Genomic DNA, 144,179 nt, shown 5'->3' with positions numbered 1-144,179 from the left:
TGCTGCACTAAGCCAGGATACAGATCAAATGGAGGTATAGGTTTTATTGAAAACATTTGTTGTGTGAAGCAGAATTCCACCCATTTCGTATGTGCACATATTAAATTCTACATACTAGACAGAGAGAACAAACCAGAATAATAACCTTGCAAATGGTATTTATGAGTAATAATTCATATTTCTAGCCTTGGTGTCAGACAAGGATAACCGAACCGATATTGATTCCTGGAAAAGTGACCTCGGAATTGGTCATCAACGCTGCCTTCAGTTGGAGCAACACTTGAACATGATGCGTTATGATTCATGGAATCGTTTCCAAAACCAGAACCAGGAGACCGCAGCATTGTGAGAAAACTCCCCCTCTAGAGCCGTCCATTGTGTTCGACTGCAGTCCTTGCCATCCACTGTGCATTGTGAGCGTGCTAGCAACACAAATCTGTATTTTAACTATACATGTGGCTCTGTTAACACTTCCTCTTATCCAGAAATGAATTCCCAGCCTGTTTTGGTGCTGACAGGACAACCCTATTCAGCAAGTCCAGTTTGTAGAGATAATCGATGAGCTTTGTAGGTTTTTTTGAGATGAAGCCGTCAGCCAGTTGGCTGTCTTGTAGTGCAACTCAACGGGGCCTTGAACTATGGCTCATCATCATAGGAAGGGATGCAGGGCCAAACGAGAACAACCCGCTGATCACTATTCATACCTCGTTTTGAAATTTCACCACATCGTTCATCATGAAAAAAATTACAGAATGCTACGAGATATTAAAAATAGAGGACGCTAATCCGAACCAGACGCTGCAAATGTCCGAGAGATGGGTGAAAGCATCCTCCCGCCCCTCCATCTCTCTTTTCCCTCAATATCCAAGCTCATTTTCTATAGTCCTGCACCATCAACCATCAACACAATATAGCAGAAAGGATGTCACTTTAGAACACCTCAGGGGGGGTTCTTTAATGTTTTTTTTCCTCCTCTCAATCCCATCTTCTTCTTACACTTTCAACCCAAGAGAGTGGCTGATATTACAGATTTGCCTCATGGGGTTTTGTTTATGAGATCTCACAGTGAAATATTAGCACCGCTAGGTGTTAGCCACTAGCTGGGAGATCTTGACAGTTCTTTTTTTCCCCTTGCACTCTTGAGAGAAGCAGTTTTTGTGAGTAGTTCAAGTGTCGCTCAGCTTGACAGTGACTTCCCATGGACATCCCAGCATTCTTAGCATGCTAGCAACAACGGTCAGAATCTCTGAATCTCTCTTCAATAGACAGCGATAAATATAACTAATAGTGATGTCATGATATTTGTATCTCCCCTGCGTACACAGGAGCAAAGTACAGATCTATTTGTCTTCATTACTGTTCAAGAGAGCATTAGATTTGGTTTCAGTCCTGCAAGGGATGGTGGAAAATTTAAAGTAGACAGCTATACCATAAGCAGTGCTGAGGTTCCAGGCAAGAATCAGAGTCTGTCTCTTATAATATGATTTAAACCATCATCTAGAGCAGTGGGAATAGATCATAAATATGCTATGTACCATATTGGTTTGTTTTTTTTTCTCTCAGCTGATTCTATAGTGTAGGGGAAAAAACCCTAAATCTTAATCTTATTCAGCTGGTTCATCTGTGGAAACCCTTAAAAACTATTTCATTCTGTATACATTCCAATGTATTTCCTTTTGAAATGCTTGACTGATTTACACAGCAGCCAATAGTGTTCGAGATGCACCACACCTCTGGAGAACCTAAACAGAAACTTGATAGTAGCTTAGCAAATTAGCTAAATATGGAGAACAGAGAAGAGTTTTTTTTCTCAAAACTTTGCCACTTTTGCACACACCTGTCCGTTTTAATCAGGACAATATTCTGGATGGCGAGATGCAGGTCATCCATTGGGGGGTTGTCACCGGAAGGCATCTGATATGTCTTAGTCATAACAAAATGGTATTACTTCCTCTTACTCTCATCACAGAATCACAATTCCGATCAGTCAGACGTAGCGACACTCCAGCACTGAACAACCCCAAGCTGAACAACACCAAGCTAAAACACTCCTCGGAAAAGTGCACAAAACCACCAACTTGCAGAAATTCCATTCTCTTCAAAATAAATAAACTCCAACCATTTATTTTCCATCAGGGGATGGTTGGTAAAGGGAATAGTCTGTTGAAAGATACTCAGCCAATAACACACCGAGAAACCATGTTTGCTACTAACAAGCTGCTACTGTAGAGCAAGACCCGCCCCTGAGGGAGGGACATATACATTCTAGAGAGTATTTAACTGGATGTACACAAGACCAGTACAAGATGAGTCATCAAAAAAAAAAGTTAATCCTGGAAATGGCAAACAAATAAATTAAAACAAAAATATCTCCAAAAATTGTTTTCTTGTATTTTTTTCTAGGTATACTATCGGTGTCCATAACATTCAGGGACTATTACAAAAAAAACTCTAAAACACAAAATTTGATTTGAAGGGCACTATAATGTACTTTCACTATCAGATTTCACGAGTTTCAACTTTGAATCCCTTTACAAAGCTATTCAAAAGAACCCTTGAGGAGCCCATCTTGCACTTTTCCCTACCGTATCTGGTAATTCCGTGTTCCCCATGTTCTGGCAACACTGCCACATTTTACTCCATGTGTTCTTCTTGGCCATCACCTTCACTCTTTCAGCGTTTAGAGCCCACATTCTTTCCCTTAGCTTGCCCGTTCCAGCATCTCGACTGCACACATACTTTTTTATAACGGCCCCCGACTGTGTACGCATTGCCGAGTGTCAGAGGGGAGCGCGGCCGGCAGGATATGAGCTGACAGGATTTTATGAAGTGCTCTCATAAATGCCACTCAACTTCAAATGGCCCTCCTCCCTGAGCTGGACTGGTGCATCAGAGTGGGGCCTGTTGCTTAGGCTCTGGATCTGCAAGCACTGTTCTTCCAAATTGGATAGTTCTGCATGATAAACACTGCATGCACAGCTGAGAGGTTTGGAGCGTTTCTGCAAGAACCGTTGGCATGTTACAAGCAGAGAAGCCTTGCTTATTTATGAGGCTGGAGATGTGGTGACCTCAGGCCCTTATGAAACCCAGGGGCTGCTGGGAGGTCAATCACACCAGACGTGGGTGTTTATTAGCAATGCTAATAGTAGCTGCAGGGTTTTAGGTGACCTTAGCAACTTTGCAGATATCGAATCTGAATCTCATGACTCATGATTCAGATCAATACTGGCTGTGGGAAATGAAAAAATAGCATTTAACATCTGTAGCATAAGGGAAGGACAATCCTCCCACTTCCTTCTCATTGTAATTCCTAATCCTTAGCATAGATAGCAGACAGAACTGTAGATAGAGCTGTAAATTTCTTTTTGATCATTGTCTTAGTCATGGTCCTTGTCATAGTTTTGTAATTCCCATCCTATGTCCTAAGTTGAGGTGAACTTAAGTGAGAATGATAAAAGAAATTAAAAACAGCATTATGTAAATAACATGGTGGCATTTGTAGTAGTTCCAGTGTCTTGCAGTGGAAGGACGGTGGTTGGTTGGGGACACTGGAAGCCTTGAAGTGGCATTTCCTGGTTTCCAGCCACAAGCCATGACTACTGATTACCAAACATAAACTTGCTAGAAGACAAAGCAGAGTGTTAGAACACCACATTAGAGAATTGTGGCTGTTGTATGAAACAATAATTAAACCCATGCTACGATGCATGTCCTGATGAATTCAGGATGGACCCTGGGTAGGGTAATGCATAAGGGTCATTGTGGTGGTTAGGATCACAGGTTAGGTTGTGGGTTTTGCTTGTTCCATTAACTTTCTGTGACTCTTGAGTGGAGTTTGACTGAATCCAGATCTTTTATTGGCCTGGTGGGGATTAGTCAGATTAACACTTTGTGACCTAAACGATGGGAATTAAGGTGAAAGCTAGGTCATGGACAAAGCAGAGACAGGTGCTGCCTCGTGTCCTGTGTAATTTCTTTTTAATGTACACCTCACCTTGCATCAGCTACATGCCAAAATGCTTTTAAGCCCTAAAGAAAGCACTATTTTATAGAACATCTCTGTCTTTCTCTTATCAGGAAGATTACCTCATAGTGTGTGTAGGTGTGGACGTGTATATGCCTTCTAAGACCAGCACATACATTAGCCCTGGGTTGGTGAAGAGACCCCTCTGTAGTGCTTTTTTTTTAAAAAAAAAAATTGTTATTGTAATTGTCGCTGTGTTACTCAATGATAGGAGCAGTGCCAAGCTAATGTGGAGTAACCAAACAAGTTAATGTTAAAGTCTGAAAGATTATTCAGATGGTTAATGGTTCGAGGTCTCTAAAGAAGTTCAACATGTAATCTTTTCTCAAAAGGAGATCTTCTGTTAAACAGAACCTTCAAGTATTCTCCTTTAGTCATAAGTGAAGTGTTTTATTCCTCTTACACCACAACAATTTGCCAATGATTACTATTTTTATTTATTAAAGAACTACAAATCATGTTTACATCCATTTATAGTTACATTCAACATTGTGGAACGGCCACAAAACAAATTAGTTCCTGTTATCATTTACGTTATAGCAGCTGTAAACAGTTCTCTATCCTGAAGACTTTCCTAGCTTTACTTATGACTGTTACAGTCAGTGCTAACACTGGAGACTCCTTACATATACGCCTCCTTACAGAAAACTCCACCTTATCCGTAATATTATGTTTTTCTTTGTTCAATAACACATTTTTAATGTTTATTATTAGACTTTGTATAGCTTCTGCCAAACAAGTCGCTGTTAAGAAACCTGTGATTTGCCTTGACTACTGTCAGAGCTGCTGTTATAGAAAATCAATCAGCGCCTTCTGACCAAATGTGGTGTAAAGTAAAAACACACAAGGATGAATTGTGTAATGTTAGAGGTCAGTTGTTATTTCAGATAGGATAAATACTAGTGCTAAGGATTGTTCTACTTCAACAAAAGTTATATGCTTATTAAAAAGTGCCAGTCTTTTAAAAAATACAAAGATTTGATCTGTTATATTTAAGAACATTCTACTGTTTTCTACTGAATTAGAAACATCTGTATTAGAACATATTTTAGTGGGAACTTATATATCACTGAGGCACTCCCGGTGTTGAGTCAGTCTGGACAATGTGTCAACACTATAGCTGGTTTTAAGTGCACTTCATGAAGAGAGCGATTAATTTTGCGGGATAGGAGACCATTCCATACAGATGTGGAGGGTCATGTTTAATGGTGCCCTCTCCATCAGGAGGATAGATGGAGAAAAAATAAACAGAATTACAAGACGATTGCTGAGCCATGCATCTGGAGAAGTATGTTTGGCATAAAACTTTGGGTGTGCCTCAAATCAATGCCTAATTCCCCATGTAGTACATTAACTACCATTGCTAACATCTGTGTAGGGAGCCAGTCAATTAGCAGTTAGCTGTCAAGGATGTAGACTGTTTACATGAGATTTAAAGTTGCCGGAAGTTGCGTGTCTGAAATGCTCTGCTAAATCTTATGAGTTTATCTTTTCAAAGACTCGCTTACAGAAAAAAAATCAACTGCATTTCACGTGTGAACATGTGTTTTTCACGTGTGACTGATTATGTGAGTAATATGTGACAAAAATCATATTACAATAAATGCATCAGGTGGAAAAAATCAGATGTGAAAATGAGTGAATCATGTGGAAAAAATCATGTGTGAATATAAATGAATCATATGGAAAAAGTGCATGTGAATACAAATGATTTGTGAAAAAAAAATCACGTCAAAATAAATGAATCATGTGGAAAAAGTGAATGCGAACATTAAAAAAAAAAGTGAACATTAAAGAATCATGTGGAATTCACGTGTGAAAATGAATGTGTCGTGTAAAAAAAAAATCATACATGAAAATCAATGAATCATGTGTAAAAATCACATATCAAAATGACTCTTGAAAATGAATCATGTATAACAAATTGTAGAAAATAAATGAATCATGTGGCCAAAAAAATCATATGAAAAATGAATCGTGAAAAGAATCACACGTGCAATGTATATAGTGGAGGCAGTAAAAAATTAAGTGTAGTACATTTAAACAAGGTTTCCCAAAAAACAGGATGTTTGGGACAAAAGTCTTTCATTTGTACAAATTGTACAGGTGAAACCATATATATGTATACACACACACACACACACGCACACACAGGAAAACAATCAACAACCATGTGGTGTGATGTGGCCCAATGCAAAGTTGATTATTTTCCAATAACAGCATGTGTTTTATTCCTCTTATTCCACAATAATTTGCCAGCTCTAACAATGTATTATTTATTAAAGAGAACAACTTGTACTTTTTTATCCATTTATAGTTACGTTTAATGGTGTGGAATGCCTATGAAACAAGTCATTGTTAATAAAAAAAAAAAACGATCATGTTTCCGAGAAACTGTAAAGCATTTTGATGTTAAAGCTAGTGTTTGATGTTGATCGTATATGTACATTGCGAGCGAACGCTTCATGGGAACGGCGGTACATGGCGAAACGCCACAGCGCCTCATGCATCCTTTATTGAAGCTGTTTTTTTTTTTTTTTGCGGGTGGGTGCTGGCTCATGACAAAAATACCAATTACAAAGAGATTGCATTGGTGGCATTTCTTTCGTCCGTGTGGTTTGGATTGCAAATAAGAGCCGACTTTTGTCCAGAAGACAAAGACAAAGGCGTAACGCAGTGAGACAGTCCAGATTGTAGATTGAGCTTCCTCTTTGGATGGAGTACACACTTCAGGGAAAAGGGGGAGAAGATTAATGCTGCTCCTGTGGAACTCTGGGAAATCTGGGGACTGGCCCGGGCTGGGGTTTGGGGGTTTTGTGGGTGACTTCGGCGGGAAGGAAAAACCACTTCCCCTGCTTGTTAAGAAAGATCATTAAAAGGTATTACGCTCTGCACTCTGTGCACGTCATTGCGTGCATCTGTCGAAGGGCGTTTTTTGGATTCTGCAAGCATTCTCGCATCTTCCACTCTCGACCAGCTGGCAGTCATACAGCAGCGTTTTTATGCTGAGCAGAAATATCGATGACAGTGAAAAACAGCGGCCACCATTTTATCATCGAAACTGGACTACCTGAAGAAGCAAATGCACTACTCCTAATAAATTTATGGTCCGTCTGGAAAAGCGTGTACGTTCATCATCAGAAAACGTAAACACCACCTCAGATTGTTTTAAAAGAACCCTTGAGAACTTCTCTAATCAGTAGTTCTCCATGCTGGAACCTGACAATCATACTAGCTTGAATTATGAACCATGTTGAGCAAAGAAGCTCAACTTACATGGATTTGTTTTGTAGGATCAGACTAGCATGTTCAAATATTTAGGACATGGCTCGAGTTAAAATGTATTACACTTCAAATAAGGCATGATAGATTCTTTCAATCCCATAATCAAAGCCAGATTTACAGACTGGTTCAGCTAATTCAAGTAAAAAGAACAAGAGCTCTTTTCTAACAACTTTAAAGCCTTGAATGTAAAAAACTGACGAAAATATTCAGTACAACTTGAAGCGTCTGCATATACGCTGTCTGTATTTGAATGTCAGGGAGCAGATTAGCAATTCCACACATGCTAGTCACATTTTTTTTGCTAATTTTTCCCTAGCTGAATTTCCCACAGAGTATTTCGTATAACTAATGAAATTTAATAAGGACCACTGTTAGGATACTGGCAAGGACTTCGTTTAAACCTGGTTTTAATTCTTAGCATTAGCTAGCATGTTTTGGGTGGCCCTAAGCTATTACAGAAAAGCTGTGCTGCTCTCAGTATGGTATTAAAGTGTGAGATCTGTGTGGTCAGACTGGGAATTGGTGACCCAGGGTTCGTCTGTGTGTGTCTGTGTATGTAATGCTTGGAGGATTAGCCGTGTCGTCCTCACATGGCTCCTTCCCCTGGTTTCGCACACTCGGGCGCTCTGGAGGAATTTGGCCTCTCCACGCCACGCCACGCTTTTGAAAGACGGAAACTGAGGAAAGCTCCTTTCCCAGAAACATATAGCAAGGAGTGGAATATTCCATGCAGGTTTCCGAAAGGAAAGGATTGAGGAAGTGTGAGTGACGAGGCCCATTAGACATTAAAGCAAAACTCCACCCTGAAACATTAAATATTATCATATTGAAATATTTATGATGTGTTTAGTGATCCTGGTGCTAATTCTTCTCTTGGTGCTGTATTTTTGTTATTCCTGTGACAAGTTAGCGGTTGTGTGCTGCTCTGATTTCACATGGGGACGCTATTGCTAGCCCAGTTACAGTCAGGCTTTACTGTTACTCCTAAAAACAAAAGAACAATAGTATCTTTTTTACTTTTCTCACCATTTTCCAGCAGTGGAGACGCTGCAGCACATGCTGAACTCCATGTCCCAAATTGCACCTCTATGACGCAGTAAGTTAAGTTAAAGCACTGACTTGGCTAAGCTACTTAGCGATCTTTGAGATGACGAATGTGATGGCGTTGACGCTGGTATTAGCATGAAAGCTCAAAACCGATCTGTTTGAGCAGAGAGGACAGAGGAGGAGGTGAGATTAGAAAGTGCTGGACAGACTAAAGGACTAAAGCGCTGCTGCATTGCTCTCCTTAAACAGAGATAAAGCGAGGGCTAAATTCCACTATCAGCAGGTAGAATGGCATTATGGGTAATGTAGGAAACTGTTAACCAAAGAGAAATCCAAACTAGTCAAAATTTCGTTAGAAAGAAATACTGGATCCCACTGAAGACATAAAGAAAGAAAAAAAATTCTGTTATCAGTGTTTCACTCTGTCTATCTGAAACCACAGTTCCAGAGCTTAGCGTGTGTTTTAGTGGGTCACCAGGAAGTGGGATATGAGCGTACTTCCCTCAGGCATAAGCTCATGCCACATCTCGTCCAATTAGCTCCCTGCTCTTCTGCTGATAATTACAGTGTAGCATCATTTGCCTCGCTCACACGTAGCACAAGTCCATTTTAAAGCAAGAAGGGAGATTGAGAGAGAAAACGAAGATGTGAGTACACCAGGATTAGCGCTTCATCTCCGAGCGCTGTGATCTCTTCACTCGTTTCATCAAGTCCTTGCTAACGCCTGGGACAGGAACGAAAGGAAGAAAAAAGAAAGGCTTGAGAACAGAGCGCATGTTAGTCTAATCCCTGCACACACACTCACACACAGCAGAACCTCTCTGTTGCTCGCTAGCTAGTTTGGAGAGCTGAGAAACTTCCCATGTGTTGTCATTTATAGCGCTATCATGGGTAATAACAGGGAGGATTAGAACGGTTGCCTTTTGATCCCATAATCCCCCGCCTCCCGCTCTCAGATCATCAAAATCCCACAAACTCAGGCAGATTTGAGAAGCATTAAAAGCAAACTGACCCTAGATCGCAAAGTTTCCTACAAATGCAAACCTCTCAGTCATTATCCGCAACAACCACATCTTTAAAGTTCCCCAGAACATGTCAGTTTAAATCATTAAAACTAATTATGGAGAATATTTAATTTTTTAATGTTTTTAATGCCCAGTAAACTGCAAAAATAGCTTTGAAGCATCTTTGTTCTCCATCCATTGCTAACTGCTAGCTAATAAACAGCTAGGAACCCTTACACATGAAACTTCACATGACTAATCTCATGATTTTAGTAACTTATTTTTAATAATCATGGGTTTGATACACATTTTTTTACACACTGTGGATGTTTCACATGTAGTGCAAAATAGTGTTTTTATTTTTGTATGTGATTTTTTTTCGTGATATATTCATTTTCCCCACACATATGTATTTTTCTCCCAACTTTTTCCCAATTCATTTGTTTTCATGTGATTTTCACATGATCTAATTATTTTCAGATTGGATTTTTTCTTTTTTGTTTCCACACAAATCACTTATTTTTCAGATTTGATCATTTAAATGATTCACTGATTTTAGCATAAGAACCAAAACCATGGACTAGAGACACAAGGCAAGAATCTGGCAAAAAAAAAAAAACTGGCATGACACAGACACACACAAAACAGCAAAAGCAAAAAGTGCCACACAAGACAGGACTTATATACAAGTGCTCATTATCCCACAATGTGACTCAGGTGTGCTTGATCTTTCATGGTGCGTGAAGTGGTCATGTGCTGTGCAGTGGCTGATGGGTATTGTAGTTACCTGACATTATTGTCAGATTTGATTTTTTTCACATTTTTTTTAAACACATGATTAGTTTATTTTCATATTTGATTATTTTTTTTATTTTTTTTTTTACAATTTTTACATGATTTTTTTACACGCTTCATTTATTCTCGCATGTGATTTGTTGATTTTCCCATTTAATTTTTTTCGCATGATTCATTTATTTTAAAATGTGATTTTTACACTTGATTCATTTATATTGATGTAAATTTTTTTTTACGATTATTTTCACATAGGATTTTTTTCATAATTCACAATTCAAAGAACCCCTGAGGAACCTGAGTGTAGGTGACCTCTCTGACTGCTTCACATCGTCTCACTTAAAAGCAACACTGGCTTACCTTTAGAAAGACAAGACTCTGAAAAAGGAGATACTGCACCAGTACTCTGAGTTACAAATGCTACAGGGTCTCCCAAAAGTCTCCATAAATAGGGGACTATGTTTGTCACCACATTCGTCAGTGGATGTTGGTGGACGTGCACTTCTCGGTTGGTCCACAATACTTCCAGTCTTTTTGAATTTGTGCGTCAACAGTGTCATGTGTGATGTGCTTGCCATGTTTCCTGTTAAAGTCCATCACAACTTGTGACAGCTTCTCGATCCATCCATAAGAATGATTTCAATATGTTCTTCTTTTGTCAAAGGCATTCTTAAAGGCTATCTGAAAAAAAAACTAAATATTTAAAAATTTGGAAGACATTTTGCTAAAAAGTGTTAATTTCCCATATATATGGAGACTTTTGGGACACCCTGTATAAATGTAACCTCAAAAGGTACAACAGCGGTCTTTAGGGTCCAAACAACAGCCCTATCCACAAAGGGCCAGTGTTGTTTTTGTAAAAATGTGAATTTAATGCTTGGTTAATCAATCTGACCTAACTGAAATCAGCCATTCAAGAAGAGTTAACCATTTAAAAATCAGGTATTGTTGTTTAGAGGTACTTTAAAGCCTAGCATGAGGTGAAACTCTGAGCTTGTAAAAGGGAAAAACAATGACATCATAACCATAAAATAAGCCACAGTTTCTTTTAATCAGCCATATGATTATGGAGTCAGATTAAAGCTGAGAGAAATCCTTCCTACCTGCTGCATGAAAAGCCTGACTGATTACTGCTCCACTGCTAACCTGCAATGCCAACTAATGCACGCTGCTGTTAGAGATAATTGAAGACCCTGCAGGATGGTGGCTGGAGAAGATTTAAACCCGTGATGGATGTATCACAGTGTGTGATAAATCTGCAGACATGGAAGGATGGACAGCACGTACATTAATGGCACGAGCGCTCATTCCTAAAGGACGTGGCTTGGGTCACTGTCTTCTTCCCTAAAACGCCTGCGGGATTAACACCACGCTCCCATTCCCCTGCGTCACTCTCCTTCCCTCAGCTCATCCCCTGGTCATTTTTCCTCCCCGCCACGAGCAACCACACCATGAAGATCAGAGCTGGCGGTGTTTTGGTGCTAGCAATGGGGAGGAAGGGAGAGCGAGAGAGAAAGAAAGCAATTTACAGGAAAGGAAGTTGGCACGTGTGTGAACAGCGGAACTAATTAATGAACAGGGCTCCAGTTTTGTAGGGCAGCCAAAGTGCTATAGAGGGAAAAAAGGAAAGAAGAGAGCAAAACAGAGAATGGAAAAAAGAAACTGAGGTGTAATTATAGCCTCCCACAGAAGAAAAAAGCAATAAAATCTTAGATGACCAAAGTAAGGAAAGCCAAACACGTTCCTTTCTTATATATATATATATATATATATATATATATATATATATATATATATATATATATATATATATATATATATATTTTTTTTAAATTAAAAATATATTTTTTTTGCTTTTTTGCACCTGGAGTTTCATGTAGCGTGCAGAACTTCTGGCAGAACTGCTAGCCAAAATGCACTCTCAGAAAAAAGTTCCTAAATTGGGGTTTTAAGGTACAACTGCTTTGTGCTTTCACACTTGAGTTCACACCCTGGACCACTTCTGGGCTTGTTTTGGAGGCGGGGCTCATAATCACACATTTGATTTTACATAGAAGAAGTTCTTCCTGATTGATTATGCTATTCCAAACATCACTTTTGTGCAGGCAGGTAGTCATTAGGTTCATCTGTTTATTATTTATCATTTTGCTTTGGTATAAGCAGTGATGAGCGGTGCATTCTGGATGAATGGCACGTCATCATGCATGTCAGGAATACCTTCAAACGAGGAGCTGTTCTCATATAAGAAGATTTCTAGCCATGTAGGCTGTGCGTTTTTTCATGATGCTCTCAGTACAAGCACTCACACCACAAAAGTGATTCAATTACAGTGCACCAGTCCTCTGAAACTCTGGTTTTGTATATCGATAAGGCGGTCTGTCTTCTCCACTGACCATAACCATAATCTCTTTCCCCACCATAACCAAACTTGAAACAGGAAGCAATGTGGTATGTGGAACCAATCATTTTAATAACCTATATTCAGCGGCAAGAGCAGATAGCTTACACACAATGCAGAAAGCACTATAGTTTGCTGCCTTTTTCAAAAGGACCAGGGAGCCATTGTGTGGACCAGTCTCAGGCTTGCAGACAGCTTTCACACTTCACCAAACAGACCGAAAAAAAATGTTTAAACGACCTTAGAAGAAGATCTGGTGGTTCTGGTGTAGCTTCAGCTTTCATTCCTGCCAAAAAATAGCCACAACAGTTGACTGAAGACCAAAATTAACAAATTAAACAAGTGGAACATAGTTGAAGTACATAATTGTACTTTATAGACCAGTGTTCTACCTTTGAATGTGCATTTATATTGTTTGTACTTTTTTCCCCAAACAGTATGGCTTCCAGTACCTTCTTCTCCTTCAAGTCTTGTCTCTCGATTATTGCATCTTTGTAGCTTTCTGTGAGACCATGTGAATTATAGCAATCAGAGAGGTCACCTACATTCTTAAAAACGGTTCCTCAAGGGTTTCTTTTGTATTTTCTCATTTCTGTTTGGAAACTTGTAGAATTCTACATGGAACCAACTAATGCTTTTTCTACCAGTGTACACACAAGCTAGAAAGAATTACTATGTAAAGACCAAAAGCTGAGCAACAATTAAAGTGGTGAAAGACCCAAATGCCAAGGTGGTGCAATTGACGACACACAGCTCCAGGTTACTGTCTTTGTGGAGTTTCACATGTTCTCCTGGTGTCCGTATGGGTTTCATCCAGGTTCTCCTGTTTCCTTGGGAACGTGGCCTGTGGTCTCTTATTTCCAAGAAATGCAACTTCTGATTTATTAAATAGCAGTCACATAGTAGCAGGACCTTTGCCTTCGCTTTTGTTCAAAGTTGCTAGCTCGCTGATGTTTGCGGTAGCTGAGACAAGGGAGCATTTGAAGCTTTTCTTGCAAGAAGCAATTCAACCCCATTGCCATTCTCTTGCATTAAGTCAAGTTCTACTAGGAGGATCCTGATGGTTGCTTGCTTGCAACCATGTGTTAAGCTCTTCTAAGGCATTTAATTTCTCCTAAAAGGGATTTTCTTTACCTTTTTGATCATAACACACTGTGATTGGTTTTGTAAACACTTTGAGTTTGAGATTCCTGAGCCTCAGGAAAAAAGGGGGTTCTGGAGGGCCTCCAAAACAGGAAGTGGTGCTGAGGTTAAAATTGGGGGGGAGCCCACAAGAAAATGTAGCGGCTGTAAAACCCACGCTGGGTTCTCGAATACCTCTCTGATGGATTTATATTCTTCAGATGAGGAGGGAAAAGAGAGACAGAGTTGAGAGGGGAGTGGAAGGCAGGGCATGTAGTATTTACTTTAGATTCTGAGATGCGACCTGTTTTAAAGCATGACCACAAAAAGAGATGAATGGACATTCAGAGGACCAGAAGCCACAGGGTAGCCATGTCAAAAAAACGTCATCAATGAAATACAGCTTGGAGCATTGGAGAGACAGCGAGAGTGAGGAAGATTCAGCGTGATGCTGAATTTGAAGCTGAACTTTGGGTTACTTTTTAATGGCAGGAAGTTATTACCGAAAGGTCATGTAGTGAACCACGAGCCGGGGTCACAACCTCGGCTTCACCACCAAGCAGGCTGTTGCTCTCTCCGTATATAAAGGGATGCGAGTGCTTTTTAACCACCACAAGAATTGAAATACCCCATGCATGCCCCATTCCCAACACTGCACATGGCCTCACATACAGGGGTCCTCTGTGTTCTGCATCTCTAGAATGGTTAGTACAGGACCCTGGGTGGGTGGGGATGAGTAACATGTGAACTACAGGGGGTCACTCCATCTCATTAGCTCAGTGCACCACAGCAATCTGTTATCTGTGCTGGAAGATTCCAGCATTTCAGCACCCTGCACGTCCTCTCCCACTTATAACTCCCCCAGAGCTTTAAATATATCAGAGGTCTCGTAAAAGTAAAAGTTTTCCAGTACTTCCTAAACAAGATGAGAAGCCTCAAAGCCTTAGTAGCCACATCCTTTGTATGTGCTGTGTTTCAACTAAAAAAGACATTGTGTTCAGGACACACCTTAGTATTCTTATACATTAGAGCTTTAGCACTTTGCTTGTGACATTTACCATCACTTGCAGACATGCCAGGGTCATGGTTTTTACGCCAAATTGGGCTAATTTTGAAACAAGTTGCGGTCATAATAAGCGAGTCTGTGGGTGATTTTTTTGGGGTTACTTAAAGATTCTGCAGCAGCCAAGGACTTAAATCGAATCAAACTATGACTGACTATGGCAAACAAAGGGAAAGTGTAAATGCAGACAGTGTATCTTCAAAGGACAGAACCTTTTCTGTTGTAGTAGGAACTATACAGACATTACAGTGATTCGTGAATGTTTTTGAGTAGCTGTGTTGTCACGTTGAGGAAAGCATTCACATCTGAAATGGGAATCAAAGATTGTACATAGTGCTGTTAGGTAAATTCAGAAAGATGAGACATCAGGAGGACACAATGGAAAGGAAGGATGATCATGCATTTTCAAGCCATCAATGAACAAACTTATACTATATTATCGCTGTACTGTCATATACTGCCAACATTTTTAGGCTAGTTTCAGATATTTTTGTGCAAGTTTTGAAATGTAGTTGGGCTGGAATTTGTATTTCAATCTAGATTACATGTCTGCCAGCACCATTTCTCTTTCTAATGCTGAACATAACTCAACCATTGTTTGCTTAATAACATAGCTAGCTAACTAACTGTGGATAACTAGCAAGTTAGTGGCTAGTCAGCTTCTTTTGTTAGTGGGTTTTGTTAACTGAAGGTGGACTACTTTGAATCTATAAACGCAGATATGTCTGTTAGCTACGAGACAAACAATTTACTTACAACTTGAAAATCGTGTCTTAAGTATTATAAGGTGAAGAGCTGTGTTGAGATATTCTAGCTAGAAAAATGTAATGTCAAAAAAATAACTAACAAATGGTAATAAACTTGACAAAGGAAGACATTTTGAGGCTATGGAGACATCTTTCTTCCCAAATATTACACTCAAAACTTTAATAAAAGTACTAACACCACAGAAGAATAAAGTATCCTCCAGCAATGAATTTTATGTGGTTAACTCTTTTATGCCAGATAGAACCTTATAGTACTGAGGTTATATGTACTCCTCGGAAGGAGTGACAGTTCGTTAAGAATTTTTGCTAGAAATATAATGGAACTCTGGTACAATTAAAGGAATAATGGGATTAGCTACACAGAGAAGGACATGTTCGATGCTACTCTCACATTTCATCAAAATAAGACACAAAAATAATTAGGTTCTGACCAAAACTGTTGGCTACCTAGACAGCTGCCTTCTGATTGGAACACAATGTGTAAGGACCAACTAACTCTGGCATCCCATCCAGGGTGTATTCCCACCTCAAGCTCAGTGTTCCCGAGAAAGACTCCTGATCCACAGTGACCCTGACCATAAAGTGCTTACTGAAGATGAATGAATGAATGAATGACCGACCACAAGAATCCCATTTATTAGGATAACTACCCCAAATTCTCTAACAGAGATGAGCTGTTAGGGGGAAAATGCCATTATTTGATTATGGAGAACTGTCCAGTGAAAGGTTTAGCTAAAAAAAATTAAGATTTTTCCATAGCATAGCTGAGCGGAACATAGCTGTAATGTTAGGGTTTGGAGGGTTTTAGAAATACTGATAAACCTCTTGTGAAGTGTTGTGGAGATCTTTGGACTGTCTCGACCATCCCATTGCCTTTGTAGACCATTTTAGCAAGTGGTTACTTTCCCACCACAATTACGGATGTGTCCCTCATTCACGCTGATGGATAGCCTGTGGCTTTACTTTCAAACACCACTTTTTACTCAAAGTGAGAGTGAGAGCGAGACAGCAGGCACAGTGGGTGAGCTCTCTAAGGCCAGACTAAACACTGGGTAAAAGCAGACGAGCTGGGAGTCAATTTAGCATAAGTACACTCAGCATCCTGCTCATAGATGCAGTACCAATCACAGATAAGATCTGAGCCAGCATAAACTGTTTAGCTTGGGATGTCTAAGGTTTTGATTGTAGCTATGACTCAAATTGTGTGGTACACTAGCCACTTTGAGTGCAAGTAGTGTGTTCACGCAGTGAAGGTCCTATTAATTCCTCGGCAATGTACTAGAATTACAACCCAGTAATCATTAAGTGTTTGACCTGACATGTTACCACCCTGCAAAAATTCTTCATAGATCACCTGTGTTTCTGAACTAGCATTGTCTAGAAGAGACTACACAGGACACCAGAACATAAAGATGACTAGCCAGCGAACTGAACCAGTGTGAAAGGTGGAGACCATTTAAGAAGCCACATGGTGTAGCACACCAAACCAACGCTCTGGTTTAATGTTTCTCAAAGAATGTCATGTGTCGTCTGGCCTTAACTCATGAGCTGTAGCCTTTCTGAGCTTTAATGGACTCCTCAGGTACCCGCAAAACAGGCACATAAAATGTATCTTTCCGGCAAGCCATTGGGTTTGACCCTGCCCTGACCGTGCAGCTCTCCGTGATTCATGGGATTACAGGGGTGATACACTCAATTCCACAAATTCCTCCATGAACGTACTTAGCCTTGACCCAACACCTGAGATGTACATATCACAGAACACAGGGGCACTATAAATTACAATGTGTGTGTGTTTTCATTTACGGCTCCATGGCTCCATTCACAAAGTGCTGTCCAGTCCAGTGTAAGAATGGGACACACAAAATTTGTTCTAAACTCCATATGCTTTTTCTATTGAATAATAAATTGATTGACTTGGTGGGTCCTCAGAAAATATCACTAAAAACACATGGAACTGAAATTGTAAATGCCCCCAATGCCCCAGTGTGAACTTTGCTTAACTATTGACACCTGATTGGTTGTTATACTAAATCAGATTTTCAGTTTTCTAATGAGATTATTTAGCACTTATGGAAGGAGTCTCCAGTCTCTCAGCATTACATTAATGTGAACAACTGCATTTCTTGTTCAATTAAATTCAAGAGAAAGAAAAAAAGAGAAGCTGGTGAGGGAATGATTTTTTTAAATGATTTTCATTGTCATCCTGCTCAGGATTGGGTTGATCCTGGGAACACAATGGATGGGATGCTAGTGCATCACACACTCATTCACACCTATGGGCGATTTAAAGCAGCCAGTCCACCCACTGGAAAGTTTTTGAGGTGGGAGGAAACCAGAGAACCCGAAGAAAACCATACAGTCACCCAGAGAACGTGTGAAACTCTGCAGAGAGAGTAACCTGAGGACCCTGGAGCTGTGAGGAGGCATTCTACAGTCTACAGTGTGGTCACACACACACATTCACACACAGACACACACACTTTGAGAATGTAGAAAAATCTCTCATTCACTCATCATAAAAATAAAAGATGGGTTTGATTGTTTGGGAAGCCCCCTGTGTGAGAAAGAAGGCCTTAGGCTACATATTGCTGTCTCCATGCATGCCTGTGGCCTGTGTGTAATGACTGATAAACCGCTCCACACACACACACCCACCCACACACACACACACACCCACACACACTCACTCACAGATGTCAGCAGCTATATGCATCCCTCCTCCTTTTCCTGTACGCGATTGACTTTTACACAAAAGCACTTTGACTTCCGATCAGTCCGAAACCCATAGTCTCAAAGGGAGAATTTAAAAAAATCTCACGTCTCTCCACATGGATAAGTGTTTCTATATGTCTCTGTGTGTGTCCATGTGTATGCGCATATGGGATTACCCGTTCTGACACTCATGTCACGCCTGACACGATGGCGATTAAGTCTCCAGCAAGGCCGATCTCTCGATCTCCGCTGGCTTCAAAGCAACTTCATCCAGTCCAACCTATTATAGAGTCAAAGTGGCCGCCGTTCCCTGGATTCGGCTCCTCAAATCCAAACACTCATGCTCTTTACTTTGGCGTGTGAGTACTGAAATAAAGCTATGAACTCAAATATCATTTTTCACAACTCTGCTGAGAGTTGAGAGCTGCGAGCAGCTTTCCATCAGTTCAGAGGTGGGCTGTGTGTGCAGAGTGTGTGTGTGTTGGTGGGCGAATGAGTCCCAGTGTGGCCTTTTGATGGGAAACCATCCTTTGCTGATGTGGAATATTATTGATGCGGGCTGATGAGGTGTGTGTGCTGAACTTATCCGAACTTGCAGAGCTTCTTTCGGATCTTTCCTGCTTCTATGTCTTTTTCCAGACACACACACATACACACACACACACACACACACGCACACACACGCTAATCCATCCTGCTCCATCAACCCTTAGTATAATTCTCATCCATTATGATTTAACTCAGTCACACGTTATGAGAGATGGGCTCAGCTTTCAGTTCCAATGCTGCACTATTCACCGCTTCACGACGACAGCTCCAGCTCTCAGACATCGATATGGCAGCCTCATTTGACTTTTCCACCAACGTGAATTCAAAGAAAAACATTTTTTAAAAAGCAACGTTATGCAATACTTTTCAAATAACAACTAGGTGGACACCATATTGCTTCTATTCTATGAAATTTCTGTTGCATTGACATTGGTTTGCTTCTATCTGATCTGAAATGCCTCCTTTTGGAAAAGTGAGCTCACCTCGCACCCACACCAGGCCGAGTTTCAACCACACACAGCGGTAATCTCAGGCTTTCAGACTTGTTTCATGGTAACACTGATGGTAATTGAGGTGAAAGCCAGCACTGTGTGCTTTGCTCCCTGTGGGTTTGATACATTTATTCGATTTCAAATGGAAACGTAAATGTTTGCAAACTGCAGGCTGTGGACCTTAAAGTAAGAGTTCAGTATTCTTCAAGGACACCAGTTCCCTAAATTTACATCATGTACTACATTACAGAAGAAATAAAATTCGATACAATCACAGTCTACGTGTCTACGTTAAAATTCTGCTATACCACAGCACTGTTGAATTCTCGATTCTGATTGGTCAGAAGCTGTTGAGTAAATTTCTATCACAGCAGCTCTGACAGTAGTTCCAGCTCCAAGGCAAATCACAGGTTTATATTAATGCTCTTGTTCTAATACATTATATAATATGGTTCTATAGGAACACCTGATTCAGTCACTTCACGCAGTCTGACAATAAACAAATTAAACAGCGTGTTGTTATTTAACAAAGAATAACGTTGATATTGTGACATCTTCTGTAAGGAGAAGTTTATTTAACATTTATGGAAGGAGTGTCTAAAAGTAAGAGATAAAGCTGTTTTCCTCCACAGGAAAGTCTTCAGGATGGAAGAGTTTGTGGACATTAAGTGATAAGAGGAGCTAACTTAACATTAATTGTAACTATAAGCGGATAAAAAGTACATCTTTAATAAATAAAACATCATCATGGTTGGCATTTTGCTTTGATGAATAATCATCATTAGGTTCGCCTCACATTGGGCCATTGATTATTTTCCTATAACAGCACAACCTGAAGTGTTTTATTCCTTACATTAAATATGCGTTATAATGGTATAAGTGTATGTGTGTGTGTGTGCGTGTGCGTACGTGTGTGTATAGGCCCTCTGTGTCTTCACTGGTCGCTTCGTAATGCATGCAGTGCTAATTGAATTGGTAGTGCACTAAAGTAAACCGAACACAGAGGGGTGGAGGGGCTCAGCAGGGGCCCACGGTTCTATAGAAAGACACTAAAAAGGGGGAGGAAAGGAAAGAACATACTCTTTGTGCTGTATTTCTATCAGAAGAAGCCATAAAGCAACTAAGGAAGAAAAAGAGATAGAGGAAGAGGGGGAGAGATTTATCTGTATGTGATTATTGTGGTATATGTTTTAATGCTTATGGAAAAAAAAGTCTCAGTGCGAGCACATTTTGTACTGTTCATATAAAAAAAAAAACAGAACTGAATTGCAATATAGTCTGTTTAAGTCAATGTGATAAGGTGCGTGTGTGTGTGTGTGTGTGTGTGTGTGTGTGTGTGTGTGTTATATTTTGAATAAAGGGCCTTCCCAGTGCTTGGCCCCCTATGGAGATAACAATTCTCCTTTATTACTTTACTCTCAGGTCCCATCAGTGATGTAATATCTAAGGCATACATATTTAAAGAGTTAATAAAAGCCCTTCGTGTTTGTGTATGCAGTTTATGACAGCGCTTTGATTCTTATGAAGCCTTATTAAAGTTATATTAACACATAAAAGAGTCTTAAATCTGTGGAAACTGAAAGGGGCGAATGCAGCTGGGTGATGCCTCATGGCGTGTGGAAGTGTGTGGAAGTGTGTGCACATGTGGGAATTTATAGCTGATATCATGTTGCCTTGATTAACTTAAACATAAGGAGTGACAGATTCAGGATTACAGATGTGCGTGTTCAGTGCATGAGCTACATGTGTAACATATGGGGTAACAGCGTATAGCAGGCTGATTCTCATATCTCAGATATTTTGACCAGTAGGGGGCACATCAGAGCAGGAGGAACTCTGGGAAAGTTCTTTAACATGAAGCTTAGTTTAGGTGAGTTAGTCAAGTTTAACTAAATTTCTGAAAATCTAGCCAGTAAATATACTCTGATTAGATGGAGCAGGTGTGGCTAATTATGGGTGAAGCTAAATTCTGTGCATCTCAAACTCTAGTGCTTGATAAAAGTATTATTAATAATTTGATTTGAACGAAAAGAACATTTGTGAAACAACCTCAAAGCTGTTTATCTCATCAGAAGTGATTTATTTCACTGGAAATACACACAGTGTGACTCATGTATCAAGCTGGATGTTAACAGATTTATTCGGACGAATATTTCGTACGGACATTTACACAAGAAATGTGGTGTTCATGAAAATCCTGTAATTTCGCAAAAACGTTCGTAACCTACTCATGCTCCTGAGTGCGTGTAAATTTATGCTTAAGAAGATTAACTAATGTAAACCTCGACTTGATTGACTTCAAATCACATAATTCACATGGATTCATGTACTTTTATATCTGGAATATACTGTCAAGTTTAAAATGCTTATTTTTATAATGTTTACAGCATTTAGCAGACGCTCTCGTATAGAACGACTTACAGGTGAGCTCTGGAGAAACACATCCTCATGCTAGTTCACTAGGGCAGGAACTAAAAAATACCATCAAAAACATTTTGTGAAAATCAGTCGTTTTATATTATTGGCATTAATTAAAGTTTAAACATAATAAAGAATCCGAACCAACACAAACCCATAAATTAAGACAAATGAAACTAATCATTCAATTATGACAAAAGAACAGAGGATGGGTTGGTCTGTGTGCGCAAAGCCACAAAGTCTCAGATAAAAAGCTAAACTGTATTATTCATGTAACATACTATATCTCATTAGACCACAGCTGTGTTGAATTCGCAAATCTGATTGGTCAGAAGGTGTTGATTAATTTTTTTAACAGCAGTCCTGGCTGCAAGTTTTATATTAATTTCGCTTATTCTATTTCTTGATCGTTTCTATTATAACGAATTACATAGGGACTTGTATGGTGGATGCTAAGAATAAACGGATTATTTTTTAAAAATTGTGATTATCACCAGTGTCAGTGCTTTGTAGTGTAATTGTGTAATTCACTAGCATTTATCCGGTTATGTTAGCATGACTTCACATATCTTTTAGGAAATGACTTGATTCTCTGTCACATAGAACTTAGCTGTAAGATGAGTTATGATAAGTCTGCCTTGCTTGTACATGACTTTGGATAAAACCATCTACTAAGCAAGTAAATGTAAATGAAAGTAGTGAACAGCTTGCTAGCTTAGGGGTGAATCAGCAGTTTATATGAGATAGCGCTTTACAAACCTATGACCACTAGCGACGTGTTACAGATAATGTAGCTTAATTTTACAATTAATCATGTGATCATGGGTGTAATTTACACTGAAATATAAGCTTGTGGCAGAAACTGATCCAAACACTTTTATAAAAAATCCCATCGTTAGTTTGTGTCTTTGCTGTGAGCCATTAGAAGGAAAAAGAAAGTGTGATCCTGCAGGCTGATTAAATTGGCTATTATGATGACAGCTAGAGCTGGGATAAAGCCTCACTTTACAACCACATATACCACAATATTATGATTGAATTTTTGTTAAAAGACTTCCAAAGCATCCATCATTGTGAAGCTGGTGTGGATTTAAAAGCTCTGGATAAAATGGAAGCACATCTTTTCTACAAGAGATGATTTTTTGGTAGCACTCACGCTCAAACATATGAGTACTACATTTCCACTCCAACTGACAGCCATTTCTCTGTGCATTATGGGAATACACACGTCATATGAACAGTCAAAAATAACTATGTCTTGTCAGAACTGATTCGAATGTTGTCATAGCTGGGACGTTTCTTAAAATCGGTGATCAATCAGAACTCTAACCAGACACGAGTCCTTGTGTTTGGTTCTTGACAAGAGCTTTTTATTTGACACTCCAGATAACCATGAAAAGAAAATGTACATCATCAAACACACACACACACACACACACACACACACAATCATAACAGGAAGAGGCTGGCGTTCTTTTGTTTATCATATCCTCATCTGTTCTTACACATTTACCCTTATCTCACTTCCTCCATCAGCCCATGCTGACCTCTGACCCTAGTTCTGCACATACATATGACAGAGTACAGCAGATGTTAGGGACCGCCAGTGGTGATAAAAGTGGCGCTGGAAGCAGGTACACTGCCCTCTGGGGAAGGAATATAAAACATTTTCAGCATTATTTAGCGTCTAATCTATATCCGCAAACCCGACCTCGTGGGCTTTTTATGGTTTTCTTCAGATTTCCGTGTAGTACCTGAAAATTTCCTGCTAAACAGCTGAAGGGGAAAAGGTGACTAGTCTGTGTTTATTTAATGAGGAATGTATGGGTCAAAGATGGAAAATGGTTTCAAAAACAGAAAAAAAATTACATCAGAGTGTTTCCTATACAGTTTTTACATTAAAAAAACATTTTATATGGGATTAATGGAAAAATTAAACTTGTTCAGCATAACAGATGAATATTAAAAATCATATAAAACTATCAGAATAACATTTTAAAAAATCAATAAAAAAAAAAATCACAGTATACCAGTTACACACAACCAAAATAATCTGCTAATCGTATTGTCAAATATATTATGATGTTGTAGCTAAAACTACGTACCTTTTTCTACAAGATGTGAATTTCGTTTATCCCATAGTGCTATGAACTCTCGATTCTGATTGGTCAGAAGGTGTTGATGACGGTTCTAGCAGCTCTGAAATTAGTGTTAGCTGCAACTCAATCACAGGTGTCTTTCTCTAATACGTTATTGTAAAAAAAAAAGGTGAGAAATGAAAAGAAAAGATGAGAAAGAAATGGTGTGTAATTGTTGATCAGGTGAAGTTTTCTCTAAAGAGATGTTTCTTTAACATTTCTGGAAAGAGTCTCCAGTGTCAGTGCTTTGTAACTTTCAGAGGTAAAGCAGTAAATTTGCGCTAACATGACAAGCTGCATTTTCTTGTCTTATTAACTTTAAGAAAGAGTTAAAAAAGAGAGGCTGGTGAGGGAATGACTGTTTATATGATCCACAACATTAAATATAACTGTAAATGGATTTATAAAGTATGATGTGCCATGTGTTAACAATTCAAAAATGACAACTGCTGTGCTATAAGATGAATAAAGCACTTCAGGACATGCTGTTATAGGGAAATAATCAACATCGGCCACATCACAGCGCCCAGTTGTTGATTATGTGCCTATAACAGCATACCCACAAGTGTTTTATTTCTTACATACTTCCAAACCATTTCATCTTTGACCCACATATACGCACACACACATGATTGTTCCACTGACCTGCTGGTGTGAGATGAAGAATGTTAGACAGGTGAGTCGAGTGTCGGATCAGACAGACTGTCAGATTCCCGCTGGGTTGTGAACTTGGCTCGGCCTTGTCCCAGGTCAGCATCGGGTCACGGTTTACATCTGAGAGAGCGCTAGACTCCTGACCTCCATCACCTCACCTCCGTCAAGCACTGATCCTGTCTTCTCTTCCTCTCCCTCACTCATCTTTCATAAACACAGTGGCACTCTATGGCTCTCAGATTGACCCCTTAACTATGCATGTACGGACACACACACACACACACACACAGAGTAGATGTTTTCAGAGCCTCCCCTGTCTATCTTGTGTCTGGGATCTGTCCGCATCTGCCCATAAAGTTGTGTTCACACTGAGGCACACATGAATCTATTTCTACCATAAAGTTGAATGCTCCGGTCTGCTCTTGGAAATCCCACACACGCGCACAAACACACACACACACATACACACACACACACACAAAAATATCTATAGGCATCTGAAAACACACACTCACCTGTTCACACATGCATTTCTCTTCCTTTCCTGAATCTTGAAATTAAGAGAATTTGTTGTCATGGTTACATTTACAGTGTTGCCAAAGCGTCATCAAAATGACAATTATTGATGCTACAATTACATATTAAAGCAATAACAGCAACCCATGCAACACCACAAGGGGCTCCGCAAAGACACATCAAAATCAAAGAAGTATGCATTTTTGAAAATAGTAGCCATTTCAAATCTCTGGCTCCACTGCTGCCTTTACCTTGTTGCACCTTGAGGATCAGCTGTTTACGACACTGGCATGGAACCATAATGTGCACAAAGGCCGGGTTTATAATTGATGCTTATTAGACCTTATGTGTGTGTAGAAGCAGTGGCAACTCGAGCAGCATTGTTCACATACTGGCTTGCGTATCTTATGTCCACCTAGAGCATTAAAATCAACATCTACTAGATAGCATGTCAGAGCCAAACATTCCTGTCCATCTGGATTCTTAGTTGAACTGTAAAATTTTTAGCAATTTCATGCAAATATAAAAAACACTCACGAGCTCAGTTTCTCTTTAAAACTTTCTGCCATCATTGTGATTGTTGTCATGGGCAGCGTGTCAAATCGAAAACTCTTACACTACATTGAAAAGCATTTAGTAATCTAGAAGATCCAGAGGACTGGTGCTCAAAACAGATCCTTTGGTATGTTTAAAACTACATGAGAGGTTTTTTTTTTACAATTCAAACACTAACTGTAATAGGAAAACCGGTTCGTGTTAGTACTGAATAATGGTCTAGAACAGTACATAAGCATGCAATTTGAGACATGATGTCAGTTTGTTTATTCAGTTGTGGATGCAGTGTCACATGGTGCTATACTGCCCCCAGTATTTATGTTGGTATTGCACCACGCAGACATGTCGCAATCATTTCTGAGGATGTGCACCAGCGACGCTCCAAACAACTGCAGGATATCTGCGGCAGCCATATTGTGTAAGAGTATGGATAGTAGAGTATGTAAGCAAAACACTTGCATCAAATTGCACACTTGTGGTTATGTTTGCATTCATGTTGCATTATTTTCCAAGAACTGCATGCCCCAAGTGGTTATTCTATGCATAGTAGTTATTAAGTTACTAGATTATTCTAGTAAACAGCATACTACTGCATCAAATTAAAGACATTATTTAAAGAAATTTCATAATGACAGTTTATTTTTTTTATACTTGTGATGTGTTAAATTAAAAATGCTGCCTTGGAAGCACTGAGTGACGCTGAAACCATGTTTATGTTTGCACTTGATGTATTAAGAATCTGAATGTTCACCTTTTTCCCAGTGGTATAAAATAATTTGAACAGAATCCCTGAAAAAACAGAAATGCATATATTTAGACAGAAGTATAATTATTGACAGATTCATGTAGACCCAGTTTTCCTATTAACCAGATTACTTGAGTAATCTGTTATGTAAATGTTTTTTTATGAACATCTGATTTTTTGCAGTCATCTGATTATTTTGTTCACGTAGACATATCTAGTGTCTCTAAAATATGAAATATGAAACAGCACTGTTTTCCAAATGTCCGGACTGCCAGAGCTCTTTATAAATGATCTCGACCACCTGTCGCTAAGCAGCACATTCGCCAAATGCTGTGTCAGTAACCTTCCATCCTTATGCATGAACTGGATTTCATCATTCAAACCTGTCACTGCACCGTCAATAAAATGATAAATTTGCTGTTGTGGTTCTGGCTTTATGGGAGACGCATCGTGTTAAACACGAGCCAAGTGAAATCAGCCTTAAAGCAAAGTCTCGTTGGTCTGACGGGAAATATCCTGGCTGGAAGTGAAGGACAGAATCATTTGGGTGGTAAAAAAAAGGGACAAGGTCGCTATATTCTCTAGATAAATGGTGATGCAATGATGCAAATGTAGTTTAAAATGTAGTTTAAATTAGCTTGTGACTTGTACACACTCATCAATATCTTTGGAGTCTTGAGTGAAGCTGAGATTGAAATAAGCAATTAGAAGTCATGACCAGCCAACATAGAAATGGATTTTGGTTCCTGACACTCGATTTTTACAGATCTTGGGAAATAAAACATGCTCAAGAGCTTTAAGGGGTTGATTCTTGCAGAGGTTTCTTCACAGGTTTTTAATTGGAGTCACACATTAACATGTATAAACAGCTCCATTCTGCATAGCGGCAGTTGAGGCAGCTGGACATGAAGTTGTTTTAAAGTGATTTAATGAGAAGGGACTTTTTGGTACTTTGTCCCATTTGGAATTTGTACATCTCTTCTTGATGTCCTCAGAGGAAGCAGCTAAAGCCGCATTCATGTCATGAGAACAGGAAAAATTCCAACACCGCTAGTTCATTTGCAGGGTACAAGAAAAATAGTGGCTGTAGTTTTTTCTCTAACATTAGCTCCCATTAACATATAACACATCTCTTACAAATCTTTAATAAAACACTTGGGGGCGTGCTGTTATGGAAAAATAATCAACGAAAGGGTGGAGTGATGAAGCGGTGTAACTGTTGGCATTATTTTCCAATAACAGGACGTCCTGAAGTATTTTATTCCTCTTATATGACAGCAAACCTCCAATGACTATGAGTTTTATTTACAAAAAAAGCACAGCATACTTTTTTATCCATTTGTAGTTACATTTAATGTTGCGCAATATCTGCGAAACAAGTTAGTTCCTGTTATTACTTCCACAGTCGTTCCCTCACCAGCCCCTCTTTTCTCTCTCTCTTGAAATTATTAAGACAAAGAAATCCAGCTAGGCATGTTAAGGAAAGTCCTGAAGACTTCGACATGGTGGAAAACTTCTCTGACTGTTACAAAGCGCTGACACTAGAGACTCCTTCCATAAATGCTAAATAAATGTCTTCTGACAGGAAACTTCACATACACCACTATTTGGACCTCGAGAGTCTCTGGGCAAGTTGTTACTATAGAAACAATAACTTTTTAGAACAAGTGCTGTTAGAGCTAAAGTGATCAACATTTTTCTGACCAATCAGAATTGAGAATTCAACAGTGCTCAAGATAACAGAAGCAAATTTGTTAGTCCTATATGATGACGAAATGAGGTATGTAATGAAGAATTCAGGTTTATTAGCGTGGACGCTACACCACATGTTTCTTTATATGACTCATATTTTGAGCAGATTAGTAAAAATGTGTACGAACTGTAATTTTTGAATATGAGATGTATACTGCTGCTGTATACCAGTACAACACTGTATACCAGTGTTTTCAAAGCTGTAATCCAAAGCTGTAACACTCCAAGCCAAAGTTGAGAGTGTTTTGTGAAATATCTGCAGAAAGGACATGAGAGATGAAGGTTACATTTGGGGAGAAAGAGGATTACGTGCAAAGCCAAACATTTACAGAGCTACTTAAAGCATTCCACTGAGCGTATGAGATGTGTGTGAAGTTAATTAACCCCTCGTGTCACTGCCTTTGGGACCGATTCTTTAACTTTTAATTACGTTCATCACAATATAATCCTCTCGATCTGTCTGTGTGTTTATGTTAAAAGTCATCTCTCTTGATCAGCCTTGGCTCTGTAATTAGCTGCTCTTCCACTCGGCTGAGGCTTTCCAACTCCAACACGATTCAGAAATGATGAATTCTTTTATTGCATATTTATTAGGATTACGATGAAACATCATGGTCTCAGTAAAAGCGATCCGTTCTACACAGAGCTCCACATCTTTGCGACCCAAAGTTTAGAAGAGATAAATAATAATCAGGTCCTGAAGTCCAACTGTCCTGGATTCTGTGACATTTGGTGCAAAATGTTGTAAATTAGCATATAAACTTGGCTTATTCCCCCTCAATGTAAGGAAAGTTGATGTATCTGAGACATGACGTCTTAGTTGCACTGACCAATACAGCTGATACTTTTTTATTACAAAGGTACTCAGATTACATGACTGCATTTTATATTACATTTATTCATTTAGCAGATGTTTTGTATCCCAAGCAACTTACAAATATGATAGGATGCATTCCAAGCAATTGATTTTTTTCTCCCCGATGAGCTTTATATCCACTCAAAAAAGAAAAAGAAAAAAAAAAACAACAACTCACAAGCAAGTTGTCATGAGCCAAAAAAAATCTCTGCAGTATTTCAAATTGTGAATGGATTACACCTGGGTGCTTTTTAACGTTCTACTTTAATCACGACTGGTGAATTGAACGAAACGCAGGGTTTTGAAACGCTATATTCAGTCCACTACTTTAACACTGGAATCGGAACTTTGCCTCTTTTCAATAAGTCAGAGCAATCGGCTCTGAATCAGAACACCAGAAAGAACTGGCTTCATGTTACTTTTTTTATTGCTTAAATTGCTCAGTCAAATTTTACTTTACATCATAGTTTGCATTGTGTTTGTCATAAAATGATCGTATAAACAGCAAGGGCATATTTGTTCTGACAGTACGTGTTCCTGCATTAGCATTACTGTGCATGCTATATCTGGGCTTTGTTTTCCTTAAAGTGGAATTTGATTTAAAAAAAAAAAAAAAAAGAAAATTCAAGCAGCAGTGAAGTCTGACTCTCATGCTTCCTCCATCACACAGATGAGAGACGAAAACGTTTAATATTCTTATTAGAACTGGCTTTATAACATTATCATGTGCCAAACAGCTCACATTTTGGGATGATTCACACACGTGTGTGTGTCTGTGTGTGTGTGTGTGTGTGTGTGTGTGTGTGTGTGTATAAAACTGGCACACTTTTGCAGGCCTGTTTTGATTATAAGGCCCCTTGCCACCAAATGTCCTTTAGGTTTAATAAAGATATTTTACAGCAAACAAAGTGAGATCACAATCAAATATCCACAACGATAATGCAGGCTCAAGGTCAAAACATAAACGATCAACAAGGTTCAACATGGCCAAAAGGAAATCCAAACACCAAAAGTCCAATGAACAAAACAATAATAGACAGTCAACAATAACATAAAGACAATCAAAAATAACAAGGCTCAAAGCTTAGACTAACAAATGGATTGGCAGGACTTCGCAAAGAATCACTGTCTATGATCTGCTTAAATACTCTAAAACCAGGACGTAAGTGGATGTGGAAGGGAATGCTAGAGGTCAGGCTAGTACTCTGGTCAGTGTGGTCTCTGCTGGCGAGGAGGTGAAACGTCTCGAGTCCTCGTTGGTCTGTGACCAAATCTGACATCTGCTCTATGTCCACAAAAGACGTTACAATCTTTCATTCTGGGCTCAATCTGCACGTCAGAAACAAGAAACATGGATTTTTAGCAAAGAGATCTTTTTCACATAGTTGGAAGTGTGCTGGATGTGAGTTTATTGATATTGGAGCTGATCAGCAAGGCATCTTCTGGGAAACTTGTTAAATATTGGCTAAAAATTGGACTACAAACCAGTGTACAAATCAGACCTCCAAATAAAAAGGACAATAGAAATTGCCTCCATTTGTAATGATATCATGGTTTGTTTAATCATCGATTTTACCCATAAAGCATCAGTGTGTTCATGACAAGTCATTGGCGCTACTAGGATGATGTTTCTGAGTTCATTATGTTGTGGTGTGGTTCATGTGCTGCCATTTTTTTTTGCGGTAATTAAAACCAGCTGCGTGCTTTGTTCTTGAGCCAATATAGAGGCGATGAAGGCGGATCCTTTGATTCTGTCATAAAATATGATTGCAATGTATTTTCAGTAACACGAGTTTATTATAAATAATAAAGCGCACCATATTCCCACGCTACAGACAATAAGTCAGTGGGCGTGAAGATATACAGAGGCCTCTGTGGCTTTTCTGATTTCTGAAAGTGGAGGAAGAGATGGATGAAGATGTACTCAGAGTATTTGTGAATGTATGTTTAAGAAAGTCAGGTATACAGAAAGCACACAAGTGTGTATGTTATGGCATTACCTCATGTCCTTGTGTGTGTGTGCGTGCGTGTGGTATAAAATGTGTAATACAGGAGCTGCACTGTATTTCATCAAATGGATAAAGCGCTCACGGGAGCTCTAATGGATGATACTGTGTAATCTCCCCACCTGCAGCCACACACTCAGCTGATCCACAGAGCCTCGGGAGAGGGTGTGTAGCACTTTACAGCCAGCCTTAGCTTTATCTTGTCCTCTATCCTCTATACACACACACACACATACACATACACACACACACACACACCGCTGAGCTGGTTATCAGATCACAGTCCTTGAGTTTTATAATGATTAAATACACCTGTGGTGGACCTTCATTGGGCAAATAATCTCATGAAATTCAGGGCAGATTTGGATCAGTAAGTGCTATTAGACTTTTGTAATTAGCAATTTGTCATTTTAATTAGAATTTTCTGTACCACCTGCAAGGTAAATTGCAATTGCATTCAAAACATTGACGAGCCTTGTTGTCTTAGAAGGACCAGTGTTATTATCGTTGGATACAGTTATTCTTCCATGGCTTATTACTGTCTAAATCTAACAGGTAAAAAATATCATTCTGTTACAAATCAAAGAAAAATTCAACTACAGTTAATAATGGACCATCACTTATATTTGAAATTGAACGGAGTACTGCGGAACTTGTCTAGGCCACGCTTTTAATCTGAACAGCCTCCACCAGGTGAAAGCATAAAAAGTAAAACATGTTTTTTAATAAATACAATAAGTAATCATTATCAAATTGCTGGGGTACCAATTTATTCCTGCTTTTATAGGAAAATAATCAACTTCATGGTGGTAACTCTGCCAGCCTGTATTTGATTATTTTATTAGTTTTATAACATGTTTTATTTCTTACATATACTGTATAACCACCAAACTGCATAAGGCACTTGTCCATGTAAGGTGATATCCGTAAAAAAAATTAATTATCACCTAGCAATAAGCTAGCATAAACCTCCTCAGTCACCAGTACCTCATGTAATCTAGCTAATAGGGGACATCAACTAGCTGGGTTAAAAAATAAACAAAACAATATCGCTATATATCCCAGAAAAAGCTAAGTAACATGTTAGATAAAACCTTCATAGGTAAGTGTTAGCTAGCTAAAATTTGTATAGCTGAGCTTAAAAAAACCTTAACATTAAGATAATACTTATTTTTTAGGGAAAATAAAACAGTTCCATCTACTTTAAAGCTAATCTCATGTTTATCATAATGTACAACTATTATTTTCTTGCAGGAATTATGCTAGTTAGCTCCTGATTCCTGAGTGTGTATTTTTTATTTTGAGAGGAATCGCTTTAGGGAATCACTTGAGGAAACTCCAGCTCCCTCTCTCTGGTCTTTCAGCACTCTGAAAAACAAGAACATTCTCATAACCCATACAGGTGTAGACACTCACTCATTACCCGCTCATTTTCCATGGCTCCAAATGTTCAGTGAGTCAGCTCATTCACAGATGACAAGAGTCAAGTGTCAAGAGTCAATTCAAGAGCTGATTCATTTGTGGGAAGCATGCATAGTACACACATTTCCAGTCAGGTTTACTTTTACTACTTTTAGGTCAGTGTATAATCCTATCCAGTGTTCTTCCTTGGACAATCATAATAACATCTGGCCATATAAAAGTTCAGAGATCAAAAAATCAGCATGAACCATCCCAAAAGAACAATGCGAAAAATGCTTTCAAATATAAAAATGCTTTTGGAAGTGTAATTCAGTCCAGGGATACATTTATACCGGGAAAATGGCCCATGTAGAAAATCTCCAGAGTGATCGCGGCTTTCAGGTTTCAGCCGAGCCTCAGGATCGAGCTCCAGATCCTGCCGCTCGGGCATCCTGACCCAACGCGAATGAAAACAGACAAGGAAAAGTGTAATAGGAAAGCACACACATATGCACACATGCACACAATCGAGCATTTTGGATGATGAAATAAAATCCCACTCTCTACAGACTCCCAACGTTGGGCCATGTGTTGGATGTGAAACATTCCAGAGGTGTGGAAGTACTCCTGCAGGAAACTCAATCTGCGTTCGTGTGTGAAGGAGCAGCTACACGTTGTCCTGAGCAGGAGTTCAAAGTTGTTTACTATGTCGCACGGCCCGTCTTACAGTTAAACAACCTCGATTGTTGTGTCTTGTTGTCTGTGATGTATGAATAAGCTCCCAGTAAAAATATCCATATAGTCCAAACAATGCTAACATAAACTCAAACTGAACTCGTGAAATCATATACAGTATGTGGTACAGTCTCATACACACATGTGCTTACAGTATACATACACCGTCCACATGTGTTTACCGTTCATATAACATACAGAACATATTTATTCCACATACAGTCAAACATACATACAACATGCAATACAATATGCAATACAATACAACATGCAAATGTATAAATAGATTTAATGGCTCGAACAGATCAGATATGATATGCAGATTGTAATAGGACTGTGTGGTAATAAAAATATTTAGTTACAGTACATGCATGCTAAGTTAGCTGACACCAGTCTTACATTTTTTCTGGTGCACGCTGAGAGGTTTGGCTGTTATTAAATAAATCACTCAAAATGTGACAATACAAATCCACACATACTGAAATCACATCCTACTTGTGTTTTCCTCTAACAAATGTGAGTGATTCTAATCTAATCTATTCTAATCTAACCCTAACCCTATCCATAACCAAAGGAGTTAGCCAGCTAACGAAAGCTAATTATCAGTTAGTTGTATAAACTAGCCACATTAGCTGTGAGGTCATGCTACTTAGCTAGTTTTAATTTTAACCAAGAAATGACTAAAGCTAACCATCAATTAGAAAAATAAACTAGCCACATTAGCTTTGAGGTGCAATTAATCATCTAAATAAATTACCTAGTTATTGAAGTTGAGGTACAGCTTCAAATTCTCCACGAAAGTTGGAGTAAAAAAGAATAGCTCTTAAATTTACTTAAAGAATAAAATTAAAAGTGTAAGAAAGACTCACAAATGAAAATAATGTCTGACTCAGTCACTGGTGTCGCTTGTAGTCAGTTGTATCTCGTAGATATGTATAGACCACTACCGCTGTCTCTTTTTTTAAAAAGTTTTTCTTTAAAAAAAGGCAGTCTTCAAGTTTTTAAAATGCTTTGCTAATCATTGGCAGATTGGCAAGCTAACTGTACTAGCTATGCACACTCTCCAGAGGCACCAACAATCTTTGCTACTTCCTTTCAAGCTTGAATTTTCTTCATAATGTCTCTATACACATTTAATGAGAGGTTGCATATGATAAGATAAGATCAAACCACAGTTTTTCTTCCATTTTTGTGTGTTAAACAGTAAACTGGAACTAACTGCAGGTAAGAACTAAAGTTGTGAGTGGGGAACTAATGAAAAGTTGGGCCATGTGTGCTATATGATTGTTCTGAGGAATCATTCGAGCCAATGGGTTAATTCTTATGTACAGTAACAGGGTAATTATTTTCCACCTTTGACTAAAATTGCTCTGATTACACTAAATGGCATCGCAAACAAAAAGTCTGCCAAAGTTCCTTTCCCGTTAACAAACTCTTTAGCTTTAGGATTTAGCTACTAGACCCTTCAGAACAGACATAATATAACTTTGGGTATAAAAATCTGAGATTAAGCTGCCATCAGGCTCTCCAACACCTTAGCCAATGGCAGATGACTAATAACTACTCTCATTACTTTACTACTTCACTACTTCACTACTCTCACTAATTTCTACTACTCTCACTACTTTTTACTACTCTTACTACTTTCTTTCTTACTTATCTACAAGACTACCTGAATTTCCCTTCGGGGATTAATAAAGTTTATCTTATCTTATCTTATCTTATCTTATCTTAAAGGAATGATGCTTTAGTGCATCAAGTGCTGGGAAGACGTTGTCCTTGACTGGAATGACTGACATACACACACACACAACCTTTCCCAAGAACATAGTTGTAGTAACTAGTACCACTTGGAGAAAAGGATAGCCACATGTTTGCTTGCTTGTTCCCATTTGAGCAGGACCCATTACATTTCTACATCTGTGGGAGATTGAAAGAAATCTCTCTTTTTGTCTCGTTCTCCCACAAACATCATCATTCTCCTGAGTTTATTGTCATTCAGCTATGGCTGAGCATCTGCGCTGGATGTGCACTTTATTACTCCCCTCTTTTCATCTGTCTCTCCTCATCACGTCATGTCTTTCCACACCTTAATACACCTCCCTCTTTTTTTCTTACCTCCTTCACTCGTTTTTCCTTTATTTACACACACACACACACACACACACACTCACACACATACACACCCTCAAGTCTGGATAAGTGCAGCTGGAGACTGTAAAAATAAACTTTTAAAGGCCAGAGATTAGTTGTCTTTTATAATGCCGACTTTTATGTGTGTGGGTGTGCAAACATACAGTATAATCCTGAGCAAGGATTATGTGGAAAAAGTGAAAATTGGCCAGAAAGTGGTAAGAAGGTCCAGGGTCCAGATGCGGATTTGTGTCCTGTTACATGCCTCAGCGTCATTCAGGGATCCAGAGGCTTTTAATCAGTAACTACACCAATCAGAGATGACAAACGACCACAGTACAGAGAATTCTATCGTGGCCTAGTGTGAACGTAAATTGCTACAAAGTTGGAGTTTATAAAGCAGCTTTAAAGAAATCAAGGTTTAGATCTAGATCCCTAATGAGCAAGCCAAAGAAAAACTCACTGAAATGAAATGAGGAAGAAATCTTGAGAGGAAACAGACTTGAAATGGAACCTATCCTCTTCTAAGTGACACCAGAAACTCCAAAACTATGTCCCTGGACAGCATGGTGGGTGGTACAGCAGGTAGCATTGCCACCTCACAGCTCCAGGGTCCCTGGTTTGATCGTGAGATTGGGTTACTGACTGTCTGGACTGTGTGTGCATGCTCTCTCCATGTCCACATGGGTGTCTTCCAGGTTCACTGGTTTCTTCCTACCTCCTAAAACCATGCTGGTAGGTGGACTAGTGACTCTAGGTGTGAAAAGGTATATGAATATGTGTGCATGGTGCCTTGTGATGGACTGGCGTCCCATTCAGGGTGTATTCCCACCTCCAGTGTTCCTGGGATAGACTCTGGATCCAACATGACGAGGATAAAGTGCTTACTGAAGATGAATGAATGAATGAATGAATGAACTGCACCCCTGAATACTAGTGCAAGAGGAGGAGGCTTCTGAATTGATCTGTGATGTGATTGACAGAGAAGTACTGTTGCTTCCCTGGCCTTATTAGTTTGATGGTGGTCCACATTATTTGAGGGGTGCCACAAGGACCAGAATTCCTCATCTGAGCAGATCTTTCTTTGGGAATGTAAGAAGAATTTTATCAAATATGACAAAAAGTGTTCTGAATTACAAATCACTGTCCCCACCTTTACCTGTTGTACCATGACAGATTAATTTTTTTAATGATGTAGATTTAGATCCCTAATTGTCAATAATGTTAGACTAAACTGGTTTTAAGGTAACTGAAAGTCTGTCAGCCCTGGTGGCCCAACGTTGGTGCAATGGATAAAATCTATGTGGAATGAAATGGCTGATGTTGGTCCAAAATCAAGTCTGTAGTATCCACTGATGCAAGGGTGAAACTTGGGCATAAATTGTTTTGGGAAGTGCAAATTTTTAGTGTATGTATGTGGGACCATCCCCAGTAGCAGAAGCTGACTCGTAAGTGCAGGAGCTCCAAGCATAAGTAGAACATCACAATGAATCAGGCAGAGGAGCCACAGTAGTAGAAGTGTGTCAGGATCTGGCACCAACACCGGCATATTGTAGTAATTTTTGAGCCGTGTGTAAAGTATCTTTTTTTAAATTGTTTAACAGAAGCATTATGACAATAATCAGAACCATTGTAGTCCTGCTTTATACTTGACATGCGTTTCTGTGTAGTCTCATGTAGTTTTGTGTTGTTTTATGTAGCACCATGGTCCTGGAGGAACCTTGTTTCATTTCACTGTGTACTGTACCAGCTGTATATGCTTGAATTGACAATAAAAGCCACTTGACTTGGCTTGACTCTTGAACCATGGTCCAGGAGTCCTCTCACCGCTGAGGAACTAAACATCATTTGTTGTGGTTTTTTGGTTTCATATCTCATTTTGACTTTAGCTCTCAAAGTGCACAACAGCCTCCTGTTCTGATATTGTGACACGCCACAAGCAGCCTTTATGTGGACAGAAACCATCAGATAGTAAGCAATCAAAGGATACAAATGCAGCTTATTGTTCATTCATTTATTCATTCATTATTCTGACTCACAAGTGAGACAGAATCAAAGCTCCGGAATCGAAGAATGCAGTTCATCATTCTCTTAATCTCTGAAGACCTGGAGTTTAGAGGATACAATACAACAAAAAAACTCCTTGTTATGTAAAGAGCATAGTCCATTAACAAACGAGGGGAGACAAAGACGCAGACTCAGAGAGAACCTGAGAAACAGGAGATGAACATGTACAGTAAGGCTGGTTAGACAGAAAACCACTGGATCAAGTTGAGTTGGTTTTAATTTTTATGGTATGTGTCATCATGATCATAATCCAAGTGATTGGGAAGGATGAAGAGTAATATTTTTGCACAGCAGAAGCCTGAGTTAAAGCATTTCAACATATCCAGAGAAACATTTCAGCATTTTCCACGTACGAAGAATCTTTGCTTCATTTTTCAATGCTTCTTGTACATCATCCATGTACTGATATTACACACCATATTGCCAGTTTTTACCTGGAAGTATACAAAGTATGCCATTTAAGACTATTCATAGAAAAAAATGCATTATTATTATTATTATTATTATTATTATGTAACTTGAGTCCATGACTTAACATGTTGTGGAACTTCGTACATGATATGTTGCCTCCATGGTGGCTTAGTTAGCACGTTTGCTTCGCACCTCCAGGGTTGGGGGTCCGATTCCTGCCTCTACCCTGTGTGTGTGGAGTTTGCATGTTCTCCCTGTGCTTCAGGGGTTTTCTTCCCAGTCCAAAGACATGTGTTGCTGATTGGCATTTCTAAATTATCCGTAGTGTGTGAATAGGTGTGAGTGTGTGTGTAATTGTGCCCTGTGATAGGTTGGCACCCCATCCAGTACGTCCCCTGCATTGTGCCCCAAGTCTCCTGGGATAGGCTGCAGGCTCCCTGTGACCCTGTGTAGGACAAGCGGTACAGAAAATGGATGGATGTTGCTTCCAGTCGCCACAATGGTCTAATTCAGCTGATTTTTCTGCCTCACTATTTTTAAAATATGTCATGCCATGTTTTAAGTATTTTGTGGCCACTAAATACAGTAGGTCTTGAGCAGCTTAACTTGTGGCCTCAATACATTAGATAGTTAACTCATGGCAGCAAGAAACTTCAAACAAACTTCAAAATATTACTTTGTAGTCACGCCATATTAAAAAATACCCACCATGTTAGCACTGCAATACAATGACATTTAGCAAGTGAAAATATATTGAATATAGTCATTTCCTATTATAAGATAACAATAAACCAAACATAAGATTATTAAGCCTATTTCTAGACATATTTTCTATCTTTAAGCTTCAAATTTTGTAATTGCTAATTGTCAGATAATTTTGATTCTTTCTAAAAATAAATGCTTAAAATTAGCAAAATTATCTGCCAATAGAAAAAGAATATTTCAACCTTGAAATGAGTAGAAATGTCTAGAAATAGGTTTGATAATCTTATATTTGGTTTCTTGTAATCTTTTAATAGGAAATACTAGATCATTTGACTATATTCAAGATATTTTAACTTGCTAAGATGTCGTTTTTTTACAGTGAGGGATGTAACATAATACCAGTACCTTATTTGGACTGAACAGATACAAATACGGATAAAAAATAGGAGGTGCACTTCATTTTTTTGTTCTTGTTTTTTCCCCTTGTTTTTACTTTCATGTCAGAGAGTGGTCAGATATGAAGCTCATGGGCGTGAACAAGCAGCAAAATGCGAATCTTCTAGGACAAAGAAACACCACAATCATTAACATGAGCAATGCATTTACGGTGTTCATTCACTCATCTTTAGGGTAACTGCTTGGTCAGGTTTGTGGTGATTTAAATTAGAATAAAGGTTTGTTTATATTTTAGAGCTTGTGGTTTAGCTCTGGTTTTCTGGTTTAGGCCACACCCACTTTGGGTTTAAGTCCAAATACAGACATGGATTGGAGCGCTAAACAAATACAGGTTATACCCCTACACCATGCATCAGTGTCTCTGTACATATCTTACGCTGGGCAAGATTTCAGTTCTGGGCCCAAATGAATATTCTGGTCCACATCATGTCCTGACATGGTTGAGATCCAGCTGTGAAGTTCAGATAAGTTCAGTGCCATCATTCCACAGTGGTATGTATGAGGGCAAGATGAAAACGGTAAACATGGGCTGCCATTCATTTGGTCTTAACATTTGCACTGTTCTAGGAACCTGATAAATAGGATTATAAGGACAGAGGAACATGTTCCTGTACCAGAGTTCCTGCTCAGATGTGTTCATGGAAACAGGTGCCTCAGTCATTAGAAAGGCTGATTGGGACATAGAATTGGTTCCTGCTGTAAAAGACTTGTTTACAAGCGAGGCGGAGTGATGAAAAGCACTGGTCCACACATTGAAGTGTAAAATGTGTGACTTCATGTGTTTTAATGAATGAAAGGAATGAGGAGAGCCCAGCTGTTGGGTCCCGTGTGTGAAGGGCCTGTTAAAGAGGCCTCCTCCTGAGAGGAGTTGATGGGAGGAGGTGCTTGTGCACTTCTGACCTTCATGACCTTATCAGCGTATGCCTTGCACGTGTGACCGCATCTGCTCTTTAGTTTTATAAGCAAATGTGGGCAAATGTGGGTGAGCAAATGTGGGTGAGCAAATGTGGGTGAGCAAATTGATTCATGCATGCTGGAAAAATCTGTGGAGCCATATAAGAAGTCTTACTAATGTGAACCTCGATAGATCAGCTTCAAATCGTATAAGAGTTACTGTGATTTTATATACGGATTACGCTGTCAAGTTCAAATCCATAAGTTAAGACAAATAAGATTAGATGTTCAACCAGGACAAAAGTAATGGCACCCTAGGAAAGGAGGAAGCGTTAGTGTGAGTGGCTGAGCTGAATTACTGGAAGATTTAATGCATGTAGATAGATAGATAGATAGATAGATAGATAGAGCTTGTGGATAGATGTGAGATTTATAGAGTTTTATGTGAACATGTTTTGTAATTTACAGCTGGCATGTATCAATCATATACATGGGGCTCTGTAGAAAACTTTTGTTAAGCTGACAGGAAATTTTAGTTTGAAAAACACAACTTTAGTAGGAATGGTTGGTAAATGAAGCCCATTCTTTGTATAAGATATTATCAAGCACAGGAAATGAAAATACGGTCTTTTCCATGACTGATTTGTTCTCCAAATTCAATACGTCACTCACCTTTCAGACAAAAATGCAGGTCTTTCAGATTTCAACCGTCCATTTTAAAGCAAAAGGATAATAAAACAAAGACAAAAATCTGATTTCATATCTCTGAGCAAATGATGCAGAAATACACCACAGTTCAAAACTGAGATACCCACATCATCTCCTAACGTCACCCTGTCCCGCACTTCATCACCCAGCAAATCAACACCGCCCTTGACTAAACACCAAACATTACAAGCTTTCCTGCAACCAGAGAGCGACCATAAACAGAAGATAAAAGTAGATGTCATCAAAGCCGGATAGGAGCCAAACGTCCGATGACTGCGACTGAGAAACATCCTTCACAACCTGCTTTGTGGACAACAGAGACCTGTCTGTCTTTCGGTGGATGACATCAAAGGTCATAAAATACATCTTTCAATGAGAATCTAATGATGTCATCAGTATGTTTTCATTTCAACAGAGGTCCTCCCTGCAATTATTGACTGAAGCTCAATAACTATAACCCCTTTTGCATCACCCATCTGTGAAGAGGAATCACCACAGGAACACATCTGATTGATATTATTTGGATTGTGGATCTTTCTCACAAAAATATATTGGCAAGTAGATATATATTGAATACATTCAAATAATTCATATCATTGCGCTTTTTAAAAAATGCGTGTACAACGTTACATGTAACTGTAAATGGATAAAATGTATGACATGTGGCTCTGTAATAAACAAAACATTGAAATTGTTGCCAAATTGCTGTGGTACAAGAGGAATAAAACACTTTGGGACATGCGGTTATTGGAAAATAATCAACTTTAGGGTTGTAACTGTAACAATAACACCAAGTTGTCATTGATTATTTTTCTATAACAGCACACCATCAAGTGTTTATTCCTTACTTACTTATGGCTTATGTTACATCAGCTATAAATATTTGTTCCCTCACCAAACGCTTTTTTTTCTCTTGAAGTTAAAAAGACAAAAAAAAACACATCTTGAAGACTTGAACAGCTTTTCCTTCTGACTGTTACAAAGCATTGACACTGGAGACTCCTTCCATAATTGCTATATGAACACTTCCTTATAGAAAACTTCACCATATCAACGATTAGACATTTTTCTTTGTTAAAAAATCGACTGTACACTTTATACACATCAAGTTGTTACTATAGAAATGATCAGCTGTGAGAATTCAACAGCACTGTGGAGTATTAATAACAATGCAATATTCCAAATACAATGAATGAAACAAAATACAGACAGTTGTGTTGAGTTGCAATGCTTTTAGCTGACTGTAGTGAATTATACAGAGACCTTTGTTTTCTCCTGTATGCTGGATCGCACTGTGTCCTTTCCCTTCTCGGGTCATTGCCAGGTCTACTTAATGGTGATACATGAGCTGTGAAGAGTGTGTCTGTTTCATGTGCCACCATGGCGACGGTGCGATGGTGTTATCTCCTGTATTACAGCGGAGCGGAGCAGTGAGAGACACTCGAACTGCCCTGCTCAGACACTGATGAAAGAGTCTGAACACCTCACATTGGACAGGGCACATTCATCAGAGCATAATCCCCCCAACACACACACACACACACACACACACATACACACACATCTGTACCTGTACAGGCATGTACATTCTTTAATAGTAGTTAAGATACACCAACTTAGTGCCTAATATAATGGCAATTCACCATAATCCTGTGTGTGTGTGTGTGTGTGTGTGTGTGTGTACATGCTTGAGGAAGTCCATCAACTTCAGAAGACGTCCCACAGGGCCTTGTCATGTAGCTTACAAAGGAAAGACAGGCGGTGTGTGACCAGCAGTGTGTGTCAGCTTTAGGAGCTGTCTTAGAGTTAGTTGACAGGCTCTCAGCATGTGTGTGTATATATGTGTGTGTGTGTGTGTGTGTGTGTGTCAGATGAGAGTGGCAGGAAGTCTGAACTCTAGTTTAACTGAATACACTTTTACAAAATATTTCATTAGTGTGCAGAGAGATGAATGCATCAGAAAGCAAGGCCAGGCCAGCACACTTTATTCTGTTTCTTACACTAACCCATTTTTAATAATGTGTATACTCATTGCTCTGTGCAAACGTTCATAACAAAAACACACAGAATGGTAGGAAGAAGTGAAGCTGGGGCTGATTTCTTTCTAGCCTAGACTGTAGAGTCATGCAGCCTATCAGATTACACACACACATACAGACAGAGAGAGAGAGAGAGAGAGAGAGAGAGACGCCCCCCAGATCAAGATTTGATCTCCGTTTGAGCTGAGATTTTTCACACACATCAGTAACACATCAGCAGCGATTTAGATGACAGATATGAAATACTGCTGCAGGTGTATAGAAAGTGAACAATGTGAATTATTTGCTCGAAAATGCCTTCGGAGGAGAAGCTAAAAGGAGATCGACTGAACACGTTTTTCAATCAAAGCACAAGTTACAGAAAAAGGACAAACGACAGAATTGTAAGAGCTGAATGAAAGAGTTACAGCTTTTCAGTTTACCATGTTTGGTTTTCGGAAGGAAGCACAACATGAAGCCAGAATTTAAAAAATCAGAAATTATGTGTGGCCATTAATGAGCCCTGATGATCTAATGCATTCCTCAACACCAACACTTTCATTATCGAAATACTGATAGATTTCGATTTTAGCTGTCACATCTAATATCATGACCATCTGTCACTGGTTATTCGTCTAGTTGTGAGTGATGTATTTGAATATGATAATAAGTGAATAAATGCTGGAAAAAGTTCTAAAAGTTAAACCATTTGTTGTCGGGTTTTACAGAGAACCTTTTAAGAGTTTTCCCAGAGGAGCAAACCGAAGAAGGCTTCACGGTATTACATTTAAGCATGAACTATAGGTATATGAAAAAACTCATTATTGCAATTGCACATGGCCTCGGCTGAGCCACTGCAATAAAATCAATTTTATGAAAGAAGCAATAAAATGAAAGATGTCACATGAGCGGTGGCTGTGTGTATGCGTCATGAGTACAATAAAGTACGGGATTATTGTAATGCGTCTAGTGTTGACTGTTAAATTTCATGTTTCACATCCATCTGTCTCTCCCATTGTTCTGTCTTCGTTCCGCTCTCTCTCTTTCTCTCTATGAAATAGCTTCACCATGTGGCTATAACTACAGCTCAAGCTAAACGAAGCCCTCACTAATCACCAACTCCAGGACCACACACACGTACAGTAAGAGTTAGATGACAAGTAGCTGAAAGCGCACAAACAAACTCCCACACGAGGACACAAGGTGCCAACCTTCCACGCGCGCACACACACACACACACACACACACACACACACACACACACACATACACACTGAAACAGATCCGTGTTCAAAGCCCCTCGCTTCGCCAAGTGGCTGACATCAGAGTCTCGTTCTGCTTTTGTGAGTCCTCTTATGGCTTTCCATTTTTCAAACACAATTAGATTTGATCACTCAACACACACACAATCATGAGTGACTAAACCTATACTCTTAAGCTTAATGCACTTGTCTTTCATCTTTTTTTTTTGCCTCCAGACATTGCACACTCTCAGCCGGTCGTGACCATGAACTGGCCCTTTCATGAAGGCGTGGTTCGTCATGGTTCGAGTGGGCGGGGCTTTGTTTGGGCTGTGTGACCACCCACTCTAAAGCCACCTTTAATTGTTGCATCTGGAAAATGAGCCACTATTAAAACCAATGACTGCCATTAAAGCAGCCTTTAGAGATTACAGCACACATGTACACGTGTGTGTGTGTGTGTGTGTGTGTGTATCCTCTTGTGTATAGAGTCATGAGGCTGGGCAGTAAGTGACAGCACTCGCCCAGATGTACAAGTTCCTAAACAAACAGCTAGTTACAATCTTTCTCGTTTGAAACACCACTGAGACGAGGGTAGATTACAACCACCTGCACCGGGCCTCGTCCCTTCCAAAACACCGAACGAAATTCATTTATATGTTGCGATAATTGCCCCTAATTGTTTCTTTGAAGGAAAGCAGCGAGGCAAGCAGCATCTGGCACGCATATGCTCGCACACACTCTGATTCAATGCCCAGCGGGAAGCCGCGGTGGTGCTAATCCAGTCCGAGCCGCACTTCGAGCCAGAATGGACGGAGCGCACCACTGGGTTCCTTTGAGCCGTTCAGGATGTGTGTTGACCTGAGTATGAAGATGAACAGCAGAAGCCACGGTGCCTCTGATCCTCTATCACCTGCCCTCTGAGGTGTTTTGACCCCGGGTCAGATGATGAAACTGAGGTGCTAATCGGCTGCTCTGAGCCTGAATGGTGGCGGTTCTCCACAGGGAACCTATGAGTATGTGGACCTGCAGCTTCAGCTCTGGAATGTCTCCTGCAGATCATAAGTTCCATATGAGAGTCGAGAGAAGACCTACACATGCTCAAACTTGTGAATTCAAGAGTTCATATATAATTATGTACTCACACACACACTAAGGTACCCACATACAAATACACAAAGATGACCGCATATCCATTGAACTTGTGGGCCATTAAAACAAACACGAACACCTATAAAAACAAGCACACACACACACATGCACACACAGAGAGAGAGAGAGAGAGAGACTCTGCGACAGGTTTGGCATGGAGTTTATTCCACCATGGCCAGGCCTCAGTAATGTCTCTCTTCACTTACTTAGCAAATCTTCTACCTCAGGCATGTTTGTGTATCTCTCCCATTTCTTGTGTCCCATAATCCCTCCCAGATTTCAGCTCTTCCTGATGGATTCCTGCTCCAGGGAATCTTCCCAATATCCAGGAATGTCTGTGTCCTAAATGCACCTGGTCTCCAACCAAAACTCCAAATCAGTGCTTAATTAAACACAGTGCTTTGCTGCAAGATATTTTAAGACTAGATATTCTCACGAAGCAGCTTGTTCCCTAATGAACAAGCCAGAGGCGATGGTGCTGAGAAAAACTCCCTGACACAACATGAGGAAGAAACCTTGACTAGAAGGTATAGAAGCATAAAGACAAGCAGTTTTAAGTGTGTTGAAAGGATGTAAGCACAGGACACTTTGATACAAATAAACAGTATCTAGGTGATTTTTGTTGTTGTTTTCGGGAAGTGTAAATCTTTTGGGTATGCATGTGAAATGATCCACAGCAGCTCCCGATGAAGAAGCAGGAAGAACAGAACACGAATAGTCTACATGTATTCTATTAGGAACCGTTCATCTGTTTGCTAATATGTTCTTCCATCCTAAGTCAAGGCATTAGCATCAATCACAAGGGAGTAGAAGTGACCGCAAAAGCTTTCTCGACCCAACAAAACTCTGAGGTCATCAGAACACTTTGAAAGAACACCATCTCTTATAACTATGGTGCTCCGGGGAGCCTCAGTGCACTAGACTCCACTTAAATACTAGAAGACACACACACACACACACACACACACACACATACACACACACATAATTATATAACACCGTTTGTCGAAAAGGTCTGCTCCTACTTAGCCCTGTGCCTGGCCCAGCTGGAATTGTTGTTCCTGAAAAGAGGATGGAGCCAATTCCGCAACATGCTTCTAATCATGTTCAAACCGGACCCCACTTTCAGAGCCGAGAACAAAGAACGTTCCTCAAACTACAGAGTGGAAAACTGAGTGTGAAGCTCAGGAGAGATCTCATACATGTGCATATGTCATTACCCACGTGTCCCATTACTACAGCACAATTCAAAACACCCAATTCTGCTCCAATCGCCTCACAGGTGGGGATATGAAAGCGGCACACTCCTCTGTAGCTCTCTAGAGTTACCTATTGTTTTTAACCCACTACGACAACAGGATAAACCACTATTAAGGAGGATAGGGGCTCCTGCTGAGAGCTGAGGGGCTACTGAAGCTCCTGCGCCGCTTTGAAGATGAGGAATTGCTTTAAAAATGTGTTAAATGAGCAGTAATCCTTCACAAATGTTCCTCGTGATGCTCCTCTCTCAGCTCGCCGGGGGTGGCAGGAGAGCACGTGAAAAAGTGCCGGACGAACAATGAACGACATGGACGTCTTCCACATCTAAGTTATGGCTTTTCAGCAGCTCTGAAACAAGGCCTTTTACGGCTTCATTTGAAACATGCTCACGTTCCTGTCCAGCACGAGGTAGCCAGAGATTTACTGGGAATGAATCATCTCCAGTGACTGTCGTAAATCACTAAACGGCCTTCGCTTGGTACTTGAGGGAACGCCCGCTTAACCCTGCCGTTTCTGATGCACAGCGCGTTTTAGGCCTCAGCCTGCAGTGCATTCATTGTTGCCAGTGGCAGAAAGAGTGCAAAACCCACTGACTTGAGTAAATGTCCTGCTCAGGGGTGGAAAATACTGAGAAATTACAATTATGTTAGCTAAAGCTCTGCCAAAGTGAACACCACTTTCAACATCAACAATATATAAAGAAAGCTAACAGTAGTGGGCTAGCTAACTTAACCAAATCCTGTTGGCATTTGACTTGCTTGCTAGGTTTGTTTGCAAGCTAGCTAGCTCATGTTTATCCATACAGTCACAGTTTCTAGCTATATAGTTAGCTATCTAGCAAAGATGCCCTTAGCACTTCACATCGAAATGACATCTTAAGTTTAATACAGAGCTTCCATACTGTAAAATATTAAAAGATCTGGCTAGTTAGTCTAGTTAGCTAATGGCTTATCTGTACATGTTTCTGCAGGTTGGATGTTGATTTGTAAAATGCTGATATCGCCACACGTTTTGTCTTGCATAATTTGCAGATCATTATCATGCTGTTTCTTTGTTTCCTTTGACGCATTTAAACTGAAGCTGAGAGCTGGGACAGGGATGCTCCTCTGTCTCCACTGTCTCAGACATTGCTGCTCCTGACTAAGTGTGACTTGGCGTGTACACTTTTGGCAGGAAACTGCTTTATTTCGATTGGGTCTTGAAAATGAATTATTTAAAAATTTACACATGCTGTCTTTTAATTCGCTTATAGTTTTCTGGGGTTAAATGTATTTTTTTGTAACTCTGTAATGGGGACCAAAAAATAAATGTACCTTGACTTAAGTTGAATATTTTGTTTTTAATTATGATGTCATTTTTATTACGATGAATGAAGGGTGATACTTTGATTATTTAAGCCAAGGTATTTTCACATTTGGTAAATATCTAATATCTAATAAAATAATACAGTATAGTGTGGTTTGTTATGTTCTGCTTGACTAGCAGCTGATAAGACTTAGAATAATATAACTTGGCATTATGCTATTTTATTTTATTCCTGTCCAATAAAGACCAAGATGCAGTTGGTTGATTCCACTTCCTGTCTCTTCCTAATTACATTGGTGGCTGACAACCCTAAAGACTTTACAGGTTTAAAGTGAACAGTGCAGAGCTGTACTGTAGGTCTAGTGTATATACATTATTACTGAGAGGACCCTCTCTTTCTCACACACATACACACAGAACACACACTTCCTCTCTGGCTTTAACACCTGTGCTGTGTGGTAATCACCAGCAGCCCACTGACTCTCAATGGAGCCTGTAAAGACAGAGGCAGCGACTCAAACAGCCGTGAAAAAGAACTACATCGGAAAAACCACACACAGTCACGCACACAAGAACGCAAACAGACACAGGGACACCCAGGAAGCATGAACAATTCATTTACATACTCATAACACACACACACTCACACACACACTCACACACACACACACACACACCAAACCCCAAACACACCTCCAAAGAGAAAGGAGCACAAATGAAAGGAGAGAACTTTTAAAACTCATTAATACCACCATGCTGTGGAATTCTCAATTCTGATTGGTCAGAAGTTGTTGATTAACTTTCTATAACAGCAGCTCTGACAGTGGTTATGGTTTATATTACAGTTATCATATTAGATTGTATCATATCGTAAAACCTATAGTAACAAAGTACACATGCTTTCTTTGTTATTTAACAAAGAAAAACATCTACTTGTTGATATGGTGAAAATTTCTGTAAGGAGATGTTTATTTAACATTCATGGAAGCAGTAAAAACACTGTACTGAACACTGTACTGATTGTGAAGACATCTGTACACCACACACACGCACACACACACACACACACACAAACACACATACACACACATGGCAGTGTGTCTCTTAAGGAGTGTCAGTGGTTTAGTGCGCCTGCATGCTGGAGTGCAGCTGAGATGCTATCAGCTCAAACAGAGAAGCACTAGAGGGATTGGTCTTACTATCCTTGTGAGGACTTTCCACTGACATAATTATTAATGCAGATAATTAATGCTTAATGCTTAAGACTTCCTTGTTTGTTTTTGGATGTGCTTCCTGTCAGTCATTTTATAGATACTCTACAGGATCCCATAGATCCTGGGGGCGGAGCTTGGTGAACATGGGCGGGAATCATTCAAATGGTGAACCCACCTAACTGTTAGAGACCTAATTTTGGAGAAAAAAGATTAATCTTACCTAATTAACCTTTAACATCTAAATAGTTTGGCTCATTTATTTATTTATTTAAATTAAATAAATGAATTTTATATATATATATATATATATATATATATATATATATATATATATATATATATGTAATTGTGTATATATAAAAACACTGTACAGCTTGATTGTGAAGACATCTGTACAAAACACACACATGCACACACACATGGCAGTGTGTCTCTTAAGGAGTGTCAGTGGTTTAGTGCGCCTGCATGCTGGAGTGCAGCTGAGATGCTATCAGCTCAAACAGAGAAGCACTAGAGGGATTTGTCTTACTATCCTTGTGAGGACTTTCTACTGACATAATTATTAATGCAGATAGTTAATGCTTAATTATGCCTACACCTAAACCTAACCCTAACTTTAAAGTCTTAGGAAATCTAAAAGTTCTCCTCATGGCACAGGTCAAATGAGAATGTGTGTACGGTGCTTTCCTGAGATAAGCTCCGGCTCCACCGTGACCCTGACCAGGATAAAGCTGTTGTTAATGATGAATGAATGAAAGGTTGGATAGAACATCCAGCTAACACTTTGAAACAGTGATGCGTGAGGTAATTCCTCTTCTGCACTTTCGTTTAGTTAATAAGGAAAATTTGAACACAGACTGCAGAGAGTGGCATGTTTTAACACTTGGCTAACTCGCTGCACTGATGTTGGCTATTCGTTAGTCTCTAATAGGAATCACAGCTTCTCACTGTAATAGGAACAATGACTCTAAAGTGTCTAAATCTGTTTGGTTTAGATTACATTTAACATGCATGTAAATTGAGATTTTCAATAGATTTCAAACACAATGTGCACTTTTTTTCAGACTGACTGAAATTTCTGCTTGTAAACAAAGCCATTGGCAGGACATGCTCATCCTTCACAGTCATATGTTTCTCTGTTGGACCTGAAATCAAGTGTTTGTTATTCCCAGACAGAGTGCCTTTCATTTATTCCCTATGATTCAGAGCGTTTAACACAATAGAATCCAGCTGAAGACACTACACATGTCTTTGTCATCAGATAAATCACAGAAGGTCTTACAGTAACTGCGATTGGAGGTTGATGAGGTTTGGTAGTTAGAGTCCAGGGGAAAAAACACTGCATTGTGTGAGCTGTAAAAGGCCCTGTGATGTGAATCAACCCTCATCGCTCCACATCATGCTTTAGACAGAGATAAAAGGCGTGCTATTGTTTATGTAGCTTGTGTAAGGGATAGCATGTTTGAGAATGCATCCTGCGAAGACTTCTAAGACTTCCAAGATTTAGCTCATGCTTCACTTGGCCTCTGTGATGCAACCGATCTATTTTGCAGATGTCTTCGACAAAAAGTCCTGCCTCTGGAGAGTTCTCATGTGGTCACATCAAATGGCTCGTGCTTACCCATCACCCTGTCTGTCTGAGGCGATGTTTTTGCAAGAGTTCCAGAGCGACATTTTCAGACATAAAGCTTACGTAAGCTCTACGCAAAATCCTTTCTGTCATTATAGTGACAAGTCGCTGCCTGCGTACAGCTTGACGGCTCGGCTTGGGTAACATCAGACAGCGCTCCATTTTCAACAAGAAGAACTGCGCTCTTACTAAAACAAGGCAAATGATCCAACCTTCTAACACATATACATAGCCATTTCTTCAGTGTTTTGAAATTGAATTGTGATCCTTGCTCTCCTAGAGAAAACTCAGCAAGTTGCAATCCTATGCTCAGAAATGAACATCTTACCTCTCAGAATTTCGGCTCTTCTTCATTATGGCTATCAAGGAGCCTTTACAAGAAATAGATCAAATTCTGATGCCTGGGCCTGCCACCCTACAAGATTCATACAATACACTGAAAATGTAAGAGACCCCAAATATTTCATACTTTTCCTTGTCCTGGATCACTGCAAGGGTCCAGTCCATCTATGACCATCTATGACATCTTGCAGATGTTTGAGACCACAACATGGCTACACGCCGCCATTTTGAGCTGAGCACGACCGAGTAGTGTCGTGAGTAACGCTCACCTATGGACACCAAGCATAGGCCTGGCTCCAGGGGTGGGTACCTGTAACCCTAATCCAAGCAGGGTACATTTTGTCGTTTTTGTACTTTTCATGGGAATCAGCGTCATCAAATTCCTCACATCATGATATTTACTCAGAACGAAACACACTTTCGGGTTATGACATTGGGTCACGAGTCCTAATGCTCCTAAATCTCTGAAACTGGGATCCTACAAAACCTCTTATGAGTTAATGAGTGTGAATGAGTGTGCAAGTGTGTGTGTGTTTGCATAGTGCCTTGCGACAGGCATCCCAGGGTGTATTCCAGTCTCACGCCCGGCATTCCCGGGATAGACACGCCCGAATCCAGATACAGATACGGATATTTAAAGCACTGATCCTGTGTGGAAGACTCTCTGTCTAATTGAGGTGTTTGTTTTTTTTTTTACACACAGGGGGCGCTGTGTCACACTGCACACACTTATTGCATTTAATAAATGTAGCAGCATTTTTATTGATGTCATTCAACAGATATTTACACAGAACAGAGCGTATGGAAAGATATTTCCTCTGTCTGGTAGACACCTGTAGGTGTGTGTGTGTGTGTGTCTGGTTGTGTGTTTGACCAGATGCACAGATCTATTTGTTGTTTGTAAAGTGAGGACATCCTTGTGTGAGTTTATGACTGATGGAGAAGTCAGAGAGAGATTGTATACTGACAGAACTGCGGTAGGATGCAGCCTTGGAGGCTATTTGTGTGTGTGTGTGTGTGTGTGTATGTGTGGGTGTATGTGTGTGTATCCTGCGCTCACAATGCTGCTCCAAGGCCCCTGATGTTTGAGAAGCAGCTTCCTGTGAGAGATATATGTGTTGTGGGGGATTAGTGCAGTGCTGAGAGCACAGTGACACCAAGGACTTTATCACCATGAAATGTGTGTGTGTGTTTTATGGTGGGATATTCAGTGTCTATGCACAGGCGTAATGTCTGTCAGACTTTGTGTGTGAGCGTGTGTGGTCTACGGGGGAACAGGTTCAGTGTGACTAATTGAGGAGGCTTAGACAGGCCCTGTCTCACCCTCCATTACAATTATACACTCTCTCTTTCTCTCTCTTTCTCTCTCTCTCTCTCTCTCTCTCACACACACACACACACACACGGCTGACACTAGAGGCTATTATAGCTACTACAGGCCATTATGTGAAAAGTCATTACACAGGGAGTGAAGAGGACATGCACTCTGAGTTCAGAGTGACTTTCACCCTGTTAGAACATGCAGAGTGTGTGTGTGTGTGTGTATGTGTGTGTGTGTGCGTCCATTCCTTAATTACCAATACCGTGTCGAATACAAAAGCCTTAAATTTTGATTATTACTCAGGATTTTGGTACAACTGTGGGAATGCTTCTACACATTTTCATTTTATCTTTCTTTTTTGTGTTTTTTTTTAAAGAAAATGTAACCCATGAGTATAGTTTAGTACGGTTTTATTTTGCTACTTTATGCCAACTATGTTTATATATATTAAACTATGTTACTGCCTTGAAAACATAAATCTGTTCATTGTTGATGTAGCTAGTTAGCTAACAATGAGCTGTTTCAGCTAGCTAATTTTATCTAGCTACAAAAGGGATATGAAACACATTAAAATTATAACTACTTTGTTACATTACATTAATCTTTATAATATATTGTTATTGTTATGGTCTTACCAGAAAAAAGGTTACCTCATGTTTTGATTCTCATCGCAAACACTTTCAGTTGTAAAACTGTAAAGATTACAGGTGGGGAACTGAAGATACATCGGACCTCACACCCCATAGGGTTGGTCTGAGGAATCATTCAAGACACTTTTTTGGATTTGTCGGTTTTACGGTGTCATAGCTAATTTGTATAGAATTGAGAACATCACTCATACGTACGTAGCTTATCATACCGTAGCGTTGGTACTTGATAGTGTGAATGTAGGGTAACACAGGTATGGATTACAGGATAAAACACACATATTTTAAATCGTAGGCAGCAAAATGAGTTACAATAAATAGATAAATTCCTGATGGAGCCCTAATGGAATCTCAAAGTCTAGTCAAAACTGAGATGCTGGTTGATGTAGCCATACACCATTTCTTAATATCTTTAGTGTCAACACCAAATAGCCAGACAAAGTCAAATAACATTTCAATTTCATATGTTGGAAAGTGGTTGTATGGTTTATTTGATGTTGCAACCAGAATCCAACAAGATTAGCATTGAGTGGGTTGATGTGAACCATTTTATTTTGTCATCTTTTGCTAACTACGGTTGATTTCATTGCACTGTGGTCATTATATGAACTGTTATGTTACTAATAGTAAAATATGATGTAAAATAAGGTAAAACTTTTAAAAATATATAAATTTGCATAAGAAAAAAGCAAGATGAGCTACTTGCATATGAACCAAACAACTAGCTAGCTTAATGTTAGTTATGATTCACATAGTAAGTTGGACAATCTTTTAATGTATCATAAGTAAATGATAACTGGGTAACTTTTATTTTTCAGTTGCAAAGTTGTTTGTTATTTAAACATTTAACAGATACTCGTTCAACATTACTTATCATAAGACCTAGCTAAAGTTCTATGCCAATGCTTAGCTAGATAGGCAGCTAGTGAATATTAATATAAAATATATATATTAACTATAAGAACAAACTTCTATCATCATAAAAATCTCAGTCAATGCTGTAGCTTAGGCATGTAAAGTATACTAAGCACAAATTTTAGCGCACTAATACTATTGTTAGTGTGATTCCTGTGCTTTTCTTGAAAATCATTAGCCCTTACTGATTTTCCCACAATGTGATTAAGTGAAAAGAAGAGATAGAGCAAAAGATTAGTGCAAGATAAAAAAAAAAGCTAGTTAGCAAAGGTTAAAGAGGAAGAGATTAGCCTGAAAGAGAGAGTTACAGAGAGAGATGGTCAGATGGAGAGCTGAAAAGGGAACAAGGGATCAAGGGTGATGCCCCGCTGCCCCACTGCCCCCTACGGAGGAGAAGAAAGGCCTCATCTCTCCTCACGTTCCTCCGGCTGTTTAGACTGGACTGCTTCAGAGTCCTCCATCATCACCCTTTACTGCCCCATAAAATCCGAGAAAACTCTGGAAAAATGGTTCATTCACATTGAGAAACTGCCGAAACAACAAATTACGTCCACACCTCTCTATTTTTTAATAACAGAGATGTGTTCGATTAGTGTGGCTGCAGTTTCACATCAGGTTTGAGTTTGAAATTTCCACAGCGGAGCCTCAGTGACAGCGTTCGGTGTCTTTTTTTTTTTTTTTTTTTTTTTTTTACTGAAAAATGCTTTTGAAATTTTTTTTGGATAAACTTCAAACAGTGGTCTCCTTTTACATTCTCTAAAAATGGAAAATCTAAATAAGGAGGAGAAATAAAGTAGGTGAAAAGGTAACCTTTTATTTTATTAAGAAAAATCTGGATCTAATTGTGAACTAGACAAAATCTACAGTATATTTGTCTTAACAATTACTTCTGGCTCTGTCTGTGGGTCTTTTATCTATAGGCTTAAGTGATTTACCTTCCAAGTGCACTTTTGTATAGGATCTGAGAGCAAGCAGTTAATAATTCTATCTTCATAAATGCTAGTCATTCTATAGCTTCATGTATCTCTCGTGGTATTCACAACTTTGGAAGTCAAACATTTCTGACAGCTTCAAGTTCATAAGTGACAAACTGTTGATGTTTCTCAATATGGCTGAACCAGTGGCTTGGTCTGCGGTCAGTGCTAAGTGTAAGTGTAATTACAGTGTAATTTTTGCCAAACCGAGTGTTTTCATAAGATGTTAGCAGCACATCTGAGAAAAATGTGGATATTCCTGATGGTTTTGTCTTGTTTTTACTTTCACATTGTGTATATAAATGACTTAAAATAGAAAGCTGCATGCTAGGTGGCAAAAACGTTAGACCTAGTTATACGAGTTAACAGCCAGGTAAAGCTGTACCATTAACATTTCCAGAAAAATCTTCAGGTTTGGAGTTTGTGGTTTCTCTGTAACATTTTTGTATTACTAACCTCAGGAGAAAGAAAAAGAGAGGCTGGTGAGGGAACGACTATTTATAACTGTTTCAACGTAAGTGATAACAGGAACTTGTATCACGGATGTTCCACAACATTAAATGCAACTATAAACGAATAAAAAGTACAATGTATGGTATAAGAGGAATAAAATAGTTCCAGACATGCTGATATAAGAATTTTTCTTGTCCTTTAACGGCACGCCGTGAAGTGTTTTTCATTCCTTACTTACCAGTTAGCGTCTATGCTCAGTGTCCATATATTCCAGTTGCTTAGCAACAGTGTTCCTATAACCTCAACCATTTAAACAGCAAATTACAAGTTATTTAAACACAATTATTTAGTCATGAACACTTGTTTGATGTTTCTCCAACTGCCGCTGTCTACCATTTTGTTTTGTCTGCCGCACTAACTACTAGTTTTATAACGTGCAGGTGTTCAAAACTTTTTCACTGGCCGTGTGTATTTTGTCATTTCTGACCAGCACAATGCCTACTTAAAGCAGCATGGGAAAATGATCCCTAATAAAGTCCCTCATAAAACATTAGGTTTTGAAGTAGTTTGCTTAATAATAGTGCGTTTAAATGCAGCTTTTTCCGCACCTGTGTTGTTTCCTAGATCCTAACCTAATGACGCCTTGTGGTAATGGTGTGTGTTATACAGACAGCTGCTCGCGGTGTTGGAGCGAAGAACGAGCCCCCTCGGCTGAGAGAGAGGGAAAATAAATGAAGTGGTCAGGAACGGGATTTCCTTCGTGTTTTCTTTGCCTCCAGTGCCTTTCTTCTCCTCTCTTTTCTTTCAATGAAACACGACCAACATCATTCCCCTGGTGGGTCTCCGTCAACATGGGCCTGCGGAGTGAGGACAGCGGGCCGTGTGTGTGTGTGTGTGTGTGTGTGTGTGTGTGTGCGTGTGCACATGACTGTGGCTTTATGTATAGAGTGTGTATGTATATGTGTGTGTGTGCTAAGTGCAGACAGGTCTGTGGTAGAGGAATAGTACACTTGATGTCAGTGATGTGTGTGCTGACAGGGCTCTCATTTCGGAGAGTTTATTTAATGCTTGCCCGCTGCTGATGGACGCTTTTTGCTCTCTTTTTGTCTCTCTCTCTCACACACACACTCTCCCTCTCATCATGTCTGACAATGTACGGCCAGCCCACTTCAAAAACAAACACTCTTCTCTTTCTCCAGGCTTGTAAGTCGCTTTCTCTCATCTCCACATTGTATTATTCTTCCCTTTACTCTGCCATGTTGGGAACTATTATGGGATGTATTTGTACCAACCGTCAATATCTCCGGTACATAAAATTCCTCACTTACAGAGATCCGGATAAGCGACTAACATGACTGAATGGTGACAGCAATGACCTTTAAATGCTCAACCATTAGTGATAAGTTTATGGCTATAAGTAAGACAAATCGAAGTGGTTCTATTTTTGGTTTTGTAGTGATGTTTTACATTAACAGTTTTGAACGTGAAGCAGGGAATAAACAATTATTTCTATGTCAAATCATTACGTTTTCATTACATTTTCTTTAAACAAGTCGTGTCCTATATTTGCTAATCATACCAGAGATGTGTATCTCTCTGTGAATCTCTCTCTAGCCCTGTAGCTAGACTTTGGACTGATGAGCTGCCTTCATTTAAATAATTTGCATAAATGCATGCGATTAGCCACAACAGAGGATCTGCTACAGAAGCCACACTGGTCCACATTTAGAAAACTGAACTACTGCCAGTTTTTCTGTAGGATTATCGGCTCTACAGTATTTTTTTTTTCAAGTACTCGGTTCAGTCCGCAAAAAAAAAAGACTTTGCTGGGTCCGCATCCGGACTGCGGTTCGCCAGTTGACGACCCCTGCACTAGATGTTGCCCAAGTTAAACAGAATAAAGTGGACTGTAATCGTTCCTCTTTGGAGCACAGACACAAAGTCAAGGCTTTCCAGAAACCACTGGATTTTTACAGACTGACGGCTCCACCTGCGTCTCAGACTCAGAGAACGGAGAATGTTTACTTTGCTTAAGCTTTGCTGACTCAAATTCAGACGTGGGGATTATCTGCTTAGGTCGGCGTCACTGTTTCTAAAGAGATAACTTTACAGAAAAAAAATTCAAACACATTTTTCACACCCGCCTTACTTCACACCAGACAACTCTCCCTCCTGGCATTACGGTCTAAATGGACAGAGAAGGAATTCAGAAATCCCACAATTCCTGGCCAGACTGAGAGACTTAATCAGCCCACAGAAGCAGGAGCAATGGCAGAGCGAATGTTTGCTCTGGACTTGATCAGATCTCCACGTAGGTTTTGCTAAAGCACAGAAGTTTGACAGGATGGTTTAAACCCGATACTCAGCTGGAGAAGGACAACTTCACATTATAAACAAAACCAAAATTTTAAGCATATGTGAGTGCACACACCAGTATGTAAATTTAGTTGGCCTCTTCATTAGGGATAATACACTTGGAGGTGTGCTGTTACAGGCAAATAATCAGTGATGGGTTGGTGTGATGTGCCTGAGGCGAAACAGAATTACTGTTATGACCCTGATGTTTATTATTTTCCAATAATAGCACATCCTGAAGGTTTACACCACAGCAGTTTGGCGACAATTATAAATTTTTATTTATTAATATCATACATTTTATCCATTTAGAGTCATGTTGTGAAACGTCTGAAAAACGTTGCATTATAGCAGCTCTAAACTGTTAGTCCCTCACCTCTCTTTTTTCTCGCTTTTGAAATTAATAACAAAAGAAGCAGCTTGTCATGTTACAGAGAAACCGGGAAGTGCAAACTCCTCGGCGGAAAACTTACTGAATCCTGACATTGACACTGGAGACTCCTTCTATAAACGTTAAAGAAAAACATCTTTTTACAGAAAACTTCACTATATCACCAACTACGTGTTTGCTTGTTTACCTGCAGTTCTGTCACCAGCCACTAGGGGCTCTTGGATCAACTGTGATCTATAAATACCAGAATTTTTTTCTGATCTCTTCTCTACCTTTTTGTCTCCTTCCTCATTCCTGTGCTTTTTTCCTTGCTCTGTCTCTCTCTCTCTCTGTCTTTCTCACATTATCCACACAAAAGAAGCAAATCTCTGCACAGGCAGTAACCCCAGCTCATGACTGAACCCCACGACCCTGGATCCTACTACTAATAAATAAATCAATAAATCAATAAATAAATCAATCAATAAATAATACAGTAAAAAATAAAATACATCAGTAATAGAGCCACGTCTGCACTCACTCTAATTTTGGTTGCAGAAGTGTAGCAACACACACACACACACACACACACACACACACACTGTATTGGAACATACTTTACATTCTGTGGCTCAGAGAAGCATCCCTCCCTACCTGTTGCCGTAGTGATACCGAGGCAGACCAATTGGGCGGTTTGTGTGGCATTGAGTTAATCACACTCCTGGACCGAGGGTGGGGACCAGTGTCTGCGCACACACACACACATACACAAACACACACAAACACACACAAACACACAAAACACAGGGACAGGAAACCAGTGCACCCAGTAAAAGCATAATTAGAAACACAGACACATTCTGTGTTCAAGCCCACGATGGGCGTGATACACCCCAGAAAATCACACATACACACACACACACACACACACACACACATCCAACCATGAGACTCCCAACAGAATCACAGCAAACACATTTTGTTACACACTTATCTATAGTTTTTATATTATGTTTTTGAAAAATAAAATCAGGATATTATCATAAATTCATTGATAATGTAATGAACTCCAGTCATGAGGATTTAATACTGAAATTGCGCACATCGGTACTGAGACATCAAACGTAACTCTAGGATTAAGCGCTGTTCGGAAATTGAATTAGCGTTACGCACAAGGGGCGGAGTTTGAGTAAAACAGAGGCATGTCTCAGTCTGTATGGCAGTTTGATTTAACCACAATATGTGATGCTAAAATTAATGTTTCAATCTCAAGAATTGATTTTTAAATGGATAAAATGGTGTATCTTAAAGAGAGCTGGATGAGTGTTCGGTCAGCTTGTCCTTCAAACCATGGGCGTGTTTTCTTTACAAGAGAGCACATCGAGTTAACAAAAACAACTTTGGTTTACAATTTGTTAATGCTACTATACTTCCCAAAGGTGCAACAGTCATCCTTATCCACAATCATTTATCATCTGAGCAGAATACTTCAGTACCTTTTTCAGTACCTCAGTGTAGTTTTGCTGTGAAACTGACTGTCTCAGCTGTAACAGCTCTCCACCTCTTCAGCAGCAGGATTCAGCAGTTAGCGGTCGGATCTGTAGTGTAGGATATGTTCTGGAAACACACATGCTGGAAAATATGTGATTAGTCTTTCAGAGGTCTATCATTTCCACTCGTGCATCCAATGAAAGCAATTCAGGTTGGATCTGGCCAGTGTGATCGTTCCCTCCATAAAGAAAAGTCATTTTAATCACTGATTAGAGCTTATAACATCAATCATCTGTGTATAAGACACTTCCCATAAATACTAGCAGCAGCAGAGCAACAGATCAGTCATATACCATGAAATCAGCAATATTACACTTAGAAAGAAAGAAAGAAACAAACAAACAAACAAAAAAACAAACAAAAAATGAAAAAACAAAAAATAGAAAAGAATAAAATAGGAAAATAAACAAAAGAACATGAAAAAAGAAAGAAAGAAAGAAAGAAACAAACAAACAATATATGTCATATGCCATGAAATCAGCTTTCTAACACTTGCTAACTTCCCAGGGACTTAGAAGTGAAAGAAAGAAAGAAAGAAAAAGAAAGAAAGAAGATTAAATAGACACCATATTGTACACTGTAGTTTATCTAACAGCAGCTTGCATGCTACAGCATCGTCTTACTGGTTCTCTTGATGAGCTTCATAACATCAGATAGCCACTGCTGGAGTCGTAATGCTAACATTTACAAAGCTAACTAGTTAGCATGTTAAGATTAGCACAGTGTTGTATTTCGCTACCTAGATTAGCTAATGCTGTAAAATATTTATACTATATTGTGCATTTAAAGCCAGTATTTCATGCCACATGCTACAAGAAAATCAAAATGTGATAGGTGATGTGTCTTTGACTTGCCCCTGGGGAAAATCAGGATGTGTAAGAGGGCAACACACTGGGGGGGAAAACAGGTCGCCAGAGATTCTCAACTCCACGCACACACACACACACACACAGTATATATATAGTAGATGTAGATTAGAGTGGTGTTCTTGTGTAAACACATACAGTGGAAAAACAGTGAAGGACTGCAGGACAGCTTGGGTGTGACTCCACCTCTCATCACTCTGTTTACAACACTACAAGTGGCACTTAAACTATTAATACAGCTGCGTGGGAATATGGCACACATCTGGCTGAAGAGTGAACAGCAAGGATTTCCCATAATTCCGCCACAGGGAAAGGAAGGTCGTGAGAAACCTTTAAGCCGAGTGTTTACAGGAGAACCTGAGAAACTGAGAAGAAATGATCATCACATCAGCACACACTCGACTCAACTGCAGTTTGAGGTTTACAGTTACCTGGAAGAGTTTACAGAATGAGAGAAAGAGAGAAAGTGTAATGTGGGTGTGGCTAATCTTGGGTAAAGCACCAATCACAAATTCAATGTTATTTTTATCATGCTTGAATGTTGTTGTTTTGTTTTGTTTTTTTATTTGGTTTTGCTAGACAGGTGTAGCAAGCTGAGACTTTGAGACAGAGATGTCAATCAAATGTGTTCATTAGAATATTAGGCCACACCCACTGAGTTCTTATAGTTCGTTTGGAGATTCTTGGTAATGTGATAAAGTGCATTTGAAGAGAAGATGTTGAGGAAACAACAATTTCTAGCTGTAATAGGTCAACTTGTTTTGTGGATATTCCAAAGCATTAAATGTAAGTATAAAAGGATAAAAAGCACAATATGTCATTCTTAAATTAAAAAAAAAATTAATGTTTGGCAAATTGCTGTGCTATAAAAAGCATTTCAGCATTTCAGGACACAAAGTTATAGGTAAATAATCAAGGTAGTAAAAGTAACTCGAGCCACATCACACTACCTCATGGTCGACTATTTTCCTATATCAGCATGCCCTGTTGTGTTTTATTCCTTACTTTTTACATTTTAATGGCTTCTTTGTTGTTATTTAAAAGCCTGCGTGTGTTTTTGGGCATTTCCAGTTTAGAAAGTGACTCCAGACTCCAGTGCACTGTAACGTGCAGAAGTGTAAACATTGCAGTGGAATTTGCAGGGAAACACTTTATTTCATAATTTCATAATGCCATTAATGGCTGCTCAGGGGTCGTGTCAGATTAGTGGTTACTGAGCAGAAGGTTGTGGTTGAAAAAATCTGCTAACTCAAAAAGTGCCTTAATTCTCGACTGCTAAGTCACTCTGGATAAAAGAAACTGCCAAGTGAATATATTCCTGACAAAATTACAGTAGAAATGAAAGTCTGAAGTCTTGAGTGGTGCAATTTTGTTGCATTACATTCCCAGAAGTGTGACGTGCAGCTCTGTAGATTTGCACAGCGGCTGTGAAGTCCTCCGTCGTGTGTGTGCCGTCTTTCTCTCGATGAGCCGTTGCCTTTGACGAGTCAGCAGCAGCTCAAGCCGAGCTAAGGCCTTAATTAGCCTGTAAGCCACAGTTCCCAGCGTCGGAGTCGTGCTTTAGTTAATCACTGTAGAGTGAACACTTGTAATCAACTCTGAAAAGCACATATGATTAGTCTGACATCAACGATTTACCCAAGCTCAAGAATTTATACTCAAATCACTGCCTGGGAATCAGGAGCCTTCAGAAATGGACGATGGCGTCACCACAGGTTGGCAACGTCGACTGAACACACATTATCTTATTTATGTATATATTCATTGTTCAAGTTGTTCATTTTCATTCAACTCCCTCTTTCATTCATTCCCGTGATGGACGAGGGGGAACCTTTGAGGGCAATGGATTAGTCAGAGGTGCCGACATTTACGGTTTTGCTGCAGCATTTGAAATCTTTGACCTGTTGCTATGGCAACACCTGAAAACAGTGCTTTTAGGCTTTTTCAGCTAAAGCAACGTTCAGATCAAACACAAATTCAAAATTTCACACAATGGAAATGCTGATTCACTGAAGGGGAAAGGACACAGGACGTGAAAGATGTCTTTGCTTCCGGTTACTTTGGTTTCACGTTAACTTTTGCTGTGTAACTCATCGGAAACTAAGTAAAAAAAGAAAACGCCCCCTCAAACTTAAAATTCCTCCTTAGGCACTCCGAACAGTCTTCGCAACAAATCAACATGGCTGCTCACAGCATTGACAGTAAACGATCTTCACTTTTATATGAGTTATACTGTACAGCTATATACGCTTGTTATATATTTTCTATATTTTGTTATAGATATATATCACTCCATGTGGAACTGAAAGTGTCCATGGTTTTTTCCCACTCTGTAGATCGAACATACAAAAATGTAATTCCGAATTACAATCATTTCCGATTTTAAGCACTTCTGGTTAAATGTGAACTGCATTTCGTTGGCTTTGTACTTGTACTCTGCTTCAAGTTGAATCTGATCTAATCTAAAAAATTCCGAGTTCTGACTTCCCATTTCTGAAGTACGTCGAATGCAGCATTTTTCTAGCTGAACTTTGACCTGTGAATTGCCAGGCTTCATTTTACTGTTAATGGTGCTGCTTATTAGTACACATTAGTAGCATCACCCTAGACACTGGCCTCATTTCTTTACTTTTTCTTGGTGATCTGGGGAAAAACCATCTGTCCTGTCCACCAACAGGGTAAAATTCAGATGTTTTTTTTCTTGATATTGATGTTGCCTCCTCTGATTAGTGGGCTTTCCACAAAAATAATTACTTCCCTTGTTATTGTTTTCATCAGCTTTGCTCGTATTAAAATATTCAGGTTCTCGTGCAGAATTTTGTTAGTTAGTCAGAGAGAGATGATGTCAATCCACTTCCAGGTGAACTGCAGTGTGGTTTCATTGCAGTAAGAAACTGATTCAACCCTGAATCGAAACAAGTGCAGGAAGTGAATAAAATAAACTGTACACCATTTTATAAGATCAGAGCTGCTAAATTGGAAATACTGCTGCACTCGTGTGTGTGTGCGTGTGTGTGTGTGCTGGTAATTCAGAAAGCAATAGTTTCACAAACACACCATTACATACCGAAAAAACGGAGGCACTTTTATACATTTGTATATGTACAAAATGAATGCATATGAAAAGACAAAACAGCAGCATTCGTTTTATTATTTATATTGAATAACAGGTAATGGAATGAAGAAAGTGGCAATGAAAATACAAATCAAAATGGTACTGAGATGGTAACATCTGATACGTGTAACACTTGAGCATTAACATTCAATACTCCAGAAATACAACTGGCCACAAATACAGGAAATCAATCAGCATCCGGCTCCTTGTGTGGTCACGACAATAATTAATAAACTTTCTTCTCTTTATAATCGTAATAATAATAATAATAATAATAATAATAAGCATAACATACAAAAATACTGACACTTTAATAAAGGAATGTATCTGTACCTTGTAACATATTTAACATAAATACTGCATAACACAAAATAGTCTTCTTATTGCATTACTCTCATTATTTCTGCACCAGGTAATGTGGAGAAACATTATCATGTGGTGTAACATGGACGCAATGAAACATCATCCTTTCCAATGACACTGTGCCATTAAATGTAACTATAAATGGATAAAACATATGTGTCTTCCTTTAATAAATTCCAAATTGTAATCTTTGGCAAATTGCTCTGGTGTAAGAGGAATAAATGCTGTTATTAGAAAGTAATCAACTTCAGAGTAGTAATATTTAACAAGTCACATGTTCGACAGCTCATCAATCTTCCTGAAGACCATGAGAAGAAGAAATTTGCTTCTTTATTTTTTTATTTTTTGAATGATATTGATGGATGAGTTCACTCTGAAGGCAAACTACCTTGCTCCAAATTATAGACTGAAAGTAAATCACTGATTCCAAAAAAAATGTGAATGATGTTAAATATAAAAAGATAAAATAATTCACTTCATGTTGGGCCACATCACCCCACCTAGTCGTTGATTGTTTTCCTATAACAGCATGCACGCAAATGTTTTATTCCTTGCTGACATTTTAGAAAGAAGCATTTTTGGCTGGAAAACTCAAGAAACTTAATTAAACATTACATGAAGAGTGCAGGGTTATGTTTTTGATGATTCATGTCCAGGGGGAAAAATAGTGACATCACTATCACAAGTATGAATCACTGACCCAGGGAGAAACTATTATACTGGTAACAGCAACAAAATGAATATGAGCTTCTTTGAGAAGCTGGACGAATCAAGAGCTAAATGAGGACAGTTCACATTTGATTGTCTGTTCACTGTCTATCAAGAGTTTGATAGACAATACATTTCCTCCATGGCTTTCACTGTTAAATGCTTTAGAAAAAAAATGATAAAAAAAAAATAAGTTTTTCAGCTGGTATAAATATGAGACGTTTCTTTAAAAGGCTCGGTGCTTCCCTGAAGCAACACCTTGATGCTGTGACTATAGCGTGAGTTTCCGAATCCCACAACCTGCTGCACTAGACACATCGACTGTGAATCTGTCTGACGGTAGAACGGTTTTGCTAGCTGGATTAAATAGCATCCATGGATGACAGACGATCTTTTCAGTATGAAGAAGCACTGACAAAGTTGAGCAAAATTAAAAAAAGTCAGGCGCAAAGTTGTCATGTAAACCTCCTGCTTATGGTTAAACTAATGGAGAGAAAATAAAGACGCAAGCCAGATGCAAACGTCCTGTACCCTGTACAGCACCAAAACCACAGCTGAATTCTCGAATCTGATTGGTCAGAAGGAGAGCTAACGTAAGCGTAAACAGGAGCTAACTTGTCTCGTGAATGTTCCGTAACATAACTATTTTTAACGATAAACAATTAAAAGTTTGTTGTTCATTCATAAATTAAAATCATTGAGGAATAACACACTTCTAAGGCACTTTGATAGTTAACACTTAACTAGCTAACTATCTCGCCATATGTAGCCCAGTGGGCTAGCGAATGAATTCAACATCTTTGGCTGAGTGACTACATTCGTTGGGAAATTTGTGTATATTTTAATTTCTAGCAGGACGATCATTCCGGCTGATATGAAATGAGGCTCGCTGGTTGAAATATCTGTGTGATTGTCCTGCGCTGTAACAGGGGTCACTCCCTGTAAATGCTACACAGTACAGATAAATAATCCAGAGGATTCGGGCTGCATTTAATAAAAAAAAAACAAAAAAAAAACACCATTTAATACTGACATAATGCAATACTATATAATTCACTACAAAAAATTACTCTTAGCAAGTGAAAATATCTTGAATATAGGCACATTTACCTAATATTTCTTATTATGAGATTATTATAAGTAAAAAAAAAATATATGATTATTTATTATCAAGCTTTAAATTTTCTTATTTTACGGGCAGATAAGTTTGCTTTTTGGTATAAATAAATGTTTAAAATATAAAAAAAACTATCTGTCAATTGAACAAGATCATTTCAAGCTTGAAATTACAAAAGAATGTCTAGAAATAAGTTTAATAATCATATATTACTATATACTAGATGTTCAAGATATTTTCACTTGCTGTCATTTTTTGCAGTGTGTGTATATGTGTGTGTGTAAATTTCTAACCATTTACTATATGTGAGCATGTGTGTGAGAGAGAAAGAGTGTGTATGTGTGTGTAAGGCGTTTTTATATCTTAGTAGCGACCAAATTTAGGTGTAGCATAGTGTTAATTGGCTGCATTAATAATACTTATGAGGTCTTTACGAGGATAGTAAGACAAATGTGTGTGTGTTTGTGTGAGATGGTCCGTATCCAGAGGCGTGTGACCTGGATCTAGCCCTCCGTCTCTCCGTGGACGTTCTCCATGTGCACTTTGAGGTAGTCGTTGCGGGTGAACTTCTTGTGGCAGAGCGAGCACTCAGCCATGGGCCGGTTGGGGTTGTGGGTGAGCTTATGGCGGATCAGCATCTTCTTCAGACTGAACGACAGGTCGCAAACCTGCAATCAATCACAGCACAGGAAAAGAAAAACGAGCCACATTAGATGGGGAAAGTTAATACTGACATTTACTGCAAAGTGTATTTCTAACTCAGTTTCTCAGTCTCTTTTCCCAGAAAGTCATCTTTAATATTTACAAGCAGACCTGATGTTCCTTAATATTTATTAGCTGACACAATGTAAGCTCAGAAATCCAGCTGCTGCTCCTTCACTGTACTTGTATGAGCATGCGGAGGAAAATCATGTGGATTAAACTGTAGAATAATCACTGCAGATTCGGTTTAATTTAACAATATGGCTTCCAACCTTAAGATGTGTTCACACTTAGTGACGAGGTGACAGGTGACCAATCATTTTCTGTGTACACACGTGATACGGAGCCGCATTCTCAGCGTCAGCGGCAAGCGACAGCATGACAAGCAAGTTGAGATCTTCCCAACTTTATGCAAATTAGGTATGAAAATAGCAAAGTGTGTGCGTCTGTGTGTGTGTCTATTTAATAATGACTGGAACAACATCTCTGCAAAAAAAAAAATGATTTAAAAAAATAATCATTTAAGCCAAGCGTGTTGCATCTCATGTTCAGTGTTGTTCCACTATTAGTCAGAATTTTATGGGAACATTTTATAAAGAACATGACGTTTGTTATAATGAGAACGAAAGAGTTCAACGGGTGTAACGTTTTCATAAAGAAAGCAAACTGCAGAAAAAAGGTTTGGTCACTGTATGCTCGTCTCGCTCTTTCACAGCATGTGTGTTAACCTGTTAGCATCATTTCATGGTCCTTTTCATGTTCAGGCTAATGCACCACCAGCTACTTTGAATCTTCAAATGATTTTAAAGTGTTAAACAAACTGGCTACAATGTGTAAATATATTAAGATAACGATCCTTCTAATGCCATGTCATGATTAGCATGATTTCATCGTCCTTATGCTACGTGATTTTATTGCGATCATGGGCTGGAATCAGAGATACAACTGAATCTTCATCCTGATAATTAACACGAGAGCAAAACAACAAAACAGCAGGAGAGGAGGCAGTGAGGCAGTAGCGCTCTCACTAGCACATGCTCTCAATTGAGAAAGCCTCGCACTTACACACGCACGCACAAACACCGACCCAAAACCACTTAAAAAACAACACTGCCAACAAAAAGTCTAAAGCAACTGGTTAGGAGGCATCGGCCAAGCCAGACACTAAATCAAACACAACTGGAGCCATCAGTCAGAGCAGAAGCCTGTGCATCTGTCCAGCTAACGCACGTGCACACACACACACACACACACACACACACACACACTTATCAGGACGTTTAGTGCATACATATAAACCATTCCACACACTCAGTCATATTTATAAGTTACTCTTCATAGATTTAACTGATAACGCTAGTCGGCTAGCTCACTTGAGCTATTAATTTACCATTTTCACTGTTAACGCTAGCCATCTAGTTAATATGCTAACCTGACAGGATTTCTGAGAGAATTTTAACTTGCTATTCATACACTTATTTCTGAATTTCCGAAAGAAGTATTAAGTATTCAAACCTGAAAGTATTTTTGAAAAGATTTGAGAGATAATGCTAGCTAGCTAATGTGCTAACCTGACAGGATTTTTGGAAAGAAATTTAGTGTTCCTATATTTGTACAATTTTTACTACTAATACAAGCCAGCTAGATAACCTGAGCTAACCTGGCAGGATTTCTGAGAGGATTTTTTTGTTTCTCCATTTAGTTTTAAGTTTTAAGTTAGTATACATAAAGTTTTACTGATAATGCTTGTCAGCTAGCTAACATAAGCTAACCTGACAGGATTTCTGACAGGATTTTAAAGTTCCTGTTCCTACATTTTTACAATTTTCATTGTTAACATGAGCTAACATGACAGAATAACTGAAAGAAATTTTAAGTTATTACTCCTGCATTTTTACAATTATTACTGTTAACACTAGCCACTTGACTAACATGAACTATCCTGATTTCTCAAAGGATTTTTAAGATGCCAGTCCTAAATTTACACTAAAGCTAGTCAGCAAGCTAATGTGCTAACCTGCCAGGAATTCTGAAAGGTGTTTTAAATAACTATTCACAAATTTTCACATTTTACTGAAGTGTTAATTAGCTAATTTTCCTCAGCTAACCTGACAGGAATTCTGAATTGAATTTTAAGCTACCATTGCTACATTTTTACAACTGGTTTCACTAACACGAGTCAGTTAGCTAACTTGAAGTTTAAGTTGCTATTCATAACATTTCAAACTTTTGAGAGGATTCTTCAAATTTTTTAAGTTGCAGTTCTTTCTTTCTTGCAAAGATGGTATAGGACGTGTGTGTGTGTGTGTGTTCTTCTTTCAACGATCCTGACAGACGTGGTTATGTTTTGCTGTGTGTGTGTCTGGGAGAATTTGGAGATCAGAATAGATTTAATTTGTTCGCAAAGTAATTCAAAGACGGTGAAAGTTTCTGTGTTTTTAAAATGTGTTGTCTAGGTTCACACACACACTCACATACACACACACACACACATAAGTACAGAACTGCAGTTCCACATGGCACCGATTTCATAAAAATGTGACAAATGCTAACCACATTATAACCTTATTCTCGCTAATTCCACTAAAAACCGCTGCTCGTCCAAACACTTTCTGGTTAGTGTTGTTAAATGACATTGTGGACAGAGTTAAGCTCGTCACTCCTACAGCTTTTCCTGCCTGCTCATATTAAGAACGATGTATAATTAATGCCATTGGCATTTTTCTAAACCAGACATGAAGTCCATCCTGACCACCATAAATATCTTCAAATGATGTGAAACTGTTTTAAAAGGAGCCAATAAGCAAGAAAAAGAATGAAAATGAATCCGGATTAAGGGTGGTTTCTGCTTCACATGAGCACATGAAAGAATTATGTGACTAAATTGCCGTGGATTGACGCTGCTCGTGTTAGTGTGCTCAGAGACAGCAAAAAAAAAAAAGAAAAAAAGAAAAAAACACTTCAGGGCTTAAAAGACCCGTCACATCAGAGGGGAGAAGAGAGGCCGTCTGGAGGAAACAGCCAATTTCACTCGCTTGTGGATGGAGAAAAGAGAAAAAATAACAGCTAAACTTAAAAAGGCGTGCTTGTGGCTGGCCAGCAAAATCAAATAAAAGCAGTGTGAGTGTTTTTCATTTGGTCTGATGGGATCAGTGAGACGGCTGTGTGTCCCTTCCCTCTGTGTGTGTGTGTGTATGTATATATATATATATATATATATATATATATGTGTGTGTGTGTGTGTGTGTGTGTGTGGGTGAGAGGAGTCTTCCTTAAACTCCTGCTGAGTGGAGGTATTATTTAGGAAGTGTTTGAAATTGTGTATGTATGTGTATATTTATGCAAGATCGTTATCTACTCGGTTTAACCAACACTGGCGTAGGGCCAAGTGCTGGAAACACACAAACACACACACACACGCATTTTTAATTCTATCTTTGTTTCCATTCACTTGTGTGTTTGTGTATAGTGTTTAGTGATTCTGGTGTTGATTTCTGGGTTGGTGTTGTATTTTCGTGAGACTTAGTCGAGATGTTGGACGCAAACGATGTTGGACTCAAAGTCCCAGACTGCAATGCAGCTATACGAGGCTGAGTTACGGCAGCGGCCCGGCTCGGCTAGTCAGTCTACGAGATGATGAGTGCGATGGTGTTGATGGTGATATTAGCATGAAAGTTGAAGCGTCACATCTGTTTGAGCAGTGTGTACACATGAAGAGGTCAGAGAGCTGGACAGAGTAAAGGACTAAAGCTCTGCTGCATCGCTCTTGTTAGGTGGAGAAGAAGCGAGGGCTAAATCCCACTGCAACACTATCAGGAGGTACCCGAATGGCATTCTGGGTAATGGAGGAAATTGGGAATTGAAAACAGACCAAAATAATGAAAAAGATTTATACAGGGTGGATTTTCATTTAATATCCTCCTTTCTTTAGTGGCAATAATGAAAACATGTTTTAAATGATTGTGTCATAAGATAAAGCGTGGCGTGAGCTATTTTCCATCGCAGGAGGAGTGAGACAGTGAGACGGGCTGCTGTCCCCTCGCTCGCAAAGCGGAGACCACGAGGCCTTGTGTTATTCTAACAGTGCGGTTTGGAGCCGGGCCGTTCCGCCTGTCAACTTTGAGTGCTGATGTGTGTGTGTGTGTGTGTGTGTGTGTGTGTGTATATGTATGTGTGTGTGTGCGTGAGCCATGTTTTTATCTCTTTATAGGGACCAAATGTCCTGATAATGATAGCAGTATGTGACAGTTTTGACCTCGTGGGGACAGTTGGCTGATCAGAAAATATTGTTTTTTTCCTTTTTCTTAAAAAAACTGCCAGTTTTATGAAAACTTACTTATGGTTACTGAGGTTAAGGTTAGGGTTAAGGGTAGGTGCCGATCTAGCATTATTTAGCTACAGTAATACAGAAGTGTGTGTGTGTGTGTGTGTGTGTGTGTGTGTGGAGGTCAGAGTGGGGTCAGTTTGCGCAGGGTGGTTACAGTCCCGTGTCCTCTTGGCAGGACATCCTTCCTCTGCAGCTCTGACGCCACTGTAACACTCCATCAATACTGACACACACACGGAGGTGGATTTAAGACTATATCAGTCAACCCTGGCTCCAGCGGTCTGCTCTCTAAACCTGTGCGTCACACACACTGCACCCACAACCCACTGCTACGTCCAGTCCTACTGTAAGAGCCTGTGGACTGAGGTGAGGTGTGTGTGTGTGTGTAGTGTGTAGGGTGCAGTGTGGTGTGGTACTGACGTCACATTGGAAGGGCTTCTCTCCGGTGTGTGTGCGCATGTGTTCATCCAGACCTCGCTTCTGACTGAAGGCCTTGTTGCACTCGCTGCATTTATACGGCTTCTCCTGTGTGTGAGACAGAGACAGACAAACACAGAGAGAGAGAGAGAGAGAGAGAGAGGGGGAGACAGGGACAGACAGAGAGATAGAGAGAGACAGAGATAGAGAGACAGAAAGACAGAGAGGGGCAGACAGGGGTAGAGAAAAACAGACAAAGATAGAGAGACAGGAGGGAGACAGATATAGAGAGACAAAGACAGAGAAAAAAGAAAGAGAGAGACAGACCGAGAGATGAAGAGAGATAAAGACAGAGAGAGATAGAGAGAGACAGAGACAGAGAGTATGAGACAGACCGGAAGACAGAGTCAGAGAGACAGTGAGAGAAAGACAAAGGGAGAGACAGACAGAGAGAGCCAGAGAGATGAAGAGAAAGAGACAGAAAGAGAGAGAAGGAGTCTTCATTAATAAACATTAAGTAGAAATGTTTTCAGAATATATATATTTAACAGATGTTAAATAAATAAATATATATATGTGTATATCCATTAAACAGCTTCAGTCCTCAGCCCAGTGGCATGGAGAGAAGTTCTTGATGTTTAGTCCGGCTTGTGTTTGACTTCTGTTAACCTGACTTTAAACACAGCTCTGCTCCAATTACAGAAATGCTGACAGAGTAATAAACATTGCTTCAGTTCTGATAAATCACGACAATAGTCAGTTGCCTAGCAAGATTCATTGTTTCTACGAGGAAAAAAAAAGAGAAAAAAAAGCAGAAAAATTTGAGAATTCAAGAATTACATATATATCTACACACACCCCAGTCTGCCATGTTCTTATCATAATGGGAATGATTTTGGTGTCTGTTATCTAAATGCTGCATGCCACGACGTGTGTTCTTGTGTACACACACACACACACACACACACACACACATCACAGTCCTAACCCAGACTGTCACGGGAATGGGTGGACACAGGAAGCGTGAATCCTGGGAAAAGGAGATATCTTATAGGCAGGGCAAGGAGTGGCGACATATAATACACACAGGATATGCAAGATCAAGTGTGTGTATCAGTATGCGTGTATGGGGTTAAAAAACAGAAACAAAAAATTGAAAGAAAGAATGAAAGCGAGACATATGTGTTGTACATCATGCAAATTTTTTTAAAAAAAGCTCCCTTGTTGTGTGTCAGATTAAAAAGTATCAGATCAGCTGGGCTCGAACATGTGAGAAGTCAAAGGTTACGACTCAGACACAGGAGCTGTAATATGTTGTGGCGAACCATCACATCACATCTGCAGCAGCTGTCCGCCTTTCCTTCTGCTGACCTTTGATCAGGAAGCAAAGCTGCATGTATAGACGTGTGTGTGTGTGTGTGTGTGTGTACATACGTCCAGTGTGTTCAGATTTTCAGCAGGCAGCCAAAAAAGAAAATCTTTCCGGTGTTAAGATTAGAACCAGAGTCGAGCAGGAACTGTTTAAAACACACACACACACATGCACACACACACACACACACACACACACACACGTGCACACACTATAAAGACAGGAGCTTGACCTTACTGTTAGCAAAATTAGATAAACAGCACAATGTTGTCGCAGATCCGCTCGGTTCTGTTTTTTCTCTTTTGTATGACTTCATCAAAGTGCCGCTGTCGTTATGATGTCATCATCACTCAGTGCTGTGTGTCTGCGATGTGTCAGAGTCCAGCTCATAACTCTCTGACTGGCCAGCCGGGTTCATGGGGACTCCGACCACACGGGGGATTAAAGACATAGCAGGGACAACAATTCTAAAACCAGCTGCAATTGGATCATGAAGATGAAGTTGCATCATATCCAGAATGAGACTGGTTTAGAATTGTACTCTACACACACTGAAGGGTAGTATGGTTCGTCAGAACTGCTTCCGAGAGCCATTGGAAAAAGGATCTTAGCTGTCCATCAAACAAGGGGGCGGGAAGTAAACAGCAAGGCGTGATACAAGAAAGAGCAGTGGATGACGATGCTGTTTTTTCTGCAGGCCCATCAGTGGAAGATTATACCGAACCACATTATGAAATTGAAAACATTTATTCAAAAGCATGATTCTCTATTCAAATCACTTGGATTACACTTCCTAAATCACTTGGATGACTAACCTAAACACTAATTTCATGTAAACAGCTCCACTGAGCTAACAGAGATTTTAATATTTTAAGATTTTAGTGCTTGAGTACTGAAAATAAGCTACACTGTTTCATTTTCTATGTTTATATATCAGTTCAACAATGTGTAGAATACATTAGGAAAATTAATTGATTAGCTCGCAAAATCTTTCTGAGATCACAAGTTTGAATTCTGATGATGCCACCCCCAGGCTGCAAAAAAGCAAAATTGGCTGTGACCAGCAAACTGTCCTATTATTCTGGGGACATTTCTAATGCCAGGACAATGTGTGTGTGTGTGCGTGTGTGTGTGTGTGTGTGTGTGTTAAGCATCAGTTATTATTTGTAAGTATTATACACTGGTGTTAGCTCTGAGTCAGAGTGTAACACAGAGCTGTTGGGTGTGTTTGAGGTATAGTAAACAAGTCCAAGTTTCCTAGTCTGTGGAAATGATGTTCTCCAAAGGAATAATAAAAAAAAATTAATAGTTTTAGTGTTGCACGTTTTGGTTAGCAAGCTTTCGGATCATTACTGAAGCTGACGTTTAGGTTAAGTCATAGAAACACTGTAGGAATGTTAAAATCCTAAAGTGTAGCTCCAGCAAGAGTGTAACACTAAGAGTCTAACACTCTAACACTAATCCTAAAGTGTAGCTCCAGCAAGAGTCTAACACTATACATATTACTTCTAACACTAATTGTTATCACCTGTCTCTTTTGTGCTAACAACTGTGCCTAGTTTGTCTCACCAGTGTCTTGTTCTTGTTTGTACCCTTCTTTCACACAGTAGGTTTTCCTTTGTACATTGTTTCTTTGTTTCTTGTTTGCAAGTGCTCTGCTATTGTAATGTTTTGGGTTTTGCACTAGCTTGCTTGAGTTTTGACCTTAAGTATCAATCATCCAGTCTTAAAAAAGGTCAAATCAAGAACCTTCAAGAGTTCTTCAGCTTGTTACAAAAGTCTGAGCAGAGCCCTACAACAGAGTGTTTCCCTGTCAGTGAGAGTTTCAAGTAGAGAGTAAGAGCGGCGCAACAGAAAATCATTCACTCTATCGCCAGGAGATTGCGAGTTTGTAATCCTGCCATTACCCCCATCACCCGTGGCCAGGAGCCAAAGGAGCAAAACTGGCCGTGCTCTCTGGTTGGGAGCATACGCCCTCACTCCTCCATCAATCACAGCGACACTCGCCATTGACAGGAGTCAGTGAGCTTATGTATGTGGAAGAGGGTAGATAGTGCCTCTTCCAAATAGTATGAATATTTTACACTGCCCTGTGACACAGTATGAGTAGCAGTTTGAAAAAATACGGTTGGCTGGCTTCACATGCTGAATTACCAGGGTGGGCAAATTGAGGGGGAAAAAGTACAGGCTGGTGGTTGGGGTATGATGGTGTAAAGAATGCTTTCCATCATGGTCATTTTGAACATGTCTAGGTGAAGCAAGAGGCTCAAAAGGACCGTGGCGCACAGCAGGGTTTGATACGTGCCTTCAAGGAGGTGGGGGTCTGTTTTTTTCTTTGTAAACAAGCATCAATTGTGGAACCCAGTGAAGAGAAATACAACAACAGGGAGATGTGGGAGAACTTGGTGAGAATGTCTCTGAAGGGTTTCAGGAAAGTGACAGTGAGTCTTCACTGCCTCCATGGCTTGTACGGTCAGAGATCTCAACAATATCAAGTATCCTTGGGATGAAGTGGAAAGGTCTGTGCAGCCAGAAAGTGTGCAATTCAATCATGTCCACAAAAGGTACAACCATGTAGAATCCAGTGGAAGTGAAACATGCACCCAGATGGGTGTACCTAATAACCTGGCAATGTCAGTGTAATAGAAATGACTCAAGGTTATTCCATGTGGAGTCCGCCCCATGTTGATACACTGGACCACAAATCAAGTAGAGTACAAAGTGTGTAATAGGGGTGTATCGTGGCTTATGTCCTTTCAAATCCAAATGCATCTTTCTTCATTCCAAGCTACCTGCATGTCCTCGCTTCCCCTCACCAGTTACACAGTCAGCATGTCAGAACTGGACACGACATCCTCCCTACATACGAGAGTATGAATATGTTTGCTTACTCAAAGCTCTGGTACATATCCGTTTACCGAAGCGTAGCGGTCCGAGAGAATGCAGAAAAGCTCTTTCAAACAGCTGGACAAGCTTCAAACATAAAGACAGATTCAGGCACGTTCACACTATATTACACTGACACACACTGAGACACACACACACACACACGTACAGAAAACAGTGGTTTTTCTATGTATAAATCACAGCTGGTGGAATAAGTGAATTCGCTTGTATTTGGGGAGAGCCACTCCGAGGCGCCTCATTCTGTGGTAGAGAGGCATTTCCCTACCAGCCAGATGCTGAGGAGCTCAAAAACATCTGCCAGAGAAGCAGATTTATAACACTCCTGCTGCATGCTGTGCTTTAAGGTCCCGTCCAACACACACTTGAGTACACATCTCATATGCACTAATATATAACTCCCTCACTCTCTCCTTCTCACTCACTGATAAACTCTTGTAAAAGTACATAATTAAGTGATAATAACTCCAAAAATATCGCCATGCAAATGTTTCAGATCCTATGTTGTACTTTTACTTGTATTTACTTGTATAACAATGTATGTTTAATCAACATTTTGGACAAGAAGTGTCACTTTATGTATGAAAATGTCTATTATAGCTATAGTATACCTTGTTTACTCATATTTTTTAAATTACATTATGCATACATTTTTAATAAAATATAAAACTGAACAAAGAACGTGATAAAGGTGACATGATGCATATCATACATTGCATTTTACTGGGAATACGGTGCACTACATAGGTTCTACAACACTATTATGTTATACCTTTTGTAGTGAGCATACACAGTAAATAGGAAACCATTCGTGATTCAACCTACCTATGTGTTGGAGTCTTAAATAATAAAAAAACCTATTCAAATATTTGGAGTGATTAAAATTAAATCTGTGTGTTTAAGGGAGTGAAAAAGAAAACAGGACTAGGAGTGTGAACACAAGGACGTGTTTGGCCTTACCCGAGTGTGTGTACGTATGTGCATCTTCAGCCCATCATTCTTGCTGAAGGCCTTGTCACAGTACGGGCACTGGTAAGGGCGTTCACCTACACACACACACACACACACACACACAATCATCATCAACATCACCATCATCATCACGATACTGGTCATCATGATACAACACAGCTTTGCTAAATACAGATGTCAAGCAAGCATGCCACTGTGCATCAGCCCACAGACATGGCGATGTGTGTGTCCTAGTGAAGAAGACGTGGCCTCTGTGAATGTCACTCTCAGTGAAGGGGGCGTGTCCTTTGGACCTGTCATTTGCAGCAAAAGGGGCATGGCCTCTGTGCCAGAGGTGTTGGCTCTGTGCCTGTCAGTCTCAGTAAAGGAGGTGTGGCTTCTGTGCCTGTCTCAGTAAAAGGGGCATGGCCTCTGTGGCCTTAAATGTAACCCCCCCCCCCCCCCCCCCCCCCCCAGTGTTTGCACAATGCTGATTTGTTGTATTGTGTCATATCTAATTGTATAACACTGTAGCACAACGTCATCTCGTAAAAAAATGAAACACTGAACCTTTAAATATTAAGATCATGCCATCTCAGATCAAGCGATACTTGCTCTTGCCAGACATCATGTCCCCACTAATAAAATCATCAGCTCAGATTATCAGAGTTGTGGGTGTGACTGAGAAAGCACAGTGCAGTATCGTGCAGGAAGCACGAGTCAGAGTGGAGCCTTGAACTTTCTGAAGATTCTGTTTGTGATTCCATCCCTATGACATCATATGGCATTGTGGCATTCGGTTCTGCCGTGTCGGAATCCTCCGCTCAGTTCTGGAAAGCCAAAGCCGAGCTGTGGTTAGGAGCTAAACGTCTGGAGCTGAGTCTCAGAAAAAATATGCGGCGAAGCCAAAATACACTGTAGTGCAAAAGTCTATAGACCCCTGCAGGTCTTTCTATAGACAAATTAAAAATGTGTGCTGTCATCCTGGCCATGCCACGTTACTGTTAGTTCTTCACAGGCTAAGGCCAAGTTGGTGACCAACCCAAAGTTGATTGTTTTCCAATAACAGCTCATCAAATCGTGTTTTATTCCTCTGATACCACGGCAATTTGTCAAACCTATCATTCTTAAGTCTTATCTGTTTATAGCTATGTTTAGTGTTGTGGAACATCTGCAAATGTTCCTGACATCACTTGCATTAACAGCTTTATACAGTCATTCCCTCACCAGTCTCTCTTTTTTCTCTCTCTTGAAGTTAATAAGACAAAAAACACAGAAACCAGAAAGCGCAAAGCCACGTTTTATTTTTTTTTTCTGCTCCTATCATGCTATTCAATTCCCTTTCCTCTATCTTCCTAATCTCCAGCCAGCCTGACCCACAATGGGCGGGGTCATGCAGGCCCCTCCCTTCTGCACATTAAAGCCCCGCTGCTCCGTATGGGCGAGATGCTATCTGAACTCTCGCAATGAAACTGCAAACAGGCAGTGACAAGCCGTCAATCACTGGAGGGCCAGACACGTGGATCCGATTTAAACCTGAGCCGATTTGGGCAGCAGATAGCGATGAGCGAGTCTGATTGGAGGTCAGCAGCTCGACTCAGATGCCTAACTATCATCACGCTCTGACATTTTTTGGCTAAAATGGAACATTTTGCATAACACGGGTATGGTAGCACATCTATGATTCATGTCTGCTGCTGAATCTGATTTAAAAGAAACCTGAAGTTGAAATACGTTTCGCTTCATAAAACAGCAGGAACGTTGGAACTTCGTCTCAGAACGTTTGTCGGGAAAGATTCGACATACACTCACGCACTAAAATGTCTCTGTCAATACATAAAAAGTAGAATCACTTTAATTCGCCAGACAAGATTCCAAGTAAAACTGCAACGCCACAGAAAAAAACATTCTACTAAATGATTAGCAAACATTACCTACCTAGCAAATGTTATTGTAGCTGGCTTGCAAAGTTGCTTCTTTTGTAGCTTTCTGTAATGTTACTGCTGTTAAAATGTATCCTGATATAAATATGAATTGTGTGTTATAGTTACTTGGTTCATTTTAAAAAGACCAGCTTATTATTACAAGCTCTCCTGCTAGTCTTTAAGTCTAATGGGGTTTGAATTGTAGCTCTTGTTCTTCTCAACGTTACCGTTTTGTGTTGGTTTTATTAAAAGAAAAAAAAAAACATAACGAGTTATGTCTTTGGCTGGAGCAACTCATTGTAATGCTGACCTGAACAAGGCAAAATGATAGCTTATGTTTTTAATAAGATATTCAGCTTCCCACCACTGATCTATCAATAGCTGCTTTAGCCAGTAAACCAACAAGCAAAAAAAATACACAAATAAAAAAAAAAAACAACAATAAAAATTGAACTGCCTGCCCCAAAGTGGTTGCTGGCCTTCAAAATTTACTTCCAACTCAAAGCTGTGGCATCTCGCTGTCACTGCTTTAAGTGTCATGTTTATAGATGTATTAGTAGTTCCTTGTTTTCACTTATAGTGCAATACTCATGCTAGTATAATCAGCTGAAATACACAATGAACCAATTAGCATTACTATATGTGCCTTGTATTAACTTTCTGCTAATAGCCTGCGTTCATTATAAACAATGTTAGAATGTTTGGCTCCGAGTTCGTTGTTAATTGTGAGTTATTAAGACCTGATGATCTATTACAGCTCCAGCCGACATCACTGCTGTCTGAAACTGCGCCATGTGTACATGATTCACTCAGCTGCTTTTGGAAGAGGCTGAAAATCTGCTCTCTCGCAGACCATTTCCCTTACCGCTGGGAAACAGAGAGGATCCCAGGCTCATGAAACAAAACCTTATTCCAATTTCAGTGCTTTCTTCTGGGCTAATGAAATAAGGGGTTTGCTGGCTGGAGAATGGCTCCCTTTGGAATAAGTAATGCGCCTGGCAACTGGGACAGCTCCTCAAGGAAACACGAAATGGCGATGCCTAACTTAATAAGATGCAGGCTTTAGAGAGATGCCAGCTGTGTGTTTGTGTGTGTGCTGACTGTACGGTGATCTAATTTCCAATTCATGTTGTTGGTGTAACCACTTACGGGACTAATTGTCGAACAGAAAAAAAACACATGTTGTTTAATTAGACAGAGTGTGGGACTGGTGGATATTTTTTGTCCTGTGAGTAATAAGGTTAATTAGCTCGGCTTCGGGGGGAATTAACAGGGTAAGATCCTCATTAAGCTGAACGTTGCCCTCAAGGCGAATCTGTCTTGAAATTACCAGCTGTGTATGATGGGTAGTTTAACCCAGCAGCCCTTTCTTATTGATTCAACATCTTTCTCAATATCGTATTACTGTATCAGTTACCTGGAACATAATCACATGGCTATATAAGTAAAATTGCAATTAGTGTAAGCTTGACCCCAAGCAACTGTAAAATTGTCAGGAATAATTGCATCACAAATATCTAGGATGAGGACCTAAGGACTGGATACGTCATTCAATATATTGCCAAAAGTATGTGGACGCCTGACCATCGCACCCATATGTGCTTGCTGAATATCCCATTCCAGATTTTGTCCTATGCTGTTATAATAAGCTCCACTCTTCTGGGAAGGTTTTTGGAGTGTAGCTGTGAGGAGTCGTGTTCATTCAGCTACAAGAGCTTTAGGTCTTGAGGTCAGGAACTGAAGTTGGGTGAGGAGGCCTGGAGTGCAGTCGGTGTTCCAGTTCATCCCAAAGGTGTTCAGTGGGGTTGAGGTCAGGGCTCTGTGCAGGACACTCGAGTTCTTCCACTCCAACCTTCACACACCATGTCTTCATGGAGCTCACTTTGTGCACAGGGTCACTGTCACGCTGGTTTCACGGTGGCATCTTAGTTTCAGTGAAGAGAAATTGTAATGCTACAGCATACAAGGACTTTTGGGGAAGAACTACATGGGTGTGATGGTCAGGGGTCAACAAATGTTTGGCCATATAATGTATTTCCACCTTGCTATTTCAAATTAGGTGTTTCTGAGACATCTTGCTCTGATGGCACTTGGAGAGAATGTAGTGGTTCGGTAAATAGGTACATTGTTTGTTTTCATGCAATGTTAAATAATAACAAAGCAAAGTATGGTTTTCACTGCAGAGAATTAAGAGTTATTCCAATTTGGATTTTTCAAAAAAAAGGACCTAACCTGAGCTCTCACATTCAAGCACTGCACCAATGAAGATGAAGTGCAAGTGAAATGAACCACTATCAGAAACAGATTTATTTTCTTGATCCAAAGTGAATTTTATTCACGTCTTTGTGTCTATTTCTCTATTTTCCATAATCTCTAAGACCAATGAATATATATATATTCTCTGATCTCTGCCACCAAACACCTACACCACCTCCACATCTTCCCCCTAACCTTCCTCTGAGTTTAGCCTCAAGCTGCAAAGAGTTTCTTCGAAAGGCCTCGGCTGCCCTTCAACAATCTCATTCCTTAAAAGGAGGAGTGTCAAATTGACAAACAAACCAATCTACTCTGAAAAGCGTCATAAACACCAAGTATCGGGTTAAAGCTCATCTCTGAGACCAGAGCAGCTCTGTGGAAGCCATTAGAGGGTCAAGCCAACTAAGACCCAGCACAGCAGTGAATTCTGGGACTGTGGAGGAGTTTTATGAAGCTTGTAAAACTGTAGTAGGTCAAGCCAAAAAATCCTACATTCTCATTTCGTGGATTAGACAGGCTTAAGATACACTAACAGTGGTAAAAAGATTAAGACTGATTTGGGGCATATTGACCATCAAGGCCAAAATGTAAAGAAGATACTGTAGCATATAAAATGTAGCACATTAAATGTAACATTTTAAATTAACGAGATAAATACAGTGTTCAAAGGTTAAGAGAAAATGAGAATGTAATTAAAATAAGAATGGATTACACGCATGTACCCATATAGTGCCTGGCTAGCTCAGTTGGTACAGCGTCGCTCTCAAGATTGTGGGTTTGAGCCCCACGCTGGGCGCCAACCCCAGCCACTGGGGGTGCACAGGCTAGTGCACTCTCTGTGCCAGTCCCAGATAAATGGGGAGGGTTGCGTCAGGACGGGGCTGGTTTGATTATTTCAGAAACTGCTGACCTCAATCTCCTGGGAGATGCTTTTCTGCTCAGCACGTTTATAAAGCATGGTTATTTAAGTTACAATAGACCTCCTGTCAGCCTGAACCAGTCTGGCCATTCTCCTTTGACCTCTCTAATTAACAAGGTGTTTTTGCTCACAGAACTCCTCCTCACTGGATGTTTTTTGTGTTTCGCACCATTCTGTGTAAACTCTATGTGTTGAAAATCCCTGGAGCTCAGTGGTTTGTGAAATATGCAAACCAATCCGTCTGGTACCAACAACCAGATTTTTTGAATGACACATTTAATCATTTTATCTGTTTATCTAAATATTATAAACTTATTATTATTATTATTATTATATATTGTATATATCTGTATAACAATAATTGTTTAACCCTTCATTACAGCTTAAATATTACAACCTTTGGGTAAACACTTTCCAAAAACACTGCTTGTACACTTAAGAAAAGAGTTCCTCAAGATATTTGGACAGTTCCTATGGGGTTCTCCTTGGAACCCTCTGTAATAGACAGACCCTCTGTTGTGGAAGATGGTCAAGCTGAAGAACCTAAAGAAGGTTCTAGCCTCCTCATAAAAACAACCGGAGGTATTGATGGTATTTTAACTGGTTAGACAATATGCTGCAAAATTCAATGTTCTACAACTGTAGAACCTTTAACACATGACTGAGGGATGCACGTGGCTAATGTGTACAGTTGCTTTCACTGTCTCAGAATGTTAATGCACCCTCTTAACAGCTTAACCCTCAATGAGGCAGGGTTCCAGACAGTGGAGTTAAATTCCAAACTCCAACCTATGATTAGAGTGTGACTGGAGTTCGATGGTTTCAGACACATGCTGTTATAAGTGGATTCTTATTTAGCCTAGTCGCAAGGGGATTAGCATCGAGTCTGATGTGTGTGTGTGGAGAAACAGAGGGGCTAATTGATTTAGCATGCTCTGTAAGGGGACACCATGTGTGTGTGACCCCTGGGTGCCTCCATAGCTTACCTTTAGCCCTGGCAGTCCCAAGCGGCCCTGGACGCCCTCGCCAATCGATCCATTTGGCACCCCATTGTGGGTGTGTGTGTTTGTGTGTGTGTGAGAGAGAGAGAGAAAGGGAGAGCAAGAGAGAGAGTATGGTGTACAGATGGCTGTCCCCATCGCATGCTTTACCCGCTGAGCGCTTTTTTTTTCTCGGGGTTGTATGGACAGCTTTGAGGCTCTAAAGCTCCAGTCTGAATTACATTAGCCTTGTCTGTCACACATTCACAGTTTCCTCCTACACACACACACTCCTCTGTCTACAAACGGAAAAGAAACGCAATATTGATCCACTTGAGCTGATAAGCGTTTAACTCGGATCATTCACGCAGATCTTTTCATCTGACCTGCTCGGCAGAGAGAGAGAGAGAGAGAGAGAGAGAGAGAGAGAGAGAGAGAGAGAGAGGCTCTGCTAAAGATCCCATAACATGTTATTTCCTGCAGTGCCTAGGATAAAGAGGCCCATGTGGATTATTGCCTGTATGGACACATGCACACACATGACAATTATATCGAAAGTATAGAAAGTCTCATAAAGCTAATTCCATGTTTAAATGCAACACTGAAACCCACAATTTTATCAATCGCAAATCCTCACTCAGTTTAATCTCAATGTAAAGCAGGATAATAACTCCATATCATTGCTGTTATTCTTCTACAAAGTCTTTGTCCAACTTTCTAAACATCCACGCCACTGCAGGTAGATCTGGAACACGTGATGAAATGTGAAACTGTAACAAATCTAAAAGCGCTAGAACTGTAAACAACCACAATATACACACATCTCTGCTTGTCCATCTCACATTGCCATCCTGCTGAACCAACATGTCAGATCGTAAAAGATGAGACCATATAAACACACACACAGACAAGAGGATGAGATTTCAGGAGTTACATGTGCAGTGAGGTTGTGAGAAAGAGTGTGCCGTGTCTGAACACTTAAACATTGAGGACTACTGAGAGGCCATGATTCCTACAGAGAGAACATCGAGAGGAATTACACATAACCAGACAGATGCACACACACGCATATATATATATGCACATGAATGTCCTCTTTGTACTGAAGCCAAACTGAATACATCTGTAAATCATTCTTAGCTACACTGTAATATTTCATATTGATAGAGAATATCATATGGATGTCATAAAGACTTAGAAAGATCTTATATTTTTGTCTCTTTTTCTTGTCTTGGGCACTTATGATGTTCTTGTTGCATAAAATCACTTGTCAGACAAAAGAGAATTTCATTCTAGTTTCTTTATGATTATGAAATACTAATAGTTGGTGCTTGCTGCTCTTTGTCTTCTTAGATGGGCCTGACAGAATCAGCCAATATTAATGGTGCAGACTCTTTGGACAGTAAGTTTTCACCCCGATGGCACTGTAATCAATCACAGAAGCCCTTTCATACATACATACATACTGTACATACACAGGAATTTAATGGCAATTTAACAGGAAATGGTTAAGTGTGAAATCCCAAGTACTGAAGCTGGACAGAGTGGAAACTCCAAGTGCTGAAGTTGAACCGAGTCAAAATACCAGGCACTGAAGCTGGACAGAGTCAAAATCGCAGGTACTGAAACTGGACAGGGTGGAAATCCCAGGTACTGAAGCCAGACAGAGGCAAATTCCCAGGTGCTGAAGCTGGATAGTGGAAATTCCAGGTCCTGAAGCTGGACAGTGTTGAATTCCCAGGTGCAGAAGCTAGAGAGAGTCAGAATCCCAGGTACTGAAGCTGGACAGAATCAAAATCCCAGGTACTGAAGCTGGACAGAGGAGAAATCCCAGCACATATCCTGGTAAAACACCCTCTGAAGGCTGCAAGTGTGAATGATGCAAAGCCCCAAAATTTTGGTATAATGCAGATAATTTCCAGTTTTTGAGTGTAAAAAATAAGCTAAGAAAATCATTGAGAAACATTTCTGGAACCACTTACATTTTGGTGTTTACATCCATTGATGTGAAAGGTTTCCAGATAAATGAACACATTAAAGAAATGTTCTGTTACGACTAATCACTGCTGACAATTGCAAGTACTCATACCCACCCATCCCTAATATCAAATGACAGTACACTGGGTTTGTACATGTTGCAGCATAACCCAATCTCTCACACGCACATGTCTACGTTTTTACAAGGGGCTTTTCAGTGAAATGTAAATCCAGGGGAAACATCTAAACCTGTGTCTTTTCCCAACCATGACACGCCCTATGATGTCATTCAGCGTCTGCATTTTGTAAGTGTTTCCTTTAGGTTCTCCTGCATGGCTGATCCCCCAGGCAACTACAACACACAGACACGCACACACACACAACCCCCTATGACGTGCTGTCGGGTCCAGATCAGGAAAACTGACACAGTTACACACACTGCTGTAGGAGAGACACTCATAGGAACATGAATATTCACACACACACCTGCTCCATGACATAGTGCCGAACCAGGCCATCAAACAAGCTGTCCATTTACAATGGAAGCCTCAGATCTGTCCGAGGGGCAGTCTGAGAAGACTGGGGGAAAAACCCATCCCAAACTTGGCTTTAAACAATCCAGCCTCCACTTTCCCCCCATCTCAGGGTGCATTTCACTGGATAAATAAGCTCAAAGCAGTTCTCAAGCTTCGCCACAGGGCTTTAACACTGCTCTGCAAAGATTTTTCAGCATTCCAGGTTACTGAAAAAGGCATGAGTGGCCATGTCACCTTCACTGGGACTGACAGCTACAGAGTCCACACCGCCTTCACTGGGACTGACAGTTACAGAGGCCACTCCTCCTTCACTGAGACTGACAGGTACAGAGTCCACACCTCCTTCACTGAGACTGACAGGTACAGAGGCCACTCCTCCTTCACTGAGACTGACAGGTACAGAGTCCACACCTCCTTCACTGAGACTGACAGGTACAGAGTCCACACCTCCTTCACTGAGACTGACAGGTACAGAGGCCACACCGCCTTCACTGGGACTGACAGGTACAGAGGCCACTCCTCCTTCACTGAGACTGACAGGTACAGAGGCCACACCTCCTTCACTGAGACTGACAGGTACAGAGGTCACACCTCCTTCACTGAGACTGACAGGTACAGAGGCCACACCTCCTTCACTGAGACTGACAGGTACAGAGTCCACACCTCCTTCACTGGGACTGACAGGTACAGAGGCCACACCTCCTTCACTGAGACTGACAGGTACAGAAGTCACACCTCCTTCACTGAGACTGACAGGTACAGAGGCCACACCTCCTTCAATAGGACTGACAGGTACAGAGGCCACACCTCCTTCACTGAGACTGACAGGTACAGAGCCCACACCTCCTTCACTGAGACTGACAGGTACAGAGGCCACACCTCCTTCACTGAGACTGACAGGTACAGAGGTCACACCTCCTTTACTGAGACTGACAGGCACAGAGACTATTAAAAATGTCCTGTATTGAGTCAGTCACACAAAACACATTGTTCTGAATTATTGCAGAACAGTAAATTTTTATACCTCTATAAAATAAGAATAATATAATTGTGTGACAAAATGAAAAGATGGCCTGCATGCTAGTAGACCAACTAATGCAGGTGCATCAAAGAAGGGAAAATGCTAAACTACTCCAAGATCTGGGTTCGCAGTTTAAGGCCTCTAGATCAGCACTGAAGCTAAAGCAGCCTATTAGTCAAACTCCTGGAGCAGCACTAGCGGAACATTTCACAGCAAGAAAGAGTGACTCGTGCAGTTCAAATGACTGTCTCAAGAAGCCGAATACTTGGTGGCGCCTGAGAATGACATCATCAACACCTTGGACCAAAAGAAAAAACTCAGGGAGACTGCTGGCATATGGATGAGCTAATGTTAAGTAAATCCCTCCGATCTGGGACGTGTTAACCCAATGTACATTACGCCAGCGCTCGCCTTGCACATAGTCATGTTGAGTTCCTTACGGACAGACTCTAAGTGTTCTCCTTTACATACAGGCCAACTCAGATCAGTGAAAACAGGAGATCCTGGCTCTGGACATGATGAATGCACTGAGAACTAGCTTTTTTGTCATATTTCTTTGAACAGTAACACTTTTTATCCATGTAACCATTAGCAAGAACAGTCACGTGATTTTGCCAATATTTCTCTACATACAGTTTCATGGATGTGAACACTTGGCCAAAATAAATAAAACCTACCACTGATACATCTTTTGTAAACACACCTAGTCACCTCTTACCCAGCCTCCACTCCCTCGTACCAGATTCTAATGCGGTTTTAACTCCTACCACAGATGAAAAAACAAAGGCTGATCAGATGTGGTAATTCGAGACAGGTTAACTCATGATGACAGTAAAGTTTCCCAGCATGTGAGCTCTTTAGGGACCATCTCACCCTATCCGGGCTAAGGATAGGATTAGGAAGAGCTCTTTTTGGGGTAAAGAAGTTACCTTTCAGGATTAAGTCAGCTTTAAACTCTCAGTGGGGGTGTTTCCTAAGGAAAATAAATGGTGTGTGTAGACTGTTTCCTTGCGAGTTGATCAAACACACGGTCAGGGATTAACTCCTTCATTCTGTCAGTGCTGGCCTTCAGTACTTTCAAGACGCAACTCAAGGCGTTTACTAATTTTCTCAGTGCTTGTTATCTTTGGAGAAACAAACACACATGATGCAAAGATTCTCTATTTTAATGTATATTCATTTGTGAAAAGTCAAGTGATTTGTATTTGCATCCTTCTATATACACATACAGAGTGGGATGAACTATTAGGCATCCAGGAGCATGATGCAACATTCAAGACAATACAAGAGCTTGACAGATCACCCAGGGAAATTGTGTGAGAGAGTATGAGACACGTTCTATGGCACAGGATAATGAATACACCCAGCAGTGTGGGTAACCACACAGCTTACACTGGCTACACAGAATAGCAGGAAAAACACCAGAATATACCATGCAGCATGAGCTGTGCAATGCTGTATCCACTTACTGGACGAATTAAGTGAAATTGTAAACCATCCTAAGCAGCAGCACATGAGACTGTAGCAGAATGCACATTATCTATACTCATGTACTGACCTTCAGAGAAAGATCTTCATTTATTCATCTTCAGTAACAGTGCCGTGGGGGATCCGGAACCTATCCCGGAAACATTGGACATGAGGTGGGAATACACCCTGGATGTGATGCCAGTCCATTACATTACTAGGGACAATTTAGTGTAGCCAATCCACCTTCTGCTGGGAGGTCTAAGAACCCAGCGGAATCCCACGCGAACACGGGGAGAACATGCAAAACTCAAGCTCAGGATCAAACCAGGTACCTTGGAGCTGTGAGGAGGCAACGCTACCAACATGCCACCCAGGTCTAAAGATCTCTTAAACATTACATGTCTAATTTTTAGTTCCATTTTTGTTTTCAGAAATTCATAATGCTTGTATTTCATCACTGTAAATATTCCAGTAATAGTCTTATTTCCTTATTATTTTTTGACTGGAAATGAAAGTTATAACATTTTGAAACACCACAAGGAAAATGATCGAATCAGGATGTTAATTCCACGGTGTCTGGGGAGCTGCAGCTGAATGAGCTCACCCACTAGTTAGAAGTTTGGGACACTTCCAATATACCACCAACACATTCAAATACCCTTTGACTTCCAATGCTTTTAATAGAGAAAATGTCATTTCATACTACTGAAATGACTCATGATACATACATATATATGATGACCAAAAATATGCTGAACACTGTTTATACATGCATACAATATTAGTCACGTTATAATTTGGATTTACATAATTTCCTAAAATTGTCATGCCTGTTGTACTTCTGAAAGGACTATAGCAATTTTGTTAAATTTTGGCAGAGAATGAAAGGGTTAAAATCTTGAAAGAGCAAAAGGAAATTTATTCAATAAGCCATGGCGCCTCTGCTCATCAATGCACTGCACTGACTCATCAATGTTTTACATTCCTACACAGCGTTACAGGATTTCTCACAGTCGCTTACTAGCCCGATTTAGACAATGAGAACATAGTCTAATGTTCCGAATGTATCATAATTATGCATCTGATGTAAAGTATTATGATTTGCCCACCCCCTTTTCACCCCCACCCCAAATTTTCTATTTAATGACAATAATAATGTACCATTGTTATGTACTGTATGTTTTTCATAAATGTATGAGAAAATGCACATATTTTGTGCTTTATGCTATTATGCAAAAGTATGTTAAACATTCTTTATACATTTATCTTTACTATTTTGGTCTTGCTTTAATTTAGATACACCTTCTGACCAATCAGATTTGAGAATTTTATCAGATTTTATCTACACTATGGTATAAAGTGGCAATACCATAACCATAAAAAAAAGATTAAGCTGTTATCATAAAAAAATAAACAGTTTGTCTCTATTTGTAGAAATATGAGCCATCTGTTTAAGCTGTGGAGTTAAACACTGCTGGTGGGTGAAACACTTCTCTCTCCTGCGTGTTTTTAGCCAGAGAAAACGGAAGGGGACGATACTAATAAAAGTGAAAGGAAGCTTGAGTTTAGAGAAACAGATTTATAGGCAGCAGGGGTCAGAGGTCATGTTGCTGGATGCCTTGTTGGAGAGCTCCTTTCTTTGCTTTCTTGTTTTTTTTCTCTCACCTCTTTTCTCCTCCTGAGGTGCATCCCTCTCTCCCACCCTTCCCACCACATTCTCCAATCCCCCTCTCTTTGTTTATCTCTACAAACACGGCTTAGGCCAGGCTCTATACACTAACCAATGAAAACACAAACGTGCGCACACACACACACACACACACATGCACGCACGCATTCCCACGCGCCTGCTATGCTCACTTCGCATCCAAACATCTCGTCGCCATGGTCGTTTGTCATTTTTATAGCAGGCGTGTTTACGCGCATCTATATGTGAGTGTGAGTGTGTGAGAGGAGGGAAAGGCTGTAGTGTTAATAATAGCTGTGTTGTGTTAGTGTGTGGACAGACAAAGAGCCTCCAGGCCCATAAAAGAGCAGAATGTGTCTGATGTTGCTTGTGCAATCTGTCTCCGGCGGTCAGACGGGCAAACCCAGCATCCACACTGAGTTTTTAAATCTCAACCTAAACTCTGAGGAAGTGAGGAAAATCTGAGTGTATTTAATGAGCACATCTGCTCATTATACATCGTCACATCATCTGTGAAGGGTGTATGTGTGTCATTAAATGCGCTATATAATAACAATTTAATTAGTGGCAAGACACCAAACAAGGGCACTGGATAGAAAAATTCAGAATAGGAGATTTATAGTGTTTTAACTTGTGATAAATTCTCAATTCTGATTGGTCAGAAGGTGGGGATTAATTTTCCAGTTCTGGCTGTAATTCAAATCGCAGGTTTATATTAATGTGCCTGTTCTAATACGTTATTGTATCTATAGATCTATAGTAACGACTTACATGGTGATCTGTATGGCATGTTATTGTGGATAAGGTGAAAGAGTTTTGGATGGAGTCTCTAGTGTCAGCGCTTTGTAACAGTCAGAGGTAAAGCTGTAACTTCAAGTTTTCCGACACTGGAAAATCTTTCTTTAGCATTTCAGCTGCATTTTTTTTTTTTTTTTTTTTTACGTAAACAAAAAAAGGTGAGGGAACAACTGTTTATAGCTGCTGTAACGCAAGTGCTAACAAGAACTAACATGTTTTGTGAACGTTCCACAACATTAAACGTAACTGTGAATGGATGACGTGTCATTCTTTAATTAATAAAAATGTTAATCATTGGCAAATTGCTGTGTTATAAGAGGAATAAAACACTTCGAGTGCTGTTATAAGAAAATGTCAGGATGGTAACTCGGAATGAGTGATTTTTAAACGTAACATTTACTCACAAGTGAAAGAAAGAAAACAAAAACAAGAAGGGGAACCATGTCGATAATAAGTTCCTATAAATTATAGATATATTTCGCTACTTTCTTAGTGATGAGCCATTTTTTAAACTAAATCTCACTTCCTAAACTAAACTAAACTTTCTGCCTTCAAAAAAAAAAACTACTGGCATATAATTACCAAGCTCTATTCTGAAAAACCGAGAGGAAGAAAATGAAGAGTTCTTTCCGTGCGTTCGTTCTGGCTGTCAACCGTCCCTCCTACCCTGAACCCATCCGTCCGTCTATAGCTCATTCTTCAGTCCTTAAACCTCTGATAGAGATCCAGCTGGAACGTTTGTCCATAATGGGATTGTGGGAAGAGTGCGGTGTTTGTAGGAAATCTTTAGTTGAGAACACCAGGGGGTTTAAAGACTCACTAAACACCAAAGACGAAAAAGAAGGTGGGGGAAAAAGTGAAGAAAGAGAAAGGGAGATGGAGAAAAGTGGAACAGGGAAGGAAAGCAGGATTTGTAGATGATATATATGATTTTTATTTTAAACCACAATTTAAAATGGGTGAGGAAGTGTTTGTGTGTGTGTGTGTGTGTGTGTGTGTGTGTGTGTGTGTGTGGCCTGCGCTGAAGCATGTTGTTATGGCAGCACGCAGGAATGTCTGGATCTCCATTGTAATGACGCCCTGTCACTCTGTGCACAGAACAGCAGCACTCTGTGTGTCCCTCTGGGGGAGCCGTACTTCCACATGCAAATCCTGACTGAAAAAAAACTATGTTCATTTGATTATGGACGCCCTGCGAGATTTATCTCTATTAGTGCACCTTTAAACAAGACAAACTTTATTTCCATTACAAGGGCTTTTCATTACCAGAACCAAACAAGGGTGCTTTAACTTAAAAAAAAAAAAAGACAGAAAAAAAGAGAGGACCAGGATTCCTTTTGTGCTGATATGAAGGAAAAGCGGCTATAACAGACAACGCTCTTAGCAGTCTTATCTAGCTAACTAGCCAAGCTTGCTCTCTAGATTAGACTGATTCTTCTCAATTCTAATGCAGATGAAATAAAGATTGGTGTAACTCTGGTGATGAGAAGTCTCTGATGTCACCTTGCAGTCTCAAGAGACACTCTACATGGAACAAACCATGTGTGCTGGAGCATGTGTGTGTGTGTGTGTGTGTGTGTGTGTGTGTGTGTGCTGACCTGTATGGCTGCGAATGTGCACTCTCAGGGTCCCGTTGCTGGCGAACTTCTGACCGCAGTACGGACAGATCTTCTCCTTCTCTCCGGTGTGAGTCTATCAGATAAAAACAGAAACAAGAGGAACATCTGAGATGCCTTGGACACAACTAATCATGGCTTCTAGAAAATGGAGTGTGCATTATGTAGACTATGCAGCTTTTACATGCCCCATAGTCTAACTAATAAATGCATGATTCGTTCACCGTTGCTGCTCCCTTCCTCCACTTATCCACACAGTTCCGTTCCCACTCCTTATCCCCTCTTCCTTGTTTTCATTTTCTCTCTCCCACACATCCCTCGTTCACCCCCTCAGCCTGTTCTCACTGGTATAGAAACACTAACACAAGCTATACATCACCTCTGAATATCTATGTCCTTGAATCTAAGCCAGTTAATACCTTTTCCTTCTCTTTCTTATTTCTCCAACATGGTCTTCTGTAATCTTTGTTTCTCATTGGTGCCTCATTGCTGCCATCGGTAAAACATGTAGTATGTGTGTGAGACTGTACCGTGTCTGTTATTAAGAGATCACACCCACACGCGGTAAGCTGGCAGTGAGAGCGCGTATGAGACGCTGTGTGTGTTATTAACAGTTTTAAGTAGTCGGGCTAAAAGGCTCAGCTTCTCTCTGTGTCATAAACAACACTTCAGCAGAGTGTACACATAGCAATGTGCTAGACGTGTGTGTGTTTGGGTCTGCACATGAGTGTGTGTGAGGTGCTTGAGATGGTTTTATTGGGGGTATGATGGAGGGAGATGGACTTAATGAATAGTGAAGTCTCAAACTGGCCATTCATACTCTGACTTTATGAGTGACAGAAAGAGAGAAACAAGCGACATATAAGGAAAAGGTATGTGTGTGTGTGTGTGTGTGTGTGTTGCTTATAAAAGTATACCCCCCCAATAGATCTCAAATCTGATCACAAGCTGTCAAAGCTCAGTGCTTTTAATCTCTACGTTCGCTCTGAGGCTTTGAAAGCTCTACGGCGCTGATGTACCGGTGCCTTTTGGTCTGAGTTCGGCTGACAGGAGACGACAGGAATCCCGACTAACGGACCTGCTGTCAGAATTCACTCAGTGTGAGAGGGTATATTAAACACAGGCTTAAATGAAAAAATGACAGTTGTTCTAGACTAAGATAAAAATCCGAAACGTTCCTGACAAAAATCAAACAAAAACCATCCGGTGCTTCGAGAGCAGGAGACATAAACCCTCTGTGCTGGAGTAATGCTGAGCTCTGATTGGCAGGTTTACTGGCCAATGAATGCACAGGACTGTAGAGTTTAACAGAAACATTTACACTGTTAAAAAAGGTATAAAACAAGAACATTTTTCACAAATTTATATAATATAAATGTAAAAGTTTACAGGTTTAGAGGTAAGCCAAGGCTGAGAAATGTGACTATATACTATCAAAATCAATACTATTTCATCTGCACTTTGTTCAAATGTTCACTTTTTCATTGTACAGACTAAAGACAGATCACTGTGTACAATGTACAATGATTTCATTATTCATCTATATACATATATATACATATATATATATATATATATATATATATATATACACATACACGTTCATATACACGTTCCCTTACGTCAATCGAAGGCCATTTATAAAACATCTGATGTAATCTTGGAAAAACTGACATATGCTCTATAAATTCTGTTATTCAGTACTAATGAGTGTGTTACGCAACACTTATAGATGTGATGTTATAGGGAAAAAAATCAACGACGGCACAAAGCGGAGTTATTTATACTGACGTCCAATAACAGCAAGTGTTCTGTTTCTTTTAAAACACAGCAATTTGCCAAAAATGACAACTCTTAATTCATTAATGAATGACGTTGTGTTTTTTATCCACTTACAGTTACAATTAATGTTGAAGCATTTCCTGTGGTGGAAAAATTACTTTTACAAAATCGCTGACACTGGAGACTCCTTCCTTAAATGTTAAATGAACGTCTCTGAATAGAACAAAAGCTTCACCATGTCAACAACTATATATATTTCTTTGTTAAATAACAACAATTTTCAAATCTGACTCGGATTATGTTGCACGTCTGCCATACAATTCCCTGCAAATGAGCCGTTACAGTAGAAACAATAAATATTAAAACAAGTGCAATAATATAAACATGCTGGATGTACTGTCAGAGCTGCTGTTATAGGATGCTACTTAACCCCGTCTGACCAATCAGAATAAAGAATTCAACAGGGCTGTGCTATAAGAAGCCTGTTTTCTCTTAGACCAAGAGACCAAGCTGTTCACATCATCTTATGCGGTATACTAAAATGCACTGAAAGTCCTTATGAAGCCTGCAAATAAAATGAAACCGCATATTCACAGATTTGGGACACACGGTACCTTCTTGTGGCTCTTGAGGACGGAGGGAGTGACGAAGGCTTTCTCACACAGGTCACACTTGTACTTCTTATGTCCATCATGTACCACCTGTATGTGTACGTTCAGCGTGTCCTTGCGCTTAAACGTGGCGTCGCACTGGTCGCACTTGAACGTCCTCTCACCTGGACGGAAAGAACAGACGAGACATGAGACGTCCGCGAAGAAGGAACAATTTCCTCTTCTTCCTGCACAAAGGGCGCGAGGCTGCTTTTGTCCTGCTCGTGAAAGCTTCTTCCACCACTGCCATTTTTGTGTCCCGACAGCTTTGTGGAAGCCACTTTGCTGCCCAAAGTGTCTGTCTAGCTTTGGAAATTGTTCTATTATTCTCCCCGAGCTATTTTTCACGCTGAAGGACACGGGCGTCTGCACTCATGTCTATGGTAAAGGGCGGGGAGGAAAAAACAAGAAAGAAAAATGGGGTGGCCAACAAATAAGACTGAAGTAAAGGGTCCATGCAATTCTTTCATGAAGCCACAGTGACTTAAAGGCTCCCCTTCAAAAGCCTGCTTCCCCCTCGCTTCAATTTTATAGAACGCCACAATATAATGGAAACGTTCCACAAAAATATGGACGGTGGAAAAAAACACGTCTGTGTGTCTGCTAAAACTCTGCTTTGGGTTACAAACAATAAAAAATGCAGCAAATACTATTCCAGAGCCTGGCTCATTTCCCCATATAGTGCTTCTAGGAATAGCCTATAGCTGCATTGAGCATGATATGGAAAGGCAAATATGGTCAGTTTTAAATAAGACTTAAGACAATACCATACAACTTTCAATAAAAAACGTATCTTTAATTATATGGCAGAACTTTTAATCTAACTGGGGCTACATTTAGCTCTCGAGAAATTAGTACACAATCCCTAACCCAGCCCCAACCCTAATTTGTATCTTTTCATACAACTCAAATTGTCTGAATTTGCAAGCTGAAAGTTAAAATTCTACTTCGAGCACTCCTGAGATTTGACCTCACAACCTTCTGCTTACTGGCACAGTCTCTTAACCGCTACCACAGAAAGAAATGCCGCCTCGCAATCTGTTCAATGTGAAAGTGTTTCCTACATTCATCACGCTCTTTAGGGTTTGGAGCAGACTCCAAATGGCCCGAATCGTGCAGCGGGACATTTTTGTGAACAGAAATAAAAAGCATCTTGAATCACTTATTACTGTTGCGCAGGGTCTCGGCTATTTGTGTCACTCATCGCTTTTTAAAAGGAACGTTTTCTTCATCAAGGATCCAGTTAACTAATCAGGAAGAATAAAAGGAATCGCTCAGGCAGTTACTCACGCCACTGAACCGGGGTGTACGAGAGGCCCTTAAATGCACGTGTAATATAATATCCAAGTAACGGCATGTATTTTTAAACCTTAAGCATTAAAATATATACCATATTTTCCAGACAATACGTTAGAGAAAAAAGTCAATATATTTATTGCAGTATATATTTAAAGGCTACTTATCAGCATTTAAAAACACAAGCTTTATGCACGTTACTGAAAATCCTGACAAAATCTAGCGTCTTATAATAAGGCTAACGCTCTTGTTCCTCATCTCTACATACTACATGCCACTATATTACTGTTGTCATGGTTACGTCTTGGACAACGCTCAGATGTTCATGCTTTCTTATTAAAACCTATCCATGCATCGCAGCCTGTGAAAAACTCCCTTCCAAAATCTATCACACATTCTCCAGAAGGCTCAGGAAGTTTTTCCTCACCACTGTCACCTCTGGCTTGCTCAGTAGGAATCTAAATCTACATTCGGATTTCTGTAAAGCTGCTTTATGATGATGTCTACTGCTAAATAAAAAAAAATCAACTGAACTGAAAAAAAAAACTTCTTATATTCCAGAAAACAGTACTTTTAAAACTGATTTCTCTTAAAACAACCTACGTAGGTGCCACAGGGAAAAGTGTACTTAACTGTGTACAAAATAAAAGGCTAAATCTGTTAGCGTAAATCATTTTCATTTAAACACAAATATTTTGAGGTGATTATGAGAATGGAAATTGTTAGACAGATCTAGCACTATTGTATATGTCTGCTGTAATTACATCAGTGATATCCTTGTCAATTGTGTCAGCAATTTGAATGTTGAATTTGCTGAGGAAACACACACCACACACACACACACACACACACACACACACACACAAGGTATAGATAAAGTGACTAACCCCAGTCAGCCAGCTGAACTTGTTAAAGGTGTGAAAAATGTTTCATTCAATTTTTTTAGGGAAAAAACACCAAGTTGTTGTATTTTCTCACAGTCAGGAGTGTGTGCATCATCTCCACACACACATACACACACACATTCAGAGAGCACAGATCTTTGCTACAGTCATGAAATACTTATAGTTGTTTCCCATCCTCCCTCCCTCTGTGTGTGTGTGTGTGTGTGAGATGGAGAAGACCATCGCAGGCGGAGTCCTGCAGGGCCGGGGGGCGCAGCCATCAGCCCCCGGGAGGACAGCAGGAAATGCCTGTGGCTCTATAATCTCGGTGTCATCGGTCTAGACTGGGGGGGAGCAGAGGGCAGCTCCGTCCTGGCGGCTCCCCTCACTCACTCACACACACACAAACACACACACTTATGACTTAAATGGAAGACAAAGTGGGGTTTGAAGAGTACGATCTATATTTGCCTATTTTTCTTCAAGTTTTGAGTTGATGAAATGATGTTTCTCGAAGTTCATTCAGCGGTCAGTGCTAACTTTTTCACCAGAAAATGTCTTTTCTGAGGTGAATCAGAGGTAACTATTGATATTCCTGACAATTCCTTCATGTTTCCACCATCACTGTACCTCTAACAGTCAGTGCTAAGTGTAATTATAGTGAGATTTTAATCGTTAAAAGAATTTTCTTAACAATTTTCCAACATACCTGAGGTAAATGTTGATATTCATGACAATTTTACCATGTTTCCACTATCCCTGCACCGTTAGCATTAAATGCTGTGTATAATTATGTTGTGATTTTAAACATGTAAAGGCTTTCTTTACCATTTCACCATTCTTAACCATTCTTGTTTCCTCTATCACTGTACCTTTAGCAGTCAATGCTAACTGTAATTACAGTGTGATTTTCATCATAAAAAGTATTTTCTTAATAATTTACAAACATATCTGAGGTAAATGTTGATATTCCTGATAATTTCATCTCATTTCCACTATCACTGTACCTTTAGCGGTGAATGCTAAGTGTAATTACAGTGTGATTTTCATCATAAAAAGTATTTTCTTAATAATTTACAAACATATCTGAGGTAAATGTTGATATTTCTGATCATTTCATCTCATTTCCACTATCACTGTACCTTTAGCAGTCAATGCTAAGTGTAATTACAGTGTGAGTTTAGTTAGAAAAACCCATTTCTTAATAATTTACCAGTATATCTGAGGTGAATGTTGATATCATCATGTTTCCACCATCACTGTATCTTTACACTGTATAAAAGACTTAACAAATATATGCTAGCTAGCCACATTGTTAACCTTGGCATCTGTATTTCCCAGTTGCTTAGCAACAGTGTTTTCACAAATCCCAAACAATGTTCTACTGAGCACCAAAATGGCATCTTGCTACACCCTATGTAATGAGCATTAACAGTGAATAGGTAGCCATTTGGAATAAGGCCTAGTTTTAAATTTGTATGATAAAACAGTGATATTGCTGTGTACATTTGAAAAGAGAAAGAATCGTTGCCAGACAACCGCTACATTGCTACTGAAGATCGCTTTGCTGTACTGCTAGTGAGATTTTAGCTAGCTAGGCTATGTGTCAAAATGCACTCTATCGTTCTTATTTTTAGCATACTCTTTTAATATTGTACCTGGTATGGTAATATGTAATTTATGACACAGCCATAGTGTGTTTTGTTCAAAATGGCAGCCGTCTGACTCAAGTGATGATGGCCTTTGGCCAACAAACGGTCTTCACTGTTTATAGCAATACCCTTAAGTAAAGAAGGGTAAGAAGTTTAACACAGGTACTTAGTTACAGTATGAGTCACCTAGCAATACAAACAACAACAATGGATTTGTTATTGCTCGGTGTTATGCAGTTTCTGAAGCAGGTCATGAGTTTCTGGAAAGGTTCCTGCAGTTTAAACACGCCCTATATTGAATCTGTGACATTAGCACTTGACTGATCCATTAGCACTCAAGCGAGTGTTGGATTACATCAGCACTGTTCTGTATTACCACGTGATATGTGTTTAGTGATGGTGTCTAGTGCTTATATTATCAAACCAAATAACATTCATTATCCTGCTGATGGGTGAGACTGAAAGCTGACGTTAGCATGAACACTAAATGTGCAGACATGTTGAGAGGGCAAACCGATGCAGTGATGTTCTGAGAACACACGAACACACAGTATGATAATGCATATCTCACTGTTGTGGATGAGGAGATGCCGCTGGAGGGAGAACGGTGTCCGGAACAGAGCCTTACACTCCTCACACTGAAATGGCCTCTCCTCTGAGTGTGTCTGAAGGAACAGAGAGAGAGAAGGAGAGAAAGAATGTGAGAGAGAGACTATAAAAAAGAGAGAGTGAGAGAACAACTACTAATACCACAGTAATAAAGATGTACTAAAAATTATTTCAAGTGCTTGGACCCCTAATAATAATAATTGCACTGCTAATAGATTAACAGACATATCTCTCACTATCTCTCTCTTTCTGTGAACTCTGAGCTGTGTGCGGTTTTGGGGTTGACACTATCCACAGGAGTAAAGGTCGAAGGTCATTAGGGCTCAGCAGGGGTCAGGGCTTGGCTGCGGTTTTGGCTTGGGCTCCACAGTGGCTGATTGGACTGATGATCTCCATTAAGATAAGAGGCTTACGGCTCCTTATTTCACCAACAATCTGTCTGTCTGGTTATACTGCCTCCATCTTTCTTCCTCCCTCATCTTCTATTTGTTTCAGCATCTCTTCCTCAGCCTGTATCTGAGCAGTATTCAGAGCTGAGTTATACGTGCATATTGAGGATTTAATACCAGAACTTCAGACATAACTACAGATTCAGAAGCTGTGCGAGAGTTACACATGTGGGGTGGAGTTTGCCTAAACTCGGTTATGCGCAATTCTGACCTTGGACTTTAGCCCATTTTTCTTGCGTGATATCGGCTCCAGCGAGAAGCAGTATTAAATCCAATGCCACTGCCTGACAGTTTGATGTAGCCACAATATGTCATGCTGAATTTTATGTTTTGGGTAGACTGTTCCAGGCTTCTTGGAGTTCTGTCTCAAACAGCCTTGATGAGGTTTTTATCAGAAATGTCTAAAAAAAGTATAATTTTTTACTATTTTCTACTGATATGCTAATATGCTAAAGAAAAAGATAGACATGTAGAGTACCAAGACTTTTCCACAGTACTGTAATGATACGGAATCTATCGAGTAATCCCAATCAGCTCAACTAATTATGCTCAGGCGATTCTGTAATAATAGTGTCAGGCTTAGTGATTCATTCATTCATCATCTTCAGTAAGCTCTTTATCCTAGTCAGGGTCATGGTGGAGCCGGAGCTTATTCAGGGAATTCTGGGTGTGAGGAGGGAATTCACCGTGGATGGTCACCCTGGACACACAGACACAGAGACACAGACACACACACACACACAGATACACACACACCTTCTTGTGGTTCTTGTAGACATTGCGGTGAGCGAATTCTTTCCAGCACAGCTTGCACTTGTACGGTTTGTCCTCGCTGTGGATGATTTTATGAGCTGTCACCTGGTCCAAGCGCTTGAAGCTGCGGTTGCAAATCTCACAGGTGTAGGGTCGCTTCTCTGGTGGCCAAACACACACACACACACACACACACATTTCTACAGAATGTGGAGAGGCAGTAGTGTAGATGCTTTCCCACTGGAGTCTTTCCTCTCCTTTTTTGTTTTAACATACCTGAATGTGTGATCATATGGCGCTTCAGCTGATTGGTTGAGATGAACTTCTTGTCACACGCAGGACAGTCGAATATCTCATGGATCTGAAGGTGGGATATAATTCAAGGACGTAATTTATTCGCTCACATACGCACTAAGCTAATCTACACGCTGAGTATTTCTGAATACGTTATTTTTTTTCTCTGCAACTTTTCAAACTGTGACACAATCCAATCAGTTCAATTCAATTGTATTTTATTTATGTAGTGCTTTCAACAATGGACACTGTCACTAAGCAGATTTACAGATATCCAGACATAGATATAGATTTAGATTTATCCCTAATGCATAGGTGATGGTGGCAAGGAAAAACTCCATGAGACATCATGAGGAAGAAACCTTGAGAGGAACCAGATTTAAAAGGGAACCCATCCTTTTCTGGGTGAAACCGAATGGTGAGAATATAAATCATCACTCTTCTGCTACTGTGTACTATAGAGTCATGCAGTGCTAACTGTGTTGGAAAGACCATCAGTATAAAGATCAGGACCATTGTGATTTCAGTAGAATAAATAAATAAATAAATTCAATTCGATTCAATTTTATTTGTATAGCGCTTTCAACAATGGCCGTTGTCACAAAGCAGCTTTACAGAAATATATAAATTCAGGATATAAATTTTAAACTTATAAATTTATAAATTTCTCCTTCTCATGGGTGTCTGTGAGCTCCTGTATGTGGAAGAGGGCGGATAACGCTTTCCCCTGAGTGTGTTATGCAGCAGTTTGAAAAGATGTGGAGGTTGGCTTCACGTGTTTCGGAGGAAGCACGTGTTTGCCCCACCCTCCCCTGTTAGTAGCTGTCGTGTCATAGGGAATCGTTAGCTAGTGGGTGGAAATTAGCAAGACCAAATTGCGGAGAAAATGGGGGGAAAAAGTTCTTACTGTGCATACTGGGACATACAGTATACGCACTCCAAACAACTGTGGTGCTAAAAGTGTCTACAACATCTTAAGCATAGAATATTCCAGCACCTAAAGATCTGACAAAACAATTTCACACTGCCAAAATACACATCAGTGCTGGAGTCGAAACTGACTCGGTAATTCCTGAAGCATGTATGAGGCATTTTAATTGCAGGCTTGGTTGTTTTTGAGCTCCCCTCGGGTAACCTTCAGCGACGTACCACCTTGACAACGTCCTCAGATCAACTGAGGACACGGAGGTGTTTTAAAAGCGTCTCCGAGCTACACTCAGCCACTTTTCCACAGCCGGAAAAATAATTAAACTTTGGGTTCAAACAGCTACCCCACCCGATACAATAACACCCGATAAAGTCTGCAACATGTCTCCGCTGAAGGATTTCGACACGTCTTCCAAGGAATGGACCACACAAATTCATATGATGGATAAATATGATAGTTATATACTGTATGATGGTGACTTTTTCTCAGTAGTAAAAAGCAAGCAAGTTCAAGATAAACAGATGCTTTAACTGAACAATGAAATTATTGATGGCTTTCAGAGTCAGTCCACGTCCCTCGAGACGTCCATCCATTCAGAGAACAATAATATTTGTATAATGATGATGTGTTTCAGCTTGCTAACTCTTGGCACATTTAAAGTTCGAATCAAATAAAAACTTTTGTCTCTTTTTTTTATAAAGTGAGTTATTAGAGTTCGTAACTCAAAAAACAATAAAATCCAATATTTTATAATACTCTCCCTCCCATCTGTCCTTTTCATCAATGAGGATTTTGCGCATACAAAATCCACAATTCTACAGCAGCCTTTGACAAGAAATGTGTCAAAACCTCATCAGCTTTCATGTCACTGAATAATCTTCACTTCGGGAGATAACGGTGAAGTGGATTCACAAATGATGTCATTTACATGCTAGAACACTGAGCCTCATATCTTTCTGTGGAGCAACAAAAGCACATTTAGCCTCTTAGCAGCAATGATAAAACAACGTCTTTGTATTAAATTCTGGAAATAAATGGCTTTATGCGGATGGAGTTAAACATTAGCCCGTCTTGTTTAATATTCTGACTGAGTTTGCTGGAACTTTTCTAATCTCCTCGCACTAAACCCATCGGAGGAGTGTAAAGACCTGCGTCTGAGACCCACTCAAGTTTAACTCATAACTCATGTTCATAATTAGTACAAAGTTAGAACCAAATAGAGGCTGTGGAATTCGCAGAGAATGAAATAAGGATTTGTGGACAAATGCAAAGTAAATCTTTTTTTACTGCAGACTTACAACGTGATGTAAAATTTAGTAGCTTTTGATTAAATTCCAATAAGACAGATAATTCAGATGAATATTAAAATTATCTTTTGCTTAAGTTAAATGTAATCAATGTAATAAATGTGCAATCGTGTCCCATCTTTACCTGGCATTGTCTATGTGACTGCATCTCACAACGTACAATAAGCTCAAGCTCTCATCAAGAGGAATTATTTTTATTCCTCTACAACTGTGAAAAGGTTTACAGCCTTAAAACAACAAATGTGATGTAGTGCATGTAAGATACAATGCTAATTAGAGCTCTGATACTGGCTCACACTTGACTCTAATCCAATTGTTCACATTCTCATAATAACTATTGAAGTTTTCTGTAAGGAGATGATTATTTAACATTTTTTAGAAGGAGTCTCTAGTGTCAGCGCTTTGTAACAGAGGTAACGTTTACGTTTTCCACCATGGGAAAGTCTTCAGGACAGATTACTGGCTCGTTGCAGTTCATCAGATAACAAGTTTTGGGGTTTTTTTGTCGTATTAACTTCAAGACTGAAAGAAAAAGAGATTGGCGAAGTAATGGCTGTTTATAGCTGCTATAACATAAGTGATAACAGGAAATAAGTTGTTTTGCAGGCATTCCACAACAAAAAATGTAACTATAAATGGGTAAAATTGTTCTTTAAGAAATGAAAATGTGTAACTGTTGTCAAATTGCTGTGCTATAAGAGGAATAAAACACTTCAGGATGTGCTGTTATTGAAAAATAACTAGGATGATAGGGTAATTGTTGATTATTTTCCTACAACAGTTACCTCCCCATTCATACATTTTTAACTATCTGTTTGTTTGTTTGTATGTGTGTATAGCAAGAGACACCCACTTTTAATTTGATTTTGACAAAGATGCATGAATAGTTGTGATAAATAATCACAATTTCAATTTTAAAAATTGTGGGAAAAAATTCTCATTTTCTCTACTATAAAGCAGCCATTTTTCAATATTTACATCTTGTGCATCCACTTTTATTTGATTAAAAAATATTGACAAACTATTTCCTTTCCATTTAATAGTGAGTAAATCTGGGACAGTGAACGGTAATGATGCCTCAGCACTTTTCTTGGGCTGTATTTTGAGGATTTTGTCCTCACAGTAATTAACAAAACACTCATTAGAGTGAAGATGCCTTTCCGTTTTCCAAAAGCCACATTTCTTATCTTACAGAATGTTTCCAAGCTGGAGCGACACTAATATCAGCTGTGTTACGTCCATGTTGTCCACAATGGAGTGACGAAGATTAGAGAGCGTTAATTCTCCCCTGGGTCCTAAAGCTCCAGACAGGACCTGGTCATTTAGGGTGAGCTATGGAAGCGGAGAGGCGAAGACAAACAGCTAAGCCACGATCACATCTGTTTCAGCGCAGCAAGCATGTGGCAAAGTCATTCGGTGGTTGGTGGAATCGGGACGGCCGTAAAGGGGAGCGAATCTGTCCTGAGAAGCACAGGGGCGTTTATAGACAGACCTTGTGGTAGGGGTTGTTGGTTCAGAAGACGCTAAATGAATAAATGAGTAAAGATTGTATTTCATTACAGCAGTTGCTAGCTAACATCTAATATCTTTGTCAGCTAATATTAATCTTTCACTGTGCCAAATATAAATATTGGTGTGTCTATCATTTTCAGTTAAAGGAAAAAATCCACCCTAAATATACATCTTCATAATTAACATGTGATCTGCAATGTTCATTGAAGATTTATTGTGTAATGATATTCTGAGTTGACTTTTTTTGGCATGTTTTGACTTTGTCGGCTTTTAACGATTTCCTACATTACCCACAATGCCAATCGACTACCTCCTGATAGTGGTGCCAGTGGAATTTAGTGCTTGCTTGATCTCTACCTAAAGAGAGTGATGCAGGCTAAAAATTGATACCAAATATAATAACACACAGCGAGCTAATTAGCTAGTACATTAATACAGATTAAGAAAAACGGCTATTACAAATTTAGCCTGAGATACTTAATCTATTAAGATCCTGCATTCTGTTTTAAATCTAATTCTCGTCAGCTTCAAGAAATTGTCAGACTCCAGACTCTAGTCTTGGGCTTTATTCTAAACTGCGCTGTGTTACTGTTAGGCTGGAGTTTTCAGTGGCTTTTCGCTGGGAGGAAGCCTGACGCCAGAGCTAACTGCTGATACTCTGCTCTCTCCAACTCTTAGATTTCACGAGAGCCTTAGGGACGAGTCGGTGAAACAGAAGACGACCTTTTCTTCTGCACTCACACCGGTGTAAAAATGTTCAAGCGTCAACATAAACCTCGCCTCCTACAGAGAGGACGGGAGAGGGCTGATGTGAAAGTCTGGGAGAAATGCTGCGAGGGATGAATATATTTGGAAAGCTGGAACATGAGCCATTGAGAATCATGAGGCTGACAAAGGAAAAGAAGAACGGGAGACTCGCAGAAAAAAAAAACACAAGAGAGATAGATGGATGGATGGAGTGAGGATTAAGAAGGATGAAGAGCTGGGCAGAGAGATGAGCACAGGAAGTGGAGAGAAGTGATAGAGGGAACAGAAGAAGAGATGAAGAGAGAGACGAGAGAGGAGGGGGAGGAGACGTGGCTGACCTTGCGGTGCTCCTGCAGGTTGACTGAAGACGAGCATTTTCTATTGCAGATGGTGCATATGAGCTTCCTCCGAGTGCTGCCTGCAGAGAAAACACACACACGCACACACACACACACACGCAAAATGAATCAGCGGCAAGGTGAAAGGATGATTCTTCAAGGCAGACGGTAGCGCGGCCGGCTGGAATGACGTTACAATAACAAAAAGGTTGCCTAATTAATCAAACGAGGCCGGCTAGGTCAGCTGAAAGACAGAGAACGTTGAGCAAAGGTCAAAGGTCGATCAGCAGCTGTTTTTTTCTTGAGCTAAAGAGCCAGCATCTTCAATAACAATGTATTTATTTATTTAACTTCTACCTGCTTTTAAAGTGGATCCAGGATCCAAACACATACATGTGTGTGTGTGTGTGTGTGTGTGTGTGTGTGTGTGTGTGTGGTCCTCGCTAATTCCAGAGATACTCACCAACATTAGTCCAACTAAGAGATTTGTTTAAATTGGTTCCGCAGTTTGTTTACATTTTAGAAAACTATTCAAAATCGTGATATCAGGTAACGTGCTGATTCAAGCCAGTGTTAGAAATGGCTCTGTTTCTCCATTTAAACAGATACATGAGAGGAAGGAGAGAACTCCAACTTGGAAAGAAAAGAAAAGAGGGATTGACTAGATTGGACCAGGAAAAAGAGAATCTCATTTCTCAAAGATACTTTTTTGTCATTAAATGTGCGGTACATAAATTTTAAAATTGAAGACGTAGCATTGTTATGTCAGCTGAGAAATAAAATATTCTGAAACAGCGGTGTGTGTGTGTGTGTGTGTCCGTGTTACTACTGATTTTGTGACCTCCATTTAGTATCTCACACGCACGTGTATGAAAAAAAAAATAACACGATAATAGAATGTGCTGGATCAAGTGCTATTTTATAAGCTGTTGAATAATAAGGGTGGAAGCCATTTTGTTAAATTAAACCAAAATTGCAGTGATAATTACAACTAGGACTCTTATATACTAGATTCTTATAAGATTTCTTTCAATACTCTCCATCTTCTTGTTCAGGTATCTTTGTATTTATCTTTCATTTTTCATTTTCAAATTGTCTCTTGCGTTTATGTTTTTGACAAAAAAAAAGCAACATGATTTTTTTCTATCCCTGATTTCTTTTTGAGATTAAATGTAAATGCTTGTGTTTAAGAAAAATCTGTTAAAAATGTTAAAGCTAAACTGTAAATGGTGTATGTGAACGTGTGTGTGCGCGTGTGTGTTGTACCTGTGTGAACGTTGCTTTTGTGCTTCTTTAGCGCGTCTTTGCTCTTGAATCTCTTCCCGCAGCTCTCGGCCTTACAGATAAACCTGGCTTCTCCTTTACAGGCTTCCTTGTGCTGTTCAAAGCTACACACAAACACTCGTTTGTTTAAGTAAAAAAAAAGTAAAAGACGGTAATGCCGTGTTTTTGTGTGTGTGTGTGTGTGTGTGTGTGTGTGTGTGTGTGTAGTACCTGGACTCAGAGCTGAAGGAGCAGTGACAGAGAGCACACTGGTGAACTCGGGAAGCATCTCCAGCTGAAGCAGAACTCTCAGTGCAGTGGAGAACGCTATAAAAACACACACATACACACATACACATACACACTTTGGAATCACTCAATATAAGCAATCTCAAATTACTAGAAATATACTGAGATTGAGTGAATAGTGCAAATCTGAAAACACTATTTAAGCTGATCATTGTTGTGTCAGCTGATCCTAAATGGTGTGTGTGTGTGTGTGTGTGTGTGTGTGGACTGACTGGCGCTGCAGTGCCTGTTTAACGGGGAACTCTTTGCCACAGTTGCGGCACTTGAACTCTTTGTCCTCGGCACTGGCTCTCTGGTGTAAACTCTGCAGGTGTTCAGCCAGAACCTCCTCACTGGGGAAACTGCTCTCACACAGCAGACACGGGTGATCTTCCTGCTTTATCGCTGACTCTATATATACACACACACACACACACAAATATACGTAATGATTAATCTAGAGCAAGTTCTACACACACACAAATATATGTTAATCTAGAGTAAGTTCTAAAACCTTTAAAACAGCAAGGATCCCTTTAAGAGTAAAAAGAAAATACTCAGACCCTTTCATCACAGATGTACTTTATGAAGATATAAATATATAAAAAAAATTTCTAAAAGGTTTTTTTTAAGTGTGCAGTACTTTCTGGCTATTTATTGGAACCATAAGTGACCAGCAAAACCAGCTAATAACTATAAGAACTTAGTGGTTGATTTCCACCACGCTAACAACCACTTGGCTCTGCCCCTTAAAAAACCTTAAAACACATTTTAAGGATTTGCCTTAAATTATGTTCTTTAAGGCAAATCCTTAAAATGTGTTTTTTAACTGATTTAAAACTGTGTGTCTAGATTGGGAACTGCAAGTAATTAAATCGATGCATATGCGGATTTTGCCATGGATTATATTTCTACACAAAGGCAGTCCAGTCCAGTGACAATGCTGAATTGCAGAAGGACAGCAGCAGAAGAGGTTAGTTGCTTTGTCTTCACTAAATTTAATTTCACTCTGTGTTGCACTGGAACTACAAGCAACACAAACCTGGTTGAGTGCTGACACTTTTGGCTTCTTTGCTGTCCTCTTCTTCATCTTTGACAATCTCGTCCTCCTCTTCCTCCTCCATGTCACTGTCCAGGTAGCCAATGAGGAGCTCCGTATCGGTCTCTATGTCATCGATGGCAAGGTAAAAGATATTCTCCCCATCCTATTACACAACATAAACACTCGTGTCTTGGTACACTGAGGTAAGAAAGTGATGTGATAAGTTTGTATTTCAGACAGAGTTCCTCCTGACGGAGAGTTTTAGAGGTAATGTTCAAGTCAGGCTTTTATACAGTTCAAACAGCCAGCGAAGCAGGCAGTACCTCATTCCTACTGCTAACCAACTAACCATACTGTTCACTCAGGATATTAAAACATACATGAACATAATTACACACACACACTCACATACACACACAGAAGACTGAAGGGAGACCCTAATTATAATAAATATCTTAGACATATGTTTTTGTGATTCGGGGTATTCTTGTCATACATGGAGTGATGCTGTGCAGACAGAATGACAAGATGAGTAATAGCTAATCAAATCGCTAATAAAAGACATGCACACACACGCACACACACACGCACACACACAGTGAGAGATGGAGGGGCGACAGAAGGAAAACAGTTTATCCACTCTTCCTGATTAAGGTCACAGGTCAAACACTGGAAAACCCTAAATTTGCTGTTATCAAACCTTCCTCTTGTCAGGGGTCAAACAGAGACCGCGAGCTCTCTTTTTTCTTTCATTAAACAAAGAAACATACATGTTCTTATTGTGTATATATACTGGCTATGGAAATTTGCCTTAATTGCAAATGTGTGTGTATCAAGATAGACTCCTGATCCTGCGCAACCCCGACCATGACTACTGGTAGCGGTTACTGCAGATGAATGAATGGCATAACATATTACTTTTCATATAGAGGAACATTAGACATTAAACACATTAAATAAAAAATGACTGGATTTTACAGGAAAATGTGTTTTAGAGAGTAGTAAGAACAGTGTGTGTGTGTGTGTGTGTGTGTGTGTGTGTGTGTGTGTGTGTGTGCGTGTGCGTGCTGTGAACTATTTAATTTAGACAGATGACAAAGATGAAGGAGAAAATGAAGAGGAAGGAAGACAGGGAGCATGAGAGAGAGAGATGAAACAGCAGTGGCTGACTTTGTGTATATCTGCATATGTGTGTGTGTGTGTGTGTGTCTGTTGTTCTTCCTTATCTTGGGCCAAGCGTCATTACACCTTCTTATCTGAGCCACCTTCAAAGCGTCAACACACACATACATACACACACACAAACACACCCACACATATAGCTCCATCGCACTGCTACAACAGTCATAACATAAACACACACTCTCTCTTCTTGTCTTTACTCTATTTTGCCTGTTTCGCAGTGTCTCTGTCTGTTTATACTTTCTCAGGAATCTTTCACCCTTCTGCTGAAATAAACCTGAAACAAAACACTAACACACACTAATAACAACCCTAAACCCAGGGAAATAAATAAACAAACAAATATATATATATATATATATGTACTACACATACTTTATATGCGTGTGCATGTATGAATACATTGAGTTTGATTGACATGGAGAGTTTGATCAGTGTTTTGAGTGGAGACTATGACCACACTCTGGTACCTGGATGGCAGCCAGGTTCTTCTGCTCCTGAGACGGTGCCTGGTGCACGAAGCGCAGCCAGTTAGCGTGTCGAGGGTTGCTGGCATCCAGTATGTAGAGCACGTCACCTCTGTTCCCTCGAACCTGCAGCAACAAAAACATGCACACAGTGAAAGCTTGGAGAACATGATTCCTGTGTTTAATCTGCAAAGGAGGAACCGGGAAGGTAATAACATGCAGAGTGGTCAGTCATTATGTTAAGTGATCACAGAACCATGTGAACACAGAACCAAAAGTTTAGGGGGTGGAGTCAGACCACATCCATCTCCTCCTCCCTGGGTGGAGTTGAACTGAAAGTCCAGGGTGTGGAGACAACTCAGTGTGTTTCAGGCTGGATAAGTGTGTTTGTTGTTGTACAGCATGGAATAGTTTAGGGTTAAGGGTTAGGATTAGGGTTGTCCTTGCAGGAGGAGTTGGATCAGGTCCGGCTCCGCCCCTTGGACTTTTAGCTCTGCAGTGAGGACTATCTCAGCAAACAGCCAGCACTTTGAATCCACCATTCTAACAAATTCAGATTCTTGCTTTTGAACTCCAGTGTACCTTTATCTGTATGTTTATGGTTGTTGTCCTGTTGGAAGGTGAACCTCCACGCTATTCTCAAGTTTCTTGAACACTGGAACAGGTATTCCTTTAGGATTGCCCTGTATTTGGCATCATCCATCTTACCATCAACCCTGATTAGTTTCCCCACTCCCTACAACATGATGCTCCCACCACCATGCTTCATGGTAGGGATGGTGTTCTCAAGCTGATGAGCAGTGTTTGGTTTCTAATGTAGCGCTTAATACCAAGTCCAAAAAGTTCTACTTTGGTCTCATCAAACCTTGTGGACTATCCAGGCTATGGTTGTCCTGTGAACATCTTCCATCATCTGAGTTATGGATCTCACAACCTCTTAGCTTCTTGGTTTCTTCTCTGTCTACTGTCTACTCTGTCTCTGTCTATATTTTCCTGTAAGAGCACGCCTCGTTGTGTTTTACTCCTTACATAACCAAGCACCATTGGCTTAAAAAGAGGGAATGATGGTGAAATGAGTCAGAATGTGCAAAGCTCCATATTTTTAAGGTCAAACATGAAGCAGAGCAACAATTATTTGTTCCTTAAACAGGTGAGAAACAGGACCGCTTCTTACATACGCAAAATGGACACAATCCTTCAGGCAAAATGTTTTGTCTCCAGAGAAACAAAATGTCTGACCCAATACTGCAACCGGTGGCATTTTGCTATTGTCTAGAAAACTGATCCAATACACAACTCTTACATCATCCTTTTGTTCACCTGATGTTTCTGTGCTGGATACACATGTCATGACCAAGTTTCTATCCCCGACATTGTTCTCACATTGCTCACATCAGCACTCAGGATGATGTGTTTTATATTACAATACACTTTTATGAGTAGGTATCGTCAGCAAATGTAGAACACTGACCATGTTTCATTGAAGCATAAGAACCAGACCAATCATTGAGAGCATCAACAAGTTAACAACCAGTGGAATCATACTTGTACAGTAAATTCAAACTGCACAGTGTATTAGCAATCCAAAAAATAACAATGACACCAAAATTCTCTTTGCCAGAGTTATCTGATGAACATTTTCAAGATAGTTATTTGCCACAATGATTCTCAACTTTTTTATAAAAAAGGAAAAGGGCAAAAAATTGATTGTGTTCAAAGAAATAAAACAGATGTTACTAAGCCATCTTTGCCAGAGGCACTTTAGGAATGCAGAAGAGCCTGAGTCTTAGTAACCTTGACATTCAGCTAATAGACACATAAAGTTCATTTTCCCCCATTTTCTCCCAATTTGATCACTGCAAATTAGAGATGGCAGTGATCCGATATCCAGCATCAGTATTGGGCCAACACCTGCAAAAAATGGTGGATCAGATATCAAAGAAAGCATATTGACTATCGGATCCTGTAACAAATATCAAGGATAAGAATTGGATTTGGAAAGCAAAATTTAATTTTGTAACTGTAAATGTTTAGAAGTTTAGCAAAGCTTAGCTTAGTAGAAAAATGCTTAGTAGATAAAACAATATCAGATGGGCATCAGTATCAGCTCATATTCAATGTTTCAGTATCGGTATAGGAAAAGAAAAAGTGGTATGGCATCATTTCTCTACTGCCAGTTCTCACTCGCTGGATCTTCCCTATCCACAGCTTTTCGAACTTCTGCTCATGCTACGTCACAGTGCAGCTGCGTGAATCTGAAGAAGCCACTAACCGAGCTCTTCTGTATGCATGAGCTCACAGACACCAGTGATTGACAGCAGAGACAGTAACATCATCCCTCCCACCCAAAGTGCAAGTCCAGTTACAACTCTTGGATGGGCCACGGATGGCTGTGGCATCATCAGGCTTCAGACTCATGATCACATGACAACAGGCCAAACACTTCTGTTGCCTGCTACCTTATTTTGTGTTAATGGTTTTATTTTTTCTTGTGATTTTTTAATGCACTAATATATTTTTATACCCATTCACAACTTGTTATTAAACCTAAAAACACTAATAATCACATTGTGAAAAAGAATGATGGTATTTCATTTTTGCCACATCTCTCAGTCCTGACTTAATGTTTAACTGATCATCATTAAAGTATAAACCATAGCATTGTTCAATTCTCGAATCTGATTGGTCAGAAGGTCTCAATTCATTTTCTATAAATCAGTAGTTCTAGACAGATCACAGGGTTATAGTCATGCACTTGTTCTAATACATTATTGTTTCTATAGTTGCAAATAATTCACAGGAACTTGTACGCCGCATAAGCAGATTAATTGTTGATCTGGTAAAGTTTTCTGTGAGGAGATTTTTTTTTTTAACATTTGTGGAAGGAGTCTCCAGTATCAGTGCTTTGTAACAGTCCGAGGTAAAGCTGTTCCTTTTATGCTTTGCAGTTTCTCCGTAATGTGACACGTGTTATTTTTTGTCTTATTACAATGTTGTGACTAATTATTTTCCTTTACCAGCATAACTCTTAAACTTTATCCTTAGCTAAAATGGCTGCCGTTGTTTCACTGCATCCACACATAGTAAGCCAAGCATAGCGACACGCTAAGATATTTAACAATCTTATGTAACATCAATCTGTAGTTGCCTTTGAGACTCTAACAAGCTCTTCTCCTGCCTCTGTTTTTGGATACAAATTATTATTTTTGCCTGACTGTGCCAGTTTTATTGGGCTGAAATGACAGCTAATGATTCCTCGCACTCTCAAATATGTAATGCTGCTCTCTCTTAATTGCACAGCTGCACTGAAACCCTCCAGCACATAAAAGCACAGTACGGTTAGCAGATTACATGCCATGGCTGGGTATCAGAGCAAACACACACGCAGCACTGTAATTTAAGATTTAACGTACTGTACGCCGCGCATCCGAGAATGTCATTCAGAAAGACAGATGTATAAATCACCTCGGTAATGCGGCCAGGCCCCGGCTGATGCAGGCTCTAATTAAAATGTTACGGAGCTGAAAATAAAACCCGAATCTCGCAGGGCAAATATTGGGAGAGCGAGAGTGGGGAAGGGAAAAGTAGGGGGGGTTTGCGCTATGTGCCCGTGGTGCTGCTTGGCAGGCAGAGCCGTTATTACGGAGACGACGTAGGCTGAGCGGTATGAGCTGAGAACATGGTCTACATGCCTGCTCTGATTACCCCTCGCCCAGAGTTGCCCAGTCAAGCGTTTCTGCACCAAAGCACAGCGTCGGTATAGTTCACGATGCCAAACCACTTTTTAGTACTCATGCTTTAGCTATCCAGTCTAGTCAAAGCATGTGCATTTATGTTTTAACAAAAACTAAATTAAAAATCAGTGGATCGTACATATGGGCTCTTAGGTGTGTACGTATTGTTAATTGGATAATTAACAAGTCAGACTAAATGGCACATTCTACCTGGATCTGCCTGAATAAATTTCACTACTCCAAGACTGTTTGACTTTTCAGTATGAGACAAACATCTGGAATGTGAATGATGTAGGAGAAAGAGTTATGGATGTAATGGATGTAATTAATACTTTATTTTCATATATTTCCCATTATTCATCATTTATTATAAAATTGAGTTAATAAAATTAACTTATATTTCATTAAATATAAAAAACAATGGACGTATATGTAATAAACATGCTGTTACGTGCTTTTAATGATTTCCAAACACCACTTACTGGAGTTGCTTTTTTTCTTTGGCTGAATTTAAATGGGGTTTAATTGGTTTATTGGTTTACAGGAAGGTATTATGTTACCAAATTTGTCTAATCTGTATGTCACGTTGCATCAATCCCTCTGCCACATGAATAAATGTAAATGATAGAGTATCTATCTACAGAGCTGCCAACATTGCCACCAAGAAAACTCCAAGCAGGCGGATAGCAAAAACAAGCAACAGTAAGAAAATAGCACAAAATACATCACAGCTACTTAATACGCATTGATGTGCATTGGGACTGGGATCCCACAGGACCAAACAAAATAGCTGCAGAAGCGAGCAGTCGAATATGAAGCTTGCAGGCCAAAGAGAAGATCAGACTGCTGCTTTATGTGAAAAAAGTAGAAAAGCCTGGTTTTTAGGTGTCTGCTATGGTGTGTAACAATCGAACGATTTTAATCGATGTATCGATTTTAAATGCAACAATTGATATGAATGAATTTGTGTAAAAATAATTCATATTTTTAAACTGATATTGATGTAAATAATTTAACAGGCTAGTACGGAGATTTGCCCGTAACTCGTGATACTTTTAAAGTAGTACTTCTCTATGTCATCATTCACAAATGGCTTATATCACTAGGCCCATACAGGCCTAGCTGAGATTCTGAACAAAGCTGGTCTCATATCGATCGGAAGCTACATGGTATTGTAGCAGATTCAGTGGTGTCAACTAATGGCAACTTAATTGTTGTCTTAAGAATCTAAATTGTATCATATTGTGTGGAACCTGATGTTTACACCACTAATGTCTACCATATTGCCATAGCAAGGGGTCAGAAAAAGGTAAATGCTTGGACTGAAACCAGCACTTCTCTATCTAGATGCAGTTCAGTCTGTGCTTTATTTATATTTATTCGTTTATCGAACACTTTAATCCAAAGCAACATTATGAGCGAGCAGTTTAGTGTTAAGGGAATTGCTCAGCTGTGTCTCTCTGGCAGTCCTGGGTTTTGAACTCATAACCTTCAGACCAGAACTCACTGCTGACATCTCATTCATCTTTAGTAAGCACTTTATCCTGGTCAGCGTTGCTGTGGATCCGGAGCCTATCCCAGGAATTCTGGATGTGAGGCGGGAATACACCTCAGATGGGATGTCAGTGTACAACAGGGCAACACTGACACGTATTTAAATTACATCAATGAACATTTATAGTTTTGTGTTTTCCAACTCAGTGTATTGTTGTGTTTTAGGAAGAAAAAAGCTATTTTGAGTAAAGATATATGTACTGTTTACGAGTGTAGCTACCTCCCACATCAGCCTCGGGTCCATGCTCTCGTCCAGATCACCAGGCATCCTCTTCTCGCCTGCGAACGGGCCGAACTTCTCTCCCTGAAACACAGTTACAGAGTCTCCGAGTTACACACACTGCCTTTAATTTAATACAGAAACAAAAAGCAGGACCTTTTTCTACCAAATTTCTGGATTATGCTCTGAGGAATTAGATGATTGCTGAACGGCGAAGTGAATTTAATTAAAGTTGAACTGACTGTAGGGACAGAGCTTTATTGTGTGTTGATTTATTGAAATATAATTTCACAAATGTATGGACACTGGGACATAAGGGCCAAACTTTAAAACAAACCCTAAACAATTAATGCTCTATGAGACTGACTGGTATTTTTAAGAATTTTACTCTTAATTCCTGTTTAGAGTTTTAAAAATAATAATAAATAAATAAATAATAAACACTGTGTAACTTTTATAAATAATAATAATAATAATACTAATAATAATAATAATAATGAAGTGTCAGGGAACTTATAGAGGCTACCTATAAAGGTAGCAAGCCAAATAGACTTTCAAATCGCGCCACACAGGCTGCCTAGTGCACTAGGTGCGCGTGGGAAGCTCATTACGCTGTAGCCTAGATAGTGCGCGTGTGGAGGGAGGACGGACCGGTTTGAGATGCAGCCTCGGGTCCAACGTTACCTCCGCTATATACGTGGCACCTCACGGTTCAGAAAAGAAAAAAGGCGATAACTTGGTGTGTGGACGAGATTAGAAGACGGCATGACATTAATAAACGCAACAGAAAGACTCGTGTGCTGTAAAAATGTCTCAGTTTTCTGTCAGTTTGTCTTCTTCGTCTGTTTTTTTTCCCTCTAAAAGCGAACAAACCTTCTTGACTCGTCTCGCAGTGTACAGCCCGACTCCGTCCTGGACTCTGGAGGACTTGAGAGCGAACCTGTCTGGCACGTACATGCCCAGCATTGTCATTACTCTGCCTTACTAATCCTGAAAAGGTTCAATTTCCTGACAGAACACGAGTAAAATGATTACAGCTGTATCTTTTTTTCTTTTCTTTTCTTTCCTTTGGTGCTGCTACAATGTTTCCCTCAGAATCTCGGCGCAGCTCGAGCCTCCATGTCGCTTTGCCTCGCCGTGATTGGTGGAAAGTTCGTAACCAAGGGCAACATGTTTTTCAACGAGGCGGAGCTTCCGCGTTGCTCGCCTGACGTCACTGCGATGCTGCGTTGTGATTGGTGGAAAGTTTGTCCCTGCGGCCTCACATTTTTTCCTTCCCATCAATCTGAAAATGAAGATGCTCTGTGGAAGTTCATACAAATCCTGTGTTTTAAAGTTAATTCAGATATATTCGGACATTTTTTTATTTCCACATGATGATCTTTTGAAATCATCAAAGTGTTAACTATTTACATGTTAAGGAGAAATATTATAGTGTAGCTTTTGTTCAGACTGATTGAAAATCATTTTTAAGACATGTTTTGGAATTTGGGATATATTTTCATTCGTTCATCTTTAATAAGAGCTTTATCCGGTCAGCGTTGCTGTGGATCCGGAGTCTATCCCGGGAAAACTGTACGTGAAGTGGGATGAGGCTTTATCCTGGTCAGAGTTGCTGTGGATCCGGAGTCTGTCCCGGGAATACTGGACGTGAAGTGGGATGAGGCTTTATCCTGGTCAGGGTTGCTGTGGATCCGGAGTCTATTCCGGGAATGCTGGACGTGAGGCAGGAATACCCCTTGGATGGGATGCCAGTCTATCACAGGACAACCTTGTCTTTAAGATGTATGCATATCTTTATATTATTTTTTGTGATCTTGCATCCATGGAAACCTACACTTTTGGTTTCTTGACCTTACTGTATCATTGTGGTGCATCATTGTGTTTTGGAAAAGAGTTGTACTCAATAAACACACAGGTATTGTTTACGAGTCTAGCAGCCTCGGGTCCATGCTCTCATCCACATATTCACTGGTTTTATCCTCAACGATGTTTTAAAAACTTTATTTATTCGTACCATACTTACGTGCCAATTAGTCAAATTTCAATACCAGGATTTGAAGAATTTTCTACATTCACATGCTTGTGCACACTTAGGGGCAATTTAGCAAAGCCAGTCCACCGACTGGTGTGTTTTTCAGAGGTGGGAGGAAACCAGAGAACCCCGAAGAAAAGTGAGAACATGTGAAACTACACACAGACAGTAACCCAAGCTCAGGTTCGAACCAGGAACCCTGGAGCTGTGAGGTGGTTGGCATTGTGGGTAATGTAGGAATCTGTTAACAACAAGAAAATTCAAACTAAAAAGTTTAAACTTAAAAAAAAACATCAACTCGGAATTCCACTCAAAATAAATCTTGGACGCCATTGAAGATCACATGTTAATTATAAAGATTCATAGGCAAGTCCTTCAGGGTCGACTTTTAACTTCAGCAAGGAACATTAAACTTGAGAGAATGCATTTTACGTTTTTCATGAAGTACCTTTTTTTTTTTTGCTGTTTTTCAAAACTTCACCAACATGTGACTTAACATCCAGCCTATGCAATTCACACCAAGCAAAATTCATTAACATGCTTCGTCTCCAGCATTTTTGTCTTACATTTTGGATGTGAACTGGGGCAGTATTTAGGCCACGCGTCCCAAAGGAATGAACAAGAAAAGTCACAGACAACGATGCACATTAAGAATTAGAAACAGATCAAACAAGCTCTAGATGTGCCACACTCTGACATTTGCATCTTCCTTTATTCATTTGGCATCACAAGCAACTTAAAGCGTGAAGCCGAATACAATCTATTAAGCTATTAGTTGATCTAAAGATCAGAAAGAGCAACAGTTAAGCATGAAGTATGGAGCAAGCACCAGAAGTCAGAAAGTTTATAAAGTGATAAAGTATAAAACCAAAATGAACAAACACAGATGGCATTTTGTTGAATTCTCTCAGTCATCCACCTTCCAAAAGCACTGCTGTTTCTATATCTGAAATTCTATATGAAACACACCTCATTTTTCCCCAGTTCTCCCAATACTCTAGTTGATGACATCTTTGAAATTTATTTCTACGCTAAAGCTACTATACAGTATTTAAACCCTTACGATGTTACAGTATATTCTCCCTCACTTATAACTGAGACAGAGGTTTCTTAAATTCCCTGGAAAATTGACCTTTGACAAAATTTGCCAGATGAACGCTGGGAGAAACTTTTGTCTTAGACTTGTTTAGCATTAATCTCTGAACATCATGACTTGATAAAGTTGAAGCTTGTGATCGAGAACCTGTATCTTTAACTCATAAGTAGTTATTATGCCAAACCTTGCACTCATTTTTGCACTCTATCTTCAGCCACATCCACCTTCCTGTTCTTGTTTAGTTTCCCTGATTGTGCTCACCTGTTCTTTGTTTCCCCCTGATTAGACTGTGTATTTATATTCTCTGCGTAGTGTGTCTTTGCAAAGTCTTATATATTTGGATCAGTTCCAAGCCTTGTGTTCCTTGTTCACGGATTCATTCATTGCCTGGTTTTAACTCTTTATGATTATGGAATTCCAGGGTTTAACCCCATCTGCCTATGCTTTGAGGACTTACTATGGATAATGACTGTGATTTCTGGAAACACCCTAATAAACGGAACATCAAGCTCACATGCCTGCCTCTAGTTTCTCGTACATGACGGAGGAAGGATGTCTAAACCTCCCCCCCAACCCCCCTCTGGGGAGCAAACCAAAACATGAGAACAGCACTCATGCTGGGAAATGCGCCACATGCTTCTCGCACGTTTTTGTTATGACATGTGCCTTTGTTTTGATTCTGGTCCTGTCTCCACCTCTGTCCTGTCATTGGTCTGTTGCCTAATGTGTGCACCTGTTCTGAGCTATTTGTATCCGGTTCCTTCGTCTCATTGCGCTCATTGTCTTTTTGATTGTTTTGTGCAGACTTGTTTCTTAGTTTGGTGTTTCATGTCTGAACCCTTGTACATACTACCATTAACGATGACCCTTTCTGCTTATGATTTAACCAGATTTTTAAAAAGATTTTACGCACTTGCGTTCCGCCCACCTCTGTCACAGGTTGCAAAGGGCGACAATCAACTAGCCACCTAGCCAGTCTATACATCTTGTAATCATGTTCTTAAGAGCACCAGGATATTCCATGATGCTAGCATACTTTACTACAGATGCATTCATTCAGTTGGAGGTCCAAGTCAAGGCTTTGTGGTACAGCCTTTTGGATGCTAGCACATCAGAACTAGCTGTATCTACAATACTCATCTACAGATACTCACAATCATGTACAATCACCAGACACTTCACACTGATCACATCTGTGCAATCTGGAATCCACTCTTATCTCCAAGCTCTGTATTAGTTCTTCCAATCCCATGCGCTGATTCTCCATGTTGGATCTACCTAAGTATCTGGTAACCAGGAATAATTGGAGGCAGGTTGCTGCCGGGGGCAAATCACTGAGAAATGGATATGCTGTCCAGACATGAAAACATGTGGACAACCAGCTGTCTAAATGTAGAGAGACTGAGGAGAGGATACACGCAAACGCACACATGCAGCCACTCAGGAACACACATGTAAACACACACACACACACAAATATCTGCACAGGCTTTTAAGTCCGGCCCATTAAGCATAAACCACGATGTTACTTTGCATGAGAGCCTTTTGATCATGTGTGAAAGGCTTTAAAATGCTTCTCACACACACATACACACTTTTGCATGCTGTAAGTGTGTTATTGATAATACACCTTCCACCACCCTCTCTCTCAAGTCTAATCAGTCGAGCATCTATGTTTTGATGCATCTGTTTACTCCTTTCCCCGGCCTTGTTTATCTTGTGCACTTCCTGATGAGCTGCTTCTTTGACTCAGTGGAGATTGTGGTCATGCGAAAGTGTCGAGTTGGTTTCGGTTTTTTTTTTCTTTTTTTTTTTTTAAGCGAATGGAACAATGCGCTTTATTTATTTGAGCTCAGTCTAATGTTGCAAACCGGAAAACACAAAATTCGGCTTCTTTAACTTCTTTAACTGGTGTGTTTTCGCTTGAAGGTAATGTGTAGGCATTTACTCTTGGAGTGTAATTTAAAGGAAGACTCCACCCTGACGCAAATTAAATATGTTTATATTGAAATATTCCTGATGTGTTTAGTGATTGCGGTGCTATTCTGTTGGTTGGTGCTGTATTTTCATTATTCCCGTGAGAAGGTAGCAGTTATCTGTCGCTCTGATGTGACATGATACGTGTTATTGCTAGCACAGTTACAATGGCTCCTAAAGGAAAAAAAGACGATAGCTACTTTTCTCACATTTTGCATCATATTAACGAGAAACTCCATGTAGAAGTAATGGAGGCATTGGTTGGACTCGAAGTCCCAGAATGCAGTGCAGCTAGATACAGCAGAGACTCAGCTCGGCTAGTCTTGTCTATGAGATGAGGAGCGTGATGAAACTTGGAAGTTGAACAGTTTGAGCAGAATGTACAGGTGAGGCGGTGAGAAAGCTGGAGTGAAAGACTAAAGCGCCGCTGCATCACTCTCAGTATTGTAATTTGCTAACAGTTCAGTACCATTCAAATGCTAGGACACAGCTGATTAACTGTTTTGCTTATATCTTAAAGACATGCTTATACCTTCTAAGCTAAATGCTGCATGTACATGTATAAATGAATATCATGCAAAAGCATATTTTTGGCATAATTTTTTTAAATGCTCCCCAACAAGTAGCGCTCAGAGTATGTGGAAACGTCTTCTGTTTGTAAAGCATCCCGGGTGGCTTTCTCGTGAAGCTGACTCAGAGAAAGCCAAGAGGATGCAAGACATTCAGATTACAAACATTACTGCTCAATTGCACTTTTTTCCTTCTCAGATCCACATCTTTCTGCCACAGTGGTCCACACTGACATTGGTAAATGACTCATATCTCCCCTGAAACAACTTGCATGCAGATAAATAAACAACACATGCTGATCCAGAATATACACCTTACTGGTGAAACACTTCATCACAGCAGTAGTGAAAAAAATGATCCTTATATTTCACCTGATTAATTTTCCTTCTAAGTGCTTTCACTGTGGCTATAAATTGTGTGTGTGTGTGTGTGTGTGTGTGTGTGTGCTGAGTTTACACAGGTGTGCATATATGTATAGGTGTGCTTCCTTCCTGTGTTACTATGTATTTTGTGTATGTGTGTGTTGTGTAATGTCCAGAGAAAGGCAACTATTCTAACAGTAGTCTTTGTGTGGCCCCTACAGTCCTGCCCCCAACCTCCACGACCTCTGACCCCTGATGACTCTGCTGTCAGCGCCGCTGCTGTAAAGAGGGCTGAAACGATTAGGAGCCGACGACCCCGAACGTGACCCCACAGTGCACGCACACACGCGCACACACGCGCTCGCGCACACACACACAATGACCCCACTACAACTTTCACTCTCAACTTTCACTTTTCAGAGTTGATAATGTGGCTCATTAGGTCTCTCTCTCTCTCTCTCACACACACACACACACACACACATACTAACATGGAGTGTGTATGAAAGTGAATAAACACTGTGGTGCCTGTGACTCACACTGAAGCACACACTTTTTACATTTTTCACAGTCAAGGTGAAAGTGCATTTGTCTTGACCTCACCTGTCTCACTCTTTCACTCGCTCTTTCTCTCTCTCTCTCTCTCTCTCTCTCTCTCTGAGTTAATGGTGTTTTCTCTGCAGTTTCGATGAGCTTTGGCACCACACAGCTCTCTCTGTAGCAGATTAACCCAAGAGTGCACATAGTGAATGTGTGTGTGTGTGTGTATGCGTGAGATAGCAAGCTCTCTCTCTCTCTCTCTTTCTTTCTTTCTCTCCCTCTCTCTCAAGGCTGTTTATTTCATGTTTGTTCAGACGCAGCTCTGTTTCTGCCACTCCGACCCCGCTCCACTCTCAGAACCGCAGCCTCGCCTACTCCTCTCCTCCAAGGTCGGCCGTTAATGCTCTCACTGTGTTAGATCTGAGAGAAAGAGAGGATGAGAGAGGGAGGAAGGGAACAGGGAGACGAGACAGAGATCATTGTGTAGATTAAGCGTGAGAAAATGGCGAAGACAGAGACAGACTCAGGAGACAAACGACTCACGGGGACTAACAAGCAGCGCAGATCTTTGATTATATAGTGGCAAAATCTCAAATTTATCTTTTACATGTTAAAACAAGTAAAAGATAGATTGTTGTCAAAATTATAAATCTGTGGAAATGATAATTACTCATAAAAATACGACCATTAGCACTAAAGTAAAAGCTGCATGTGCACACTGTCTGATATCTTTTTTACACTTTTCTGGCCAGAAGCTTCAGGATCTTAAACATTAAAATTTGAAATCGATTGAAAAAAGTTTATAGAATCCCTTCTTTTAGCAGATAGTGATGAGTAAATAAGATCATCTCGAGTGTTTGCCTCCAAGCAATGGAAAAATATGCTGCTGGTCATCTGTCATGTCAGTCAAATTGAATTTATTGACAAAATGTACAAAACTCTATAATGAATGCTAATATCTGTAGCTAATTTTGTGAAGACAAAAATATCAGAATTTACCTAAAAGCAGTTTTATATTATGTCTTTGACAATATTCTATTTTTTTGCCTTTTATTTTGCTAAACAGCATTAAAGAGTAATAACAGTAAACTTACCTCACCAGCCTGCATTAACTCCTGCATAAAGCTAAACACACATACCTGTATTTCTCATGGCTAAACTTCTTTTGATTTGAAGTGTAGATTATTCTTCCATTCAAATGTTGCCCAAAAATCTTCACAGACACTCAGAATTCAATTCAACTCAAGGGAGACGTTGTGGAAAATGGTGATGGCATAAAATGTGTTCATTTTAATTTTATTTAGACTAGTCTACAACAAAAAGAAGGGTCATGTGACTGCGTGTGCTAAATCATTCTTTTTCTACAATACACTTTCATGAGTTTCATTTGAATAGAGAACTATTATTTTCAGCACTACAGCATATATTCCCATCATGCATTACGGGCATGTGTTTTATTACTGACCAGTGGCTGTGAAATTGTATATTGACTTGCTATACAAATCTAAAATAAATCAATTTGCAATTAAATGAAGTGTAAAGTTATCTGCAAGTCATGGTCAAGATTGTCAATCATAATAGGGTGGGGGTGGAGGTGGGGTAGGGTTGGGGGCACGGTGGCTTAGTGGTTAGCACCGTTGCCTCGCACCTCCAGGAGCTTGCATGTTCTCCCCGTGATTCCTCTGGGTACTCCGGTTTCCTCCACCAGTCCAAAGACATGCACTGGCTGATTGGCATTTCCAAATTGTGCCCTGCGATGGCTTGGGACCCGGTATACGGTGTCCCATGGTTTGTGCCCTGAGTCCCCTGGGATAAGCTCTAGGTTCCCGCGTAGGATAATCAGTACAGAGAATGGATGGATGGATGGATGGATAATTAGTTGATTGGCTAGCAAGTTACTGTCGAGTTTGTCAATCATGATAATTCTGTGATTAGCTAGCAAGACATGGCTTAGTTTATCAATCTTGATAATTAGCCGATTGGCTAGCAGGCAGTTTTTTTCCTCAGTGATACCTATTTGATGACAGTGCTAGCATTTTAGAAAATTTCCTCCGGAAAACTAGCGCACTAGTCACGTACAGGCAGAACAGAATGATTAATGATATCCAAAAGGTTCCTGTATTCACACATCACTTCCCGACACTGGACTTCTCAAGCCTGGGATCTAAAAAAAACCTGCTGATTTAGACAGTGTGTATGATGTGATGAGTCAGTGAGTAAATTTCAAATAGATGCTGCGAAATTAAGGTCAGAGTAACTCGGCCAAGCGTTGCGGCTTTTCTGCTCGCCCTCATCCTTTCTGTTCTTGTTGCTTTACAAACAGAATCACACACGGGTGCCATAAATTGAAACAGTGTGTTAGAGTGTTTATGTGGTCAGTCGGGGAGTTTACATGCATATGTGTGTGTAGGCCACAGAAACTTCAGAGTATTCCTCACAAACGCTCTCTAAAAGTGTCATCAGGAGTTCAGAATGGGACACCTTCCCAACCCCCACCCAAAAAAATAATCCATAGTAAAATAACGGTATATTCCTGTATCATTTTATTTCCATTCTCTTAGTTTATAAGCCCAAAGTTCTACCACACACTTTGAGACTGTTTATTCATCTACAGAGCCTCCTTCATACTTTTTACGGCATGAATATAAATTGCTTTTACAGCAACAGGCCCTGTTTTTGATTGACTTATTATCATTGTGCTCCAAGTAAGTTTTGGCTGCTAGGTGAAGCAATTTGCGGTTAAGAATCGTTCCAGGACGAGGGAAATGCTGAGAGTCTGGATGCGAAAGAGTGTGATGAGGTCGGAAAATGGAGGATAGAATATTTATTTACGCATGTACATTTGCCTGAATGGAAAATACTGTATATTTGCACAGATATATAACGACGCAATATATATTTGCTACGGTTTTCTAAATAATCGCAACAGAATTATTCTTAGCTTAATATTTAGCATTCATCAAGGATCTAGAGGGAAAATAAATGACCTGTACGTGTATAGGAACATACTATCATGTGCTAACATCCAATTAGCTGCCTGTTACCATGTGACACGTATAATTATTTTAATTACTCTAAATATTTTAATCAATCAGATGATGAACATATCACCTACCCCAATGTGTATTAGGAATACACACGCAAGCACACACTTAGGTTGTATATTACATTCACTTTTACACCACAACGTGGTTGAATTTTCGATTCAAGGTGTTTTCTATAACCGCAGAAGTTCCAGCTATGTCTATAGTGGATGCTCCAGATAGGTTGTCTTTGAGATGAACATTTATGGAAGAAGGAGTCTCCAGTGTCAATGCTTTGTAACAGTCTGAAGTAAAGCTCTAACTTTAAGTTATCTAACTTTAAGTCAACATGATGGATGAGTTTCCAATTTCCGATTTCTCGATAACATGTATTTTTTGTACTATTAACCTCAAGGGAAAGAAAAAAAGAGAGGCTGGTGAGAGTACGACTATTTCTACGTAGCTGTTACAACATAAAAAATAATATGAATTCACTAGTTTTGTGGATGTTCCACAACAGTAAACATAGCTATAAATGGATAAAAAATATAACATGTCATAAGAAATTGTACTCATTATATAAATTGCTGTTGTATAAAAGGAACACTTTTCAGATTTGCTGAAAAGAATCAGCTTCAGGTTCATAGCATTTGTCGTGTTTGGCTTTGCCGTTATACCACATGTATAAATGCGATCGTAGCTAGACTATCAACACATAAACAGTTCAATAGACAAGTATAGACTATAGATGTACATATTAGTGCCTTACATTGGAAACAAAGGGTGCAACTCCATAGACCTGTTGATTTTCAACAAATTTTAAAGGTCTAGGTGATAGAATTATGTATGTTGGGGGTCTATGTGATAGAATTAGTATATTTTCTTCTAAAAATATAAACATAAAACACATTGACCTGTAGTTTCTTTTTACACTTACACTGCAAGAAATGAAATCTTAGTAAAAATATCTTGAATATAGGCAAATTTAGCTAATATTTCTCTTTATTCAATTATTTTTGAACCAATATAAGAATATTAAGCCTATATACGCATTTTCTCATTATAGTATATACATTACTTACTCATTTCATTTCAAGCTTGAAATTGTCTTATTCTAACTTCTAATTTTGCTTATTTCAAACTTTCTTTCTAAAAACATTATATACCAATAGAATAAAACAATTTTAAGCTTGAAAGTAGTAAATATGTCTAAAAATAGGCTTAATGGTCTTATATCTGTTATATAATCATCTCATAATTTGAAAAGAAGATCACTTTTCCTTTGTTCAAGATATCTTTACTTACTAAGATATCATTTTACAGTGTATAAATTACGGTAGGTTTGGCTACAACAGTATCTTTTTTCCCAATACAACTAAGCAACTAGTAATGACAAAAAATATACACATAATATAGATACTTCCATTGTGTTGTTGCACCTCAGCATTTTGTTATATCTGTTTTTTTATATATATATTCACATTATAGCAATAGACAAATGAAGAAGAACCAATATGGTGGTGATCAAGTGGCTTCAAGATGTTCTCTATAGCTGTGTAGTTCTTTGATATGCATATGGTCCATATGTGAATGTGAGTCACAGTAGGAGTCAAAATTCATAAATTATTCTAAATGATTCTGAACAGTGAGTCGAATGAATGAAAACTTGCATAGTTCAAAGGAATCATCAAATGAGTCAAAACTCAACTATTTCAAATCACTTTGTTCGTTCTAAGGAATCACACAAGTGAGTCAGAATCCCCACCACTAACTAGCAGAGGTCTTCCAGATCAGTACAGAGGAGTGTGAAGGTTAATCTAAACCAGATGAAGCTCTTGGTGACTCCTGATCTCTGGATAATGTGTGAGGTGGATGATGGGGAAAGCGAGTGACGCTTGAGACCTTGCAGAGAAGCTCTTGAAGTAGACGCAAAGCAAAAACACAACTCACCTGTATGACTCAAAGCATCAAGAGTGTGTGTGTGTGTGTGTGTGGCTGTGAGTCTAAATTTGTTTTTTTTTAGACTGTACTATTTAGGCTGTTCTCCATTAAGATCCTCTAATGATACACTTTCAATTAAAGAAAAATTCTGCTAACATCATCAATCAGAAAACAGCTTCATATAAACACAAACATTGTTCTAAGTTAGTTTGAAGTTCCTAACAATATTTTTTTCATTTATGTTTTGCCATCATCACTACAATATTTGTAGCTGTCCCGTGACTTTTGCGTAATTTTAATCTAGTCCTCTTATTGGTGGATTTTAAAGGCTCACACTCTGAGATTTGAATTGTAAATTAATAGAAATTCTGACACTACCAGACCTTAATCACCTCATGACCAGTTCTTTCACATTGTCCATTTTTGTGTGACAGTGAAATCAGGCTGAAAATCGGACAGCGTAAAGCCGGCGTATCACAGTGTTCGTGTTAACGTGTTGGTTTGGATGTCACTGTTTATTCGCGTGCCTGTATATTCTCACACACACGTCTGATTGTGAAGTCTGAATTGGGTTGTTTGTAAGTCTAGTGAGAGCCAGATTTTTTTGCACGCCATGGCCCTGATTTGGCAAACAAGTTAAACAAAGTGTGCTTCGGACTTGTTTGAGGTTTGAGCAGATCTGTCAGGGAAGTTGTGTATAATATCAGTATGTCTTGACAGTTCCAGCTATCGAGAGTTAAGCAGTGACATATGGACTTGGTCTGGTTTCATGACTGATTGGCTGTATGAAGGATGAAGGCAATAAATCCCACCTTGTCGTGACTAAGTGGACAATGGACAGGCTTGTTCTTTTCGGCTTTGCCCTGCTTGTCCGGACAATTACCTGGTTACAGTGAGGTATTAAGTCACATGCTTCGCAGCGGTTATTGGACTACATTTGAGACTGCGTGTAAGTGCGTATGATATATGTGCGTCTCAGTGATGTACGTTATCCCTTTTAAAACCTCTTGGCATGCTGTACCATAATCCACATACAGCGTCCTGGACATGGCTTAAAGGACACAGACGCTGATCCCTATCCGTGCACCTCTTTATGAGCAAGTGATTAATCCCTGCGGAGAAACACAACACCAGAAGCCACACCGGGGGGGATTACTGGCCTCTATATTTAGGGTTTTATGTACATGAATATTGGCAGAAGCACTCTGTACATGTGACAGGCAGAGCAGACACAGAGAAGAGCACATTTACAGAATCCCAAAGCGATTCACTCACAGAATGAGATAATATACAGACAAAGGCAGCGGGGGGAGGGGACAACACCTCGACAAACCGCCCGACTTCGTCAGGGAATTTTACAACATAGTTTTTTTCATAGCAGGAATAATTATAATCATAACAAGTAACAAGCAAAAAAATAAACAGTTCAAATAGCAAAAAAAATCAAGAGGTATAAAATAACTTAAGAACTCTTTCTAAATGTGAGTACTCAGTGAGAGAGCAGATTGGGAGGGGTTGATGTGATCACAAACGATATGCAGATGAGTTTAACATAGTTCTCACAACACAACAGAAAACAGAATGACCAATGATTCCAGGATGAGTAACACGGATGACGCACCTCCCAGCACCTCTCATTAACGGCACTCGTTAACTTGCAAAGAACATACAGGATGCTATCTTGCTCTAGAAGCAGTTCGAGCTCTGCCACTAGGCTCACCAAGTAGTCAGTCAGCAAAAAAAAAAACAACTTAGTAGAATATCACTTCCAGTTAAATAAACTTTTCCTCTCATTATATATATAATATATTTACTTCTGTGCAGAGTCTATTTTGTGGGAATTTTTTTGTATTTTTTTGTATGTGTTTTGTTTTCGTTTTAGCAGTACTTCCTCGTTTTCACCAGTTTGCTCTGGTACTTGACCGAGTGTCCGCCATGACCGATGGCGTAGACATCAAGGAGGTAGCTCTTGCCCGGCTCCAGGCCTGTGATGGTTTCGGTGGTTACGGCTTTGTGCGGGTTGGCGCTGTGGAAGTATTTGCAGAGTACTTTCTCATCTCTTCGACGCGTCTCGGGTCCGGCACACTGGTTGCGTTGGCGGCGGCGCTGCTCCTCTCCGTATCCATCAGGCACCTCGCGCTGGTACACGCAATACTTGTTGCGCTCCTGCGTGCCGAGCCAGGCCACAGTGACAGATTCACATGTGCGTAGTCTGTCGAAGGCCTTGATTCGTGTATCCTCGGGTAGAGAAGGGAAGGGCCGCTTGGCATCAGCACGCGTGCTTGCTAACACCTTCAGAGCTGAAGCACCTTTGCGAGATCCGCGTACCCGGATAAGGTACTTGGCCTTGGGCTTGGCGCGGAGCTGGAATTCACGCACTCCTTCCACGTTCTGTGAGAGCACGAGTTTACCGTCACGGCGTACTTGTACATGAACAGCATCCAAGCAGGAGTGCACAGAAAGAGAAACACGTCGGTGGGAGGAAACGGGAGCAAATCGCAGCAGCTTGATGCCTTTCCTCTCGACAAAGATGTCTGCCATCTTTCCATCCTTCAGCTCTACAGTCTTGGGCTCAGCCTCGTCCTTGGTGCGGGCGAAGGTGCCAACATAGGCCGTACTAGCGTTGGAGGCTACATTGACCGCAAACACATCAAAGTAATATTGTGTGGCCGGCCTCAGCCCCGACACGGTAAAGATGTTCTTGTTGCCAATGCAGATCTTGCGGATGTCTGAGGGCCTGGGATTGGTACCTGGAGAACGCCACTGCTTGGAAGCCGGCACTCGGTTGGCATTCAGAGACCGATGGCGGTCCTTGGTGAGGTCGTTCTCTGGCGAAGTAAAGCCAAAACGGGCAAAGTCAAATGGGCTGAAGTCTAGACCCGGCTTGGGTGCTACCATGAAGGAGTCATCGGTGCCCATCTTGGCCTCAGCAGCACACAGGCTCTTGAAGTTGTGCTCTTTGTTGACGACCACGCAGTAGTGCACAGGCTGGCCCATTCGTGAGCCAGTAGGGGTGGGCTTCCACGCCAGCGTGACGGTGGTACGGCCCAGACTGGTGACGTCCACTCTGGGGTCGTAGGGCAGCTCTGGGTAGGGCTGATCTGATTCTGGTGTGGTGGTGGCATAAATCTTCAGGCTGCTGTCCTTTTCCGTGGAGAGAATATCCAGCTGGTAGAGGCCTGAGGGTGAGCTGCTGGAGACGAATGACTCCACATCGTTGCCTTTGTAAGAGAAGAGTTCGGTGCCTTCACTGGCCGTCACCTGCTGCTTCTGCTGCTCCAGAGGCTCTGGCTCACCTAGGAAAAACAAACACATCTGGATGAGGTTTTTGGAAGAATCACAAGAGCCTCAAGAACCTTTTGTGGAGCCACACTTTAGAAGAAACTTCTCAGAAAAGGTGAGGCACACACATGCACAGATTAAGTAAACGATTCACAGGTACTTCAGCTTCAGCTGTTTGGATGTCTGTGACTGACTAATCCACCCTAGACTAATTAATAACTTCTTTTTTCCCCCACTCGATTATTTGCTTTCCTTTCCTCCTTCACCTGATGCCAACAGGTAGCAACGGAAAGCAACCTGCAGCTTATAGGAGAGCTCAGTGTTTTATCATGTCAATCCTGATGAGGTCAGTCTGAATGTCCTGAACCTTAGTGGACGATTAGTCGTTCGTGCCACTAGCTGCAGTGTTTTCTCTCCAAATACTGCTCAACATCAGAGCCCAACATTCACTCTGCCTTCCCCCAAAAAACTCCACAGTCATACAGAGGCTCCTTGTAGCCTCTCTCCAGCCCACAGTCCCCATCCGGGCCTTCTCCTTAAAGCCAGGCGAGAAAGCATAATATTTTGTCTGTCAACCGAAGAGAGCGTACTAAATTAACAGACAGCATGCACAAAGATGCCGTTCCCTTCGGAGGCATTTGGCAAACATGCCAAAAAAGCTCAAGGATTATGTACGGAGACCCAGCGCTTGTGTAGAATTATGTACTTTGCTGTATATTTACAGTACATGTTATGCTTATAAATCTTCTCTGAGTCTGGGGTGGGTAAAGATGATAATTATAATGACGATGATGATGAATGCCTCTTCCTCAGGACCAGTGGCAAAATCCGGTCATAATATAAACTAAGACGGAATGTAGACATTCTGAAAAAATAAAACCTGCACCCTTGAGTAAAAGTGAATTAACAGATTAATGCAAGAGGGATGAGAAGTGCTCTGGTACACATTACTCTACTCAAAGACTCCCTAACACACACACAGACACACACTGTAAAACAGACACACATGCTGGTCACATAATAGATTCATGCCCACATGGATGTCTTTTATACTTAACTCGAAACAAAACACACGTGCACAACAGACAGTTCTTTCAAATGCATACTGATAATCTCAATCTGTCATTTTCTAATTATTCTATCTCTCTAGTTCTAATCCTCTCTCTAAATAAAACCACAACTCCACTCCAGGTCTGGTGTGTTGTGGTACTATTTGCATTTTTAGATACGCTCCAGATGGGGAAACAGAGCAGAAACGGGGAAGACGGGAGATCAGAGAGTAAAAAATCAGAGTATAGATCTACAGGCAGGGAAGCAGAACAGCTAGCAGAACAAGAACATGCGCTACAATGATACTTTGATGTAAAAGGAGGTAAATGAAGTAAAGAAAAAGCCATGACCCCTTTTCTGCTTGAATTATGGCCTGATTTGATTGGAACACAACAAGAATTCCTAATAAAGTCTACACCATGTATTTATGATCTGTATCTGCTCTATCTCTCTCTTAGTCTCCTTCTTTCCAGTCCGTGGACGTCAGATGCAGTTCATGAGGACATCAAGTGTGGTCACACTTAGCCCAGAAACACGCCCACCAGCCCACCCGTACACACACAAACCCTACCCGGAGACTACTCTGGAAAACACCATCTCACAGACAACAAATATTTACAAATATTTACCCAGATTCATGGTTATGTACTTGGGATAGTCAGGTTCATTCACACAGTCTTTCCACTATTTTCGTAAAATCAACCTGTGACTATTTTTACCCGACCACTCTAGGTGATTCATTGAATCAGTCTGGTTGGCTGATTAAACAAAAAGCAACACATCCCAAAGTCATTTGCTAGCTGGCATTAGAGTAAGCAGAGCCACTTTGTTAAAAAAAAAAGAAAGAAAGGCAGCCTAATGGTCACAAATGAAACCTAAACTAAGAGAATATCCTCTGACTTTGTCATCTGAAGACACTGCAGCATATAAAAGGATGTCATTGGCAAAGGTATCCAGGACACACTGTTCTATTCTTTAATAAAGCACATAAGGATTGAATGTCCAATTCTAATTCTGTCCGATCTTCCGGAGACGGATGGAAGGAGGTATGTAAGTGTGCATTAAGCCATAAGCTGTATTGATTGGTGATAGCTGAAGACCCTGTTATTGACTCTCCATTTGGCTGATTCTCTAGTGCATGAATATACTTTCAGCTACACTGTGAGGAATTTATAAATAAAATTTAAGATCAGTCTAGTGCTACAGCAGCGATATTATTCTGTGCATAAAAATGATCACTTAGGATCGATTTGTGCATCCCATAAAGTGATGCATACTGTTGAGACCTGACTGTAATTACCTGATCCCTCTCCGCTGGCCTCCTCCGGCAGCTCCTGCAGCGTCAGCCTCCACTCGAGTGGAGCGTCACATGGCGTCACCGTCACTGACAGCGGCGTGTTGTCCTCCTCCACCACAAAATAGTACCTGCGAAAGCAACAGCATAGTTCAGGGCTGACTAGCGTATGACTCATATCCTGCCTTCCAATGCAGCCAGAATAAAAGCAGTTCCATTTGGATGACAGCTACAATCTGACATATGTTGCTGTGGCCAAATCTGAGGAAAGCCATTCTGAGGCAGATCGTAAGTTTGGTTTGTGATGATGCCACAGCCATCTGTGGCCAGGAGTCCAAGAAAGCAAAATTGGCCGTGTTTTCCGGAAAGGAAGGATTAGCATTACTCTTTCTGCCCTGTCAGTCCGAGTGAGACTAGCCAATTGTAGGCATCTGTGAGGTCGTGTATGTGGAAGAGGGTAGATAGCGCTTTCCTCCGAGTGTGTTATGCTGCCCTGTGAATAGCAGTTTGAAAAGATGCAGAGGCTTCACGTGTCTCAGAAGAACCATGTGCTAGCCTTTACCCTCCGTGGTTGGTAGCGGTTGTGTAACAGGGGAGAGCTAATGGGTGATTATTGGCAAATGACCAAATTGTCCAAAACACGACCCAAAAAAAAAACAAGTCTGTGGTTTACATAAACTAACTACTCACACACTTCTTAGCCAACTATGTTGTTCTTTTTAGGACATTCAGTAGTTTATTGCTAGTTGATAAAAAAAGTTTGAGATCCTCAGTCCAACCAGAAAGCTAGTTCCTAAACCAGTCATAGTTATGACATTTGATGACCCTGAGAGTTGTCCAGAACATGAAACGTGTCAATGTTAAAACAGTGTCCAATGATTCCTGATCTACAAGACCACAGGTTCTCAACCCTTATCTTGGAGTACATACAAAGACAAACAGAGTAATATGTTGTGGGGTACAGTAGCATGCACTAGTCCACAGGTTCTCAACCCTGGTCCTACGATCTGTTCTGCAGAGTTTAGTGTTTTCCCTGCTCCATACACCCCTGAGTCAACTAATCAGCTAATAAGCAGCCTTTCCTGAGCTGAGCAGGGAAAACACCAAAATTTGCAGGTCAGAGTTTGAGGGTAGGACCAGGGTTGGGAAACTGTGGACTATTCCATGGTGCTGTACCAAACAATATATTATTCTGTTTGTCTTAAAGAGCAATTATAATGTTCTGTAGACCACAAACTCTTACTCTGTGCCACATAAGCTTGTAGCGGTTGTGTGACAGGGGAGAGCCTTCTCTGACTATGGAGAGAGCACTCCCTGTGCATCAGCGCCATTATCACCCTCATCACGCTAATTCTTTATCACTGCTACATGTGTTCACAGCATATTAACACTGTCTATTAAGGCCTCGACAACTGAACAAAGAGCTGTGATGCCTGCTTGATTACTGACCCATCTTAGCAGTACATCATGAAAGATTTATTAGATTAACTGACTAAGGGGTGAATGAATAATGAACTTGAGCTATTACTACTCTGTTAAAGTACAAAGTATTCGCACATTTTCTACAATTCTTGTAGCTCTAGATTTGGCTAGGACATCGGACGATGTGAGTATGACGTCTAAGAGTCAATGTCAAATGTGCAGAAGACATTTTTAGTTAGATTTGCTGGTTAACCCAAGCATAAGTTTTCACCTGTATGAGGTTGATGCATAAAATATGAACTGAATAGAACCTATGAAACAGAAACTGTGGGAATAGTCTAACACGACCATATGTGGCCTGCGTGTTGGAGCTGATTGATTCATATGGGTTTCCACTCGTGCCCTTTGAAACAACCTTGCCCCCCTGTGCATATGAGAGAGAGAGAGAGAGAGAGAGAGAAGTGCTGTGAATGTGGGTATCGTCTTTCGCTAGAGACACCTGCTTCTTCATCAAAAGTGGTTCTCATTCACGCGCACACACCCACGTTTCCCAGCATCTCATCCATAATGCATGCCTCCTTATGCCCTCATCAGCTGTGCGCTGGCTGTAATCGATTCCATATTCTCCATTAGGACACGTAACACATATCCACACGTGGAGCTGTGTGAAGTCCTTCACATCTTGTAAAACGTGATACAGAACATCTATAAGGTTTTATTAGGAGTGTAGTGCAGCGCGCCCAGTGAAAAATGTTGTGCAGTATTTGGAGTAGGATGACGTTGTAGATTCTTGAATTCTTGGAAGCTGTTAGCCTACACATGCAACACTTTCTTTAAGCAGCGACAACATGTTTTTTGTTTGTGTGTTTGTGTGTGTGTGTGTGTGTGTGTATATAGGCATACCTCTTCGGCGTGTCCCTGAACAGGTATCCACTAATCTCAGCTCCATCTGGAATTACAGACGAGTCATGAAACAGAGCCTTATCCCGGATCTGCATCTGGAACAGGCCTTCATCACGAGTGGGTAACTTCTGCCCAAACACACCCAGCACCGATGACAACAACAGCACTGCAAAGCAGCCAAACACTCGCCTCATCCTGCTACAGAGAGAACGAGAGAAAGAAAAAAAACATGAGTGTACTAGACCATAAAACATGACATGCAGTGAGTGTGACAGACTTATTGTCAATATGTATCTCTAGTACAGTTGTGCAATGTGTTAAAAGCTATCAACTGTGATGACTTTCATGACCTTACCACTACCTACAAGTGGTAAATTTGTCGTTTGTAAAATCTACAGCATTCCTGTTTTACGATGTACATAAATGCAACAGAGAAATAATTTACGATTTATGTTATTTCGTAAACATAATGCCCATCATGTAAATCTGTAAATTTGCTAAACATTATTTAAAAATTCAGGTTGTACTTGACATCTCACAATCAAATTTTTTTCTTTTTTTTCAAATTGCAGAATTTTGCATTTCAATTCTGCTCCCTCTGTTCTTTGGAGCCACTTGAAATGGCTTGCATTTATATATTATTGTGAGTTTTATTCTGTCAGAACTTTCAAATTGTTAACCAGTGATTAGCAAATGCAGCAAGAACGTTGTACAAGTTGAATGAATTAAGATTCAGCTGTGGATTCAACATGAGGATTATATCTCATAAAAATATAAAAACAATAATATGTATTACAAATTATTGTCTTGCTTATAAAAGTAATTATGAATTTAAGATTGAATGGAATTAAATCTCAACATTGCATTTACTCTGCAATTATTTTGGATAGGAAAATAACTCCATGAAAATAATCCAACAAATACAATTCGCTTAGGATAGTTGTATTGATTCAGTCTGCATCAGTGTCTCTTCAATTTCAACATACATACTCCAGGAGCCCAAGTGGAGCGTGTATGTGCACGTGACATGCAAAGAACATCTTGTAAAATGCACATATGGTCACTTGTGTATATACAAACCTGCTTAATCTTTCTCATTCATCATACGTAGAATTGAACTTGATATTTCTGCACTGATGCAAAGTCGCAAATTGAAAACCGGTTTATCGACTAATTATCACTTCCTATGTTACATAACAATGTTGACAGCCAACACCGGATCTGCAACCGGACTAAAGTCACTGGCAGTGCAACTCACACGCACACAGATGTGAAGCACATGTGCTTGTTAGTATTTGTTCTGGAGCGTTTCAGCCGTCCCGACTTGTTCATTTGTCATGTCACTTCATTATTTCATGGTCTCTAAAGCCAGTTCTGCGAAATTTAAAGCTGTACGTGCTTGAGGGAAGTCTGCTTGAGTTAAAGATCTTATCATTGCAATAATACAACGGGTATTTAAGGTTCAGAAAATATTTATCAAAATTTGCTTTTATAGCATAATTCAATCCCAAACTCCATAAATCAGCATTCTTGTTAATCTAATAGAAAAGCCATGTGGGAAAAATGTTAACTTTCCAGGTGAGTCATCCATTCTGCAGCAACATTATCTGTGAGAAATGTAACAAGTGAGAGGGATTTAATTGAATTTCATACAACGAAAAGCTCAACCACTACTTCATAACTTTTTACGAGTTCACTCCTGACTTTCCACTGACACGAATCTCAGCTGTAGGATCACGTTTGATTCCGAGGGGGCAGTAAATTGTTTCTTTTAAATCTGTTATTCTTTTTCTGCTCGTTTTTAATGTTACACAACATGTAAAGTAATCTTGGTTGTTAGAAAGGCGCTAGATAAATTGAACAAACAAACAGATGCATAATTCCGTGATAAAAATAAGTGTTCGGAAAAATTTACCCTTTTTTTGTAACGGTCAAGGTTGTGGAAACAGGTGGCTAATACTGGTATCATTCATCTGTTTAAAACTAAAACTGATATGAGACTAGCCTATATCAGTGTCCACTTTATTCCCTCATTACCCAGCATGCAGTGCTGCTCTGTGTCCCACCCCTCTCGCTCAGATCCTATCCTCTGTCTATTGATTGGGCCCCATTGATCCAAGCTGATGGCTAACCCCGATCCCTGCTGATATAATCAGGCTAATGATGGCAGATTAGCCCGATACTTTACTGCCTTCTTTACTGCAGCTGGAACGAGTGGGTGTCCTTTTAATGACCTCTCTTCCACCCTCCTCCCTCTCATTCTCTGTCTCTTTCTCTCACCACATCTCTCTTCATTCATTCTCTGTCTCTCTTTGTTTTTTTTTCTCCTCATTCTCTTGTCTTTTACCACCTCCCCATCTTTTATTCCATGTATAAAGTCTTTCTCTTTAAAAGTAATTTCTCTTAAACATCCTTTTTTGTTTCTCATGGTTTGCTCAAATTTACACAAACATTCTTTCGGTTCTTCAACACTCTCCCAGACATTTGGTTTGTCACTGTTGGGTATTACTCAGGTTTAGACCTGAAACATTAAAGGCTTTAGGTTTTGAATATAAAATATCACTGCAATCAAAATACATTCACTTCTTTAATGAAACTAGGGTTGTGGTATTTACAGCAAATTGGGCTAGTTTTTGGAACAAGGCTGCGGGCCTTAAAGCAAATAATTAGAATGAAAGTTGATCAATTTCCTCAAACATAGGCTATGGCAAACAAAGATAAAGCGTAAGTGCAGAAAAGATATCCACAATATACAGAACCATTTCTGGTTTGAGATATACTGCACAGATTTGGACAGCGAATAAGGGACTATAGAGTGTATAATGGTCATATCAAGTGATGATAAACAGGTGTATTGCAGATCAGAAATGCATGTACATCACAGTGAACTTGTTTTCCATGCAAAGACTGAGAAAAAGAAGAATGTGTCTCCCTTCCCAATGCCCAAACTGTTTGGCTAGTTTGAGGGGTTTTTTTTGCAAATATTTGGGCTGGAATTTTTACTGAGACCTGGCAACTCTGACTGAAACTAAGTATCCAAAGAAATCCTAATTTTACATTCACCAGCAAGTAACTAAGTAAATCGGTCAGTGGCTTTATTAGCAAAATAAGACTAACACTTGGTGGACACAATGGTTAGCTCTTCTGTGTTTACCAGGATGACCGAGTGATTAAGGTGTTGCACTTAAGATCCGATGGATGAATGTTTGTGTGGATTCAAACTCTGCTCCTGGTAACCTCTTTTAGTGAGTAGTGGTGATCCTAAGTTAAGGTACCGAGTTCATAATTGGAAGACTGAGATCAATTCCCAAGGGAATCCCTGTAGGACCAATAAGTAAGGTCTGTAACCATCAGCTATATGTACGGATTACATCCTGTTTCAGTTATGAGTCATGTTAGATACAGAAAATGCAAATGTAAGCCCTTTGCTCTTGCCCCTACAACCTACCTTCTAATGTAACAGAGTGGTGAAGCAAGTGGAAAAGTTTGTACACTAAGATTTTGCATCCACAGTATCAGATTCCGGCTGTGTCATAGAACGTTAAACCAGGATTCGGTCAGATGTGGTAGAGAAGTTACAGGTCCAAAATAATCATCAGTCATTGTCATAGTAAGTGAGAATTTGAAACCAGAATTGTCAGATATGGTAGAGTTATGGAATCCTGTATTCTTTGAAGTTCTAGTTGTAGGACACTCAAACTGATTCTGGCAATGTCATACCAGGATTCTGTTGTATTGGTAGAGGTACGGTAGAGTTATGGAACCCGACAGACTGAATCAGACAATTCAGACTGATCTGGCTTCTTTTAAGTTCTAGTTCTAGTTCTAGAATACTCATCAGACAGATAGAGGCAATGTCAAAGAATGTTCAAACATTAAATCAGGAGTTATGGAATTTCGTCTTCTTTTAAGTTCTAGTTCTAGACCACTCATCAGACAGATTCTGGCAATGTCATAGAACGTGAGAACATTAAACCAGGATTCCATCAGATTCCCTGGATGCAGTCGTCTTTCCCACAATGGATGGCATTCTCTTGCTAAAATTAAACTTCAAAACAACTCCATCTGGAACAAATAATGCTAAATGTTTAATTAGAGCCAGGGAGAATGTCTGATCATAATTTGTGAGCGGATAATTTGAAGGCAGGGCCGACCACAATCATGTCAACCTTGTTTTGCTGCTTTTATAAATGTACATATATATATATATATATATATATATATATATATATATATATATATATATATATATATATATATTGCTGGAACAAGACATTTCTGTAACTTGTGGGTCATATAGAAAATAAGATGCGTGACAAACAGAGCGTGTGTGTGTGTGTGTGTGTGTGTGTGTGTGTGTGTGTGTTATGAGGCTGGCTGGAGGTTAAGAGAGGATAATTCTAAACAGCTTAACTCTTTGAGCACAGTAATGGTCCATAGTGTTTATATGACCGTCACTTATCCCCTCTTAATCACTTACATAAAAGCCAAATTGAAATAAAAATGTCAATTTCACAACCTTTTCTCTGATCTCACTGCAACCATCAAAGAGAACAAACATGCGGATTACAATTACTCCTAACCAGCTGCTCAAAAAACGAGCTAACACTGGGAAAATGACTGATTGGTTTCCATTGCTAATAGTGTGATTTTCAACTATTAAGTCACATTTAAATATTTTCCTAAAAATAGGGTTTAAAATGACCATGTGCAAATGGTCAAAGCAATAAGCACACACAATCAGTCATTAATTAATTGTGCTCGTTTGGAAAATGTGTGATCCATCACTGGGTGGATGAAAAAGCTCAAACAGCTCAGACTGATAATGTCTTTCATCCATCACTCGGGGAGTTGATTGATCTGTGAGTGGTGTTAATGTGCAGTAAATTGTCTTTTAAGCAGAATCGGCTAAGTGTAGCTATTCATTGGAGACTTTGGTTTTTCCTAGCAGGTTGTCAAGACACACACATACACACACACAGATGAGGAGCACATGTAGGGAACATGCACAGGAGCGGCACCAACAGTGCGGAAGCACATGGGCATTTCCACATGCCAATCAAACTCCAGTGGTGCTGCCCACAAACGCCAGAAAGCCGTCATTACTCACATATGTGTGTGTGTGTGTGTGTGTGTGTGTGTGTGTGTGTGTGTGTTATTCATACTGACTATTGTGGAGATTCACAGCTCAGGGTGTGTGTTCTGATGCACACAAAACACACAGATACACTGGCAGTGGGGCGGAAAAGAAAAAATAGAGGAGAGCAACTTGGCGTCAAAACTTGGCATTAAGTCAATATTTTTCTACAACACTGATCACAATCTACACTTTGGAATGTGTGCAGGAAAATATTACAACGCCATAGCACATACAAATCCAGGAGATATGGAAGGACAAAAATGAACAGAGTTTGGGGTTTATCCAGCATTCCGAGACTATGGTGCTTAAAATTCCTTCCGGTATCTAAATTACAAATCTGGACAATAACATTTATCATTATTGCTACGCTGGAACGCGACAGGACTCAAAAGATGGCAAAGGAACAGCAACAGCTACTCCCATTCTCTCACTTAAGAGCTCTGGACTTGATTTCAATTTAACTGCCAAACCAAAGCGACACCACTCCGCCTGGGCAGCCAAATCACACACACACACACTAGCTAGAGAGAATGATGGCTAACGTTAAGCTCCAGAGACACCACTGGAACGCTGTGCTGCCAGGCTCTCGTCCTTCTTGGCCAGCGCTCAGGACGGCGTTTTGCAGAAGCTAAACTTAGAGAGAGTTTGGTGAAGTTTGTTACATGACTGTTTACACTAGGCTCACACAGAGAATGCCATTAGTGTGTAAGCCTAAAACAACACGGTGCTGCCGAGTATGGCACAAGGCGCTGCACTGCAAGCCACAGATCTTCATGGTTGTTCGCATCTGTGTGTCCAGAGTGAAGTTTTACCCAGATGACGATCTAGTTTTTTTGCACCATCAGATAAAATCTTGAAAGACCGTGGCATACAATCTCAGGGAAAATAGTACTAAAGTGTCACTGGGATGGTTCCCTCAAGGGTACATCTTTCGCACTATTAATATTCATCTTTCACCTGGAAAAGTGAAAATTACATTGAAAATGAATTTAAGGTACAAAAATAGGCCAGAATTAGTGTTTAGATTAATGCTTTTAAGGGAGACGAAATGCTTCTTTCTAGGTTAAAGATATATACTGAAGGTACAAAAGGTGCACCCCTGAAGGTACCATCAGACAAGGAAAGGTACAGTTTAGTACGCTTTTTCCTAAAACTGTACAGTTCAGAGTGACTTTTCAAAATGATCTACTTATATAGAATCAGGTGGAGTAATAGAACTCTGATCTAAGGTATCATCAGCAGCTCAGTAATTGCAGTGCTATTATTAGGGATGCACCAGTCCCACTTTTCCATTTTTAATACGATACCAATATCAGATCTCCAAGCATCAGCCGATACCCGATACAGATCCAGCACTGACATCCTCGCAATAAGTATCGGTTGCCAAGTTATTTGATCAGAGGCAGGTTGGTGCCCTGCTGTAAGACAAGCTGTGTCCTTATTGTCACACACATTCACAGCATAAAATTCATCAGTGGATCAGATCCAATACCAATCCAGAGTATTAGACCGCTACGTGCCGATATAGATACTTAATACTGAATGGGTGCATCCTTAACGTTTCTCATTGATGTGCACAATAGTATAGATGGAAAAATTTGTTGTAAGCCGGTTCTAAGTAAGTCAGATTGAGAGAGGCGACATAAGACGTGTGAACAACTGTAGCTGAGTGCTTAAGGTTATGTTCCAGTGACCCCAAGGTTATGAGTCAAGAGACTCTGTTGGCCATGAGGAGGAAAGAGATCTATAGATGACTCCAACAAAACCAAGTCTTAAAGCAATGCAAAATGGCCAGTTTCATCAAAAACATGTGCACTTCTCTATCATCAAACCTAAAAGCATGAACAACTGTTGGAATTCAGTCAATCATGCTTTTGTTTCAAAGTGTGGGAGAGAGAGAGATCTGTTCTAGCTTTTCAGTTTGAGTTCTCAAAATTCTGCCAAGCTTCAGTTCTGCATAAGTCAGCATTTCCCTGCTCTAAATTAGGTCTTAGTCACTTCAGCCTCAAGTGAAATCCTGCTGCACATCACCATATCAAGACCAAGGTGACAAGAAGGCACAGTGGGAATCCGGTCCATGGCCGCCTTTTCCGTGTTTCCACCCAGAGAGCACAGAGGCACCGTTCAGAGGGTGTGTGAGAACCGTAAGCTGAGCTGTTTGTATGGAACCCGCTGGGAAAGAGCATTCCGGAGGGAATATTCAGCGGCGTTACGGGCTGAACAGGTATGGAAATGAGGGGGTAACAGAGTGAAAAGAAGCAAGTGGGAAACCCCTGATTCTGTACCTATAGAACTTGACACGGAGACCTGGGGAGCGGCGCGACCCAAACAGCGACCCAAACAGGCGCTGCATACCGACGGCGTCCTGTCACACTTGCCGGACACACACACGGCCGTTGCAACAGTGGCGGGATTCTTTCTGCGCAGCAGTTTTCATATGCAAATGGAGGGTTTAGATACGCTATGTGACACAGGCCTTGCCCATTTTCACACTTTTGTTCCACTTTTCATTGCCTCTCTGAGAAAGAGCATGGAAGAGAGCGAGAGAAAGAGAGAGAGAGAGACAGAGAGAGAAAGAAAGAGAGAGAGAATGCGGGAACAATGACTTGGCCTCGCTGTTAAATACACTTATTCAAATCCTCTCCTCTCTGTCTGCTTTTCTTTAAGGAGTGAACAAAAAATATCACTTTTACCAGGGCAGGTCAGGCAGGCAAATAAATAACTCGAATAGTAATAGTTAATTAATTATTCCAGTAGCAAACTAAAAACAAATAATAGACAAATTGGCAAGTAACTGTTTTTTTTTTTCATTAAATACACTAAACAAAAATTAACAAAAAAATAAGCAAAATTCTCAAAAGATGTGATCTTAATTAGCCATTGTGTTGGTTGGTAGAGATTATAGAAGTTAAGGTTTGAGCTGGGTTAGACTGTCAGAAATAAAGAGGACACGGTGTATTTTTGATTTCTGAGGTTAAAAAAAAAGAAAGAAAAAAGCCAATATAAATGTATCATTAACAATACAGCAGTTGTTCTTAGGTTCCTTTTATATACCTTGATGAGGTTCCTCTACAATTGTCTGTCTCTAACATAGTATTATGGTTACCACCACAGTGACTGAACATAAACCCATATTTTAGTACCTTTCTGTTTTTCAGGCTACAGATTTTGAAAATATTCGTTTCAATCTGGCAACCCTGACTGCCTAACCAGTTTTAAAATGTTTTATTTCATTTTATTTAATTTTGAGAAATCTCTTAATTTCTCAAAAACACAAAGATATCAACATTTTACCACACAAAATGGTGAAACTACTCGTGTAAGTATCCTAAAGGATTTTTTACTGTATAGAAAATGAAAATATATATATATATATATATATATATATTAAATCTGTGGTAAAAATGACCACAAAAAGTTTCATTTTTTTAAAAAATGAGGAGAAGTTAGCAGGCGATGCTAGCCGGTCTTAAAACATCAGCAGTCTCTGCTCACTCACTGACAGACTCTGGAAGTTTCTGTCAAATATTTTAAAACTGTCTAAATCGGTGGTTTTGGTTCATAAACGGTGTCAGAAAGGATAAAAAAAAAAGTTTAAACTGTTTTAAAAGGTTGAATGTTGTCGAAAAATATCAGGACGAAGCGTCGCGGCTGGAGGCTTTAACGGTCCTGTCAGAGCGCCTGTGTGAGCGCGTGAGACGCTGCGCTGCAGCCTCGCGCACAAAGCACACCGGGCGCGCGCTTCCTGCCTGCCTGCTTTCCGCGTGCGTCCAGTTTCACCTGTGTTTAAAAGGCTGTGCTTCTTATTCTTCTTCTTTTTTTTCATCCTCATCCCCCCCTCCTCCTCCTCCTCCTCCTCCTCTGAAACCGCAACCCGGTGCAAGGGGCTAAATTAAAAGCGCGTGCGAGCTCGGGCTTGATTGAAGCGCGCTTGTAGATACGCCTTTAACTTCCCGGAGTTGTAAAAACCCCAAAAGAAAGGAAGAAAAAAAAAAAACAGTTCCCTCGCGCTCTGGCACGAGTTTCAAAGGAAGCAGTTTAGTGCTCGGAGAGTCCCGATCTATTTTTTTTCCCCTTCCTCGACATGCCCGAAGTTTTCCTAATAAAGGAATTTTACGAGATTTTAAGCCACGCTTAGAACGGAAATGCAAAATCAGGTACCGCACTAGGCTATAAAAAGAAAACAAAACGTTCATTAAAGATCATAAGGAAAGTTCCTCACAATGTCTCGGATGCAGATGTCCTAAAAGTGCATTCAGGAATCTTTGCAGTCTTGCACAAAGTGTTAAGGACAGGGTATTCCCTGAAGAACCCTGAAGAACCCAAATGTCAGTAAGTAAAGTCAGAAAGGTTCTTTGGTTTTTGCACAACAGCTGATGCATGCATGCATAAAAAAAAAAGTTATAAAAGTAATGAAAAAGGCTCAATGCAATTAAATGTTGTAAAACACTTTACCTTGTTTTGCTTTATTTGGCCCAGATGAATGTTAAATCTGCTTCCCGGATAAAAGTCTGTTACTTTTGATCTCCTCCAGGAGCGCAGATCTTCAGCTCGGGCGCATTACATTAAAAGATTAAAACACTGAACTTAAAAGAGAAGTGTGAGAAGAGTAAAGTTTGTCCTTTAGGCTCTTGTGCAGTAGATTCCTCCACTCTCTTTTGCACACCGGATTGCCTGCGTGATGCGATGCGGCGCGCGCTGCTTGCGGGTCTGACGGGCTTTGCGGTCGCTCCAAACTCCAAACTGAGAGACAGAGGGGTTATCCTGAGGTTTTTTTTTTTTTTTCTCCTGGCACTGTGTGCCTCCCCTCTGCTATTCAGACTCTGACTGAACTGAACTGAGAAAGGGTAGAGAGCTGACGAGCTCTGGTTCCGCGCGCTCGCAAAAGCGACTCCCCTGAGCCTGCCCACTTCTCTCTCGCGCGCACACACACACACACACACAGGCACACACACACCACATCATTAACTGAACTCCATCTACCAAAAGACATGACCTACATAAAGGTGCCAGTAAAGGTTCTTTAAACATGTCGTTTACATCTTCAGCCATTATCAAAGTTGTTATAGTCATTATATTGGTAAAGCCTTAATTAATTCACTTGCATTGAAGAGTTTAATCCAAATTTCAACAAACATCTACATCAAAACAAGTATAAACAAGTATAAACAGTAGTCTTAATTTAACTTTTGTACTCTAAAACTAGTAAAGGTTTTATTAACATTAATATACTACAAAATGTTTCTCATGGTCATACACTCTGAGACAAAAAATGGTACTAAACTGTACCTTTCCTTGTTGCTGGGACGGTATCTTTATCTTTTGTACCTTTTGTGCCTGTATCTTTCACCTGGAAACATGGATATAGTGTACAGTGTGTAGTGTAAAAAAAGAAAAACGACAAAAAAAAG

General features: G+C 39.9%; 2 protein-coding genes across 3 annotated transcripts; both read right to left on the bottom strand.

The window, feature by feature from the left end:
- Positions 1-63,158: 63,158 nt before the first annotated feature.
- prdm5 (PR domain containing 5) lies at positions 63,159-115,265 on the bottom strand. The gene is made up of 16 exons (XM_034311571.2): positions 115,007-115,265; positions 114,134-114,217; positions 108,629-108,751; positions 106,977-107,139; positions 106,168-106,345; positions 105,878-105,973; positions 105,650-105,771; positions 104,384-104,463; positions 99,534-99,618; positions 99,261-99,418; positions 98,018-98,111; positions 93,579-93,739; positions 91,165-91,258; positions 76,007-76,092; positions 70,774-70,878; positions 63,159-65,992 (listed from the first exon to the last, which is right to left on the bottom strand). Exons 1-16 carry the CDS (start codon positions 115,103-115,105, stop codon positions 65,828-65,830), a joined length of 1,893 nt encoding a protein of 630 aa, XP_034167462.2. The 5' UTR covers positions 115,106-115,265; the 3' UTR covers positions 63,159-65,827.
- An 11,557-nt stretch (positions 115,266-126,822) lies between these two features.
- On the bottom strand, positions 126,823-143,639 carry ndnf (neuron-derived neurotrophic factor). 2 transcript variants are annotated; one of them, XM_053240916.1, is made up of 5 exons: positions 143,224-143,639; positions 142,991-143,081; positions 133,629-133,826; positions 131,310-131,434; positions 126,823-128,973 (listed from the first exon to the last, which is right to left on the bottom strand). In XM_053240916.1, the coding sequence occupies exons 3-5, from the start codon at positions 133,820-133,822 to the stop codon at positions 127,556-127,558; spliced, it is 1,737 nt and encodes a 578-aa protein (XP_053096891.1). In that variant the 5' UTR covers positions 133,823-133,826; positions 142,991-143,081; positions 143,224-143,639; the 3' UTR covers positions 126,823-127,555. The 2 variants fall into 2 exon arrangements, with proteins under 2 accessions (XP_053096891.1, XP_026777032.1); XM_026921231.3 differs by lacking the exon at positions 142,991-143,081 and having other exon boundaries at positions 143,224-143,638.
- Positions 143,640-144,179: the final 540 nt, after the last annotated feature.

The sequence above is a fragment of the Pangasianodon hypophthalmus genome, chromosome 16 (genome assembly GCF_027358585.1).
Source record: "Pangasianodon hypophthalmus isolate fPanHyp1 chromosome 16, fPanHyp1.pri, whole genome shotgun sequence".
NCBI classification, from domain to species: Eukaryota; Metazoa; Chordata; class Actinopteri; order Siluriformes; family Pangasiidae; genus Pangasianodon; species Pangasianodon hypophthalmus.
This window is presented reverse-complemented; position numbering and strand designations above follow the sequence as displayed.

Excerpts from the sequence above, each read along its gene's own strand:
- prdm5 (XM_034311571.2), bottom strand. The coding sequence starts at position 115,105 with ATGACAATGCTGGGCATGTACGTGCCAGACAGGTTCGCTCTCAAGTCC. Across the intron at positions 114,218-115,006 it reads CTGCGAGACGAGTCAAGAAG|GGAGAGAAGTTCGGCCCGTT; the intron begins GTTTGTTCGCTT and ends ACTGTGTTTCAG. Across the intron at positions 104,464-105,649 it reads CAAAAGCAACGTTCACACAG|GCAGCACTCGGAGGAAGCTC; the intron begins GTACAACACACA and ends TTTTCTCTGCAG.
- ndnf (XM_053240916.1), bottom strand. The coding sequence starts at position 133,822 with ATGAGGCGAGTGTTTGGCTGCTTTGCAGTGCTGTTGTTGTCATCGGTG. Across the intron at positions 131,435-133,628 it reads TTCAGGGACACGCCGAAGAG|GTACTATTTTGTGGTGGAGG; the intron begins GTATGCCTATAT and ends TTGCTTTCGCAG. Across the intron at positions 128,974-131,309 it reads GGCCAGCGGAGAGGGATCAG|GTGAGCCAGAGCCTCTGGAG; the intron begins GTAATTACAGTC and ends TGTTTTTCCTAG.